The sequence below is a fragment of the Lutra lutra genome, chromosome 14 (assembly GCF_902655055.1).
Source record: "Lutra lutra chromosome 14, mLutLut1.2, whole genome shotgun sequence".
NCBI lineage: Eukaryota > Metazoa > Chordata > Mammalia > Carnivora > Mustelidae > Lutra > Lutra lutra.
In genome coordinates this window covers 46,949,643-47,092,137 of record NC_062291.1, presented here as the reverse complement: position 1 = coordinate 47,092,137, position 142,495 = coordinate 46,949,643, and the positions used below count along the sequence as shown (strand labels likewise).

Genomic DNA, 142,495 nt, shown 5'->3' with positions numbered 1-142,495 from the left:
CTTATTTCTGTAAATAAAGTTTTATCGGCACACAGCCATGCCCATTCATTTATATATTGTCTACGTGACTGCTTTTGTGGGCAGAGTAGATCATAAGCCCCACAAAGCCTAAAATATTTACTATCTGGACGTTTATAGAAAAAAAAAATTGCCTACCCTTTGTTTAGATGGTAGCCAGAATGTTAATAGGGTTACCTTATAAATTGTTCTCATTTTTTTAATAACCAAATAGTAATCATATAACCAGTTAACATGAAAGCTGTTTTCATTTTAGAGCAGAAGAAAGGAAGGAAGAAGGAAGCAGGGGGAGGGTGCTAGCAACATAGAAGTTTGGTGTTTGAGTTTTCCCCAGGGCTGGCTGCACAGCTCACCCTGGACAGTCTGTTTATCCAAGCTGGTCAGTCCCTCTTTCTCAGCAGTGCTAGCTTAACTTAGGATTCTATCGATCTTCAGTAAATCATGGAGGCCTAGCGCCCCTTCTAGAATCAGAGGAAAGTACCAACGTGCTCAGAGCTGAGAAGCTCTGTTCCCTTACTCTTCCTCCTTTCTAGTTTGTATTCAAGGGCTTAGAGGGGAGGCAAGAGGGAACCAGGAGCAAAGAACAGTGAGTGACTGGAGAAGCATCACGCCCAGGCCTCTGAGTCTCCCTCTCTCCTTCCATAGCCCTAGAGCAAACCCATCTTTGCCCCCTGGGCACCTCCATAGGACAGACTCTAGGCAACCACTGTCTCCCCAGGAAGCCCCAGTGTACAGGGAAGGGTCTCACACACAGGAACCCCTCTTTACAGAGCCATCTGGACAAATTCCTATTCATAGAGGGTAGAGAAAGGGCTTTAGAAGCTTGGGAGGCTCTGGGAGGGCATCTGGGGCAACATGGAATGACCCTGAACCTTGAAGGTGGAGAAGACTGCACAGGTAGGTCTGGGATAGGGGGATGTTTTAGGCTAAGGGAAGTCTTGCTTGGGAGAATGAAGGGCATAGGCAAGAGTGAGAAACAAAACCAAGGTGCCAATGGGAGAGGGTGTGGAGGCAAGTCAGGGGGTTTCAGGACTAGCCTGAAAGAGTCTGTTGTGCCAGGGTGAGGGGAACAAGTAATGCTTTATAAATAGGAGAGCGACAGGGTCAACTCTGACATGAGGAGGATTACTGTGTTGTCCAGGAGGAGGGGAATGAAAGGGATAAAGCCATGATGGGGACAAGAAGCAAGAGCTGACAAAGGCCTGGAGAAGAAGATGGCCATGTGCATGGTTGAGCTTGGTGATTAAAGAAGGGAGGACCCAGCAGTGACCCTGAAGCTTCAGGTCTACATACTTGGTACCGCCCATCACAGGAGAAGCAGCAGGTGTGGAAGGGAAAACCTCAGACCCAAGAAAGGGGTCCAATGCCCAGAAGCTGATGGAACATACTGGCCTGTGATCCAGACCTAGGTCTGGGTTGACATGCAAGACTGGGGATGGAAAGAGAAGTAGAGGAATGCCAGAGAAGCATGCACTTGGCATGTAGCAGGAACCAGAGACACTCAGCTCAACAGCCCACAAGGAACTGAGTCCTGCCAAGGGCCTCATAGAGGGAGTTTTGAAGCAGATCTTGCCTTACCTGAACCTCAGGATGACTGGACACAGCCAACAGCCTGACTGCAGCCTTGAGAAAGACCTCTGAACTAAGCCACATTCAGATGACCGACACACAGAAACTCTGAGGTATGTACTCTTTTATGTCACTGTAAGTTTGGGGTTAATTTGTCACACAGCAGTAGATAACTATCCTGTCCTCCCCTCCTATCTTCATCTCTGCCCTCTCCACCTCTGCCTCCCTCAGCTGGCAGAGGTCTCTTCTGGTAGAGACGGGCGTCTCTCTGTTACAGAGAACATGGCAACAACAGCTAGGTCTGGTCTTAATGTCATCCTACCTGAACAACGCGATAAATGGGGCTTATCCCATCAAATCCGTTTGGAAACATGCTATCAACAATGAGTGACCCAGCTTGGGATTCCTCCCTGGGATTCACGGTGCCCTGGACAGGTGTCGGACTGGCTCGTCGCGAACTGGACCCACTGATACAGCCAGAGGGTGGTCTCTCAGACACACAGCCCCACTGAGCCACATGTGGGCTTTGGGGGCAGCCCTCCTCCACAGGAAGCAGGGGGCTCTGTCGACAGGAAAGGGAGAAGCCCTACAGGGACCTCAGTGTACTCGGGGGTGTAGATGTTGGGTTCTCCATTCACGAATGGGAGGCTGGGCAGCTGAGGAGCTGGAGGACCTGCAGAAAGGGTGAGACCTGTTGGGACGAGCAGAGAGGAGGTGCTGGGGTGGGGCTGGTGGGCTTAGGAGCCAGTGGCCTGGGCCTGGTGTGGGGCTCTGAGAAACCCAGGGTGGGGACAGGCAGGGGGCCTGGGGGAGATCCAGTGCTTCTGGCTGAAGGTCAGGTAGATGATGGAAGCTTGGACCATCCCAGAGAGGCCAGGCCATCCTGGGTGCTCAAACTGAAGGTCAAGGATGAAGGTCTAGATGGGACGGTGAGGAAGAGGTTCTCCATCCTCAGAGGGCCCACAAGAGCGGTCGTGGCCACATTCAATTCCCAGCTCAGATCTTAAGTGGGGGGGGGGGGGAGACAGGCCAGGGGGAGAGAGGGGATTGGAATGTCTTTTCCAGAATGAGCCATGGAGTAGGCACACAGGACAGTGTCCAAGGGTGGGGCTGAGAGGGCCCCTTCTGAAATGATGGAGAGCAATGCTCAGGCCTGTTCCTCATAGACACCAAGCAAGCTCAGGGGGCAAGTCACAGGATTCTGCAGATGCTAACCTTCCCCCTCTCGCTTACCCCATTTCCTGTGGTGGGAAAAGCCCACCAGTCCGATGACTGACAGGACGCCGGTGAGCAGAGACCTGCCCAGTTCCTCTGCTCATGCAGCCACTGTTAACCGAGGCTGCCTGCCCTGCTGTCTGCTATGGCTGCATTTACACAAATGCAGTGGCTTAAAGTAACTCACGTATCTGATCGCATGGCCTTAGCAGGGGTCCAGAGTCTGGCATGGCTCCTCTGGGTCCTCCCAGCAGGGTCTCACAGGGGGCCACATAGCTGCTGGCCAGGCTGCAGCCCTTTCTGGAGCTTGAAGTCCTCTTCCCAGCCTCCTCTGGTGGGAGACTGAGCTCCCCGCTCTCTTGCTAGCTGTGAGCACCTCTCTCCTTGAGGCTCCCCTTGGTTCCCTCAAAGCCCTCCTCACAACAGTGCATCTTGCTTCTTCAAGGCCAGCAGAAGGCGCTCTGTGTGTGTGTGTGTGTGTGAAGGGCCCAGGCCTTTGAAATTGAATTTAAAGGGTTTTGTTTTATTTTGTTTTTTTAATTTGAGAGAGAAGGGGAGAGAGCACAGGAGCCATGTGGGGAAGGGGTAGCAGGAGGGGCAGAAGGAGAGGGAAAGAGACAATCTTAAGTGGGCTCCACAATAGGCATGGAGCCCAACTTGGGGCTCCATCTCAAGATCCTGAGATCATGACCTGAGCCAAAATCAAGAGTCAGACACTTAACTAAGCCACCAAGTTCCCCTGGACTCAGGCCTTTTTGAAAAGGGCTTTTGCCTGATTAAGGCAGGCCCACCTGGGATAATCTCCTTCTCAATTATCTCAAAATCAAATGATTTGGTACCTTCGCTACATAGGCAAAATCCCTTTAGCTTTGCCATATAATGAAGGCTAATTATAGGAATTCCATGCATCCTCCAAAGGCCCTACCCCCACTCAAAGAGTGAGATTATAAAGGACACTGCAGGGCTCTAGGACTTTCCAAAGAATGGAGTTGTGGAGCTGGCTCTTATAGGGTCCTTACTCCCCTGATGCAGAGGGGTGGCCCTCCACGCACAAGACGTCACAGAGCAGGTGTTTCCCACATTTCCACCTTCGAGAAACCATCTTTCCTGCTCCCGCCACAACTACCATTTCCTTAATATTTTTTTCTTCAAACCAACTCAACGCCTTTTGACTTAAATTGACTTTAAACAGAACTTTTCTGTCTTGAGGATAAATAGAAAGTGGGCATTCCTTGTTGTGAATAGAGGTAAACCATAAAAATAAATAAAAGATTCCTGGGCTTATGAGTTCCCAGGTATGAAACTGTGGCCTGCTCTTCTCTGTTAAAAAGAGGAATTTGCAAGCATAGCCTGGGTGGCTCAGTGGGTTAAGCCTCTGCCTTTGGCTCAAGTCAGATCTTGGGGTCCTGAGATCGAGCCCTGAATCAGGTTTTCTGATCAGCAGAAAAAGAGAGGAAAAATATTTTTCCTCTGAAGGCTGAAAGGGAATGCGAAGTGAGCCGTTGTTACCGTGGGGACCCACGGTGTCACTGGGCACACCTGAGGATGGCATCTACCATCTGCCTTCTTAGGAACTTGTGTCCATTTGCCTCTTAAGCATAATTCTACCCTATCTGGGAACTGCTCCCAGGATTTCGCTTGGTCTCTTGTCCTGGGAAACCTTAGAAGAGGAAGGTTAGAGGGATAAGGCAGGTTAGCTGGGCTTAAGACCCCTGGTACTCATCATCTTCCTCCCCTAATACACATTCCGGATGATTCTCCACCCCGGCTAGCACCTCTGCTAGACTAGGTCTGGCCTGGTGCGGTGACCCAGATGTTCACCCTTGGAGATCATCATGTCCTTCTCAAGCTGTGGCTCCTGCCTGTGTCTATTTGCCATTGGAATTGGGGAGAGAGTCACAGGAGATACCCCACTGGGTCCCTGGGTGCTGAATGGAGCCTCTCTGCCCCAGTGTGTGACAGCACAGGACCAATTACCTGTGCAGAACGTTGACTCCTGTCCTTCCCCACTGGCCTCTAAACACAGAAGCTGGGAGGGGCTGGGTAGCACCTATTGCTGACTGCGGAAAGGGAATGTTGTTCTGTGGCCTGGAAGAAGAGATCCTCCCATTAGTGCCAGGACATCCAGAGATAAGGGTTCAGGAGCACAGTGTATCCTACTGAGCCAAGGCCAGTGACCATGACCATGCCTTTCCTCTTCTACGCCCTGGATCCTGGACCTATGAATTCCACCAGCTGGAGGCCCAGCATCACATATCGGTCATTGATCTAGGGTATGTATTACACTCTGGAGGATGGCACCCCATCCTCTCTGAGTATCGTCTCAAGATGGTAGCTCAGCTATGCTTGCCAGTGCTCTACTAGGCTGCCAGCAGATGACTTGTGACAGAACCACAGGGCCCATTGGCCCATATCCACTGTTGTGCCTCTTCTGCTACAGAATTAGTCCATCAGTGCAATGCTACATTCCATAGGACCTTGTCTCCATGGACCAAACTCTGTAAGTCTGGAAGAGCTGGCTGAGTCTCTGAAGGCAGGGTGAAAAGAATTCTACCTAATTATCCATCCACCAAATACCTTAAGCTCATCTGGGGAAGGTGCCAGAGTGGAGGACCAGCATCAGTCTCCCTGTTGGTAAGCTGGATGGTGAGAGTGGTGGTTGGTGGCTTAGCTGTGGCCAGTGGGCACTCAAGCTCTCACAGTATGTGTGGCTTCCACTGCTGCTGTCCATGAACCCCATTGCTGGCCCTGGGGTGATGGAGGACAGAGGCTGGTGACATCAATGGACCAAAGTGTTCTATCTCCTTGGCTGTTCCATGCCTCTTCTGCCTCTTCTGCCGTGAGAGTTCTCTGACAGATGCTGACAAACACAGCAAAGGTCTTTTGACTTCCTGCCCCCTCCTGTATGTTATCCGTGTGTCTCTTCCTCAGGCCTCTTTATGCCTGATATTTCAGCCTGTTTTGTTCAGGTCCCCATTGGACCAACCAAGCCACATGTCTACCTACACTCACACTTTAGGTGGTTTTCCTTCTGCACAAGGTGGTGACCAGCTGTGCCCCCTAAAGCCCTGCCCATAAGGAGGACTTCCTCTCATTACTGGCCTTCAGGACCAGCCCCGAGCAAGGCTGTGCCAGTCCATTTTCAGTTGATACCCACATACCAAACCTTACATGGCCAAGGACGATGCCCAGGCATTTTCCTTCTCCATCGGTTGATCACTCCAAATGGTTACAGGTGTGCACTGATGGAGAGAGACAGGTGCAACGGTGGTGGGTGGCACAGAGGTCTGAGCCACTTGCTCACACAGCTTCGTCACACCCTTGGCACTACTCAGTACTTGGGCCCAATCTCAGATGGAAGTGTCCATCTTTGAAGAATTACTCCTGCACCCACTCAAACACATGGCTTGATGGGGGTAAGAGAACATTGCTCAAGATGGACACTTCTAGTTGCATGATCATCAGACGTGGCATGGCTAGGCTTTCTATCTTTACTGGTGCCCAGCCACAAATCAGGAGCTGCTTTTCAATGGCCAGTAATTCTTGGCTGCAGATGGCTGGCACTTGCTCCAAAACCTTGCTTTTATTGGGTTTTGCCCTCAATTCCACACGGTGTTTCCCTCCAGTTCCCTCTAATGCCATAGGCATTAGACAGGTCATATGGTCTAAGCAGTAGGGCTATGGAAACTTTTTCCGCTCTGGGTCCCGCTCAAGGATGGAAGCTTTCTGTGAACCTCTGGGTCAAAGCAGTTGAATTTATAGCCTTCAGAACCCAAAAGTCTAACCAGGAGTTGAACTGCCTTTTCAGAGATAGGCAGTGCAAGGTACAATAATGTTTCGTCTACTTTCATCTACTTTAGAGGGGCTGTCCCAGCATGCTCAAACCACTAGTTACCTATAGTCTCATTAATGTGGTAGACCCCTAAATATTCATGGGGTTTATCTACTACCCTTGGAGCACAGGACTCCAAAGTACTTGCCACTTCTCACTAATTCAATCTGATTAACACTGTGTCATCGATACAAAGGACCAATGGGACACTCATGGAATATCCAGATAATACAGGCCCATTTGATCTATTGTGACAGAGACAGTAGAGTTAACATGGCCCTAGAGAAAGAAATACACACACCAGTAAATGTATACTGGTGCCTTCCTACATAAATACAAACTGAATCTAAGTCCTTCTTGAAAGAGATGGAAAGGAGAAAACTCACCAGATCAAAGGCTGCACACCCTGTCCAAGGCCACATACTAGCTGAGATATGGCTGAGGCACCATTGCTGCAGTTGGAGTATTTAACCCTGAACTTGATTGACTTTGTGGCCATCCACTGTCCATTCTCCAGCGTCTGTCTGGTTTCTGTATGGACCAGTCTGCTGAAGCATCATCCTTGATGTTTTAAGGAGGATACTAAACTTTGGGATACAATACTGATTTTGATTTTTTTAATTTGGCCAGGGCGGGAGTGGGGGAACAATTTCAGAGGCCTCCAGTGGGACTTCCCTACTGGAAGCTTCTGCTTGCCTCCCCACTACCGTGCCATTTGCACTACAGACTAAGAAATCAATGTGGAAGTTCTGGTGGCTACCAAGGATGTTCATTCCAGCTATGCATTTGAGGAGTAGGGGGCTATTATATAAGACTCTGGGCCCAATAAGCTGGGCTGGACCAGGATCCGTTTCCCGCCTAGGCCCCACAAAACTCTACTCTAACAGAGGGCCAATGATGTTTTGGGTACCCAGTATCAATGTCAACTTGGACCCTGTGTCCATCCATCCCTGAAGTGTCTTGATGCTTCCTTCCCCCCACGTACAGTTGTTCCCTGAGTAAATGGCCGCAGGTCCCTTTGGGGAAGGATGAGAAATCATCACCACTCATCCTCGCTATGCTGTTGTAGGCTCCTTCCTCCTGGAGACCCAGTCTTTCTTGTCAAGGTGGCCTAAAAATTGGTCTACATTCAGAAATCAGGCGAGGAAGATTGAATTTATGGGGGTAGCTGCCCTCAGGCTTGTTCCTCCATCCTCAGTTTAGTTTTGATTGTACACATTAATTGAACAAGTAAGCAATACTGCAGTTGGCTGTCCATCTGTCTGTCCCCCAGGGCCTCCGTGTTCTCATAAGCACTTCATAGCTCTGGGTGAGTTAAGCACTCCAACAACATGCCTTCTGTTTTGAAAATTGTGTTCACTTTGATTTGGACAGTTAAGCACTCTGTTATTTGCGGATCCTTTGGTCCAACTTCTGCTAGAGATCGCAGTTCGTTAATAGCATCTCCTGCCCCTAAGCCCTAGTCCACGGAGAATAGCCATCACTGAGCTTTTAAGCTTTGGTGTTCCTCTCACCACTGAATTCCTTGTCACTTCAGGAAATGGAGAGTCCTCTGAGCACTTCTACGGGACACATAGGCTTGAGGTTTTCTGGCCTTATATACTACTCTACTGCGACATGTCGACTTCTCTGAGCCTTTAATCTGTTCCTCCATCATTAACCGTGGCAATTCGTCACTGGTACTTCCCTTAGTGCAAGCCATCGCTTTGCCCAAGCAACCAAGAGCCAACCCAGAAGCATGTTGGCCCCAACTACTGGGGCCCTTGCCATGGTGTAAATCCAGGACATACTTCTACAGTGAGAAACACTCCCCCACCCAGCTCTAAATTCCCCCTTGATCCAGCAGCCCCAGGATCCAGTCCCAATCATGTTCTGCTCACACATGTTGACTCTGTACTAAAACACTCCAATCTATAGTACCTTTCCCTATTGGTGCTCCCAGAACTCTCCTGGCTGAGTTATGTGGTGACATGATCCCAGTATTCATCCGGAAGCCAGGAAGGGAGGTATGGGTAGATTGCAAGGGGGACACATATTATATCTGCATCTTCTCCAAGCAAGGGGAGTATGAGCTACATCTTCAGACCTGGAGCATGCAAGCAGGGGTAGAGTTTTAAGGTTCTTGAGAGCATTAACCAAGATGCCCCCATCCGAAATCTCAGGGTCCCACCCCTTCCCAATTAGTACCTTGACTTTAGCATAACAGACTTGCTGGGGTTGAAAACTCGACTGTCTCTTGAGCTCTGCTACCATCATATTGAAGTCCTGAGCCTGATCCTCAGCCACACCAGCTATAAGGGGTTCTTTATGCGCTGTTGGAAAAGCTCTCAGATTTACATACCTAGGCTTAAATTAATGATTGGTCACCCTCAACCTTTCATGATCTATCTCCCAGGAACCCTTCTCCCTCAGCAAGAACCAACCCTCTCCATTGTCTTTATAATGACCACTTTCCCTGAACCTTTCATATCTGAGCCCCCAAACCCTCAGGTTCACTACTATACACACCAAGGGCTATCTGGACTCTAGCCACACCAGTCAGAGAGAGTCCTCTTTGCCATCATCAGAGTAGATGACCCTGTCCCCAGGTCCCATGTTAGAGCCCACTTCTTCAGACCTCTCCTGGCACCAATGACCATGGGTCAGGTGTCTTGGGAAACAGACTCTGAGATGGAACTGTATATGCAGAAGTTCATGGGAATGTGCTCGTGGAAACCGAGATTCATCACACTGGGAAGGCGAATGTGATATGGCTAGGAGAGGGGTCCTGGCAGAGCCCAGGGCAAATCCTGGAGCCAAGAAGCCTTTAGAGCTGACCTGCTTCAGGGCTAGCAGGTCAGGTCTTCACACCCATCTGTGCCCAGGGGTTGCACTGGGGCTGTCGGGGGTAAGGGGACAGGTTTGGGTGAGACAGTCCCTTGGGAGGTTTTCAGCAGTGGGCCAGCAACAGACCACCACCCTGGCAGCCTGGGGAACGAGCACCCGGGCCGTGGAAGGGGTGTTGGGTGGTTAGCACACCAGGAAAGCACTGGCAGAGAAGGCTAGCAGTTGTATCAAGAGGATGCGTGTCCTTCTGAACCCAGGACATAAGACAACCGGTGGGAAGAGAGACTAGAGAGACATATACCAAAACAGAGGGGGCATGCAGGCCAGACCAGAAGGGCTCAAATGCCAGGATAAGGACATAAGGCTCTGTCCCTCCTGCGAAGGTTCTAAGAAGGATTATTCTGGGGTTGTCAGGAGCACAGCCAGCCTTGAAGGGGGAGCTAACTCCCAAGTGTCTCTTTGGCTGCGTCTCCCGCAGCCTCACTCTGGCCCCCTCACACACCCCACTACCCCCTCCCCCAAATCGGCTGCCTTCAGATTGTCACTCCCCACAGTGCAGCATTCATGCGTCAGTTCTAAATAGTCCCACTGTTCAGCCTTAACGAGAAGTCATACCAATTCCCATGTTTGCTCAGAGAGCACCATATTTCATCGAACCAGAGCCCATGCCGGCTCAGATTACTGACCGAGACAATGTTCTGTAATCCTGCTTTATTCACATGTCACGGCTATTTTAGCAAAACAGAAATGAATGGCCCAAGCCACCCTAGGAAGTAACGGGAGGGTTGGGTTCCCGCCCAGGGGAAGTCATGCTTTCTCCTGCCGCAGTTCTCCGAGGAGCTGACTTTGATTCTCTGAGCTTTTCCCGACTTTAAGAAAGAGAATATGGGCCGAGGAGGAGTCACAAAGTGGGTAGTTATTTCCCTATAAAACCTTAGCTCCACGGATGGATTTTGCCAGAGCAAAATAAAATCTGTCATTGATTATAAAGTCCTTTGTGCTTGTTATTTCACAGATTTATTACACTCGGGCCCGGCGGCCTGGGGAGGCCCTGGGATTCTTGTCTCCAGCGCCCCTGCAAACTCTTCAGCTGCTTTTTCACAGCTCATACCCCAAAAGAGAACAGGGACTCACTCACAACTCTTTTGTCCTGGAGGGCCAAGAGCTTTGGAAGTCTAGATGAAGAGCCATCAGTCATGCCCCCCAACTGCTGGACAGGGACCCACAGATACCACCGGTAGAGGTCTGTGACTTCCTAATCATGGAAACATTCTCCTTCTTTTCCTTTTCTTTTTAGCTCTTGGCACTGTGCACTAAGAAATGCATTTCCTCTGCAGAGCAAGCCTGGGCTGAACCTCTCACCAAATCTCCCAGAGTCTGGGTCCGCTTCAAATAGGCTACAATCTCTTTCGAATGCACAAGAAATACAAAGAGCAATAACAGGATTAATGTTATTTAGTTCTATCTTGTGCTAAACCCTTACTAATGATCCTCAGAATACCTTGCTCCTGTCCCATTTTAGAGCTGGAGAAACTGAGGCCTGGAGAGCTCAAGTAACTTGCTGAGGGCCATACAGCTAGGTGGTGGTGAAAACAGGCACACAGATCTAGTCACGTTGACTCTCTCACTTCCAAGAAAGGGTTGGCATGAGGCCACAGACCCAGGAATACAGCACTGGAGCTGAAACAGAGCTCAGGGCTCAGGCTTCTCACATAAACGGGAACCTCTAGGGTTCCAAAGAAGCAATGGGGCTAGTGGCAGAGCTAGCAAGAGCTGAAAACTGACTCCACCCCGTGTTAACTGGACAATATCAAGAAACAGTTGCTCAGAAACATTTCATGGGGTGTTTATTTGGGGAGAGATTCAGAGGAAAACAAATGAGCTTGCTTCTTAGAACTGTCCCAGGCATGGGGCTTCCTAACCATTGAGTTTCTTCACTTCTTCCTCGGGGTTTTCTGAGTGTAAGGAACCCAGAGAATTTGTCAGACAGATCTGGGAGACTAAGGACCCCCAAGGAACCTCTTATCTCTCCTGGGAGAGCCCTTTCTGTCCCAGCAGGCAAGTCCAAGGCCTCAGTGCTCTTGGTAAGAATAGTGTATGATACTCCCAAGACCCTGATCCTTTTAGGAAGAAGCTGTCAGAAATCACAGCTCTTGGGACTTGAATCCACAGTCCGCCATCTCAACTCTTATTTTGAGCTACAGCCTGAGCTATTAAAAACAAAACATTCTCATTGGCAACTCCACAATTAGCCTCATTTCCACGCTAGAAACCCTGTTCTGCATGAGCTGAATTGCACAGCGATTGTTTCTTGTCTCAGTGATGCTGTTTGCAGGCCGTGCTGAGAGCCAGCGAGGATGTGACCCGGTGGTAATCTGAATTGCTTCACCAAACACATTTTTATCCCATCATCTCGGCTACATGAAAGGGAGCCATAGTGCTCCAGTGTTCAAGACTTTACAGTCCCGCTGTTCAGCAATAAAATGAGGCAAGAAATATTAGCCGTCCCTGGCTGATGCCTTAATTCTTTCCTAACAATTCAGAGTATCTGTACCCTACAGGTTTTAGGGCTGGCTAAAGCCTGACCCTCAGGCTAGCTTGAATGGAGGGGGAATGAGTTAAGGAGAGCAAGAAGGCTTTAATGGACACAGATCCCGAATAGCCCAGCTTGTCCCGGCCTCCTGCAGACTAACCCTCCTTTTCACAGGCCTCGATTGTGTATGGCCCCAGCAGAGACAAAACTACCCATGAGCAGAGGTTACCCCCAGCCGGTATAGGTCAGAGGCATTCTGGGGGAGAACAGGAGAGGAGGGGAGAGGGGAAGTGAGGGGCACACGGAGAAGGAGGGGAGTGGGGGTGGGAATGGGGGAAAGGGAGAACTGAAAGTCGGTGCAGATCATTTGTAAGGACAGATTCATCAGGTCTAAGACTGTGACTCTGATCATCTCACCTCCAGGCAAGCAGTTTTGGAAAGCTGTTTCACAGAACAAACGGGAGCTACATTGACGGGAAGTTGAATGCCATGTGAGATAATTATCAAAATAAATAAAATGCTTCTCTATAGTTTTCCAAAAGCTACAGGCTTGAGGTTCAGAGGCTTTCAATAGGATAGCCTCTAATTGGACACTGCAAGATTTAAAAAGAATTACAAATAGGTTGCATTTCACACACCAACAGAAGCTTTTTCCAGCAATTTTTCAATTATTGCATTGTGAGCCCTCCAAGAAAAGTAACGATTCTGGCTCACAGAGCCCAAAGTTACCAAGTAAAGGGAACAGGGTGTTCACAAGTTTGCAAACAGTCCTTTGAAATGTAGCATAGGCAGTATCCTAGATAGTTCTGAAAGAACATGGGTTTGAAGAGATCCTTCCCTTCCCTCACAAGAATTTGTAAATATTTTGTGTGACCCTTGGACCCCTTTCTCAGTCAGATTAAACCTGTGGACCCCTTTTCAAAAGAACGTTTTTAATATACAATATTACCAAGGAAGCCAATTACATTAAAATATACTTACCCAAATATTATGAAAAATAACTTTGCAACATAGCAATATATCTGCCTTTTTATTAATTCATGGAAGTCACAAACATAGTTAATACCATTGTGGTTGGTTGCTTGCATTTCTAATATTAGGAAATGCTAAGTTTCAGTTACAGGTTATTGAAAATAAAAATGTAAATTTTCCCCATCCAAGTTCACAGGCCCCCTGAAATTCTATCCATGGACAAGAAACCGCAGCACTGAAAACATGATGAAGTTCAGGACCTCCTGCCCCAGGGCTAAGAGGAGGAGATGTGGGGCAGGGATTCACTGTACCCTCACTTTATTGTGAAACCTTGGAAAAGCTACTGCTTTCTCTTCTCCTATCCTGATGCTATGGAAACGTTTTGAAAGGCAATTTGAAAAACCACGTCCTTTTCCAGGACAATCCTGATGACTACATGTCCAAAGATTAATAAAGACCTTTGATGTGCTTCTTCAGCAACTGGAATCATTGTTGCTAAAACCAGAGTCAGTTAATGGACTAATTCCGAATTTTAATGTGGATCTTCTTCCAGTTGCCCTGGGTTGGCTAAATTTTGGGGTTAGGATTTCTCTTTTCAGAGGCTGCCCAGAGAGGGTCCGTGTTCCCCTCACTCATGCATTTTGGATACCCTGCTCAGAGCCAGCGGGGGGCACTCACATCCCCTTTCGGGTCCTCACGGGGGACCTGTCATCTTGCAACCACATAGTCATCACATGCCATTACAGGGGCAACCCGGCAGGCGGGCCCCCCTCCCAAGGCCGCCCCAGCCCCCGCGCAACCCTGCCCAGGCTGCGGCGCCAACACACAGGAGCCGGCCGGGTCCTGGGTCTCTGTCTCTTCGCAGGGGCGCGGGGAGCGCGCTCGCCCACGCCCACGCCCCCCACACTCCTGGGCGCACACTCGGGCGCACACCCCTGCGCGCGCACGCCGCCACACACGGGCGCACGCACACCGCAGCCGGCCCAGGGACTACCTTGTAGGCGGCGGCCCCGCGTGGTCTGGGGCGCACAGCCGGTCCCCCCGAGGGGCGCCGCGGGCCGCCCCGCCCCGCCCCGCCCCTCGAACCCGCCGAGCCCGGCGCGCTGTGGGCTGCAAAGTTTCGCGGCGCTAGTCCGCAGGGGCGTCGCGTCGGCTCGAGCTTGGCTCGGCTCCACCGGGCTCCAGACGGCCGTGACCGCTGGCCCGGGGCTCGCGCGGCTCGGACAGACCTGAGCGCTCGGCTCCCACCCCGCTCCACTCCGCGCCCTGCGCGGATCTCGGCACCCAGCGCCCCTCGCGCCCTCTCGCCACAGGGTCGGTCCGCAGCCTCCCGTGCGCCCGCGCGTTCTCTCCTCCTCCCCGGCTTCGACCCTTCGCCGCCGCCACCCACCATGGCCCGTGGCCCCGCTCAGGCGACCCAACTGCTGCCGCTACTGCCTCTGCTTCTGCTGCTGCTCCGGGACGCGGGAGGAAGCCACCAGGCACCCGCCTGGTCCGCCCCGCCTGCAGCCGCTGATGGCCAGGCTGGAGTCAAGGACCCCTGGCGGTCCCCGGGGGACGCCGCCACCACTCTGGGCCCTGGCGCCCAAGACATGGTCGCTGTCCACATGCTCCGGCTTTATGAGAAATACAGTCGGAGGGGCGCGAAGCCGGGAGGGGGCAACACGGTTCGAAGCTTCCGGTCCCGGCTTGGTAAGTAGAGGGGGTCCCAGACACCCCCTCCTCTCCTTCTCCCCCTTCCTCACTTGTTCATCTTCCCCACCACTACACCCACTTCTCTTCCTTCTTTTCATAGATTCATTCATTCATTCTTCATTCATTCATCATTCACCAAGCACTCTGTGTCAGGCCCTGAGCCTCCAGTGGGGACACCAGAGTGGCAGTGACACAGAGTTCCTGCCCCTAGGGTGCTGCCAAGACTGGGAGGATGTCCCCCTTGCTGGTGTAGAATACCCCATACACAAGGCTTTAAGCACAGTGTGGAAATGGTTCTGGGCTGGGGAAGCTCATAGGGCTCAGTTGTATTGGCACTTGGTGCATGAGAAGGGCGCAGAGTGGGACCAGTCAGGTGGGCATAAGGCAGCTGGCATGAAAGTGCCTGACCTGGGCTCAGGCAGAGAGTGTGCAACTCTAGCTGGGGGCACTTAATAGGTTCTGGGGCTGGGCACACAGAGTGAATGGAGAAGGGCCTTGGGGTCTGGTCTTGGGTACACACATTGAGGCCTGCCAGACACTAACATGAAATGTTCAGACCACGGGGGTTTGAGGAAGGGTCCAGAAGCTTGGGCAGTGGGGGGGTTGCACTCTTCTCCCACCCTTGCTCCACCTGGGCAGATCCTTTCCCCTGTCCTCACACCTTGGATGGAGCTGGACAGAGGTCACTTACAGAGTCCTCCCTGCCCTGCTCCGAGAGCACTTCCAGCCTGCAGCCTCAGTCGTCTGCCAGCCCAGCTGGCCTACGTCTGCGGGCCCTGGGCAAGCAAAGAGGAGGTGCAGCCTGATGGCAAGGGTGGCTGGAAAACCCTGGTTACCATAGAGACCACCCATGGTCACAGAAAGCCATTCCAGAAAGTGCAGGTAGGGGTCCGCAGCAGCCCTTGTGGGGGAAAAGGCCACTCTTCGGGAGAAAAAAAAAACTGTTTGTCTCTAGGGACCGATCCCTCTTGAGGTGGAGAGGAGCAAGCCCAACATTGGGGCCAGACAGTCTGGGATCAGGTCGGCCACCTCTCGACTGCTGGTTGTGGGACTCAAGGTGACACCTGTTGCCTGGGAAGCTTGGCCTTGCGTGACGGTGTGCTGGGGAATGCCTGCCACAGAGAGGCCTGTGCCCCCATCCTCCACTGAGCAGACCACTGGGTACGGTTCCTGGACTCCATCCTCCCTGGTACTTTTTCTTCATCACATGGGGTCCATTTCCAGAGCATCATTATTAAATTAAGCCACTCAAGAATCATCTAGCATGAATATGACCTTGGGCAAATCATTAAACCTCTGTGGACTTTCCTGTACTCATCAACAAAATAGGCAAGTCATGCCAGTGTCTTTCCTGTGGGGTTGCCCAGAGCTTAGCACTGGCCCAATTAGGTGTCCGTGCATGTTGTTCCTATGGAATTACAAAGCATTTGTGTTCATATAGGTGTACACCTGACCCTGCATCCATTACTCAGTCCTCAGAGCATTGTAGTTGAGGAAAGCAAGGTCAGCGAGGTCCGTCCTGCACAGGGGTGAGCATGTGCACTGAGCACATTCACTGCTGCAGCCCCCCGCCTCCCTGCCCCCGCATGGAGGTGCTCGATCTTGTCTTTCTGTTTGCACAGAACAGGGGTAACACAAGTAACACTGACACATAGACGTTAACCCTGAAAAGGACCTGAGGACAGTGCTTTACATCCAACCCTCCCATTTTACAGATTAGAAAACTGAGGCTGGGCTAGGGGGCCATCCACAGCAGCAGGGGCTGGCATCTCCCATGTGCCAAGCCAATGCCATTCCCGCTGCTAGCCTCCTCTCCCCACCTCCATCAGAACTCAGCCCAGGACTTAGGACACAGAGGGTACAGCAGACTATTCTCTGGGAGATCAGGAGTATTGTGGACCAGTCTGCGACTGTCTGACAAATCCAGCATGCTTATCTGGAACCATCTGACAGCCATGGGTACAAGTCCCAGCTCTACCAGCTTTCTCCCTCTGAGTGTGGGTTTCTGTGCACACAGTGCAGAGGGGAAGGGTCAGTAGGATGAGGGGGATTTGTGCCTCACAGCATAGACGCAGGCAGTTTGGTTTCTCACCTCCTCCCTTGATTCACATCATCAAGTGGTTCACACCCCGCCCCCCTCAGAGATGCCTGCTTTGTAAGCCACTCCCCCGGGGGCTGTGAGGAACAGTGAGCCTGGGCAGGGACCCCTCATCTTCTGGATGAGGCACCAATGTCGGGGGGGGGGGGCTTTAGCTCCGGTCCTGGAACATTCCAGCACCATCCTGTGGCATGACAGTGGCCTCTGCAGCCTCGGTGCGGTAGGCCCTGTGGCCCTGGAGGCAATGGAGCCAGTCGCTCACCGGCCACCAGGCAGCATGGCTCAAGTTCAGAGTGCTGGCCGTGAGCTGGGCTGTGAGCTGGACTGCGGAGCTCCAGATGTTGAGTCTCCAGATGTTGAGCTCCAGATGTTGAGTCCAGCAGGAGCTGGACTAGGGCAAGGGGCTAAACTTGGCCATGACTCAGTTGTTCTTTGTGTTTTGTGTTTTTTCACTTCTAAAATGGGGCTAACAATTCTCCTTCCTTATAGGGTTTTTAAAATGAACTGAGGTATGTCAAATGCTTAAGACAGTGCCTTGGGTGTGGGTTCAATATATTTATTAGATGCTATTACTATTACCTTAGCCACCCCTTCCTCCCTCCCTTCCATTGCTCCCTAAAATGTGTCTTGTTCCCTATTAAGCCAGCAGCAGTGGAGAGCGCTTCGGAGCCTGACCCTAAGGCTTAAGGTTAGACCTTCCCCCCTGGTCCTAAACAACTGTGTTTAACGCTAAGCTTTTCCACTGACCTGTGTGAAATTGGGCAATTTACTTAACCTCTCTGAGCTTGATGTCTTCATTTTTAAATGAGAATAATAATACATACCTATCTACCCACAATGCCAAATGTCACATTTGTTCAGTTCCCCAAGTATTTCCTGAGCATCTCATTAGGTGGCAGGTGCTGTGAGCTCAGAGGACACAAAGATGCACAGACCCTTGGCCTTGTCCAGAAAAGTGCATGAGCTGGGGGGAAGTCAGAAGTAAGCGGGAGAGTATCGGCGGCAGAACAGGGGACACAATGCTGTGGGGAGGGGCTGTCAGTCTGCTGGGGAGCCAAGGGAGGACACTGGCCCAGCAGGGGGAGGGCTGGCGGGGAGGGGCCAGCAAAGCCTTTGCAGAGCTTGTAGGGCTCCAGATAGACTCTGAAGGGCAGGTGGTGCTTGGCCGGGTGTAGAAGTGAAGTAGCCTACAGTGTGCTGGGGACCGTGAGGAATTCCGTTTCCGTAAAGAAACAGTCAGAGCAGAGAAGCAGGAGCTGGAGGTGGACCAGCAGGCCCAAACAGGCCATTAAGAGTCTTGATGGGCCTGAGTTTGGCTGCAGCACTGGAACGGTGTACGGTGTGGAAACAGTGGTGGGAGAAGAAGGGCAGGGAAGGAGAAGAGGAAGGGGAGAGAAAGAGGGAAAGAGAGATGCGGGAGGTGGTAAGAGAAGAGTATGAAATCAATTCACACTTACCTGGAAACCATAGAAAATCACTGTAAAGAAAAGAAGTCATTCCTAATCACAAACCCAAATATGACCAGAGTTAATAGTTTAGTGGAATATAAATAATAAAATTATATGTGACATAAATATATTACCATATTCTATACATTACATATTATATATGCATCCTATTTTACCTTAGTAGGATTGTATCTTTAACATGTAGGTAAAACTTGCTATATCCTAATTTACTTTTTTTTTTTTTAAAGATTTTACTTACTTATTTGTCAGAGAGAGAGCAAAACCGCACAAACAAGGGAGAGCAGCAGGCTTCCCGCTGAGCAGGGAACCCGATGCGGACTTGATCCCAGAACGCTGGGATCATGACCTGAGCCCAAGGCTGATGCTTAACCAACTGAGCCACCCAGGCATCCCGCTATGTCCTCATTTAAAGTCACTTCTTTTTTTCCATTACTGGTCATCCTGAACTGTTTTTCATGCCTTTCAGCCATTGTAATTATTCCTATGGAAATGGCTTCCTCCTGTGGTCTTGACTTTTTCTTACTGACAAATAGAGGGTTTTTTGTATAGTAAGGATGCTGACTCTTCATCTATAATAGATGATTTCCTTGTGAAGCATGTGGGTGACATGAGTGGTGACAGGGATCTGGGGTTGCGGTGGCAGTAGTGGTAGGGCCACGGGTGAAGACGGTGGTGGAGGGACGCAGAGTTCAGGATGGTTGTGGAGAAATAGGACGCCAAGCCAGCAGGAGCTGAGATTGGTTAGGTGCAAGAAGGGAGAGCCCATGGGACTCTAGCTCCTGCTGGAGGGGTGGACGGGTGGCAATGCCTCCCACTGGGCATGAGGACAGGGAGCAAGGACGCGGTGCCTTGAGAGCAGTAGCAGCTGGTGACACCACACGGCCAGTATGTTCTGAGCATGTGTTGGGTACCAGGCACCATGGTGTGAGCTCAGCAAAGATGATCTTACAACTTTAGGAAGGGCCTACAAACCCTCTGCCCAGTTTACAGATGTGGAAACTGAGACCCAGAGAAGCTCCATGATTTTCTAAGGCTCTGCAGCTAGTAAGTGATGTAAGCAGGATTTCCTCTGAGGCCTGCCTGAAAATAGACACTTGATACTTTGTCATTCTCTTCCCTTCTGTGCAGCACCCCTGGTGACCCATGGCTCCCTTCTTCCAGCTTACATTAGTGATTGAATCTTTAGCCCCACATTCCCACTCTGGTCACCCTGATGGCTGTTTCCAGGACAGTGGATGAAGGGACAAATCTCCACATGGCTTAGATTCTATTCCAGTAAGACAGAGCAGACGGAGAGTCCTCTTGGCCTGAAGGTTTGCCAGGAGGTTGCCTGGAGCGACCCATGGATTGGAGCCACCTCTTCCCACCTCAGATTCCCTGCTACTCTTAGGAAGAAGACTGCATGCCCACAGAATGGGCCCAGTTAGGATTCTAGGATTTCTAAAAGTCCAAAGAGAGAATAGCTCATCTAAATAAAGTTAGTCCTTTCTTTCTCAGAGAGTTAGAACTCCAAAACATCCACGTAATGACTTGTGTTTGCAAAATGTTTTGTACTTCACAACACCTGGTCTTTGTTACATTCGCTGTTAGGTAGATCACCATTTTGACCTGAGTAAACAGGGGAGTATGGCCCTGGGATCAGACACGCCCTGGCCTGCCCCTTTGCAGCTGGGTGACTTTCAGCAAGTTAGATATCCTTCCTGAAGCTCCATGTTTTTCCAGAGAATGAATGACCCAGCTGCTCTCCTCTTAGTGAAAATGGGGAATCAAGCATGCATACACACTTGGACCTCTATAACTGGTAAACGATATTATTCCCATTTTAAAGACAAGAAAACTGAGGCTTAAGCGGAAGTCACTGGACAAAGATCCTGCTGCCTAATGTCTCCAGTTGATTTTGTATCATTAGCTCCATCTTCCCATAGAATGAGGCTTTCTGGACTTCTTTCAGAACGCATTTGCTGAGCCTGAGGGCAGCAGGCCAGGGATTCCCCTTTGTTAACTGAAGCAGATCTAGCAAAGGCTCCATGCTTCCCCGCCATTCACCACTCACTTGTGGGCCCTACCTCTCACTCACTCAGTCTTGGGGCTAGAATCTGGGGATGCAGCCGCGCACAGAGCTGGCAAAGCTCCACTCCCTTGGAGTTTGTGTTCCATGGGGGAAGAGAAATAACAACAAAGAGATACGTATCAGGATGCTGAGAAGTGACATGAAGACAAATGAAGCAGGGAACAGAGTGATGGGTTTCTCTTTGGGCCACAGGAGCCAAGGGTGCCCTTTAATAGAGATGCCCTTTGAGTGGAGACCTGAAGGCAAGGTAGCGGGCTCAGAGGAGGAGGGGTGGGACAATGGCAGAAGGAACAATCTAGGCAGAGACCCTAGTGGGGTAGCTTTCTGTTGGAGGGACCAGGAGCCAGAGTGACTGAGGCAGAGATGGGGGTGGGGAAGGAGGAAGGCCAGGTCAAGCAGAGCCTAGGCAAGGGGTTCCATTTTGCTTTCGGGGCAATGGAGGACTGTGAGCAAGGCAGTGGCATGTGAGTGAATGCATCCAGCATTCCTGTGGCCTCACTTGGATAGTGCTCTGTAAAGCTGTGACACGACAGCAGAAGGGCATCATCATGATGGCCCATCTGTCTCATCCTTGGGCTGAGCCCCTCTGGTCAACTTTTCCAGGACCCCAGTCTGTGCAACACTGAACCCAAAGTAGGAGTTTCCTAAGTGTTTAGCGAGAAAGGGAGGGAGGCTGAGAGAGAAGGAAGAAAAAGAGAAGGAAAAGGACAGAAGGGAGGGCGGGGGAAGGGAGGACCTTTTCTTGCTGACCATGAGACATGGCACCAGCACACTTCACAGGAAATAGGGACAGCTCTTAGGGGCTTCTCCTTTGAGGCCTGGGCTTATGCAAGCTGGAGACTTCATGTAGGTTCCTCTTCTCTCGTCACAGCCCAGAGACCCCTGCATGGCGGGCATGCAGACACAGAAAGCAGAGCCAGTCTCTGGCCCTTCACATGCTGGGGAATGGACATGACCTGTCTCCTCCTCCTTCCCACAGAGAGGGTCTCCAGGCAGCACCCTGTCCCTCATGAGGGACAAGCTCCCTATGGCAAAAGGTGTTCAAGCCACACAGGAGAAGGACACCTGTCCTGAGTAGGATTGATCAGGCTGGGTGACCTCAAAGGTCCCTCCCCCATCAATCTCAGAGCACACTCTCCATGGTTCTCTGGCTGAAAAGGAGCTGTATCTGCTGCCCCTCCCCCACATCCTGTGCAGGAATAACGCCAGGGAAGGCCAGTCCCCCTTCAGGCACTTCTTGCTCCTCAGGGGCAGGCCTCCCAGCACTGTCCTTGGGCTACACCTGCCTCAGGCCAAAGCTGCTGTTCCTGGTATGGTGGTCACAGTCGACCTTCTTCATAGACCTTCCAGTCCGTTAGCTCATCACTGGGAGGGTGGCTGAGCTGCCTTTCCACTGTGGAGGCCGATCCCTGTTGCCCCAGTCTGCTGTGTCCTTCCTCACCAAAGGCTGGAAGTTCCTAGGCCAGAGATGCTTGCTGCCTGCTGCAATGGGCCAGCTCTTCGGAAAGTGTCCAAAATGTCTGTCCTAGAGCCTCCTAACGCATTTCCTAGCAAGGAATCTGTAGCAGACAATAGACTTCAACTAGATGAAAGACAAAAAACACTTTATCTGCCTTGTTAGCTGGGTTACAACTCAGATAATTTGGATCACTGGAGGGATACCAAGTTGGTGGAGGGAGAGCTTACTTGCTCTGCCAGCCTTGTTCCTTTAGGTGAAAGTGGCAGGGAACCATACTTAGGGGCTCCTCCTTGGTGCCCAGCATACTATCTATGCTATTTACTTAATCCCACAAACAATCATGTGACACAGAGATCCCACTATCCATCTGAGGCAGATGAACTTGGTGTGGTCCTGATGTGGCCTAGAGACCTGGTTCCTAGGGCCCTGTCTAGCTTGGAGGATGAGGGGGTTGCACTCTTGGTGACCTTTCATCCCACCCACACATCAACTGTAGATACATGACCTTGCCTGATGGTTAGAGTCCTCTGGGATGCTGGCTAAAACACAAATCCCTTGGCCCCATTGTCCCAGACCCTCTGAATCAGCATCTCCAGGGGAGAAAGGCAGAGAGCAGAATGTTGGGGAAAGCGCATATCTGGAGCCCGAGACACTGAAGGTTGCAGCGTCTGGAAAGGCCAAATTTAATCGGCCGTCAAAGCCCTGCGCTGCTCCTTATGTGTGGAGTACAGTGAGGGGCTGCCACTCTTGTCCCGTGGGTTTGCTCCGAGGGTCAGGTTAGGCAGGGTCTTTAGAGTGTCATCTGAATCTTGACTAACATTTATCAGGTCCTCCGTGGATATGCTATTTCCTTCCTTCCTCTCTTTCATGGTGCCTCAAGAGTACATGACAGTTGCTAATCGCAATAGAAGGAAACAACCTTAAAAGGAAGATTTTGATTAAAAAAACAAACCCCAAAACAAAAAACAAATCTCAGCTGATTCTGTGGGTGCAGGTGTCCGGAAACCAGGCCCTTTGAGGCTGGTGTCCCTGCACACATACACAGTCCTGTGCTTCGGAGCTCTGTACATGGGGCAGCTTTACCCAGCAGTCTGTGCCCGCGGACAGACACCCGGCAGCAGGAAGTAGAGCAGTGGGGGAGGCAGCTACCCTGGCAGCTCTGGTCTCCCGCCAGCCTGCAGGATCACAGCGAGGCCTGGGAACAACTCCTCCCTCCTACCCGAACCCTCTAGAGGACATGGCCATTCAGAGAACTCATGCAGCTGGGGCTCAGCACAGCTTCCTGGGGCCACAGATGAGGGTGCTGTGCCTCCTGGCCCTGGGGTACACCTGGGAGAACCAGGCTAGAAGGAAAAGGTGCTTGACAGCCCCAGGGATGTCAGACCTGGAGTTTTCTCAAGCTGCAGACTGGATGTTTGAGGAATGCCAGGCCTTCTCATGATACAGGCCTCTCGAAGGCAAAGCTGGTCTTTGTAGACCTTGTCAAGTGGCCTTGTGCAACCTGAAATTGCTCTTCCTTTGTCAAACAAGCTTGACAAGCCCTTGAGCAGACCATGTAGCAGAAGCCCAGACCACTGCGCCCTCAAGTCCAGTTTCCCTCAGAAGGCACTCGGCACATGGGGGAGTCAGGGGTGCTCAGTCTCACTCACCTCGTTTGGAAGAATGACCGCATTTAATATTTGCGAACTAGAGGGCTGGGTACATACGGTGGGTGAGGGGGCGCTCTCACAGGGCTTGCACCTGACTCAGAGCACCCCGAAAACCTGACGCCACCTTCTCTCCTCTCCAGAGGCATCAGTGGCATTTGTGCATTTGTGCGTTGAGGGTGCTGGAGTGCGGGAAGAGGACACACAGAGGTGTCTGAGCACCCCCACCCCCCATCTGCTACCTTTTCCTTTTTTTTTTTTTTTAAAGATTTTATTTATTTATTTGACAGACAGAGATCACAAGTAGGCAGAGAGGCAGGCAGAGAGAGAGAGGAGGAAGCAGGCTCCCTGCTGAGCAGAGAGCCCGATGCGGGGCTCGATCCCAGGACCCTGGGATTATGACCTGAGCTGAAGGCAGAGGCTTTAACCCACTGAGCCACCCAGGTGCCCCCCTTTTCCTTTTTGTAATAGGATAGTAATAAACCACAACCCCTCTGACCTCAATTCCTCATCTGTTCCTTGAGGATCACTAAGGGCGCCCTCCTCAGTTTACTGTGAGGATGACCTGAGATAGGAAGGTCTGGCTGGCCTGGAGGGGCTCCCTAAATGGACACAGTTCCTCCATCCCAGCCCTGGGTGGGAGACCCCGTGAACACCGGGACGGACCTATCTAAGAAGGAACCTAACCTGTTGTGGTCTATCCTGCCCTCACAGAAATGGTCGACCAGAAGGCTGTGTATTTCTTCAACCTGACTTCCTTGCAGGAATCAGAAATGATCCTTTCAGCCACATTCCATTTCTACTCGGAACCTCGGTGGCCCCGGGCACGAGAGGTACCCTGCAAGCAGCGGGCCAAGAATGTGTCATGCCGCCTCCTGCCCCCGGGCCTGCCCGCACGCCAGCACCTGGTCTTCCGCAGTCTCTCTCGGAACACGGCCACACAGGGGCTGCTCCGCGGGGCCATGGCCCTGGCGCCCCCGCCACGGGGCCTGTGGCAGGCCAAGGACATCTCCCCGATCGTCAAGGCAGCCCACCAGGATGGCGAGCTGCTCCTCTCTGCCCAGCTGGATTCTGGGGAGAAGGCCCCAGGGGTGTCCAGGCCAAGCCCCCATGCACCTTACATCCTCATCTACGCTGACGACCTGGCCATCTCAGAGCCCAACAGTGTGGCAGTGACACTGCAGAGATATGACCCCTTCCAGGCTGGAGACCCAGAGCCTGGCACGGCCCCCAACAGCTCAGCAGACCCCCGTGTGCGCCGGGCCACTCAGGCCATTGGGCCCCTCCAGGACAATGAGCTGCCAGGGCTGGATGAGAGGCCGGCGCCCGCCCCCAACGCCCAACACTACCATAGGCACGAACTGTGGCCCGGCCCTTTCAGGGCCCTGAAGCCACGGCCAGGGCGCAAGGACCGAAGGAAGAAGGGCCAGGATGTGTTCATGGCATCCTCACGGGAGCTGGACTTCGACGAGAAGACGATGCAGAAAGCCCGGAGGAAGCAGTGGGCCGAGCCGAGGGTCTGCTCCCGCAGGTATCTGAAGGTGGACTTCGCAGACATCGGGTGGAATGAATGGATCGTCCTGCCCAAATCCTTCGATGCCTACTACTGTGCGGGGGTGTGCGAGTTCCCCATGCCCAAGGTAGGCTGTCTGAGCAACACCGCTGCGTCCAGCCCCTTGCCTGGCTGTGCCTCCCAAGCTCTGCCCCTCCTGGCAAGTCTCGCTGCCTTGTGACCTATTTCCCAGCTGTGAACTGGGCATTAGAAGACCTCCCATCTCTATTCAAGGTGGGAATGGGTAGGCAGAGGTCCTCGGGAGTCAGCCTGTCAGGGGAATACAGCCCACAGATGGATGTAGTTTGGCTGGGCTTTTGAAAGGGCTGACTTACTCAGTTTGAATTTTAAGTCTGAACATGTCTTCTTTCGAAAAGCAGAGAATCCATCCCCACAGTGTGTGTTCCACATAGCAATGGCCTTACAGAGCTTGATTACATGCTGCCCAACCCACACTCCCTACACCGTAGGCAAGACAGGCCTCTGAAGCCCCTTCCTCCGCAAGGCTCTCATTTCTGTTCCTGGCCTGGACCTCAGGGTGTTGGGGTCTGTGACCAGCAGAGTTGGCCTCAGTGGCTTCCTAGGGACTCCTCCCCACCCCCACCCACCCCTGCCTCCCTCAGAGGAATGGAGACCCAGGGGGCAACTAGCTCTGCACTAGCACACGAGTCTGCAGGCAACACAGCACGCGGCTGTTTCATCCACCGTGCTGGCCCTGGGTTGCAGAGTCCTCCCCTTCCCTGCAGGCTGGATTGCGGCTCTGTCCATCCATCTCCCCACAGCCAGAGCTGGGTGGGCTGGCTGCCAGCTGAGGTCGGCCCTCCCCACGGAGTGCACACTTTCCTCCTGCTTAGCTCCTCTGCTGAGTTCCAGGTCATTCTTTCCCCTTCCAGAAAGGAAGTCCGTGCATAAATCCCAATTTGAATGTAAATAAATCAGTCGCTGGGATTTCCAGCCGCAGACGTGGGGCAGCATTAACCTGCTTGGGAATTAAGGGGCTTTTCTTGCATGTGCAAGGGAGAGGAAGGGAGGTGATGGACAGAGAGGCAGGTGTGGGCTGGCAAAACCTAGCACAGGCCTGGGCAGCTGCCGGATGAGCAGTGAGCAGGCTCCAGCTGGCTGACCCGGCACTCACCTTATCAGTCTGGCTGGCTGCCTGCCGCCTTCCCTGACAGCAGCCAGAGCCCACAACTCAGACATCCCTACCTTGCTGTCCTCCCCGCCCCTCCACGCAAGGGGCCTTTCTCATCAACGCGCTACATATAAAACTTCCCTTTGGTCTGCAGTGAGCTGAAACTCCCATGACTTGGTCCTGTTTCTCTTGTTGGAAGTGCTTGAGAACAGCCTTCTCTGTGTTTGTGGCTGGACCCCCGACTCCTCTGGGTGTGCGAGGCTGCCGGGGGAGGGAAAGAAAGCCTGCATGGCACATGCAAGCATGGGTTCCAACTTTCTATGACTTTTGGATGCTTCCTAGCTGAGGGGTCTTGGACAAGCTACTTAGACATTTCTTTTTTTAAAGATTTTATTTATTTGACAGAGATCACAAGTAGGCAAAGAGGCAGGTAGAGAGAGAGAGGAAGGGAAGCAGAGCGCTCCCCGCTGAGCAGAGCGCCGGATGCCAGGCTCGATCCCAGGATCCTGAGATCATGACCTGAGCTGAAGGCAGAGGCTTTAACCCACTGAGCCACCCAGGCGCCCCTTTTACTTAGACATTTTAAACCTCCCCTTATTCACAGGCAAAATTAAGGTAATGCCACCCCATAGAGTGGATACTATGACAAGATGGGGTGGTGAGGTGGGGCAGCCGCTGACACCCCACAGTTAGACCCATCTGGGAAATGTGCACTTCAGCCCCCTTGTGCTGGTGCACACATGCCTGTGGGCCTTCCCCTCCAGGACTAAGAACATGCTCCCACGGGAAGCGTCCAAGGGCTCCTTGGGGATGTGCGATACGCAGGTGCCCCCAAGTGGTCATTCATGTAGGGATGTGACTTCCCTCCGGGAGACCCAAGGGGCAGGAAGGCCTGAGGCTTTGGCACACTTCCCTGGGACTCAGTCTGTGGCTGACTTCAGAGGAAATGTGTGCCCCTGGAATCTTACCTTTTCTTCTAGGTGGACACCTTTTCTGTGGCCTCTATCGGGGATGTGCCGGTGGCAGAGCGGATGGGTGAGGGCTGAGCGCCTAGGTAACTGTGCTCCTTTCCTGCCTGGCAGATTGTCCGCCCGTCCAACCACGCCACCATCCAGAGCATCGTCAGGGCTGTGGGCATCGTCCCGGGCATCCCAGAGCCTTGCTGTGTTCCTGACAAGATGAACTCTCTTGGGGTCCTCTTCCTGGATGAGAACCGGAACATGGTTCTGAAGGTGTACCCCAACATGTCTGTGGAGACCTGTGCCTGTCGGTAAGACCAGCCACTCTGGGGTAGAAGGAAACCGCCCTGCCCCACTTCCAGCAGGGCAGCATCCTCAGGGCCTTCCAGGGTAAGGGCTTCATGAGGGATACAGCTGCATATACGGGGCAGAGCTCTCAGGCACCCTCACCGGGTTCCAGAAAGACCTGTCCCGCAGGGCCCATTCTGGAGTCTCTCATTGCTGATGACTTAGCCCTCTACATGCCAGTCTGAATCCCCTGAAGGGAATTAGCCCTTGCCTGAAGGCTGCTCATGGTTCATCCCCTCTGCTCTGAAGACCCGAAAGTCAAATGTGGCCACCATGTTGGCTTTTGTGACCATCATCTCATAACCAGGGAAGAAGGCTGCAAATGTGAGGACACCTGCTCTCGTCACAAGGAATGAACCTCTGTTCAGACAGTCAGTTGAAAACACTTTGGGCCACATACTGATACTGAGACGCAGCGCCTCAATAATGATATGAACTTTGGAAACTCTACTACAAAAGCTTTCACATATATAGTATGCACGTATAACCCATTGTGGTTTTTTTTCTTAATATATATTTTATTTTAAAATAAAGAGAAGGGAGTGGACACCATTCCCCACAGAGGTAATCAGGCTGGTTAAGTGTACATTGTTTAAATCTGTTTATTGAAATAACACGTGCAGTAATATGTTGGAATACTAAAAAATAACCAAGATTTTTATATTTTTGTAAGTTATACTTTGTATACTGTAGATTGTGTATGTTATGTGTATTATGGAAAGCTAATAAATTGAAGGTACAGTGGTATCTTGAAAAACTGAATGTCACCCATTTCAGAATATGGATAGATCCCCACCTACAAATATGCCATCTTGGTGGCTGCTGGGCCTTGGTTAGGAGCGGAGACCCCCTAGGCCTCTCTACACCTTCTTGTCTCTATCCTAAGCTCTGGAAACCAGCTGCCCCATGCCTTCCAGCATCCTACCCGCCCACTTTGCTGCACAGATGTCATCCTGGACTCATCCAGGCAGGACAGGGCCCCAGGCAAGCACAGTGGCCCCATAGAGTTTCCTTACCTCCTTAGTTTCAGAGGGGACACTGAGCAATGGAAAGATATCTAAGACATTTAAAGGAATATCTGAGGTGTCCTGGGTAGAGAATTCTTACTTGGGGTAGTTCAAGCAAGAGATTCAATCGGAAGCAGTCAGGAGTATCTCCTAAGGTCCAGGGGCTCCTGCTTCCCCATCAGTAGCCCCATCCCAAAACAGCTTCCTATAAATGGTTTTCTTACCCCCGAGCTGACAGCACCCCAAGCAGACATCACCTGCAGTGCCCAAAGCTGACTGACCAGCATTTCTGAAGGAGAATCTGGGTCCGACTTGGGGCCGTTGTATAATAGCCCTTCAGGTGGGACCTGAGACGGTGATGCAGCCCCAAGTGTTACTCGGAGGAATCTGAGAAGCCATGAGCAGTGCCCTGAGGGGACACTTAGGAGCAGAAAGGAATCCCATGGCATCTATCTTAAGTCAGGCTCCTGAGCTGAGCGTGTCTGGGCAAGGGATAGATGAAGAAATGCTCCCAAGAGAAACAGGCAAGGATGGGGGGAAGCTGGTCAGGAGGCCAAGAAACCAAGCATCCCAGATCCTGGCTCTTGTGGGAAGCTCTGGAGCTTAATTATAACTCAGGGTTCGTCCAGCCTTGAAGCAAGGGAGCTGGACATTCAGACCTCTTCTCCAGGCGGCGCACAGTGGGGAGATGGAAGCTTCCAGTTCTCTGACCCTCTTCGTGGTAGCTCTAGAAGCCCATGTGGCCTCTGAAGAAGGCTGTGGTGGCTGCAGCTGAGGGCAGAGCAACAGACCCTGGAAGGAGAGCCCAGAACAGGTAGGTGGGGGAGGAAGGGGTTGCGGGTCCCCCAGCAGAGCCCAGCAGAGTCTGCCTAGGGTCTCCTCCAAAGCATTCCAACTGGTCGTGGGGGGACAGCAGCCCTGGACACGCAGCAACCACCACCCCCCAGCCCCGCAGGCAGAGATCAGGTGGTCCTTAGCACACACGCTGCCTGATTCCTGCAGGGACTGCGCTGGGCCCACAGGACCCGTGCCCTGGGTGCTGGGCTGTCTCAAGCTGATCTGCACACGGAGCATCTGGCTCGCCATATCTAATCCTTTTCGGAACAGAACAGGATATACATTAATAGCAAAATGAGTAAAAATATTGCAACTTAATAAGGCTCCCAAGGCCCTTCTTCTCAATATAGATTCTTGCTTATTCCTTGTGCCCCTCAGTTTTTTCTCATGTACTCCTCCCCTTCTATTTCATGATGGAGTTGGGGTGTGCTGTAAGAGTTCTGTCTTGTGCTTTCTGGCCTTCACAGTTCCTGGGAGATCTGGGTCACTCCAAAGCCCTACAGCTTCTGCGAACCTTCATGTCCAGTTTGCAAGGCTGGGGGGCAGGCTGGGAGGATCACCCTGGGTCCAGCCATGCAGGGGCTCCACGCTTGTGCCAGGATGGATGTTCCCCAGCGGTGATGACTTTGGAGTGTGCTGGAAGGAACTGGTGTCTTCAGTGGCTGCTAACCTTTATAAAGATGACACGGTTCAGATACAGCGTCTTGCAGGTTCACAGCAACTTAACTTCCTAATTGGTGGAACAGAAAAACAGGTCCAGGACAGATAAATAATACGGTCACCAACTACGTCTTAACTAGACCATGGACAATGTCAGCTTTCACACCCAAGGCTGCCTGATTTAAGGCCTCTGTGGCTGGTGCTGCTCCCCAGCTTCCCAGAGAGTGATCCCCACCCCCAAGCTGATTAGGGTTTTCCCAATGGCACTGAGAGACCTTACAGTAAAGCAAGATTTAGAAAGAAATGTTTGTATGAAACAATTTTTTCTCCCTCTTAAAAGCCAAATGTCAGCATCACATTGTCACAAAAGTAAAAGGCTCCAGCACACAACCTAGATGTGCATGGATCCCTGAGGTCACACATCTTCATCGGTGTCAGCTTGGGGGGAGCAGTGTGGTGGCCTGCCACTGAGCCCTGTTCCTGAAGGCTTATATCCTCTGAAAGGGTGGGGCCTCATAGATTAATTCATGTGGCAGGTAGAGACAGTACAACTGAAAGGTAGAAACTTTAAGGCAGCCGGGGTGGTGGGGGGAGACTTTGGAAAACTTCTGATGGAACCTTTTTTCCTAACAAATGGGGAAACTGAGTCCAGGTGCCACCAAGTGTTTAGCCTTGGTTTAGCACCAACAGGTGCCTCTGTATGTCTAAGTCAGTCACTTATAAAATGCCAAATGTTCTGTGGCCTATCGCTAATGCTTCTGTGGCCAGGACATATGCAGGGCCAGGCTGGAAGAGTCTGCAGAAGTCTAGGGTAGGGGTGGGAAGGTCTGAGGAGGGGGATCCCAAAGGAGAAGAATGGAGTTGATTCCACCAGGATGGAAGAGCTGGATTGGCTGGGGCATAGTGCATTGTGCAAAATGCATTTAGGGGCGGGACGGGACTCTGGGGGAAAGACCAGCAGGGCAGGACCAGCTTGCCAGCCCTGTCTCTTCAAGGTTATTTCCTTCTACCAAAAGCTGGAAACATAAAACCCTTCATTTATAAACTGATGCGCCTGAGATTTTTATTCCCTCCTCTTTTCTACTCTCGAAGAGAATGATGCTCGTTCCAGCCTTGCAATATTTTTCTTCCCTCTCCATTCTAATCCCACCCTAAATCCCTCAGTCTGTGCCAGCAGTCCTGTCTGTATGAGTAGGGATGAGCAGAGGAATGCACCTGTTTGTTCAATTATTTAGCTGCTACTGTGTGCCTAATCCCATAGTAGGCAATATTGACATGCTTTATCTCTTGGAAGGCTCTAACCATTTCCTCTTTTATCAAACCCAATGTGTAGATTTGAATGTGCATTAAAATCAGATGGAGGCTTGACTAGGTTGCTGGGCCCTACCTCTAGAGTTGCAGACCCAAGGCAAGATTTTGCATTTCTAACCAGTTTTCAGGTGCTGCTGTTGGAGGTCCAGGAACCACACTTCAAGAACTACTCTTCCAAAAAATGCAATGACGAGCTGAGCACAGTCCTGGGACAGGCTGTTCACATTGGTTGAGTACTTACCATGTGCCAGATGCCAGCAGGGTCTCACAGAGGCTAGGCCCAGAGCTGGGAAGAGGCATAGGCTCTGCTCAACCGGACTCATTCTCTCTCCTCACAGCCTCAGGGTGGGTCCAGTTTTCATTCGCTGGGCAATGTGTGGGTAAATGTAGAGTATGAGAAGCTCACAGAGATAGGTGTCTTCATGGCATACTTCCTGGGACAGAGGGGTTCCTGACCCCTTGGAGGCAGCTGTGTCACAGAAATATAGGCAGATCTTGTCCCACCTCCATAAATGAAGGCTGAAGTCTGTTTGTTAGAGAGATGAACTTCAACGGTCCTTGAAATAAATAGCTGAGTCAGATATGCCTCTCTTATTCATTAAATTGTACTTCTCCCATAGCAATTGCATGTGCTGACTCTATTTCTGTAATTCACAAGTCCTGGGAGGGATGGTACTACACGGGCTTTGGTTAAATACCACCATAGCATAGTAATGCCAAACTGTCTGGGCATCAAGTACAGACAGGGGGACAAGGCTGTGTCAGCACCCACCAGGGCAGAGCCAGCCTGACCTACACAGGGCCAGGAGTACCCAGAAGTGTTCAAGGACATGTGCAGAGACAAGCATGGAGGCCTGCCCAGAGGAGGTGTCCGATCCACCATGAACACAGGGCCCACTCTCTGGCCATGTCAAATTGCCGGAAGGATGTGCCACCTCAATCCAACAGCAGAAAGTGGTCCTAGGGTCTGTCACAGTGGTTGTCAGATGAATCCAGATGTCTGAGTGCTGTCACTCAGAACACAGAGGTTAAGCAGTGAAGGGCAGTCCTGAGCAGGCACTAAAAGGCAGGGGGTACTGGCCCAAGTGGAGGGCAGTGAGGAAGAGTATGAGGCATTCTAAACTGAAAGCACAGCTAAGGCAGGGGCTTTGAGGAAGGGAAGGGCAGAGCTGCTCCACAGGTAACCAAAACAGGGACAGAAAGATCGGACATTGTACAGACAAGAGCTAGAACAAGTACTTGCTGAATGTTTACCGTGTGCCAGGTTCTGTACTCATGGCACTCAGTGTTCCTTAGGAGCACGCAGGCCTCTGTGGATCACTCCAGTCCTCTCCCTGGACACACAACATAGAACCAAACAAGATTCCTGAGCACAGCCCTGGACCAGGTGTGGGTATGGGGCAGCTACCACTGTACCTTCTAGAAAGTTAAGTCCAGACCCTGTGGAGTGGCTTATCAAAACATAGAGAAAATAGGGTCCTGTTAGCTAGCAAGGCAAGTTAACACATTTTTTCATCAAATTACTAAAGACTAGAAAGAGCTACCTCTGAGGGGTGGTAAGACGGGTCCTTAGGCTCTGTTAATGAAAGTGAATAGTAAAAGAACATTTCTGGAAAGCAACTTGCGATGTTTACCAAGAGCTTTGAAGTCGTTTGCGTACACTTTGACTTGGACATCCCTCTTACGATGAACTGTCTCCAGAAAGTAATATAAAATTTAGCCTATAACAATGTGCCTTGCAACATTATCTTTAATAAATACCCCAATTGTCCTACGGCTGGAGAATGTTGGATACATTAGGATAGGTCCACACTGTTGGATATTATTCAGTCACTAAAAGTGAAGTATATGAAAATTTTTCATGGCATGCGAAGATACTGACACCATCTTACCATCTTTTAGTAGTGGCTTCCTCCGGGGACCAGATCTAGATGTCTCTCAGGGATTATCCCAATCTGATTCTCATTCCTCGCTCTCAGCAGCATCACCCCCATCTAAGCCAATCAGCGCATTGCTTTCCCCTTCTTCACTGTGATTGGCTAGGGCACGGACAGATGACCCAAACAGGACCGAGAAGCCACACTGAGACTAACGGGGACTTCCTAGACAAGAGACTTTTGCCCTCACTCTACCCCCACCCCAGGGCGCACTGGATGCAGTGTGGACCTGCTGCAGCCATCTCGCTAAAACAGGGAGGCAGAAGGTGAAGACCACACAGTGGAAGGCCGCTCTGGGCGTGAAGAAAACACCACTACAACTTGGTCTGTACTCTGGACAAGGCTGGGCTACAGCCAAACCTTCCCTGGACTTCACAACTTTCATTAGTTAGCCATAATCCTCTTTGCTTACAACTGTTTGGATTCTGCTTTTCTGCAGTCTACCACAAAAAGAACTCTAATTGATATACTTTTTAAAAATTCTTTTTTTAAATGTGGTAAAATATACATATAAAATTTACCATCGGCAGCTCAGTGGCATTGGGTACACTGACATTGTTCTGTAACCACCACTGCCGTCCCTCTGCAGAATCCTTTCATCCTGCAAACCTAGAACTCTGTTCCCACTCCCCCTCCTAATAGGGTCTCTGAAATCACACCACCTTGAGGAGACTGGGAGTCTGAGCTAGCAGCGCAGGCTCCCTACAAGAACCTAGAGGTTTGTGAGAGAGGGCAGAATGGGATCACAATATGGCCATAGATGGCTTCTTCTCTTGGTCCAGATATCTGCCTTTGAAGAAGGGTAAGCCTGGGAGTGTGCGTAAGACATCAGTTATCTCAGTGCCCAAAGCGGGGACATTATGGAGACCTGGGAAGAAACCTGAACCAGTCAGGGCATCCCAGCACCTGTGCTCAAGCCCCTGTTAGGTATGTGGGACCCATCTCCAGCAGCAAAACTAGGTGTCATTGAAAATGACAGCAGGTGGGACCTGCTAGAACCCCTTTCTCCCTCGTCACTTCTAGCACTATGTTACCATCCCACCTCTACCTCTTTGGACTAAACAAACCTGTAGGGCACTTGGACAGTTTAAGAAATGGATCAGACTTCCTGGTGATACGGATCAAGAGGCCTGATGCCATTAGTTGAAAACAGTAAAGGAAGGACCCATGGACGTAGTGATACCCTGAGCTCACTGGGCAGATAATTCCAGAAGTACACGGCTCTGGGGGCATCACCCACATTACAGGCAGGGCTCCTGAGCAGCCTCCATGGCCAGATGTGGTGACCCCACATGTAAACAGGTCCACAGTCCTTTATTTGAGATCCCAAACCCAAAACTATCAGAAAACCCGAAGTTCCTTTTGACTCCTTTTGTGGCAAAACCTGATCTGAATGGGTATGTGTGTTTTTATTTGTTTCACTGCAGAAACGCTAATGTACTTGATTATAAGGTATTGACCCCACCCCCATTGGGAATATTACAGTTTTTATGCCATACCAAATTTCCAAGATCTGAACATTTCTGAATCTCAAAACACTCCTGGCCCAAAGGGTTGTAAATTGGGGATTGTGGAGCTCATATCCTGGATTTCAAAATATTAACTGTGGGCATCACTGGCGAGTGAGACCGTAGGTTGTTTTTATTTCCTTCTTCACAATGTTTTGCATTTCCCAAATCATCTGCACTATATACTACTGTTACAACCAGAAAATAAGATCTACCATGTTTTTAAGAAAACATCAGGTAGCAGCCCCTTATGCTCCCCTGACCACATTCAGGCCACTCCCATGTGTCCCTTGGCTCTGCCTCTTGAATGTGGCCTGTTTCTGGGCTGCCCCCAGGAACTGGAGCACCATAGGGTATGCCTGCCTGGCTCTCCAGCTCCTCCCAGACCCTCCTTGCTGCACACTTCAGCTCCATTTCCAGGCTCTGCACCCCTTCCTCCTTCCCCTGCCCTAGCGAATTCTTGCACTGAGCTGGCTCAAGGCCCAGCGTGCTTCCTGCCGCCACTCCAAGCAGCACTTCTGAAGCTGCACCCTTTCCCGTCCACCCTCCCTTGACAGTGTTCCCAAAGGATGGGGACAGCAAGTTCTGTCCAGGCCCAGCAAGTCTGAGGCCCTGGTTTCACCCTGCCCCCACTAAGGGTGGAAAGAATAATGCTGGGCACACACTGGGATCCTTGACCTCCGCCAGCTGGCCGGCGTCGCCCCTCCTCCATCTTCCTGAAGCTGCTCAGCTCAGTGCTCCCTCTCCCCAGGAGGTCTGCCAGCACAGAAAGACTTCATGTTCAAATCCCCCTCTGAGTAGATCCCTGAGATGTGCAACTACTCCTATTTTTTTTTTTTTTTTAGCTCAGTCAAACCCACACATAATGGGAATGGACAGTCTACTCATGGGCATAATGGTTTTACCATAACGCAGACCCCAGGACCTCACAGACCCCTACTGGGCTGCAGCTTGTTGGCCTCCTGGGGCCAGCGGGACAGTTCCTGGGCACATGCTGTCCTCAGGGTTTCCCTGTTCCCTTTCCTTCCTTTCCCCAGACTACTTGCTTCTCCTGGCTGACAAGTGTGGCCCAAGCAATCACCCAGCTGACACAAGCAAGGACCGCCCCCAGCCCCAAGCCAAGGACAGAGCTCTTCTGAGGGCTGGGCAGCAAGTCTCAGGATGGGTATGGTGTCCTCTGGAGAGCAGGCTGGGGAGGTGCAGGGAAGTGGCAGCCAGAATGTGCCCACCCGGCTGACCCGAGCTTGCAGACACTGCTGTGAAGTTTTGTATGCGATCATCTTTGATTTCTCACATGTCTTTTCTAAACCCGAGGCTCAGGGAGGTCAAGTGACACTTGCGGGCAGTCAGTAAGGGAGCCAGGATTTGAACCCTCCTCTTGGGGACTCCAAAGCCTCCCTCACCGGGTGCTGCATTCCTCCATGATCCCTAGGTTCAGGACTCCCTCCACAGATGAGAAAGCATGCAGGCTGCTCTCCAACCACACACACAGGCAAAACAGTGTGCTCCCCAGGGAGCAGGCCTCCTGTTCACCAGAGAGACCCTACCCGGCATCGACCCTACCCACCGTTTGCCAAGGTCTTCTGAGAGTTCTGGGTCGGTTCTATATTTGGAGGACTTTCTGGTCCTGTCTGTTTCCTGGATTCTCTGTGGGGCCCAGGAGATGGAGCATGTGTCACCCTGTCTCAAGATTCTTCGGACCAGAGCTGGCAAGGAAATGAGAGAGGATCCTAATTAGGGGGTGATAACCCCACGGAGAAATTCGGGCTCTCTGCAGCAGGCCATGTCCTTCCCACAAGCCCTGCGTGTTTGTCAGATGTTTATAGAGCCTTCATTAACAGAGAGCTCCCTTAGATAAGAGGTGGGAGCACGGCATCGAGGGCCAGATAAGAGCAAGTGGAGGCCACTCTGGGGAACTACGGGTGAGAGCCTGTGAACTGGCCCCGGGGCTCGGTGCTGAGCCCCTGGGCAGGAAAATGCCGGCCCGCTCCTTCCGGGCCTCTCCCTGCGCCCGCTAACACACCCGCAGCAACCGCCCGCAGTCTCCCGTTAAGGGCGACAGCGCGGTCCCAAGATGTGCTGCGGGGCGCTCTGGGTGGCCCTGCCTGTGCTCTCCCTGCTGGCGGGCTGCGCGCCCGGGAAACCCCTGGAGAGCCGGGGAAGGGCGTCAGCCGGGGGAGATGCCCACCGCTTGCTCCCGGGGCCTGGAGGGGAGCGCGAGGGGGGTGCCTTCGACCTAAGGATGTTTCTGGAGAACATGAAGGTGGACTTCCTGCGCAGCCTCAACCTCAGCGGCATCCCTTCCCAGGACAGAACCCGAGCGGAACCACCCCAGTACATGATCGACCTGTACAACAGATACACCACCGACAAGTCCACCACCCCCGCGTCCAACATCGTGCGCAGCTTCAGCGTGGAAGGTAGAGTCGGCTCCGCCGGGGCCCTCCCCCTGGTTGGGGGGCACGCAGGGATCAGGGCTGCACTGCCCGGTCCGGTAGCCACTGGACATAGGAGGCTCTTTAAGTTTTAAATTTAAATGAACTAAAATGAGATAAAATTAATAACTTAGTTCACTGGTTTGGGATCCGTCGCTCCTTAGTCATGTGTGGTTAATGGGTACCTTCTAGGATAAGGCAGAGTATAGCACATTCCCACCCTGACAGCAAGTTCTACTGGACAGCTCTGCTGTAGAAGGTTCTTCTCTGGGCCCAGGGCCAATTTTACACATTCGGTGCCTACGGGAATGCCAGCTCCCTTTCTTCCATCCCTTCCTTTTCTTCTTCCCCTTGCCTGCTTTGAAACAGACAACCTATTTAGCCTTCAACGGATGGGTGTATTTTTTAACTTTGTTTTTTTTTTTTTTAAGATTTTATTTATTTATTTGACAGAGAGAGATCACAAGTAGGCAGAGAAGCAGGCAGAGAGAGAGAGAGGGAAGCAGGCTCCCTGCCGAGCAGTGAGCCTGTTGCAGGACTTGATCTCAAGACCCCGAGATCATGACCTGAGCCGAAGGCAGCCGCTTAACCCACTGAGCCACCCAGGCGCCCCTATTTTTTAACTTTGAAAGAATGTCTGTTTCTCTTCCACCAAAAGGTATCTACAAGTCCAATGAATTTTTTTGAGAGGACAACTTATTTTCTAAATAGAAAATGATTTACCTGATTTGAAAGGGCTGAAAGGTAACAAACCCTTGTTTCACCCTGCCCCCACTAATTCACCCAATGTAAGTGAAATAATTTTGTGAGCATGGAAGCCAAGGCTTGCAGATGCTGGGGGAACTTGCCCAGGTCACGTAGTGGTCCGGCAGCTGGATTCCGACGCAGGCCCCATGTGCCTACAAATCTTGGGCTTTTCCTGCTGCTGCTGTCTCTCTGAATACCCATGCACATGGGGCCTCTCTCCTCCCAGGTTTGACACCTGCAAACCCCTAAAAGGCCTGGCTTGGTGCCACAGCAGGTCACCCAGCCTGCAGAGCACACGCCATGTCTGAAGGATGCTACAACCCACAGATCACTTAGCGGCTGCCAGCATCTCACCATGCCCCTGGGGCATGTCTGTTGCCTGTGCTTTAGGAAAAGGCTTAGTTTCATTGGCTGAACCTAATCACCAAATCCCATAGTCTCAGAGTCCAGCGTTTGGCACCATCTCGATGATCAGCCCCTCCCATGTCCAGCATTTTCCATGTACCCAAAACAAGTTTTCTGACTCAGTCCCAGCTGTGCCTATGGCCAGCTCTCCTGTGAAGGCCAATTACGCTTTCCTCCATGGATGGTCCAAGGGAAGCTCAGGTAGAGAGGCTGTTTGTTTTCTAGATGTGTGATATGGTCCCATAGCGATTTCAAAGCATGGCACAGTAAGAGCACAGTAGGCCATTAATGCCCATACACACCATTCACTATTCACAAATGTTCTGCAGGAGCCAGAATATCGGGCACATCAAGACTGGGTGAGGGGCCATGTGCTTTGAGGGGGACATGCATGTTGGGGAGGAGGGCCTGGGAAGGACACAGAAATATTGACTAAGCATCTGCCAGGGAAAGTGACAGTAAGTTCTGTGTGCCATCTTGTGGAAGCCTCACACCAACCCTGAAAGACCATTAGGATGAGCCCCTTTCTACAGATGAGGAGACTGAGGCACAGAGAGACTCAGGACTTCTCCAAGGTCATAAGCCTAGGAAGGGGTTGAGTCCAGATTAGCAAGGCAGTCTATCAGACACTGCTGGATTTCATAGCACCACACGGACTCCCCTCATGACTTCATATTGGTGACCAAGCCATGGCACAATAAAGATGTCCTGACGACTGTGTGCCAGCCAGGAGAAGTTGGAAACTGAGACAATTGTATAGCTCAAAGCTAAACCTCATTTTTACCTAACATGGCAATGCAACCAAGGCTGATCTGTTTTCTTTCTTTATTCTCGTCAAACGTTTAAAAAATCCACTTTTGCTTTGCTCAGAATAACAATTCTGTTTCTATGCCATTAAGTTGCTGAGATTTTTCACATTGTCTTAATGTTGGAAATTCACCATCCCCTCCCAGGGTATCTGCTTTAACATCGCACACTCGGGATTTGCACTCTGAGGCTGACAATATGCTTTGCTATGTCGTTTATTTGACTTTTTTATTTTTTATGTGAAGAGCTTTACAGGATGTGTGCACTTGGCAGTTAAACAGCCTAAATCCAGTCTCCACATCTGTGAAAGTGGAATATTAATTAGATCCTCCCAGGGCCACTGTGAAGAGTATAGAATGCAAAGTATAGAGCATTATAGAATGCAAAGTGCCCAGTGCAATGCTGGGCAGAGTAGATGCTTACTAAAAAGTTGGATCTGACCACTCCAATGCAGGGCTTCTCTTGTCTCTGTTTTGCTTTGGAGGGTCCCACATGTACCTTTTGAAATTCTCTTCTACATTAAGGGCTTGAGTGAAACCAAATGAAGACTTGACAAGAGTCAGTCAGTGTTATCCTGGATGCCCTCTGACCTAAGTCATGACTCTCAGTTTTGGTGTCATGGAAGATGACCATCCCTGTGTACTTGCCTTTCAGATGCTGTCTCTATCACAGCCACAGAAGACTTCCCCTTCCAGAAGCACATCTTGCTCTTCAATATCTCCATTCCTAGGCATGAGCAGATCACCAGAGCTGAGCTCCGACTCTATGTCTCCTGTCAAAGTCATGCAGACACTTCTCATGAGCTGAGAGGCAACATGGCCATTTATGATGTTCTGGATGGAGCAGATGCTTGGGAAGCTTCTGCAGACACCAAGACATTCCTTGTGTCCCAGGACATTTCGGATGAGGGCTGGGAGACCTTTGAGGTCTCCAGTGCTGTGAAGCGGTGGGTCAGAGCAGACTCCACCAAGAGCAAAAATAAACTGGAAGTGACTGTGGAGAGTCACAGGAAGGGCTGTGACAAGCTGGATATCAGTGTCCCCCCAGGCTCCAAAAACCTGCCCTTCTTCGTTGTCTTCTCCAATGACCGCAGCAATGGGACCAAGGAGACCAGGCTGGAGCTCCGGGAGATGATTGGCCATGAACAGGACAGTATGTTCAAGAAGTTGTCCAAGAATGGTCTGGCAGAGGCAGGTGACCACAGGGATGAGGAGGACGGGGAAGGTCACACGGCCGCAGCGTCCTCTTTAGCCCGACGGAAGAGGAGTGCCGGTGCCAACAACCACTGTCAGAAGACCTCCCTGCGGGTGAACTTCGAGGACATTGGCTGGGACAGCTGGATCATCGCACCCAAGGAGTATGATGCTTACGAATGTAAAGGTGGCTGCTTCTTCCCCCTAGCTGATGACGTCACGCCGACAAAACATGCCATTGTGCAGACCCTGGTGCATCTCAAGTTCCCCATGAAGGTGGGCAAGGCCTGCTGCGTGCCCACCAAACTGAGCCCCATCTCCATCCTCTACAAGGATGACATGGGAGTCCCCACCCTCAAGTACCATTACGAAGGAATGAGCGTAGCAGAGTGTGGGTGCAGGTAGTGCTGGCCTGAGGGGCAGGGGGGAAACAGGGTGGAGGGCTCCTGAGTCCCTCTGGGTATCATGGGGACTAAGTCTGCCTGCATGGTAGCCTGAGGGAGGAAAGGGAGCTGCCATGTCCTGAAGGTAAATGCCGGCCCACACCAAGCATACACCACTGGGTCTAACCGCAGGGGAAGGCAATGGCCAGGGATGAAGGGTGGGGATTGGGGAGAAGAGGAAAGCCTAGAAGGATTGTTGGGGGGCAAGAGGTGACAATGGAAAGAGGACAAGAGAAAAATAATCCGGAGTCAGCAGAAAATAGCACAAATGAGGCAGGGGAGTATAGACAGTTGAGGTACAGAGATTTACGGAGATTAAAGGAGGCGAGAAGGGTAGGGCACATTCCAATAACCCCAGGGGGTGAACGGGACAGGGACAGCATGTGCTCGACACCCATCATTTTATGGATTCCCAGAACCCAGTGAGATGGGTGTTATGAGTCCCAATTTACACATGCAGGAACCAAAATGCAGGCAGTTGAAGTAACACTGGTCAACGCTGTGATTTCAAACCATAGGTCTGCATAGGTCTGTCCACCACTAAAGCCCTGGGGCTTCTCAAATACCCCATCCAAGTTTATCGGGTCACCTTGCAGCGAAAGAATAATTAGATTCTGGGAGGCAGGGAGCGTGGGGCAAGCTGGATTCAGCCCTGGCCAGTACCACCAGTATGACTGGGCTGTTTGGAGCACCCAGGGCCCATTCCAACTGCTCGGTGCCTATGCTGTTTCAATGGCGCAATGATTTTTAAGATGACCCTCAAGCCACTGAGGAACACTCCCCAAACCAACTGCAGGATGGAGAGAATGCGTGCCAGGGCCCTTGGGTTGCAATATGCACTGGGGTTGGAGGGACATGGGCCCTTTCCCACCAGCATCTCACATGCGACCACCAGCTGCCAGTGGCTTCGAACTTTGAGATGGTTTGGAAGGAGCAGGTATGATCTACCCTGAGGGACAGGGCAGCCTCCAGCTCGGGTGGCTGCTGTTAATTTACTCAGCATAACTGGCTCACCAGCATAACACAACTGTGGGCTTCCCTCCCACCAGGACTCTGTGGGAGACCAAACCTGGATTTGAATTTGCTGGAATAAATGTGTCCTTGCTTTGGTATTTGTGATGTCCCTATTTTTATTTCTTGGTGACAGGTACTCAAGTGATGACATCCAGCCTTCCTAGGTGAGGGCTCCTAGCCACTGGGGACCTCAGGTCCTTATTAGCCATGGCCAGCTCTGCCTGCACCTGTGGCTTTCTTGAGCTGTGTGTCCTGGCTTGGGCCCCAGGACTGGACTCAGCACCCAGTGATCCCGAGAAAAGACAGTTTCCGTTTCCTTTGAGTTCCATTCTCTCCTCTGACTCTAGAGGTCACGCATGGAATGGGGTGGAGTGAGGAAGAGTCTGGAAGTGGTGAAAATTCCAGTCCATGGCCTTTCTGGCCACTGGCCAGAGCAAAGCCTGTAAGAGGCCTGAAGAGACCCAGGCCTTTCCCACTGGTTGAAGCTCCCAGTGTATTTTTTTAAAAAAAGTTTGTGTTAAATGTTTACGTGGAACCAATGAAGAGCTTTAACACAATTAATACAAATTAATTAATTTAAATACAATTAATTACTGGAATTGTAGAAAATACTAATTCCTGGTACGACAATGTTGCTGAATCATAAAGACAGACGAAGAATGTCTTTTAGTCCTGGTGGTGTACTTCTGTGCCTGCATCAAAGTTTCACTTTGAAATAAAATCAAATGTCTAAACTGTGGACTTTCCTGAATGTGAGACCTGGGCAGGATGGTCTCTCCATGCTGTCCCCTGCCCACCCCTTCCCATAGGCCCTTCTTTCCCTGGGGGGCAGGGAGAAAGTGTTGCCATAGCAGTGGGCGGACTCATGGGGACAGTGTCTCTGTAGGCTGGGAGAGTGGAAATGTCCATATAAGGGCATGTATGTGGTTCTGTGAGAGAGTAGACATTTGCAAGTGGGCAACAGTTAGCCCCATGTTTTCCCGATCTCCCCCATGCCAGGGGAGGGAGGTCTGGGCCATGAGTCCTCCCCTGCCCAGTGGCCTGCGACCTGCCCCACTCTTCCAGCACCAGCTCCTACTATATCCCTGCTCAACGCCCAGCTCCAGCCACACTCCCTCAGGGCCACACCCTCAGTCTCGGAGGCAACTGCCCTGGCCATCCCACTCCCAGTTGTACAGCCCAAGTCACCGTCTGTGAAGACCCAACTCTAGTGGAACCCCCTCTGGCCCCTCTCCCTATGCCTTGGCTCTGATATTCCTACTCTGAGGAAGCACTACAATGCTTCTGTCTTGTGGCTGTTATGGGCTGGGCATGGGGACCTGCTCACCTCTTGTCCTAAGCTGCCTATGGTACAACGTCTGCTGGGGACAAGGCCTGAGAGCCTCTGGCCTGGGTCACTCTCAGAAGACTGTCATGGGCTGTGACTCAAGGCAGACTGACTTGGACGGATGTGCTGGGAAGAGAACTTCCAAGGAGCGCCCCCAAGAAATGCTTTCTGGCTTCCCTTTCACGGGTTATTCTCACTGGATTCCCCAAAGGGTTTTCACCCCCAGCCAGAGAATGAAATGCAACAGCGCCATCCTCTGGACATTCTGTTACATGGCTATTTAGCCCTCTGCCTAATGTCTGCTTTTACTGCTGCACGCGTAACATTTCCTAAAGTCTGTTCATTTTTGTCATATCGTGGGGGGGGGGTGTGATATTATCACTACCATGAAGAAGCTGAAGCCCAGCAAAGTGACCAGTTGGTAGGGCTGACGGGCTGTCCCCTGTTCTGCCAAGCAGAAAGCCACAGGCAGACACACTGAGTTGAGGGGTAGTGTGGATAGATCATGAGAAGAGCCAGGGATGAGGCCTGGGGGATTCCCTGTGCAGCGGGCCATGCTGGGAACTTGCACTTGGTAGCTCAAACAACAACCACAGAATAAAAGACCTTTTTATTCTGACTTTTGCAAATGAAGCAGAGATGGAGGCTTTTGGAGGCTTCGCACTTTGCTCAGAGCCACAGTCAGGAATTGCTGGAGTCAGGATTTGAACCCTGGTTGTGATGCTAACCCCAAGTTCTCTCTGTTGCACTGGCCTCTCTCCTGATGACCTTCTTCAAGGTAAAGGTCATGGTCTCATGAGCAGGAAGAATCAAAGACAAAGCCTGTGTTCTTTTGGGCAAGTGCTGCCTTCCTGTGGGCTGGGCCCTCCTTGGTCACTGCCTCTCTTGCCTCACTTGTGTAGGCTTCCCTAGTCATCCAGGCATCCATTCGGGGAGAAGGTACAGAAGGACACCCTTTTCCCTTTGATTAACGTTCGGCTGGCATGGTCACGAAGTGACAGAGCAGGCAGCTAGTTAGACCCGAGCTGGAGGCAAGGACAGTGATAGTTTATGCGTTAGATGCCTGCACACAAAACATCCTGACTTTGTGACCTCCAAGACCCCTCAACATCCTGACATTGTGGCTCCCAGGACCCCGGGGCTAACAGACCGAGAGCCACAGGTGCAAAATACGCGCTCTTCTCTTCCATCTCTGCTATAGGGTAACCCCTAGACTCATTATTATGCATTTGCATTGCAGTTTTGCTCTCTCCCACCATGGGGGAAGGCCGCCATGATAGTTTGGGTACAAACTTCGTAGGGTCAAAAACAGCCACTCCCATCCTGTGGGAGAAGTTTCGCAAATGATTAGAAGCAGCTTCTATAAGAGACCACCCTGTCTGTCCATGACGCAAGACCCAGCTCACATAAAAAGGAAGGACCCCTGCAGCCAGGGCAGTCACCACCTCTGGGCCTGCCCACTGTCCCACTTCGAGAGTGTACCGCCCTTAATTAACTCTTTCGTGCATGCTCCTTTCCTTCTGGCTGTCCTTAGTGGAGTGTGGATCCTCACGTAAATCTTTCTTGGCAAATCCAAGAACTGAGACCTCCATTCACACAACACAGACCTTCCTACTGGTAAGAGAAACACTGTGGCTTCTACCTCTTCCAAAATTCTATCAAAATTGGGAGAAAGCAGGAATCCCTGGGTCAATCCTTCCTTGCAGCTTGCTCTTTCCAAGCCCACCTGAATTGGTAGGGCCAATACAGGCAGGTGTGGGAGGTCACATCTCTCTGAACTCAGAAACTCTTCCTCGCCCATGTTCAAAGGCTGTGATTCCATCTAGCTCATCTGACCTGTGCCCTCTGTCCCGGACATCAGTTCCTCCCCACGGTGTAGTGAGGAGTCTGGCGTGAGCCCGCCCCTGTGGGTGCTGCCCTCAGTGGACTCCAGCCTGTAGCTATGATGGCACTGAGCCACAATAGCATAGGCCCCTGCTGGCCTCTTCTCCACAGGGAACCCACACTGTTCACACTCTAGAAGGCACACCAGCGCACAGTGTGTCCTGGGTGGTAGCATGGGGCCTTCTTGGTTTCATGATCTGCTGTCGCCATCTTGAAATCCATAGTCACTTTTGATCAAGGATCTCATATTTTTATTCTGCGTTTGGCCTCACGCATCAGTGTAGCTGGCACAATGCATTGTGCAGTCAGCATCTTGGTTTCCCAAGTCCCAGGGACACCCTGGAGGCTACTGCAGGCCTCAACATCGACGTGATCCCTATGAGCCAAGGAGTCTGAGCTTTGCTGCCGAGAGCTTGCCATGGGGTCTGAGTGAAAGGGCCGGCCTTGCCCCCTTCTCCCACGTGCATGCTGAGGAGGCCCAGAGGCTTCTCCAGCATGTGACCAAAGCCTGTATATCCGTATGGCAGCTCCTGGGGGAGCTGAGGTTGCTGAGAAAGTTTGGAGCATGGGGTGCCTGGGTGGCTCAGTCATTAAGTGTCTGCCTTCGGATCAGGTCATGATTCCAGGGTCCTGGATCGAGCTCCGCATCGGGGTCCCTGCTCGCTGGGAAGCCCGCTTCTCCCTCTCCCAGTACCCCCACTTGTGTTCCCTCTCTCGCTGTGTCTTTCTCTGTAAAATAAATAAATTAAATAAATAAAATCTAAAAAAAAAGAAGAAGAAGAAGAAAGAAAGTTTGGAGTAGCTTGACATGAAGGGGTCTGAATTTTCCCAGACTTGCGTTAACGTGTGGCGACCGGAAACTACACAAGACAGACAGACAGTAGCACCACACACAAGTGGGTTACATTGGATCAGACTAAATAAAACTTCCAGAAATTCTTTCCTTCCCAGATCCCCTTGGGGAACCAGCCTTGCCAGCCTCTACTTGGGGCCTGTCAACCTCGGGCCCAGTTGCAGCCTTGGTCTCCAGAATCTGGGCAGACCACCCTGGTGCCTCCATCGTGCCTCCCCTGGTCCTCCTCTTTCCTGCTTTGCAAACTCTAGACTTTGTACAGCAGCTTCTAGCAACTATGTACCACAGACCCACAGGGGATGTTTATTCCTCTCTGATTTTGACACTGATCCTCACTCTCAGATATGATTTGGATCATGTTCTATGTCTCCTCATATGACTGGTGATGCCCTGACTTCTGCCTGGTCTGTTGGACCCATACCCGCAGTCCATCTCACTCCTTGCCCAGAAAGCACCTCACATCAATGAAATGCAGAAGCCAGGACCAGCCTAGCAAATAGCAGGCACACACATACCCACCTGGGAAGGACTGAGAAGCCTGAGAAGCACTGAAGGGGTCATCTCCAGAAGGAACCCAAGAAATGGCTGTGTTCCTGAGTCCCCAACCTGGGGTCTCTAGGCCTCCTCATGCAGGTCTGTCTGAGCCAACTGCAGTGCCAAAATGGACCCCAAATCACCTAAGTGTTCACTGTCTTCTTCCTTTCCCCACTTTCTTGGGGAGAAAGTGCCCTTGAGGCTGGTTTGGGTTGTTCTGTGCTAATGCATGTAATGGGTAGAGCTTAAAAAAAAATGGAAGAAGCTGGGAAAGCCTGGTTGGTTTCCACTGGAAAAGACACAAAGTTGCACCATGAAGAAAGAATGGACCAGACAGAAGAATGTAGGATCCTAGAAGGCAGGGGTGCAGAGAGGGGGAAAGGGAGCAGGAGTGAGTCTAGCCTCACGCCTAGCACTCTCTGAGATCCGGGTGAAAGGTGGCTGTTACTTTGAATCAGCAGAATTCAGATCAGAACAAGAAAGTTCTGTTAAAGAGCCTCACAATGCTGATACTCTTTGACATAGCATTCCCGGTTCTGAGTTTACACCTTAAAAAATATTAAATATGAGGAAATCTTGATGTTTGTGGAACATTGCTTTTCACAGTGAAAAACAGGAAACTATCTAAAATGAACAATAGGAGAATAATGTAACAAACTGTGGTTAGTTCCCTTTCTCTTTCTTCCTGGACCTGGTTCAGGCAGCATCAGATTTTTCTCCAGAAGTAACTGGAGCAACAACTGAGAACCAGCGGAAGATCTGCCTGTCCGCTGAGCTTGGAAAGAAAGATTTTGCAGACCGTGTAGTCTCAGGTCACTCCTGAGTGCCAGTCTCTGGTTATGCTCCAAATTACTGAGGTTTTTTTTTTTGTTTTTTTTTTTTTTTTTGAAGGATTTTGTTGATTTATTTATTTGAGAGAAGAGAGAGCATGAGCGGGCGAGAGACAGAAGGAGAAGCAGGGTCCCCACCCACCAAGGAGACTGATGTGGGACATGATCCCAAGACCCTGGGACCATGACCCGAGCCAAAGGTAGATGCTTAACCAGTGACTGAGACACCCAGGTGTCCCTCAGGGTTTTGTTTTGTTTTGTTTTTAAAGATTTTATTTATTTATTTGTAAGAGATACAGAGAGCACGAGCAGGGGGAGAGGCAGAGAGAAAGGGACAAGTAGACTCCCCAATGCGGGGCTTGATCCCAGGACCCTGAGATCATGACCTGAGCTGAAGGCAGACACTTAACTAACTGAGGCACCCAGGCGTACCATAGGGTTTGAATTCAAGAAGGGTCAAAGCAGGAGTGGTAGCCGCCTCACCCACACCTGCCCTGTGCCCATGAATGGATACCCTATGCACACATACATACACACCACACATAACATACCACACATGTGTACACCTTATACAGTCATGCACACACACACACACACACACACACACACACACATGCCTTTGACCCAAAGGTCAGCAAAATCTCTAGGACTTCCTGACACATTGGCAACTTGTGAACTATAAGAAATCTCAGAGGAGAGCCCCTCTTCCTGGGCAAACTGAAAAAGTCCAGAGGAGCAGAAAAGAGGCATGAGGACAGGGTAGTGCATCTTCTACTCGGAGCCAAAGTACAATGTCAAAGAGAGAATTAACCACCTGCAAGTTTTTGTGTTTGGCCTCATTTATTATCACAGCAAAACATTTCCATTTGGAAATGATCATGAGATTCCATCCTATACTCATTAGGCTTGCCAGAGTGAAGCCCTGTGACTCAAGAGCACACAGGCCATGGTGGGGGGGAGATGAGCACTGTCACAGGGGTCAGGAGGGATAGCCAGTGGTTTGTCACCTTGGAGGACAGTTCAGCTATATCCTTGAGAGTGGAGAGATCCAGAAATTCCTTTTCTTTATACCCACTCTAGTGACAGCTGTGCATGGGCAAAGAGGCAGGCTCAGAGATAATTGCTGCACACTGTAACCGTAAGTCACTGCAGATGGTCTGGTGCTGGGTGCTGGGTGCTGACCAGACCCCCCTTCAGGACCGTCAGCCAACAAGTCACTTCTTCCCAGGATTTGTTCTTGGCTGCCTACAAGGAATAACTCACCCAGATTATGTTCCCTCCTCAGGGACAACCTTCATCCAATGACTGATTGTGTGGGGTATGAAGGCCTGGCCCCTGGCTTTAATTTGGGACAACACTTATTTTTTTTTTTTTTTTAAGTAGGTTCCACACCCAGCATGGAGCTCGAACTCAATGCCCTGAGATCAAAACCCGAACTTAGATCAAGAGTTGGACCCTCAACCATCTGAGCCACCCAGATATCCCCAATTTGGGGTAACTCTTAAAGGGCCATCCCCACTCCAGAGTCCGTTGAAGTTGGCTGAGGTCCCCATGAGACCTGTATCACATTCAACTTCTCTCTCTGTCCAGTCCAACACTCTCCTCTCCCTGGCAGGCGCGGCTCCTGGAGTGCTGCTACCCGTGTGCCTCCTGCAGCCAGGCCTGGCTCACTCTGTTTCTCCAGGAACCTGACCTGCGAGAGAGGAAATCTCCATCAGTGGGAAATCGTCAGCAAAGGGATGCTGCATGCTTATGGTGACGTGAGGTCAGGCAATTAAAAGGCCAACTAGCTGATGTGCACCAGTATGGCTAGATATCAAACACACCAAGCAAGGGAAAAGAGCAAACTGCAGAACGAGATGTGCAGTGTGATCCTAGTTATGTCAATAAAAACCCACCGAGGGACATGCAGACACACACGGAAGTAGTTTGTGAAAGGATGAGGAGGACATACAGCAAATAGCAGGAAGGTAAGGAATATCAAAAAGACAGCTTGGTTTATCCATAAAGTTTTTTTTTTTTTCTTACTTCTGTGATTAAAAAAAAAAAAGATACAAGAAAAGCAGTGATAAACAGGTGTCAAGAGTGTTGGTTTGGGGTGGTTAGCATTGCCACCCTGTCTGCAGAGCTAGACGGTGAGTATGTGAGCTTGGCCGTCTCAGGACTCTAGTGTCGTGCTCACATTCTGGAAGCCGTGCTGGGCCCCACCTCCCAGAGCCTTCAGGGTCTTCTGTGTCAATGCTGGACTCTCCTTCCTTTGCTGGACAAGGCTCCAGCCAGGCAACAGCTCAGGGGGCTGGCATGTGGATACAGGGGGGTCTGCACAGGAACTCAGGACTGAGCAGGGCAGTGTCCCAGTGCCACTGGGATTAGCTGTCACACACACACACACAACACACAACACACAACACGGCAGGATAACCTTCCACAGAAGATTCCAGGATCCAGAAGAAGAGATATTGGAAAGACATGGCAAGACTCCAACAACATATTTGACCAAGACCTCCTTTCTTGGAAATTGTGAACTAGGATCAGTGAACAGTATTCTACAAGGGAAACAACTGACAGATATGTGCCACACAAATAGTGAGAAATGGCGGAAGCTGAGAATAAACTGAGACAAGTGTTTGTCCCAACATACCAGTTAAATGCCAAACACATGTCCAGCAGCCACAGCCCTGCTGGCCCCAAGGGTGGGGTCCCAGGGCCACCTACCAACCCAGAATCCCAGTGGCAAGGGGCCCATGAGAGTTACTACCCTACACAGTCTGCCCAAGGGCAATCCTGGGGACCTCTTAGGAGGCAGGATGGATTATGCACAGCATGTTGGCTACACTGGGAAAAAATCTGTTGGTCTGAAATTGCAGACACAGGCAGAGGAGCCAGCTCCCAGCCCCCCAGGGGGGGATCCCACGTTAGAAGTTTCTTATCCTGCCAGACCACCCAGGGAATGCACGTCCATAATACTGGTAGTCAGTCTCCATGAAGATCCATCAAGCATTCTTTCTTTGGACTATGGATTTGCTCATCAGATCTGGAAAATCATCCTTAAGCTGCAGGTGATGATGACCAACATTCTTGTTAACTGTGTCACCATTAAGGCGGAGTGTGAGCTGCTTTTAAATTCTTCACTTCCCATGTTCCGCCTCTGACCATTTTTGCCTTTCCCTCTCTCTTTGTTTTAAAATAAGCATCATTTGTTTGGAGAGATTTAAATTAAATGTAAAGAGACAGGGGACTTGGAGGTGGCAAGTGACATCAGCCAGGAGACAGCAGCAGCCAGGGCTGATAGAGGATGGAAGGCAGAGGGGTCCTTTAGAGAAACAGACCAAGGACTTCAGGAAGACACCCTGTCGGGACCCAGAGGACACAGAGCACAAGGGTTGTTGGCATCATTTAATAGGATATCAACCCTGGCTCTGCCCTGGGGTGGGTATGGGCCTCAAACATGGCCACGACCTAGTCCCCAGAACCCATGAGTGTGGCCTTAAATGGCACAAAGAATGGCTATCATCTTAGTGGCAAGAGATGTGAGGAAGGATTTTGAGAGGAGGTCCATTCTCTGGATTATCCAGGTGGGCCCTAGACGCAATCATGTGTATCCTAATGAGATAAGGAAGAGGATTGACAAAAGAGGAGGAGGCCGTGTCACCACAGAGAGAGAGATTGGAATGGTGCAACCACCAGATGCTGGAAAAAGTGAAGGTCACGTTGTCCCCTAGAGGCCCGAGAGGGAATGAGTCCCTCTCAACACCTTTATCTCAGACTTCTGGCCTCCACAACAGAGAGGGAAAACATTTTGTTTGTTTTAAGCCATCCAGCTTGTGGTCATTTGTGACAGGAGCCACAGAAAACCAATATAGTGCGTGGCCCTGTCCTGGTGGCCTTGGGACTGGACTTGTGTGGACCAGCTCTGTGTTTGTTTCTCGGCCATGCAGTCGGCAGAGCTGAGCATGTTCTTAAGCATGGAGCGTAGACTCAAAAGCACAGTTTGATCCTAACTGCACACAAATGTGAACACACAATTGTACACACATATCTGTGTGCAAACACGTGTATTCATGTACACTCACACATGCACAATGCCCAGCAGAGATGGGCAATCCCCACTAGTCAGCATAGCCCATGCTCTGGGTCAAACCCCTGAACTGCTGAGTCCTGGGAAAGAGGACAGCACAGTCCATTATTAAAAGCAGAGGATAGAAGATGATGACGCAAACTCTCAAACTCTCACAGAATCACCGAAGAGAAGAGGCTGTGCTAACCCAAGCACAATTCTTGGAGGCCATGGTAGAGCAGATGGACGAGTGAGCCCCAGCCATTCTGGAAATATGGAGAACATGGGCTGAGAAAGTCTATATCCAACTTCATGTTTGGTGAGACGTAGGGCACTATTGGGGCTAAAAATCCAGGGACAATGGGATGAGGAATATATGCTTTAGAGAAATTCAAGTCATTTGCAGCATGAATTTGTGGCCAATGAAACTATTTTTTCTGAAACCCATTTGCAGAATACTCAAGGGTTCTCTGAGCTTAGACTGTTCTTGGAACAATCAGAACACCTCATGTGAGTGTAAGGACTGAATATCTTTTTGGAGCTAGTTTTCAGTTCAAGTTTTCACCTTGAAGTTTTCACAGCTACTTACTGTGCATTTGGGGAAGAATTCTGACCTCTCCAGGACTCAGTTTCTCCACCTATAAAATGGGAACAATACCACCTGTGATGGTTAATTTTTATGTCAAGAAAGCTTGGTGCCACATTGTTTGGTCAAACACTAGTTTAGATGTTGCTGTGAAGGTATTTGTGAATGTGACTAACATTAACTATCAGTTGATTCAAGGTGAAGCAGATTATCCTCTATAATGTGAATGGGCCTCATCCAATAAGTTGAAGGCCTTAAGAGGAAAGACTGAGGTTTTCTGAGGAAAAATAAATTCTTCCTCAAGACTGAAACACAGAAATCACGCCTGAGTTTCCAGTCTTCTGGGGCTGGCACTATAAATTCCAAACTTGTGATCCCACAAGTTGTATGAGCCAGCCAATTTCCTAAAAATAAATCATTTATTATCTGTCTATCTATCTATCTATACATCTATCTCTGTATCCTGTTCCTTGGGTCTACTACTAAATATCAAATGAGAAAGTGCTGGGACTACTGGATTTTCACAAGCAAAAGAATGAAATTGTACCCCTACCTCACATCATATACAAAGATCAACTCAGAATGGATCAAAGACCTAAACATAGGACCTAAAACTATAAAACTCTTAAAGAAAATATAAAGATGGGGAGCCTGGGTGGCTCAGTGGTTTAAGCCGCTGCCTTCGGCTCGGGTCATGATCCCAGGGTCTTGGGATTGAGCCCCACATGGGGTTCTCTACTCAGCGGGGAGCCTGCTTCCCCCTCTCTCTCTGCCTGCCTCTCTGCCTACTTGTTATCTCTCTCTCTCTCTCTCTGTCAAATTCTTTTGTTTAAAAAAAGGTCTTTAAAAAAAGAAAATATAAAGATAAGTCATCATGACCTTGGGTTTGGCAAAAGAGTCTTAGGTATGACATCAAAAGCAATAGCAACAAAAGAAAAACTAAATAAACTGGTGATCACCAAAATTAAAAAAAAAATTAAGAGATCGTGCATGTGTGGGAGCAGGGAGGCAGGAAGGGGCTGAGGGAGCATCTTAAGCAGGTTCCATGCCTAGTGCAGAGCTTGACATGGGGCCCGATCTCATGATCCTGAAATCATGACCTGAGCTAAAACCAAGAACTGGACACTTAACTGCCACCCAGACACCCCCAAATTTTTTTTAAAGATAGATTTATTTATTTATTTATTTATTTGACAGACAGAAATCACAAGGAGGTAGAGAGGCAGGCAGAGAGAGAGAGAGGAGGAGGCAGGCTCTCCGCTGAGCAGAAAGCCCGAGTGGGGCTCGATCCCAGGACTCTGGGATCATGACCCGAGCCAAAGGCAGAGGCTTTAACCCACTGAGCCACCCAGGCGCACCCCAAATTTTTTTTAATGTGGACTTCAAAGGACACCAGCAAGAAAGTGAGAAGATAACCAATGGAATAGAAGGGGATTTTTGCAGATCTCGTATCTGATAAGGGACTTGTACCAGAATGCTTATAACTTAGTAATAAAGGGGAAAGTGACCTAATTTTAAAATGGGACAAAGAACCTGAATAGACAGTTCACTAGGGAGGATATGCAAATAGCCAATAGGCACATGAAAAAATTGTTGGCATTGCGAGTCAGTAGGGAAATGCAAATCAAAGCTACTTCACACTCTCTAGGATGGCTAATATCAAAAAGCCAGAGGATAATGAGTGTTGACAAGGATGTGGAGGAATCAAACATTCAGACGTGCTGGCAGCAACGCAAAATGGTGCAGCTGCAAGGGGAAAATGGTTTGGCGGTTCCTCAAAAAGTTAAACAGAGGATTACTGCATGACCCAGCAATTCCACTCCAAGACATCCCCATCAGCCCCAACAAATGTGCAAAAGATCTAAACAGATACTTCATCTTGGAATATATACAAATGGCCAATAAATATATTAAAAGATGCTCAACACTATTAGTCATCAAGGAAATGTTAAATCATAATGGGAAGTCACTCCATAGCCATTAAAATAGCTAAAATATACATACCAATTGTTGGCATTGATGTGGAGGAATTGGAAATCTCATACACTGCTTGTATAAACTTAAATTTTGGAAAACCGGTTATTTCTTAAAATGCTAAACATGCATTCCTGCCCTGGTGAAAATAAAACCATATATCCTATACTTAAACACGCACTGAAGCTGCATTTGTAACAGTTACATGTGGAAGCAAGCTGCAGGTCAGTCAGCCCAGGAGTGGATAACAGATGGCAATAGATCCATACTGTGGAATACCACTCAGCAATTAAATAAATAAACTAACGGTGCCCTCAACAACATAGGTGTGTCTCAAACTCATGATGCTGAATGAAGGAAGACAGGAAGGGAAAAAAAAAACAGTACACATATTATAATTCCATTTAAGGTCTGGACAATGAGAACGAATCCACAGTGGTGAGAGAAGGCAGATCAGTGTCTGCTTGGAGATGGAGATGTAAGGGGGGTTGCATAACAATGAGGCATGAGAAAAATTTGAGGATGAGGGCAATATACATGATCTTGAGCTGGGTGATAGTTCCGTAGGAGAATACACATGTCAAAACTCACCGGACTGTACACTTCAAATATGGTCAGTTCCATGGGTGTCAGTCATACATTAATTAAGTTGTTTTAAGAAAAAAAAAAAACAACAGAAAAAATACACATTTACAGATAACTTAAAAGTTACCATCCCAGTGTTCATAGCAGCAATGGTCACAGTTGTCAAACTGTGGAAAGAGCCAAGATGCCCTTCAACAGACAAATGGATAAAGAAGATACGGTTCGTATACACTATGGAGTATGACGCCTCCATCAGAAAGGATGAATACCCAACTTTTGTATCAACATGGACGGGACTGGAAGAGATTATGCTGAGTGAAATAAGTCAAGCAGAGAGAGTCAATTATCATATGGTTTCACTTACTTGTGGAGCATAAGGAATAACACGGAGGACACTGGGAGATGGAGAGGAGATGTGAGTTGGGGGAAATCGGAGTGGGAGACGAACCATGAGAGACTGTGGACTCTGAGAAACAAACTGAGGGTTTTGGAGGGGAGGGGAGTAGGAGTTTGGATGAGCCTGGTGGTGGGTATTGTGGAGGGCACATATTGCATGGAGCACTGGATATGGTGCATAAACAATGAATTCTGGAACACTGAAAAGAAATTTTTAAAAAAGTTACTAAAAATATAATAAAGGAAACAAGTGAACAAATACACATACTCTTCGATTCAGTGAGCCCAGTTTTGGGAATTTACAGAAATAAGAAACACTAGTCTTTAAGAACACATCCTTGAGAACATTTATAATGATACTGTTTATAGAAATAAAAACAGAAACAACTTAAAATCTCTCTCACGAGGAGAACAGATCAGTAAAATGGCTGCAATGCAGTCATTAAAAGGATGAACTTTATGTATATGCTTCAGCAGTGAGGTTGTTTCTGCTGTATGTTTAAGTAAGTAAAACAAAAGGCAAATTACCATGTATACACAGTATGGACTCTATGTGAACACAGATGACACTAAATGGATGGATAGATGGATGGATGGATGGATGGATGGATGGGTGAATGGATGGACATCCTTAGATGAACAGACTGTACATCTCCTATATATGTGCATTCATGTATGAACTCAGAGAAAAGAGAGGACAGCCACACATTAAACATTATTTATGTATGTGTAATACACATTATTATTGGCTATATTGGAATGGCTTTGGAAAAAGATTGTTCACACATTTATGAATTATTTAACTTGTAAAAATGAGTATGTTTTACTCTTATTTTTAAAAAAAGTTTTAAAAAAAAGAAAAAGTGAAAAGAAAAAGGATTAAAATAAAATAAAGACAGGATATAACTTGCTTTGAAATGCATCTAAAAAATATGCTAGTTTGAGGTTTAGAGAGAGAGTCAGAGAGACAGAGGTGAGATAAAGAAAGGGTAATAAAATGTCAATGTTAAAATCTGAGGACATGGATATTTGCTGTACTGCTTGAAAATGTCCATAAAGAACACAGAGAGAAAGACGAACTCTGGGGAGAGAATTTTCTCCCACTGGCCTCTGGCCACACCTGCAGGAGGAGACACCATGTCTCCTTGTAGGCACTAACTCTGCCCCTATGGTGATACGCGACGCACCTCCATTCTGTTGCCCACATCCTCTGCGAGGCTCTGAGCCATCCATCCCCACAAATTGGTGCCCAGCAATGGCTTCAGGCATCCCATCCTATAACTGCATTTTAGAAAGAGTCCAGGAGAAGCACTTTCCCCAAAGAAGGACTTTTTCCTGGTCATCTTTATCCTCTGCCCTTCCGGGTCCCGAGGCTTCGCCTGAGTTCAAGCAAGGACAGAGAAGTGCTCTCGGAGGCCCGGGATGGCACACTCTGACATGTGACTCCCCAAGTAGAGGCAGATCGGAAGGCCCAGTCTTCCCAGTGGGGGCTAAGGAGACCTTATTGTTATAATAAATCAGGCTTACCTCATTGGCTGTGAACAGTGGAGTGATGTGACCATATGTCACTTGGGCATTAAACAAATCCTAATGAGCTAAAAATATGTTTGTTTTAGCTAATTGACCTCTTTGGCCTTCATAAACCACTTGGTAAACATCCCCAGATAATGAGTTCCAGAGAGCAGATTGTGGTTCTTGAGGGCGCTGAGAAAGCCCCCTGTCCCCGGGCACAGCTCCTGCAGCTGCCTGCTGAGGCACACGTGTGTACCCGCTAGCTGCCTGCAGGCCCCAGGAGGATGTGTGGGGCTCATGGGCCAAGTGAGTTGAGGGGAACCCCTCTCCCAGCGCTCTCCCCAGCTATGTGTACTCTGAGCGGTGGCTGTCTGATAGATATGGGAAGTGCCCATCCCCGGGGAGATGCGGAGACAAAGCAGGGGATCTTGACTCTAGGCTCCTTGGCAGGTATTTGGAGATCTGGGGCAAGTCAGCTGCAAGCATGTCACTTCCATGTGACGGAACAGAAGCTGGGAGGGAGGCTTAGAGTCTGGCTGGTCACCTGAGACAGGCTGTGTTCTCTGTGTAGGTGGGGGAATGATCTGGATGCCTGGGAGGCCTGGGACTGCAGAGACCCAAGTTCTGCAGCTGGGTTCTCCCTGCAAACACCGGGCCATGGACGGGAGCCCTCAACCAGCAGGGGCCTTCTTGAGCCAGGAGCATGGAACCTGTTAGGTCACAGAGACCACTTCATCGGACCTGGAATCACTGATCCCGTGGTGTCTGGAAGGCGGACACCCCACCCATACACCACATACACCAGTGAGGTCCAGACATTGTATTCTCACTGTTTGAAAGGGGTTGGGGGACCCACTCCAATTCCCCTGATGCATTAGCAAGACATAGAAATTAACTTCCACCTCTGAAGTGGATGGCAGCCTCAGACTCAGCCTCTGCACTGTCGGAGCCAACTGCAGTCCCCTCCCCAGACTTGGTCTCAATGTCTCCTCAACCCCCACCTAAAATGATGGGCTGCAGGGAGCTACAGAGCTCCATTTCTTCAGCCATGCGGTGGAGATCATTTCCACCACAGAGAAATTATCAGTAAGGGAATGCTCCCTTCTGGCCTGAAACCAAGGGATGCTTTACGCATAGTTTCTTACTTAATTTACATAATAAGTAAGCCACTTCCCTAAGGCCACAGAGTAGAGAGTCACAGAGCCCAGGCTCCAATGAGTCCTACCTAGTTACTGGCACGCTGATCACCTGGTGTGGTGGGGAAATGCTGTTGAGAGCCAGTTAATAGTTCTTATTTTGCTAGGCTCTAGTAAAAAACGGTTACCTTGCGAAGCATAGTGCAGCACCTGATGTGTGGCAGGAACTCAGAGTGAACGGTAGTTACTCAGATTACTATATACAGAGGTGGCACAGCAAGACGAGATCCAGCGCACCTTCTGGGTCAAACCACTTGGGCCCTTGCTCTCTAGTCCCCAGGGCTGATGCGCTGGAATTAGACAGGATTAAAGGCTTACTGGAGCTGGAAGCCGCACCCCAACTCCCGAGTTTAGCCCAGACCTTCTGTCCGCCTGCTGAGAAGGACGAGGGAGGAAGGCAGCCACACAGCAGTGCTGTGGCCTCACGCACAGTCTCGGGGGCTTTTGTGCAGCTCTCCTGCCGGATCCACATGACGAGAGAATGGGCCCTGATCTTGTCCACTCTGCTCTGTGGTCTGGCCGACCCCACGTACTTGTTCCAGCCAAGCCTGGTGCTCGACATGGCCAAGGTCCTCCTGGATAACTACTGCTTCCCGGAGAACCTGATGGGGATGCAGGAAGCCATCGAGCAGGCCATCAAGAGCCGGGAGATCCTTGACATTTCAGACCCGCAGACTCTTGCCCATGTGCTGACCACCGGGGTGCAGAGCTCCTTGAATGACCCTCGCCTGGTCATCTCCTATGAGCCCAGCACCCTCCAGGCTCCCCGGCAAGCTTCAGCCCTCACCAACCTCACCCAAGAGGAACTGCTTGCCCGCTTGAAGAAGGGCATCCACCACGAGGTTCTGGAGGGCAACGTGGGCTACTTGCGTGTGGATGACATCCCAGGCCAGGAGGTGGTGAGCAAGCTGGGGGGCTTCCTGGTGGCCAGCGTCTGGAGGAAGCTCATGGGCACCTCTGCCTTGGTGCTGGACCTCCGACACTGCACTGGGGGCCACATTTCTGGTATCCCCTACTTCATCTCCTACCTGCACCCAGGGAACACAGTCCTGCATGTGGATACCATCTACGACCGCCCCTCCAATACGACCACTGAGATCTGGACCCTGCCCCAGGTCCTGGGAGAAAGGTACAGTGCGGACAAGGATGTGGTGGTCCTCACCAGCGGCCACACGGGGGGTGTGGCTGAGGACATCACTTACATCCTCAAACAGATGCGCAGAGCCATTGTGGTAGGCGAGAGGACTGGAGGGGGTGCCCTGGACCTCCAGAAGATAAGGATAGGCCAGTCCGACTTCTTCCTCACCGTGCCCGTGTCCAGGTCTCTAGGGCCCTTGGGAGGAGGCAGCCAGACCTGGGAGGGCAGCGGGATACTGCCCTGTGTGGGGACACCAGCGGAGCAGGCCCTAGAGAAAGCCCTGGCCATCCTCACTTTGCGCAGGGCCCTGCCTGGAGTGGTGCGGCGCCTGCAGGGGGCGCTCCAGACCTACTACACACTGGTGGACCGCGTGCCCGCCCTGCTGCACCACCTGGCCAATATGGACTTCTCTGCAGTGGTCTCTGAGGAGGACCTGGTCGCGAAGCTCAACGCAGGTCTGCAGACTGCGTCCGAGGACCCCAGGCTCCTGGTGCGGGCCGTCAGTCCCAAGGAAACCTCTTCTGGGCCCGAGGTTGGAGAGGACGACCCTCCGGAGGTGGTCCCCACGGTGCCCGACAATGAGGCTGCCCGGCGAGCCCTAGTGGGCGCTATGTTCCAGGTGTCCGTGCTGCCCGGCAACGTGGGCTACCTCCGCTTTGACAGCTTTGCCAACGCCTCGGTGCTGGAGGCGCTGAACCCCTACATCGTACGTCAGGTGTGGGGGCCCCTGCAGGACACGGAGCACCTCATCATGGACCTGCGCCAGAACCCCGGGGGACCATCCTCGGCTGTGCCCCTGCTGCTCTCTTACTTCCAGGGTCCCGACGCCGGCTCCGTGCGCCTCTTCACTACGTACGACCGTCGCACCAACATCACGCAGGAGCACTTCAGCCGCATGGAGCTGCTAGGCCAGCGCTACCCCATCCAGCGCGGCGTGTACCTGCTCACCAGTCACCGCACAGCCACCGCCGCGGAGGAGTTGGCCTTCCTCATGCAGTCGCTGGGCTGGGCCACGCTGGTGGGTGAGATCACCGCGGGCAGCCTGCTGCACACCCGCACAGTGCCCCTGCTGGAAATGCCCGAGGGGGACCTGGTGCTCACAGTGCCCGTGCTCACCTTCATTGACAACCATGGCGAATGCTGGCTGGGGGGCGGTGTGGTGCCTGATGCCATCGTGCTGGCCGAGGAGGCCCTGGACAGGGCCCAAGAGGTGCTGGAGTTCCACCGCAGCCTGGAGGCCTTGGTGGAGAGCACGGGGCACCTGGTAGAGGCGCACTACGCGCGGCCAGAGGTCGTGGGGCAGACCAGCGCCCTGCTGCGGGCCAAGCTGACCCAGGGGGCCTACCGCACTGCTGTGGACCTGGAGTCGCTGGCCTCCCAGCTCACGGCCGACCTGCAGGAGATGTCTGGGGATCACCGCCTGCTGGTGTTCCACAGTCCCAGTGAGATGGTGGCTGAGGAGGTGCCCCTACCACCCCCCGCTGTCCCCTCCCCAGAGGAGGTATCCTACCTCATCGAAGCCCTGTTTAAGATAGAGGTGCTGCCTGGCCGCCTGGGTTACCTGCGCTTCGACGCCATGGCTGAGCTGGAGACAGTGAAGGCCATCGGGCCACAGCTGGTGCAGTTGGTGTGGCAAAAGCTGGTAGACACGGCAGCACTGGTCGTCGACCTGCGGTACAACCCCGGGAGCTACTCCACCGCGGTGCCGCTGCTCTGCTCTTATTTCTTCGAGGCAGAGCCCCGCCAGCACCTCTACTCTGTCTTTGACAGGGCCACCTCAAGGGTCACGGAGGTGTGGACCCTGCCACAGGTGGCCGGTCAGCGCTACGGCCCCCACAAGGACCTCTACATCCTGATGAGCCACATCAGCGGGTCAGCCGCTGAGGCCTTTGCTCACACCATGCAGGACCTGCAGCGGGCCACGGTCATTGGGGAGCCCACCGCTGGAGGAGCACTCTCCGTGGGCATCTACCAAGTGGGCAGCAGCCCTTTGTATACCTCCATGCCCACGCAGATGGCCCTGAGTGCCAGCACAGGTGAGGCCTGGGACCTGGCTGGGGTGGAGCCAGACATCACTGTGCCCATGAGCGAGGCCCTCTCCACAGCCCGGGACATAGTGGCCCTGCGTGCCAAGGTGCCCACGGTGCTGCAGACCACCGGGAAGCTGGTGGCCGATAACTATGCCTCCCCAGAACTGGGGGCCAAGATGGCTGCCAAGCTGAGCCGTCTGCAGGGCCACTACTCCAGGGTGACCTCAGAAGGGGCCCTGGCTGAGATGCTGGGCGCCGACCTGCAGATGCTGTCTGGAGACCCACACCTGAAGACAGCCCACATCCCCGAGGATGCCAAGGACCGCATTCCCGGGATCGTGCCCGTGCAGGTGAGATACGAGGGGCACTTAGCCTAGGACTCTGTGCATGGTGCAAGACAAAGGCCTCCAGACTTGTTTCTGGGTTTAAGGGCTCACCAGTCACACCTTTTCCTTCCTCTCCTCCTGTCATCCCTTCCCCTTCTCGCATCCATGAGGTCCCTGAGCAGCTCTGTAGAACACTGGTACCCACAGGAGCTCAGTGTGAAAAGCCCTCATAGAGAAGGAGTTTCACCCTTAGCGGGGCAGAAGGCAAGTGTTTGCAGCACTTCTTCTAGTCAGTGGTAAGGTAAAGGTCAGGTCACAAGAAGTCACAACGGTTTCCTCCTCTAGCAACACGGGATTTGTGTTCGTTCTCGCCACCTGCCCGCCTCAAGAGGCTGCAGTTTGTGGGAAGGAGTTGAGGGGGTGGAGAGAGAAGCCGGCCGAAGTCTTGGCCTCACAGTTGTCTCAGAGCTGAAGCATGGAGCTGGGACATGGGCTGGGGCATGGTCAGGGGTGCCAACGCACAGCCCCAAGAACCACAGCCGTGGTGAGGCCCCGACCGTCTTCTCCTCCCCTCCCACCATGCATGTCATTGTGGTTTTCCTACATCTGGAAGGAGCTCGCTCAGTGGGTGTGCACTCTGAACAGAGGGCCAGCTGGATGGGAAATTCGGAGCAAGGCAGGCTATTGTGATCAGTTTATTTGAAGCCAGTAAGGATGTCTGGGGAAACACTGGAAAGTTGTTTCAATCAAGGTTGAGGATTTCCACTGCTGGGTAGTTGAGGGAAAAGTTCTCCAGACCCATGGCCCAGATAAGCCAAGGGTTCCCCAAATGCTCCCGTCAGCTAGGAGCTTCATCAAAAGGCAGCATTTACAACATCTCTCCACCTGGTTTATCATCCATCATTTCACTGCATCGTCTCGAGTAGGCAGGGCAGAATTTGTCTCGGGTACCCTGGAAAGCAGGTCTTGGATGCAGGCAGTTTGTGGGGGAGGCAGTCTCTGAAGCAGGAGGGAGGGAGCAGAGAGAGTGGGAAGGAGGGAAGTGGGCAGGGGGACGGGGGGTGCATTATTGAGGCTGTTGTTTCTGAAGATTCCAGTGGGATCCTAACAAGTGTGGGGAAGGCTTCCCGGGGCTGTCCATCTGCAGATGGGACCTGCAGCTCCTGTCCTTCGTCAACTGAAGGTGCCCCTGCCAACGTGAACTCTCTCAGACTCTGAGGCAGCTTGGAGAAGGTCTTGAAGGAGAGGGTTGGAAGACGTGGAGTATGCCAGAGGCAGGCACCTGTAGCCAAGGCCAGCGGCAGCCAGAGTCAGAAAAAAGCTAAGGGCACCAGAAGTAACTACTGCAGAATCGCCATCCCCGTTTTACAAAAAAGTGAATGGAACCCCAGAGGGGATGCAGAGGAGAGGGGCCAATGGTCGAAGAGCTTGAGACCGAGGGCAGAGGAGGCCTGGGAGGCCAGGAGTCCCAGTTAATAGCAGTGTCCCTGTACACTGCTTGCTCTCATTCCAGCCCACAGAGCCTGTGCCCTTCTAGCAGTCCTGCAGAGAGAAGAGGAGGCACAAGGCAGGTTGGGGGAGCCTTGTATGTGCCAGCACTGTGCTAGGCTCACAGGCCCACCAGATTCCAAATTGAGGACTCACCCCTTTCCAATGTAGCCAGGGTTCATGGTTTAGAGTCACATGTGGATTCAGCTTCTATACCAGCTTCTACACTGGCTTCTACACTGGCTGTGTGACCTTGGGCAAGTTACTTAATCACTCTGTGTTTCAGTTTCCTCATTGAAAGGATGGGGATGCTACAGGGTGCCCTGAGGGTGATGATAAGGGCTCCAGTGTGCTCAGCAGTGGGCCAAACCCCTACTAAAGACTCAGAGGCCCAGTAGCCTAGCTAATGTCTTCCTCCCTTCCCCGGAGAAGGAGAGGAAGTTGAATTCAGAGTCATCAAGGTAGTGTCTTGTGAGGTCTGGGTGGGAGGAGGAGTCAGAGTGGAGACCATGACCACACCTGGGCCTTGCAGCTCTGGACAACATGGCCCCTGGAGTAGGGTTGGCACACAGAGTGTTCTCTGTAAGGAGTCTGCCAGCCACATCCTACCAAACTCGGGTCCACATCCCAGGCCCACCACCCACATAATGTCCTAGATTCTCCACTGGAAAAGGTCCTGACACCTACTGCCTCTTTCAGAAGTGTTAGTCCCCTCCCACCCCTCAGTGTCGTTCATGTATAAAGGAAAACTATGGTGCCCACTTTCCTGAGTTGTAAAATCTGCTCCTTCACTGACACTACCCTACCCTCCCCATCGATCTTTCAGATCCCTTCCCCTGAAGTCTTTGAGGACTTGATCAAGTTCTCCTTTCATACTAATGTGTTTGAGGACAACCTTGGCTACCTGAGGTTTGACATGTTTGGAGACTGTGAGCTGCTCACCCAGGTGTCAGAGCTGCTGGTGGAGCACGTCTGGAAGAAGATTGTGCACACAGACGCTATGATTATTGACATGAGGTCAGTGGTCCAGGAAGGGGGGAGGTGTGGGCAGAGGTCTCTGGCCCTGGGGGTCCTGGCTTCATTGGCTGCAGAGAGCCCCAGCAATGGTGGTCTTTTTAAGCTCCTCAGATGATCCCAATGTTAATTCCAGGCTGAGAGTCACTGGGCTACCCCTTGACTCCCAGGCTTGCCTGGTCATAGGATTCAGTGGAGAGAGAGGGGCAAAGGGAGACATTGAGAACAGATTCCCAGTCCCCAATGCCACCCTACTGAAACCAGAGCACCAGGGTTGAGGGCTCCTCATCTGTGTACTTGAAAGACATCATCCCAGGTGATTCTGATGATCAATCATGTTTGGGACAGCTAGGCCACCACCTGCAGCTGTGCCTCTCATGTCATACAAAATCAGCCTATGACCACTTCCATCATGAGAATTACAAAGCCAGAGTCCCGTATGTCAGTTGGCTAATTGAATTTAAGTAAAATTTTAAAGAAAGAAAGAAAGAAAGAAAGAGAGAGAGAGAGAGAGAGAGAGAGAAAGAAAGAAAGAAAGAAAGAAAACCAGAGTTCCCCTCTTTCTGCCTGCCTCTCTGCCTACTCGTGATTTCTTTCTGTCAAATAAATAAATAAAATCTTAAAAAAGAAAAAAGAAAGAAAGAAAGCCAGAGTCCCAGAGAGAATTTGCAAATTAGCCACTATTGTTGCAAAAAGAATTTTTTGCATCACAAAATGGCTGTTAGAGGGATGCTTTCAGCTATCGACCTCTCTCCTAGAGAGGGTGGAAGAACACAGTCCGGGCCTGCAGGGACCAGGCCCAGGCTTCTATGATTGCCCTGGGCACCCTCTGTGGACACAGGGCGAGGCAGACTGTTCCCCCGCTCTCCCTCCCCACCGAGCCGAAACCCCCACCCCCAGCTGCATGAGGGAAGCTGCCAGAATTGGTGGAGTCATGACCTGCAGCTCAGCCATGGTTCTTGGTCGTCACTAGGGGGTCCGGATCTCAGAGGCTTTTTCTCCCTGGAAGAGGAAACACCTCCCGGGCCCGGGCGTGTGTGTGTGTGTGTGTGTGTGTGTGTGTGTGTGTGTGTGTGTCTATGTCCAGAACTTGTGCTGGAGTGCTCCTGTCGTACTTCTGAAGATTTTATCCTTCACACACATATTGAACGTGCAGATGCTGCTCAGGCTAAATCCCTTTATGATGAACTGTGAGACCACATTTGTAAAAGGAAGTGGCCCAGCCTACAGGTGTGCTTTGCTTAAAGACTCTTCCACCCAGAGGTTGGGGGAGGTTCAGATGCTGAGGTCACGGGCCCTAAACCCTGTCCTAAGCCCCGTCGGGCCATCCTAGACCATCAACCAGAAGAGACTCCTCACATATTACCAGCCCACATTTCTTGTTCACAAATAAGAAGACAGAGGCCCGAGTAGTTCACCCTGTGCATGTCCTAGGATAGGCACAGGCTCTCCCCTCCCCCACCCCATCGCCCCGCCCAATATAGTTCCACAGTTCTGAGCACTCCGCTACACTAAGTGCCCCATGAGGACACAACAACAAAAATGTCCAGTGGGTTTTGTGGAATTATGGAGAATACAGCTGGGGAAGGCTGCATCCTCACAGGCAGCAGGGGTGCAGGAGAGCCATCCAAAATCAGTAAGTGGGGAAAATTTATCAAAAATTTCACAACTGCATGACTTGTCAGAGCCTTTAATATAATTTCTACAGTATATACCACATAATGTATTAATATTTGATCAGAAGGGGTAGTTATGGCATTCAATATTTTCTACACAAATTTGACCACAAAGTCTCCTATTCTCAAGACTTTTATGCTGGGAAATACCAACTAAGGAATTCTGCAGGAGGAAGATGGGGCACTAGGATGGGGCACTGCGGCTGCCTGGTATTAGTGTCCTCCTCAAGGCAAAAATCCCAGGCTCTTCAAAGGGGAACTGAGGACCTCCCTGTGAACTCCTCCCTAGTGGTTCCTCCTTCCCTCCCCCCAGATTCAACATTGGCGGCCCCACTTCCTCCATCTCTGCCCTGTGCTCCTACTTCTTCGATGAAGGCCCTCCAATTCTGTTGGACAAAATCTACAGCCGGCCCAATGACTCTGTCAGTGAGCTCTGGACCCACTCCCGGCTCACAGGTATGTGTAAAAGATTTCCTTTTCCTGTTCTCATTCCAGAAGCTTCTGGAAAATCAGGGAAAGGAAAAATAGCTTGAGTTCAGGGGAAAGTAATAGTAAATGGGAATATAAAGTCCCTGCCCTATGCTGTACACTTTTACAATGATCCTTAATCCCTGCAAAGTGCTACCATTATATTTAATTTCTAGAGGAGAAAAAATGAGTCTTAACTGAGTTGAGTATCTCATCCAACATCACCCAGCTAGTAAGTGAAAGAGCCAGAACTTGAACACTGGTTTGTCTAAAACCAAAATGCCCTCCATTCTCACCACTACAAGCATCAGACTACAAAACAAATCCAAAACTAGAAGGATCCCCCTGCCCATCGCCAAACCCTAGATGGTGTCTAGCGCCCATCCTGCCCGAGCTCCCAGCAGAAGTTCAGAATACTTGCTTGAAGAAAGTTTGTGACTCTGGGCCCAGAGCAGTGGCCAGAGGAGCAAGTGCGGGCCCAGGGCTCTCACGGCTCCATTGTGGATGACAGGCTCACTCTGACTCCCTTGCTCAGCATGACAAACCAAGGAACTTACACTCCCATCCAACAAGGGGCTGGGGGACCAACGGTGGGGGGTGCATATTACCAGAAAATCACCCCACAATTCTCACTGGTACACTTCCTTATCAAATGAGGATTTAAGGGGAGCTGCAAGACATATGTTCAAAAATACTTTAAAATATAAATAAAAATTAGAACCAGGTGAATTGTAAATTCAAATAGACATTCAAAACCAAGAGGTACAAATGACTCCAATCTGCAGATCAGGAGGTCCTAGAATTGTGGAGTCTAACCTGGGACCTGCACACCACACTGAACATTGAAACAGGGCTCATATGAACTGAGATGCGGAAAGTGGAAAGTGCACACCAGATTTGGAAGACTTTTTATGGAAAAATAAGGATGTAAAATATCTCAATAATTTTTGTGGATTACATTTTTGAGTTCTACTGAGTTAAATAAAACATTATTAGGATTCATTTCATCTGTTTCTTTTCACTTGTTTAAAGTGACTCCTAGAAAACTTAGAGTGATATATGAGTCTCACATTTTGGCTCGTGTCACATTTCTATTCAGACATCGCTGTCCTAGAGAGTTGTTGCCCTGAATTTGCACATTTGGCTCTTCCTGGATTCTGGAGTAAAAAGTGAGACTGGTCAGGTTGGGCATTCTCATTATTCATGAAGAGGAAGCACCTCCTTTTCTGGGGCACACATTCTCATCTCCATTTTACAGATGCAGAGCTGGGGCTCAGGAAGGAGTGATTTGCACGTGGACACGAGGCCACAAAACTAAATCCCAGGCCTTCCTCTCTGCTGGTCCAGACAGCATGGAGAAGGCAGGTGCCCCTAGGTGCTGACTGGTACTCGCCATCTTGAAGGACCTTCTATTTTCCAGGTGAACGCTACGGCTCCAAGAAGAACGTGGCCATTCTGACCAGCGCCCTGACGGCCGGCGCGGCGGAGGAATTTACCTACATCATGAAGAGGCTGGGCCGGGCACTCGTCATTGGGGAGGTGACCAGTGGCGGCTGCCAACCACCGCAAACCTACCACGTAGACGACACCCATCTCTACATCACCATCCCCACGGCCCGCTCAGTGGGGGCTGCTGATGGCAGCTCCTGGGAAGGGGTGGGCGTGGTGCCCCATGTGGCTGTTCCTGCTGAGGCAGCCCTCACCAGAGCCAAGGAGATGCTCCAGCACACTCTGCTGAGGGCTAGGCGGAGCCCCGGGGTGGGCGGGACTTCCGGGCCACAGACAAAGGGCTCTCCAGCTCGGGGTCCTGCCTGAGGCCCCGAAGGGCAGCAAAGAGGGCTGCTGAACTCTGGTAGAGTTAGAACTGGAGGCACCCTTGGAGTTCATCCAGTGGTCTCTCCACCACTGCCAACATCTCTGTTTGGGCCTCTAGGGACAGGGACTTCACCCCTCAGAGGCAGCCCCCTCCACAGTAGTTATTTTGGGGAGGTGACGTCCAGGGGCACCCGCACCCCTGCTTCTTAATGGCCGACCCCTGGTCCAGAGCAGCTCCAACCAATAGAGTTACAACGCGAGCCGCAGGTACCAGCACATGTGCCACTCGTCATTTTCTAGTAGTAAAAAGAAACAGGTGATACTTATTTTCATAGTGTAATTTATTTAAGCGACTATATCCACAGTAGTGTCATTTCGGCAGGATAAACATTATCATGAATGAGATGTTTTGCAGGGAGACTTTGAAAGCTGGTATGTAGTCTGCACTCACAGGGTATTCCCTTCCTCACAGACATACACCCAGTACTCGGGGGCTGCCTCCAGCTGGGGGATCCCCTGTGGGACAGCGCAGGCTTGCAGGCCAGGGACCACCCCCCCCCCCCCCCCCACTTCCCCAGCACATTGTCCCCGCTCTGCTCTCCCTGCATCTGTACATTCCCCATGCTCTGGGATTGTTTCTGTCACCATCATGCTTCTCCAGGGCCACGACCGTCCTACTCACCCCTGGCTCCTACTGCCCCCGACTTAGCACAGCACCTGATGCCCAAAAAACACACATGAGTATCTGGCAGCAAGTCTGTTTTCCTCCAGATGGCAGCCCTTAGACACTTGAAGACAGGTCCAGTTTCACTTAGAATCCTCCCAGCCCAATTCTATATGGCAAGTCTCTCATCCGTTCACATGTTCCTCCCTTAGCCTTGTTCTCCAGCTTCTGCCAGGGACCAAAAAGTGAGCTCCAGTGCCATGCATAGTTGCAACTTGAGGGGAGAGTGGCCCTGGGTGGGAGTCTGGGCGCCTGCCCTTCTTGGCCTCGTGCAGCCTATCACTGTGCTGACTCCAGCAACCAAACGCACTCCTAACAGGAAGAGAAGCTGGCAGACCTCAAGACCTCTTCTAAGGCCAAGCAAGCTCCAGAAGGAGATGGGGAGCTTGGGGGTAACCTGGAGGAATAAGGCCCCTGGCTGGCACTGGGATCCAAGCAATCTTACTCTGCTGGGAATCACCAGGGACCCTAAAGTAAGACACTTCTACTACCTGCCCAAAGTCATGGTAGGGATGAAGCTGGAATAGTGGGGACATCCATAGCCCCCAGTTAGTCCTCTCAGAGCCTGGGCTCCAAGATGTCTAATGAGGATAAAGTCCTCGTGTCATCTGGGCTTGCTGTCTGGTGAGTCCAGCCTGGAGCTGCCATGGGTGACGTCCTCCAGGGCACTGAGCTGACTTCACTACACAACCATGAATTCATAGCCTCCTCCCCAGGTCCCAGAGAGCTGTGGAGTTTGAGCACACCCGTGGGTCACCACCAATATCTAGGGACATGGCCACCTGGAAAACCTTGAACCAACCCTGTCTAAATAGGAAAGCTCTGATGGAAGGCACTCCAGTTCCTCTTCCTTCTGCTAAATTCAAATAAGGTTAAGTGCATGACTGAACATTAGCAGGAGCATGGATACGGGGATCTCACCCTTTTCTTCATTAGACCTATTAATATCCGGGCAGATGTGTGACGCCCCTACATGCTTATATTCTAGGGGTTCTCTCTCCTCCCTCCTCCTTCCCACCCCTCCCCACACACGCTATCTGAGGACCACCTAAATCAAACAATGGTTCCTCTAGGTGGTAGAATCAGGGGTAATATTTTAATGTGTATGTCTTTATACTTTTCTTTTTTTCTTAAATCCTTATAATTAAGCATAGATCATAATTTTCAAACGTAGCAGTCATTATTCCAAAAATGAAATAAATAAAACAAATTACATCTTGAGTCACTAACCATGCCTTAGTGATCACTAGTAATTGCTTATTTTTTTCCATGGGTTTTCCTATGACATCATTTGGATTTCCTTGATTTACACAACTGACATTTATGGACAGTTGATTTTGTTTAAGGTGTCAGGCTAGGTGCTGGGGGTCTGCCAATGGCACACATCTCCATGGGTCTTAAATAGGGGAAGGGATGGGGTAGCTCTTAGGGTAGATGACATAAATAGTTCTCTTCCAAGCTTCACAGTGCATGGAAAATCATTTCTTTTAATGGAACACATCACGAATTTGCATGTCATCCTTGCACAGGGGCCATGCTAATCTCTGTATCGTTGTGATTTGTGTGTATGTGCTGTCGAAGCGAGCACTGGACAACCATTATTACCATTTCCGCAGGAGTCAGCTGACACTCAGTTAAGCTCAATAATTCACAGGAGGTCACACGGGTAGCACAATGGACACGTGTCCTCCTTTAGGCCACCCAACATATGCACCCCCTTTGAATGTTCAGAGAATTGCTCCCCATATGAACCTGTGGGAAACAGACTCACTAATAGCAGTGAGGTGTTTGGGAGCCCAGGTTCCCAGGTTCAAGACAGGTTCCGTCTTGAACCTGTCCTGGGGGAAAGGCCAGGCCAGCCACTTCCTAGCTGTGTAACCCTGGCCAACTTGCTTCATTTCTCTGGGCCTCAGTTTTCTCATCTGTACAATGAGAGGCATAATAGCACCTTTGGGGCTATGAAGATGAAATGAACCAATCCAGGGTCCAGCCAATGCCATCTAACACCACTTCCCCACCATTAAGCTGGACACAGCAGAAGTTCACTTTCCCAGCTCCCTGGCCAGCAGGGTATAGGTACAAGGTCTTTCCTGGGCCAGTCAGAGAGGTTCCTATGCAGAATATTCCATCAGTCTAAGCAAGTTGAATGTTTAAGCAAGGGAGAGCTGGGCAGCAGCTGTGGCCAGATGCCCAGTGTGCAGGGCAGCGGAGTTATATCCCCACTCATCAGGAATGAGAGAAACGTTTTCCAGAGGCGGTCCCCTGCCTGACCATGGCTGAGGTCCTGCTGAGTAGTTCATTTTTCCTGCCCATTGTCCTTCCCAAGCCCTCAGCATGGCTCTCCAAAACTGGGTGCAGGCCAGACTCCTCTCAAGACCTCTTTTTCTGCTTCCATCAACCACAGACTTTTTTTTTTTCTTTTTTTTTTTTTCCTTTTTTTTTTTTTTTAACAACGAACTGCTCTGTCTGGTGAAGCTGGGCTAGGGGATAGGTGAGCTTTGAACCCACACCTGTCTGGCTCCAAAAACCCTGCTGTTTCTACCATATCATGAAGAGGCCCTGGGCCTGGTCTGGAAAGAGGGACTAAAGTGGGAGAAGTGGACCAAAAGGGTCCTGTTCAGACCAAAGAGAAAGCGTCAGTGTTCCTGAGCCGGTTTTCTTGCATTGTTACCCGCTTGAAGACAGAAGACTCGAGAAATAGGAAAAGGAAAACAAAATCCCACTAGGCCTCTCTTTCAGTGGGAGAGCCATGTGACCCCCAGCTGCCTAGGAGCCTCTGCTCCAAAAGACTACGGGCCTCTTGAGCTCTTGATGTCCCAGTATGAGCTCATCACCTCTACCTTCTCTCACCTTGCTTGGCTAAGGCCTGCTCCTGTCCCCAAGACCCTGTCTTGTGCACAGCCACACCTCCCTCCTGAGATTAGGGCAGAGATCTGAGAACTAACCCAAACTGCCTGCTCTCAACCCCCACCCCCACTGTGTCCACACAGTCACCAGGATGATGAGTTGTCTGAGTTAATAGCACTCTGCCCTGGGCCCACCTGCCATTCCCTCTCCCTTGTTTTGGGGTCCTGGCTTGGTTCTTAAATCCCCACTGCAGACTTCTACCCCCATTTCTGTGGCTCAGCCTGCAGTCAGGGCTATAGCTCTGACATGAAACCTTCTCAGGTCTCCCCCTGCTTAAGAACTAACCCCCACCAAGGCACCCACCGACCTGCAGTGAGAAGGGCTGGGCCAACCCGTCCTCCCCATTTCCCAAGGTAACCCCAGCCCACAGACAGGCTGGACCTTCACCGTCCGGATCCTTGCTGGAGACTTGTCTGAAGCCTCCAGTCCAGCAGGAGCCAGGGACCACACTGGAGCATCAGAGCGAAGGACCCCAGCCCTTTTTCCATCTTGCCCTCCTTCTTGCTATGTCTCTGCGTCTCCCCACACAGCCCAACACAGCCAATGGCCATGTTTGCATGTCAGTGAGGGCCTTGGTTATCCACACACCTTTATTTATCTTTTTATTGTGTCACGTTCGTCACCATACAGCACATCATTAGTTTTTGATGTAATTAGTGTTCCATGATTCATTGTTTGCATATAACACCTTTAATGCAATGAGAGGACATGGCTCAGAAAAAAACACTTGTGGGCCAAGAAACCTGCCTAGGAGATCCCCACTGGAGGGCGCCCATCTCTTGCCTCCTCAGTCCTATAGGATAAGCCGCCACCTGGCCTGAGGACCTCCTTTGCTGATGAGGACAGCTGGCAGTGAAAATAGCTTGCTAATCCAAGCAGCTTAGAATCGCAAGGGTATCAGAGGCCCCTGGCTTCCTGTCTCCCTCCCCCAGGAAAATACAAGACAGCCAGGGAAGAAAATGTTAAATTTAAGGAACCCCAACCCTCCTCCCAGAATGTACTGCCTCCCAACCTCCATTCAAAATTGGTTTCTGGAAATTCTCTCCTGGGAAGTGGCACAAATCAAAACACTGTGAAGAATAATTTATTTTGAAAAACCAAACATTTTTCTATGGGATTTATCTCTTACAATATGATATTTAGTCCTTTCTCATGACTTCTACTACAAAAAAAAAAAAACAAAAACAAAGCTATGCAATTAACCAAGGTATATAAAACCCTCTCTGAAGATAAGTGGGCTGCTGGGGAGGCACGCTGCCTCCAGGGGGCGCCAGCACCTTTCAAGAAAAGGGAGGATGTCTGGTTCACCTTAGAACAACTAGTGTCAGCGGGAGGTTCTTTTCTTCTGCTCAGAAGAATAGGGCGGTTTGTGTGAGGTTAGCAGGACTGGGCCCAGCACCCAGCCTCTTCCAAGTCTGGATACATAAGTCAGGGGTCTCCAGCTGGCCGTTCCTCTCCCTCCCCATCACCACCACCACAAATGTGCTTCCTTAAGTCCATGTTATTCTGGCCATCAGCTTTCAAAAACCAACTGAATCACTAATTTCACATATAGTACTTATTTCTAGCCTTTCTTGAGGTCTGCATTCATCCTGGCACTGAAGAGCTTTCCTTCACCCAGGACACAGGAATTCTAGGTGTCAGACCCACCCTCCCTCTTCTTCCCTCCCCTTCCCTAAGCCCAGGGGACTTCACTCATGTTCATTAATCTAATTATAGAGTCATTTGAGTAGGATACCCTGTCTTTACAATCTAAGATTCAGGAACTGGCCAGAAGTTGAAATCTAGGATCCCAGCCTTGTTAAGGTTTTACTTCTCCAGATAAAAGCAGGGAGATATAAAGCAGATTTTGGTTACAATTGAGAACTAAAATCGACCTGAATTCAGAATTCCTCATTAGCACATTTTGTGTTGATTCTTAACTGAATGGCTGCTTCTTGGGAGATTAAGATACACATTGCCATTGTCCCAACCACTAGAAGGTATTTTCCCTCACCTCTTTCAAGAAATTAGCCAAGCCTTTCTGTTCATTGACTCTGTGGTTTCTGTGTGACATCACTAATGACAACATGGCCAGAAAAGAGCCAAGACCCAAGATCCTGGAAGAGGGGAGGAGTCTGAACACATTGGAAGACAGGGACAAAGATACCAGTGCCCCATGGGGAGACCATGTGACACTCAGGGAGGCCGCCATCCTAGGTGGGGCACATTGGGGGAACTTTCTGTGAACTTGAAAGACAGGGGAGGAATTTGAAAATGACGAACTGCATATCTTACCAGAACAGGATAGGGATGCAAAGCAGTTTAAATTAGATATAGAGAATTTAAGGAATGTTGTCATTCTTACCCCAGACTTAAAGAAGAAAGTTCTCATCTGCTGATGTGATGTTTTGTGGCAACATCACCAGCCAACTCTTAACTGGTATGGAAGGTGGCAGAGGGAGCTTAAACAAAGTCATGATTCAGAGTGACTACTCTGGAAGGGCAGGAGAGAAGAAGGGATGAGACAGGATTTGACTGCTAAAGGGACTTTGGGCCCAGCCTAGTGGCAAGTAGGAGCTGCCACATTCATAAACTGTAAGTCATCATTTCCACAAGTCATTTTGGAGTTTGTCAATTTCAATGGCTGCAAAGCAACTTGCATGTCCATTACTTTTTATTAAAACAGACTGCATCTTATAAAGTTGGGGGAAAATGTTCCGTTATGTTTCTTTATAACTTATTTGGTTAGCTTTAATATTTTTCAAAATGCCTCCCTTGCTTTAAAATGACGGGGTCACTGTTAGTAGTAATTCTGCGTGTGGCTATAACCAATGTGCTTAGAGGCATGCGGGTCACAGAAGATGCCCAGGCTGACGTTTCAGGGGTACCAGCCTTGACCTCCCCACTGCTTACCCTGCCTCACTTTGCAGGTCTGCTCATCAGTGGACCTCAGTGCTCACTGCTATAAAGTGAGAAGATGCAGGAGAGCTCTAGAGTCCCTTTCCATTCCAAATTTCGATTCTGCTTTAGTGTAGTGCACTTGTGCCTTTCAACGTGATTTCACAGAAATATGGACCAATCCAATAAGCCAGAAGAGGACAGCAGTGCCCATAATCTGACAGTTGTCAAAACATTTATGAGCAGCTGACTCCAGGTTTGTCAAGGGTGAGACTGGAATCAGGCATCTCATTCATTAATCCATTCATTCATTCATTTATTCATTCAACAAATGTCTGTTGAACATCTACTACGTTCCTACATTGTTCTTCCTGCTGCAGATACAAAAGTGAAAAAAGCCAAAAATCCCTCATAGAGCTTATGTTCCAGTAATGGGAGAGACACTGTAAATAAGACAAATTGGTAAACTCATGTAGCATACAAGATAATAGAAAAGTGTTCAAGGAAAGGGTGATAGGAAATGTGGGCGTGTATGCAGGGTGCAAGGTGAAATTTTAGAAGGGGTTAGTATCTGACCTTTAATCCTATTTGTAAACCATCCATGATGCCACGTAACCACATGCTGAGCAGACGCGTGGCAGGCTGGGAAGGATGTGAGCTCAGAACTTGGTGGTCCTGGGACTGTATTCTTGCACCATTTCTCCTGAACCTATGATCTTAGAAGAGACGCTTAACCTCTTGGAGCTTAGTTTCTTCTGCAGTAATATGGGAATTAAAGACCTACCTCCCACGTGTGTCATGCAGATTCAATGATGTATGTCCCTGTATCATGGGGAGCCTCAGGTTCACACTCCAGGGGGCGCCCTTTTCTTACCCACATGGGATGGCAGAGGAAGGAGGCTCCCTGAAGCTTCAGCCCCCTTCTGTGGGGAAAGGAACCATCCTACAGAGCGTTCCTTGTCTCTCTCAGGGAAGGGAGCCTGCAAGAATGGAGGTGCTCCGTTGGTGCCAGCAGGAAGCACCGCTGGCTCCTTCCAGATGTGGAGGCTCCTTCAGGAGGTCCTCTCCTCTCCTCCAGACCACCCTTCCCCCTGCAGCCAGAGGATTCCCCAAAGTGCCTCTCGGAGCCAGCAGTCCTGTGCTCTGGGCCAAACTCCTGTCCTTGGAGGCCTTCCTCCATCTCCATCTCACTCGGTTCTCACACAGACCTTGTAGCATCCTAGAGCATCTGTAGCTATGGTGCCCCCCCCACCCTATCCATCACCCTCCATCTAAACCTCCAGCACCTGCTGAACTTCCACGATCTGCTCTTGCCCCCACTCCTCAGGAGCCTCTGGGAGCCCCGCCCTCCCCTCCCACAAGTCTGGTGTGGGCCTGCTCCCATGTGCCCGGCACCCCACACAGACCTCTGTTTGGCATCTGTCACGCCATACGCTAGGTTGCAGACCCTGAACAAGGACCATGGGCCGAATTCAGGTGTCTCCCCCGGGGACTGGCACCAACCATGACACAGCAGGGGTGCCTGGGGAGATCAATAAATGAGTGAATAAATGGCTGGTTCTGGGTGGAGAATAGAGGGCTGTGTGGGTGGAAGGGGAGGGGAGAGAGAGTCAAGGGGATGGGGGTCGGGTGGGCCAGGTGGGAAGAGCTGCTGCCTGCACCAGGTGGGCACATGGAAAGAAAGAGAAAAGGTCAGGTTTGGGGGCTGTGTGGGTGGATCACTGACCGCTGAGATGCCCCAGCAGCAGTTTCCCAACCACAGCCTGAGCTCTGCACGGGTGGCCCCAGCAGAGGGTTGAAAATTGCAGATCAAATGACCATGTCCTCAAAGCAAAGTGGAAACCAGTCAAAAGAACTCACTGACTCAAAAGAACTCCCAGCTGATGGCCTTACACACAGACTGGCCTGAGTTACATCAGAGTTTAGGACCTGAGGTTTACAAGGACAAAGGCAGATAAACAACAGTTACTGAGAGAAACACAATATGCAGTAGGTTCTGGTAGCCAGAGCTTTCTTAATTCCCACAAGGTTTTAAGCCTAAACTGTTGTACATGATCACTTCCTGAGAGCTAAGGGGTGTGTGGGTCTGAATTCACATATTTAGAATGTGAAGAACCATGGAGCGAGTGTTGGTTGAATTACTGGTCCCAATTCTTCATGCCCCTTCGGTATGATTTCACATCTGCCCCCTCATCATGGCTTCACTGTGGGCAGCACACACATATCACCCATTTACTTTGGGCCTGGCCATTGACTTGCTTTGGCTGAGAGGATATACGTAGAAGTAACCCACGGGATGCCGGGATGGCTCAGACAATGGTCAAACGTCTGACTCTGGGTTTCGGCTCAGGTCTTGATCTCAGGGTCTTGAGATCCAGTCCCATGTCCGCCATGCTGAGCATGGAACCTGTTTAAGATCTTATCTCTCTGCCCCGCCCTCCATACTCTCGAATTCTTTCTCTCTCTCTCAAAAAAAAAAAAAAAAAAAAAAAGGAAAAAAGTGACTCAAGCAGAGACTTGAAGTGTGCTTCTGTATTTGGATTTTCCTTCTTGGGTTCTTGGCATAAACATGAGAGAAGTATTACCTGAGAAGCCCATCAGTACTAGAGTAAAACATATGAACTTAGAGATGATTTGTGACCTGGAGCCAAGCCTAGCCAAGACCAACTCAACCCTGCCAACCCATAGACCCTCAAGTGAGAAATAGTTGTTTGCCAATGAGATTTTGTTATTTAACAACAGCTGACCGATCTGGACAATAATAAATATCATTTACTTAGTGATCACACTGCGCCATGTGTCATGCAAGCTATTTCCACACACCTTCCCACATAACCCTGACAACATCCCTAAGACACAGGTGTTCACCCTCCGCATTTACAGATAAGAATACTGGGGCTTTAACTCGGTTAAAGCAATGTGTCCAAGGTCAGGGCTAATATGTGAAAGCTTTGAATCCAGGTTTGTCTGCCTCCAAAGCCCAAACTTGCCTCCACATGGAACAAACAGAAAGGTGACAGGAACAGGACCTCCATGTTGTGCCTCACAGTCCCGATGCCCCAGGTTTACAAAGCATATCATTTTATTGCATGACTTTATTTCGATCAAAACATATCAGAGCTGAGGATTCTCTTTTTCAAGGACTTCTCTTTTTCAAATGATGACCAAGCTATTTGTCTACAAACTCCAATGCAGATGGTCCTGCTGACAAGTCTGACCAGCCTTTCCAAAGGAAACACCCGTGAGCCATCTCCGGTTCCTTGCCAAAGCTTAGAAGATGCCCCTACAGGTTTGCTCCATGGACACTGGCTAACTGTGAGAAGTCATGTGCCGAGACAGGTGGTGGCGCTCCCGGAAGTATTCATGGCAAATGGGACATGTGAGGGCCTCTTCTCTCAGCTTCTTAGAATGTAGGTCAGGCCTTGCGTGCTCCTTTTTGTGGTGGGACCGCATGTGAAAGACCAGGTCAGAGGTCAGGCGAAAGGACAGGTTGCACTTTGCGCACCAGTTCTGGGTGGACAGGCCCAGGGATGTGAACGTGGGTGGCAGCAGAGCCCAAGAGGCAGAGGAGGAGGACGATGAGGGCATGGGCATCTGGCCCATGGCATGCTTTCGCCACAGTGTGGGGGCACCCACTAAAGCACTACAGACAGGACCATTTTGTGGCAACATTTGCAGGTGCCAGAAATCACCCACCAAAAACTTAGAATTTGAAACTTGACCCCAACAAGGGACATCTACCGTGTTGATGAGTCCCAACAGCTCCCCAAGGACGTCTCCCAGTCCGCCTGCCTGGAATATAGAGGGTGGCCCCGGTCTCCCTGTGGGACACCTGGCTGGTTTGCTGAAGGCACTTCTCTGTTCCCCTCGGGCTCCGCTGGGCCACAGGCTGCCAGCTGGATCCCTGGGGATATCCTGGATCAGCTGCTGGGGACCACACTGGCCTGTGGGATTATCATGCTCCTTCTCCTTGGCCTGCGCACCCACCAGCCTCTTTTTGAGCTGAGGCACCTCCATGAAGGCGCTCTGCCCCTGTTCCCAGCATACCTTCTGCGACGTTGGCCTTCCCAGTCTGAGTCTGCCTGGGGTGGCTGATGGCACCAGCTCAGCACAGGCCTCATGCTGACCCCCACTGCCTGGGGCAGCCTCAGAGTCCAGGTGGTTGGTTTTCTCCAGCAGCACTGGCTTGCAATCCTTGCCCTGGTCGGCTTCACTAAGCCGCCATCTGTTTTCAGCCGAAGAGCTCCACACAGCACCCTTCCCAGCAGCCATGTTCACCAGCAGGGTGTGAGCCGGCTGACGAAGGTGGAGGCCACAACAGCTGTCAGTCTTCAGGGGTGCTGGTGTTCTGGAGGGCTCGGCCCAGGGAGGAGCCCTGAGACTGGAGAGCTCCCCTTGGCTGTGCCAGCCACGCTTGGACCACAGGACTCTGCACAGAGAGGAAGCGACAGCAGTGAGCCATGCGCTCTTCATCTTTGTCGTGTGCACCCAAAGAAGCCTGATTGCTGCTGATGCAGCCGCTCACCCTGACTCAGAGCACTGTGCCACCTGCTTTCACCTCCAGGGCTCCCTCAGGGAGGAAGGACCACACCACGAGCCCTGCCCCCCCAGGGACCGGGCTCAGCACTGCCCCGCACCTGCCAGCATCCAGGCAGCAGCTACTGTGTTCGCACAGAGCACAAGGTGTCAACCACCGGGCAGTTCTGACCCAGCTGACAAATCTAACGTGTTTACACCCTGATTTATGAAAAGCTTTCAATTTTTTAGAGCAGTCTTGCTGCTCAGTATGTCCATTTTCCTTCCACACCATCAGACGTGGCAGGACACTGAGCACCTGGGAATGGAGCTCCTGCAGCACACTTGGCCAGAGGGTAAAGGCTGAACAATAAAATGCCCAGGCATGCCGGTGTGGGTTTGGACCCTGATCCCACTCTTGGGGGACAGCCACCTCTTCTCCACCTGGCCCTGGCCCTGGAGCAAGCGTGGGTCTACCCCGTATCCACTCGCCAGAGTGCCCACACTTGGTTCTCCTCAGACATTAATCCATTTCCTTCTCCTCTGCTCACCTTTCAGCTGTCCTCTTGGGCAAGTCTGCTGGGCCTACTCAGGCAGACCAGCCTCCACTTTGCCCTGGAGGTGTTCAAGGCTTGGAGGAAAGTCATTCATGGCCATGAGGACGAGAGAGGACCATCAGCCCTGCTGGGAGGCTTTCCTCCCTGCCCTTCCCTAATCAACTCCACCAGCCAGTTCTTGAAGCTAGAACACCCATCTTCAAGCATTCCCCCCACTGGTGAGCAACACTGGCTGAACTAGACTCACATGCACACACACACACACACTCAAAGACACATACACTCAGAAAAACAAACACATATATGCACATACATACACTTACCTGTACACACTCAGACATACACATACACTCACACACACACACACATACACTCCTGCTTATATCATCATACACACACACACACACACACACACACACACACACACACTTACACACATTCCCCCCAATCCATCTCTCTTTCTCCCCCCAGATATACCTCGGACAACCCTCCAGATGACAATTTAGAATGACATGATATCTTTCCCAAGCCTGGACAGGCACCCATGCTACTGTCCTCCCATGTCCACCCATGCTACAGTGGGCTGGGCTGCACCCCACACCCCTCTGCATACAGGCCCACTGGGCTGCCTTCTCAGCTTGGGCAACCTCAGCCAACCGCAGCAGCGTAGACCCAATCATCAGAAATGCCCAGAGTGCCCTGAGCCACAGACGTGACAACTCTGCTTTCAGCATTCAGATTCGAAACATGGGATCTTACTGCGGAATGAAATATTTACTGCCAGAGATGCTTCATCACGTAAACATAGCAGTGACTGTTTGTTGAGTATGTAGGTGAACACATGCCAGAGACACCAGAGGCTTCATACGCCTTATTGCATGGCATTTTCACCATAACCACACGAGGGAAGCTGCATGGTTCAACCCAAGTGCATTCATCTCCAACCTGCCAAATGCCACATTGCTGAGTGCAGTGCTGCCTTCCAGCTTCCTGAGACCACTGCGGGTCTGAATTCTGTCAATCACTGTATTAGATATCCATCTAATTTCATGCTCCATCAATTTTATTATTCAAATCTTAATAATAATAATGGGACCAATAGGAGGAGGAGAAAGAAAATAAGATAATATAAAATAATAATAATAATGACAATATTGAGGAGCAGAAGAAGAAGAAAAGGAGGAGACAAGGGTACTGAACTGGCTGGGGACCTTTGGCATGACCAAGCTCCCTGAGGGTCACCTCTCTCTCATGCATCAGCTTTGCTGGGCTAAGGTTACTCAGCTAAGTACAAACCACGTCCTACAACACTGGCTGAGGCTCCATCTAACCAGTCCACTCTGTGACATTGCCAGATAGAAGCTTCTCAAAGAGGAAAATGATGTGTGTCTGACGTGGCCTGTCCCCAGTGAGCCTGTGCCAGCTCCTGATGCTCATCTCTTCCTGTCAAATGGCTCACAGGCCCTTGCCCAGGGTCAATATCGGACCCTGGGTCTCATCCAGCTCCAGGATTCATGCACCTCTCCTGTGATCCACCTCCCAGATGACCTGTACAGAGGCATGATGTCATCTCTGGGGTCACATCATGCCCTGACTGTGAGTTCTGGGTCAGAAGACCACATGCACAGTGGCTCGTGCTGCCTTGCTGCTTCTTCCTTCTTCCTATGTGGACCTTCCAATGCCCTTTGCAACTGGAGGATGGTTCTCTGCCAGATGTTCAAGTGAATCTATGCAGCCCTTGTTCTCCCTGCTCCCATGCAATAGTAAGGGAACCTTTGCTGTCCCTCCACTCTCCTCAATAGCCTCAGTTCATTCTGTGCTCTCACCCCCTGACACGATCTGCTCGTCCTCATCAGTCTGTTTTGTGTATCTTGAGAAGGGTTCTCTTGTCTTCCTTGGATTTTTTTCAGTCTGAGCTTAGCAAGAAACCCCCTGAGCCACACCGACATCGTTCAGTACCCCACCATGGTCTTCCTATTGAAAGGACCTCATTTTGATCCCAGACTCTCCAACATTTCTGAGCCCTTAGATCATGGGTTTATAAGTGATCTTCTTTGAAACCTTCTGAATCTGAGCTCCCCAAGTTGACATGGTGTCTGACTATATCCATCCTTCCCTACCATAGAGGATACTTCTCTCTCTCTCAGGCTTCAACCTTCCTGGGCCACCAGTGAGGATTCCACTGATGAACACAAGAAGGGCTACATTCTTGGGAGATGAAGCTTCACCCACTTCACAGTGTTACAAGCACATGTGTCCTTGTTTATTACCCATTTCCAGGGCACCGAGTGCAGACTCTGATCATTCTTTCACCTGGTCACATTCCATTCATGCTATGCCGAGGCCATCCCATGATCATCAAGCCACATATCACACAGATGATAAGTGCATGGGCTCTCACGTCAGATGCTGCGACCAAACTCAACTCTGCTCTTACCAACCCGGTGACCACAGGCAAGGTGTTGATCCTCTCTTTGCCTATCTTCTCAACTAAAAAAGGCACTTTTTAAGAAAGGATCACCTTGGGGCCTACTTCATCAGGTGGTTGATAAATATTAGATCGATTAAGGTATTGGAAGTGCTAAAGAGCCTGGTTCAATAAATGTTAGGTAGCATTAATTTATTCATTATTATCACACTAGTGCAAAGGGTAAGAGTCAAATTCCTGGCTGCCTTTCCTCTCCTCATGTGCTCCCAGGAGCCAGTGCACAGTAGTGACCAGTGCACAGTGAACCAGTGCACAATGAGTGACCAAATGGCCTGCCTGTTTTCCTCCTTCCCCCTTCTTTCATGTAAGAAAGAACTTTTAGTAAACAACTGGATGACCTCCTTTTCCTGAGGTATCTGGAGGTACTCTCCAACTTCGGTCAGCTGACTGTCTTCAAGCCTTTCCAAGCTGCATCTCACTTAAAAACTGGATCTTATTCAGTGATACCATTTACACCACCAACTACGTCTTCCTCTGCCTGCCTTCCTCTTTAGCTAAAACAAACAAGAGCAGATAATATCTCCTGTGCTCTAATCCTTTGGTTTCCCTAGACCTTGGAGATGCTTCTCAGACCATTCTGGAAGGTGCCAGAGAATAATTATCTATCCACCTCTTCTACATATGGATTGTGACGTCCTGGGTTTTCCTGAACGGGAAATACACATGCATACTCCTAGCTCTGGAACCCTGAGAAAATTAAAAACTGGGGAGCTATCCAGGCTTTCCTGGAGGCTGGCTGACGATGCCACAGAGCTGGGAGAGAAGAGATCTTTCCAGCCAATCCCTACAGGCTCTACGACCAGCTCTGCCTATACCCCTTCAGCAACAATGCCTGCTGTGTTCCAGCAAAACCAAATGCAGAATTCCCAGAATGTAGCCAGTCACTAGGCCCATAATATGTTCAACTGGAGTCCTAACACAGCTTGGCCATGTAGACCAATGCCAATGACAACCTTTTGTTGTCATAGACTTTGGGGAAAGTCTATGGCTTGTATATCAAACTGTTCATCCAGACTTTACCTGATGCCAATAATAGCATCATCATCTACTAGAAAGGAGAGATACAGCCTACCAAAAGAAGGAAATGAAATTCAAAAGCATTGCAGCTCAACACAAAACCTTGGGAAAAAAATCTTTTTATTGTAATTATCTCCTTTAAAAAAAATGAATGTTTAAAACAAGTAAATAAAACTTTATTTTTTTATTATGTTATGTTAGTCATCATACAGTATTACCTATTTTAAAGAAAAGTTGTCACTTCCTGGGTTTCTGAAAAATAAATCTGCTAAGCAAAGCAGACATGATGGTTTTAAATCATTTGCAAAAGCATCCCTTCCATCCCACCTCTCCAGAGTTCTGATACATTGGAAGTCCACAGTACAATGACTTAAAAGTCAATTTGACTCTTCAGCGCAGAAAACAACCCCCTGAATCAAAGTTCCATGCATATACTTAAGAATTTGTCCAATGTTCTTTGATTTAAAATGAAAAAATTCTTTCAATAAATACACTGCAATCCTCTTCCATCATGCTTCATTTTTGTTTGTGTGATTTATGTAAGGTCACATTTCCTTTCCCATAACAACTGAAAAGTCAAAGAAACTGAAATATCATTAAAATCATAATAAACCAAAAGGTAAAATTATTTTTAAAAAACCTGTGTTAGGTGGTAATTAATAGCTTTAAAAACAAACAAGTATATATATATATAGTGCATGTGTGTGTTTGAACATACAGCTATATGTTGTAAAAATAACATAAAACAATGAAATCACATCTCTCCGACAAAATCACATTTTTAACAAGAAGAAAAACATTGCTTTAATATAAAATACCTCTACTTTATTCTCCCCAAATGAATCAGGTTTGTTTTTCTAGATTTCTTCACTTAGTATGTGTCTAAGACAATCTTTGATATTAAGATGAGGATATTTTCAACTGTGGTCCTACCTAATGTACACAAAAACATTAATCTTAAATGCCACAATAATTGCTATAAAATGCCTGTCTGATTCACCATATTTATGGAACTTAAATTCTGCATATCAGCAGCACTGACAATTATCTATTTTAGAAACATACAGTTAATTTCATATCTTAACTCTCGATGGTTTCACATGAAAAGTCCTGTCATCTCTATTGTCTTCCCACAAGTAAGCTCTGAATTCCACCCATTCCCTCCCTATCAACCTGGCCATACACAATTTCCAAGGAAGGATGGTGTGGGCCCCAATGTCCCCTCAATGTTTCTGCATGATTTAGCTTCCTGGTATGCTGTCTGTGCCTATTACTACAGGCAAATGTCAAGAAAACAATTCATTCAATGCCTTGTCTCTAAAACCAACTATTTTCTTCCAGCTCACCCTAAACCTCAGATATTTATAACTAGATCATTTATGTATTTTTCCCAAAACAGGCACTGAATGCCCAAATCTTTGGATAGAGTCTGTTGGAGAAAGGATCTGGAACAGAGGCACCATTATTACTCTAGTGCCCAGCGCAAGCTCCAACTGAGTATAACAGAGCAACCCAGGATGAGAGGATGGGTGGATGGATAAATGGATGAATGTAAAGAACTGCAGCCTCAAAAGTCATCCTAGGAGAAAAAAAAAAAAATCAAAAGGCAAAATTCCTGGGGCGGTGGGGGGGGGGTGGCGAAGGGAAAGACCAAGAGAGAGAAAGAAAAAGAGAAGGGGTAGGACAGGGAAAGTAGGTAATGAAGAAGAGAAAGACAAGAAAAAGTGAGATAGACGACGGAGAAAAACAGGAAGAGACAAGGAGACAAAAGACAGAGGCAGAAGGCAGGGAGTGGGGGGCACGGGGAGAAAAAAGGGGGGGCGCGGTGAAGGGCGCTGGCGCCGAGGGGAAGAAAGAATCGGGCAGTCGAGGGCAGAACTGCTCACTATGCGCTGGGGAAAGGGCAGCAGAAGTGGGATGAAACGCACCCCCCACGTCCACTCGCCGCGGGTCCCGGGGGCAGGACGGCGCGTCTCACCTCGGCTCTTCCGCGGCGCTGGGCGCTGGGCGATGGAGAGGCGCTGGCAGCCGCGACCGCTTCCAGGTCGTACCGCACCACACGCGAGTGGGAACCTGGCGCGCGAACCCCAGGGGCCGGCCGGACCCCGCCCTCCCAGACTGCTCCCGCCTCCGGGGCGGGGCCTCGGGCAGCCCACCCCCACGGCCCCTTCCGGGAGGGGCCTGCGAGTCGACCGAACCCACTCAGAGGGGAGCAGCGTGCAGGACTCCTGCGCTCCGCACGGCAAACCTCGATCCGCCTCCAGGGATCTCGGCGTCCGCCCACGCCTCTCAGCAGCGGGGCTGAGGGGGAGCGTCCCTATGCGGGCCACCCCACTGAGTGCCTTGGGAGGTGGCGCCTAGGCCACGGCGGAGCCGCCCCTGCCGCTGCTCACCCGCCCTAGACGCCGCGACTTCTCCGTGGGGCCCGGGATCCCAGGCTGCGGCCCGGGTGTTAGTGCGGGCTCCCCCCGCCCCCACTCCCGGCGTCCGGGCAATTCTTCCTCCTGCCCGCAGAGCCGCGGAGGCCACTGCATCTCTGCATCGCCGCGAGAATCTCCCAAACTTCGGTGGAACTGTCCCTCTGCTTCGGGGACTCCTCAGCGGGGAGATGGCAGCACTGGGCCAGACCACGGTGAGTTCTGCGACCACACAGAAAGCAAAGGTGTCGGGGAACTTAAGTACCCACGGAGGTGGGACGGACCGTTGGGCGGCGGAAGGGAACGGCTTCTGAGGGGGGACATCATGACAGGACTCGAATGAGCTCGTAGTGACAGGTGAGAAGAGATGGGAGAAGTGTGTCAGGTCACCAGAATAGTTGCAATGGCAGCTAGACGTAAGGGTCCCATTGTTGGAGCGCAGAGGGAGTGCAGAGCAGATTAGACTGAGGAAAGGAGATCCTTGACGGACTGGAAGAGAAAACAGCCCTGAGTCCCTGCTCCTTCCTTCCTTCAGTCACTCAGTCAGTGTTCTGGATGCCCGTGGAGGGCAGGGGATGCAGGGACAGAAGGGGACAGGTTCAGTGCTTTTCCCCAGGTTTTGAAGCATCTATTACACGAATAAGATTGTCAAAAAAGAAAAAAATGTTTTACGGTAAATCTGGGGGGGAAGGGAAGCTGAATCAGAACATACATTAGAAGATCCACAAAGCAAAATTTTCTTTTGGTGAATCTGGAAATGAGACATCAAATCCCTAATGTGAGTATTTATATAGCTTTAGTGAAAGAGAAACTTAGAGGAAAATTTGTGGCCAAAGATGGTTATGTTATGGGGAAAAAATGGTGAAAAATAAATGAGTTGATAATTAACCTAATAGTATTTGAAAAAGAATACTAAAATGAAACCCAAAGAAAATGAAAGGGAGAATATTTTAGAGAAAAAATAAACTTGAAAACAAAGCCAAAAGTTACTTGAAAAGATTATCACTATAGATAATATTCTAATGAAATTGATTGTAAAATAAGACAGTGCTTCTCAATGATGATGATGATGATGATTATAATCTCCCCAAGGAGCTTTTTAAATTTTTTTTCCTTATAGACCCCCATGAAATCTTAGTACCAAGAATTTACTGTATATTTCTTTATGTACTGTGCTTTGTAATTAAAAACCATAAGAAATATTTTCACCCTCTTGGGGAAATATGCTCCTTGTTGTGAATGCATAGGCTAAGGAAAGATACGAGTAATATTAGCAATTAAAAAGATATACTACAGATAGAGCTGAAATAGAAAACTCAAACATATTCTGAACAACTTTATGCCAATATATGGAAACAAATGTCCAAATTCCTAGAAAAAAAAAAAAGGTACCTAAATGACTGATAAAAGAAATACAAGCACAAAATAAGCCAGTGTGTTCGTCTGCTCAGACTGCCATAACAAAGTACCACAAAAAAAGTTCCTCCTCTTATGAAACCAGACCTATAGGATGAGAGCCAATTTCTAATGACCTCCTTTAACCTGAATCACCTCTTCATAGTATAGAGTATACTATGTGACTGTAATGTGACATTATATATTAGATATATAATTAAATATTAGTCACATTAAATATTAGAGCTTCATAATATGAATTGAGGTTGGGGAACACAAATCAAGAATATATGATATATATAATATATAATAATATATAATGTCCAGGAAACATTAAATAAATGATACCAGTAGTTTAAAAAATTCTCACAAAGAAAGCACCAGACACAGATGATATTATACCAAATATACATGGAGCAGATTGTTAGGATCACATTGAAAGTATTTCCAAGATCTTGAAAAGAAAAGTAAAAACACACTAAGCACATTTTCTGAGGCTATTATTACCTAACAAACGAGTTAGGACAGCACAAAAATGGGAAATTACAGATCAGCCTCTCTCATGTACATAGATTAAAAAAAATTCTAAACTATATTAAACTCAATCTAGCAGTATTTACAGAAATCATGGCCAACTTGGGTTTATTTGTAAAATATTAAAATTGGTTTTATACACATTAATGTAGTTAATCATATTAATAAATTACTGGAAAAATTAAATTCATCACAAACGGTCAGAAAAAGAACTTAGATAACTCATTAATGATTTGTAGCAGACTAAGAAGAGTAGTGAAACTGCCTAATTTGTTAGAAAATGTCCACCAAAAGAAGTATTCTTTCTAAAATCAAGAATGCCTCTATCACATCTTTCAGTCAACATGTCATTGGAGAACTAGTCAGCACCATGTTTTTTGTTTTTTATAGAAACCCAAATGGCTCTACAGATATATTTTAGAATACAAGAGTTTAGCAAGTTAGATGAATAATCAATAAATTAATAAATGTGTCCACAACACCAATTAACAGTTTAAAAACTATTTTTTAAAATGCCATTTATAATAGCAGCTATATGTATATGTATGTAAATATATGTGTATATATGTATGCATGCACATAAGCAGACATATATTGGTATATATACAGTATAGAAAAGGCATGTGGCGAAATAGTTTAAGATCTTCATAGGGAAGTTTATATGAAAGCATTAAAAAAGACCAAACAAACAGAGCTATTGCCATGTTCACCAATAAGTGAGGCTAGATGACAATTTTAAATTCTTTCAAAGGTATCTATATATTTAATGTTATTGTAATCAAATATTAAGAGGGTTTGGGGGAGTGGAGTACTGATGATCTGATTCTAAGATTTACATGAAAGAACAAGTGGCTATAAGAAAATAAGGTAGATGATTTATATTGCCCCTGCTAGGACTTGCTGTAGACCTCTGTATGCTAGATTAGTAACCGATGCCCTGTGTGTATCATATTTGGCCAGGCTGTCTTCTGATAACAACCCCCCAATCTGATCATCTTAAAGTCACAAATATTTTCTACCCGTATTTCTCACTCTCCCACATATACACAACCACCTCAGATTCCCAGGAGGGCGCTGCCATTGGAATTGCTGTTGGGTCCACCTGAATCATATCTAGATTCTTAAAGTGTCTGTCCAGAAGTGGCACATGTACTTCTGTTAACATTTCACTGGTGGAATCAAGTCCAAGTCTGTCCTGAATGTGGTAGGGAAGCACAGTCCTTCTCTATGAGAGGAAGGGACAGCAAGGAAAAATAATACAAACATCCACACTATAATAATTGAGATAGTGTGGTATTCACACTATCAGTATAAACCAGTAGATGGATGCACAGAATGGATAAGAGAGCACAGATCCACATCCATACCTGCATGGGACTTGCAACACATCAGAGGTGACAAGCAAATCATTCAGAAGAAAATAGAACAGTCAACAAATCGCAAAGGATGGTATTGAGACATACATATGAGAAAACATGAAGTTAGATCCCTGGCACAAATCACACTTAACTAATTAATTACTGTTGGATTAAAAACTTCAGTGTGAAGTAAAATCTTTAAAACTTTTAAGATAAAGTGTGCCTCACTTTAACAGAAAAAAAAATCACAGGGGCGCCTGGGTGGCTCAGTGGGTTAAGCCGCTGCCTTCGGCTCAGGTCATGATCTCAGGGTCCTGGGATCGAGTCCCACATCGGGCTCTCTGCTCAGCAAGAAGCCTGCTTCCCTCTCTCTCTCTCTCTGCCTGCCTCTCCGTCTACTTGTGATTTCTCTCTGTCAAATAAATAAATAAAATCTTTAAAAAAAAATCACTTAATTACAATACAAAATCCTGAAAATCTTAAAAGTGAAAAATAAGCTACAGGCCAAAAGAAAATACCTGCAACAACTGATAAAGGATTTGTATCCAAAATGTATAAGGAATCAGTATAAAAAGTATGAATACCTGAATCAGAGAAGGTACAGTAAGAACAAGCATTTCATAAACAAAGAAAAATGAATGACCCAAAATCTCTTGAGCAGAAAAACAGTTCCATCAGGAATTATGGAAATGCAAATTAAGACCACAGTGAGATGTCTAATCAATAGATAAGCATGAAAAATTGTGACAATACCAAGTGCCATGAAGGATGTGAAACAAAGCTACTACGCTAATGACAGATGCATACCAATCTTATCAATTCCAGAATACCATTTAAGATATCACCAAAGGCAAGGGAAGCAAGGGAAAAATGAACTATTGGGACTTCATCAAGATCAAAAGCTTTTGCACAGCAAAGGAAACAGTCAACAAAACCAAAAGACAAATGCAGAGTGGGAGAAGATATCCGCAAAAGATGTATCAGATAAAGGGCTAGTATCCAAAATCTGTAAAGAACTTATCAAACTTAACACCCAAAGAACAAATACTCCAATCAAGAAATGAGCAGAGGGGGCGCCTGGGTGGCTCAGTGGGTTAAGCCTCTGCCTTCAGCTCAGGTCCTGATCCCAGGGTCCTGGGATCGAGCCCCGCATCGGGCTCTCTGCTCAGCAGGGAGCCTGATTCCTCCTTCTCTCTCTGCCTGCCTCTCTGCCTACTTGTGATCTCTGTCTGTCAAATAAATAAATAAATAATCTTAAAAAAAAAAAAAGAAATGAGCAGAGGACATGAACAGACATTTCTGCAAAGAAGACATCCAGATGGCCAACAGACACATCAAAAAATGCTCAACATCACTCGTCATCAGGGAAATACAAGTCAAAACCACAATGAGATTCCACCTCACACCAGTCAGAATGGCTAAAATTAACAAGTCAGGAAAGGAGAGATGTTGGAGAGGATGTAGAGAAAGGGGAACCCTCCTACACTGTTGGTGGGAATTGAAGCTGGTGCAGCCACTCTGGAAAACAGCATGGAGTTTCCTCAAAAAGTTGAAAATAGAGCTACCCTATGACCCAGCAATTGCACTACTGGATATTTACCCTAAAGATACAAACATAGTGATCTGAGGGAGCACGTACACCCGAATGTTTATAGAAGCAATGTCCAAAATAGCCAAAGTATGGAAAGAACCTAGATGTCCGTTAACAGATGAATGGATAAAGAAGATGTGGTGTATATATATACAATGGAATACTATGCAGCCATCAAAAGAAGTGAAATCTTGCCATTTACAACAGTGTGGATGGAATTTGAGAGTATTATGCTGAGTGAAATAAGTCAATCAGAGAAAGACAATTATATGATCTCCGTGATATGAGGAATGCGAGAGGCAGAGTGGGGGGTTTGGAGGGTAGAGAAGGGAAAAATAAAACAAGATGGGATCAGGTGGGAGACAAACCATAAGAGACTCTTTATCTCACAAAACAAACTGAGGGTTGCTGGGGGGTGGGGTATGGTGAGGGTGGTGGGGTTATGGACATTGGGGAGGATATGTGATATGGTGAGTGCTGTGAGGTGTGTAAGCCTGATGATTCAGACCTGTAACCCCTGGGGCAAATAATACATATGTTAATAAAAATAATTAATAAAAAAAGATGTTCCATGGTTTTAAATACCACTCCAAAAAAGAAAACAAAACTGCCTTTTTATCACTTGTAATTTGTATATAATAAACATTGGAAGATCTATTTTTTTTTAAAGATTTTATTTATTTGTCAGAGAGAGAGGAGAGCAAGCGAGCACAGGCAGACAGAATGGCAGGCAGAGGCAGAGGGAGAAGCAGGCTCCCCGCCAAGCAAGGAGCCCGATGTGGGACTCGATCCCAGGACGCTGGGATCATGACCTAAGCCGAAGGCAGCTGCTTAACCAACTGAGCCACCCAGGTGTCCCTGGAAGATCTATTTTAAACTTAGAAGGATATTTAGTATATATCACTCTTGTTTTGTGTGTACAAAAAATGAAGAAAATAAAATCAGTTAATGAATTTCTAAATGCTTTTTACGTTGCATACTGACTTTTTGCAATCACTTTTGACTCAGAGTTGTCCATGCCTGTGTTTTTTCCATGAAGCACAGGCAAGCCATCCCCTCTCAGCCTTCTCTGCATTTCTGATCCACAGAACCTGTGCACATAGGAAATGATTCTCTTGTATGTCACTACATTGGGGTGGTTTGTTACACAGCAGTACCTAACAGGAGTGTCCCTCATTTACAAAGGACTTTGGAATGCTTGCACAAACCTTCTTGACCTTCTAGATCCTTCCATGTCCATGGGTGTTCACACCAATGACTATTACTGTACTCTAGTCTCCTGGTTCCTGGACCTTCTCACCCACAGGGATGTCCTCATCTAAACCACCTCAGCTGCCTGCTTTGAGTTATAAAAAGGCAGGGTCTTGAGGATTTGAATGGCCATCTGGAGGGTTTGGGATAAGGGACAAATGGCAGCCTCATCTTATCCCCCATTCAAAGATCCCATGACTCCCACCTGGGGTTGTCAACAGGCAGGACACTGAGCAGAGCCGCAGGTCACAAAGTCACCATGCCAACCCTCCTGTCCATCATAAGGGACATCACAGGGAATTCTGCCTCTGTGGGGCAGGGGAAGGGCCACTAAGGCAGTGGGGCCATCTTCCCAGAGCCAGCCATTGGCCTCGTCTGCCCAAAGGGCAGGTACCAGGTGGAGGCTCTCAGAGCATCTTAGGGAAAGGGCTAGAGGGGACAAGGCCTCAGGGCACAGGTGTTGCGGGGAGACAGTGGATGAGGCAGAGGCCTGTGGTGGTTGGGCATGGCCAGCACTAATCCCACTCCTGCTCCAGGAGAGAGTGGGGCCTCAGGGATAGCTAAGAAAATAGGGAGCAGCAGCATCTGCGTCCCAGGCCCTGCACTTTCCCTGTTCCTGCTCCTGCTGCTGCCACCTCCATTGCTGAGCACAGGGAGCTTCCTGCACCACCTCCCAGGCTGGAGAAACTCCCACCAGGGCACCAGGTACTACAGGAGCAAGACAGAGAAGGTGAAAACCTGCGAGGGTGCCTTTGATCTCTACTTTATCCTGGACACGTAAGCAGCCCTCCCACCCTGACCTGGGGTACCCCCAGGGCACTTCTGACCCCATGGTCACTGCTGGCATGAAGGGGTTCAAGGAGACCCCAGCCTCTGGGAAAGGGGAGGTGGTAAAATTCTTGACAGACCCAACATAAAACCCTCTTTGAGCGCCTTATTCCTGAGATAGAAGGAAAGCCCCAAGAATCTGTTCCCTGAGACTCTTCCTTTTAGAAAGGAAAAAAGGCCACCATAGAGTTTCTGGGTGGCTCTCAGTCCCTCCATCAGCATGGCCTAGTTCTGTAATGTGAATGCCCTTAAGCAGTCGGAGGGGCAGGTGATTGCTAGAAGCTCCTCCTCAGCACTTGTTAGAAGCTATCTATAGGTCTAGGTTTTTGTCTGTTCTGTTTTTTACCCAAATGAGTTCTGTTTTTATAGGACCACAGAGATTGACATGTTGCTTCCATTGGGCATTCTCATAGTATCACTGATTGGGAAGTTCTTTTCTTTCATGCTGCTAAGTGTTTTGCTTCTTTCTTTGACAACTTGGAGACCACTTTTCTGAAAGTGTGCACTTTCAGAATAGTTTGATCTGACCAGGTTTTGTCCTAGGAAGCTGTGCTATGCATTAGACACTTTGTGGCCCTTAAGAAGGAAAGAAGGTGGATCTTCATGCTTGAAAAGATTGCAAACATTACCTTGGTTCCATTTTCAACTTCTCTAGTAGGTTGAGAATGAACTTTACTAAATCCACAGTAACAGTAACATGACTGTCAATAAAGTGTTAAAGCACTTTTTTGATTTCCAGAGCCCATTTTACTGCACTTTTGTCATTCTCAAAGCCATCCTGGGGGAAAAAAAGCGTCCTGGGATGTAGAGTAGGGAAAGCATTTGCATTTTTGATCTCCTAGAAAGGTGGGAGGCATCTAGAGGTTTCATGAAGTAGCTTCCTGCATGCCCTGATTGCATCATCTTAGGCTGTACTGCCTCTGATTCCTTCTATTCTCCATGGAGGCTACTGACTGGGGAGATGTATGCCCGGTCCACCAGCATTTAAGGAAAGCCAACAGAGCTGGAAGCTACCATGCCCACTGAATAAGTCCCTTCACACTGTCCCATGGAGGGACTTCTGAGTTGTCCTGAGCAGATTGTGCCTCACTGGTACCTGGCATAGCCCAGAGGGATGGTGGTTTCTCACTTGGGCATTGGGGTTGGGGCATGGATGGGAATTGTGAGGAAATGAAGTTTCCCTTTCTGTCAGTTTTTGCAGAGAATGGCATTGAGACCAAAGGGCACCCTCTGGTGCCATCCTGTTACAGTGCCCCAGTCCATACCTCTCTTTCTGCTATTATGCCCAATATAGGCACAGTCCAACCCTGCAATGGATATGAAGGGCTCTTGGCACAGGTAGAATATAAAACAATATTAATTGAGCACATGCCAGGCAATGTGTTGACCACTTTAAGCCTCATCCTGCTTGGAGGAGCAAGATCTATTTTTCTATTTGGGGTAATGCAACAGATTCTGGAGAGTCAAGTGATTTTCTCAATGTCATTTAAGCTAGTTTGCTGCACAACATTAAACAATAGGGGTTGGTCTCTTCTCTCTCCCAAAGAAGGTGTGAGGTGGGGGAATGAGAAAGCATTCTAAAGAGGTGGTCAGGAAAGGCAGGGCTGATAGGACTATGAGGAGGTTTGGGGTGGGGACCATGTTTTTGAGCAGAGGAGGTATGTGATTGGAACCTGTTCTAAAAGGATCATAGTTCGTGGACACAAAGAGAGCAGTGAGGAGCCAGTGCAGAGGTCCACAGATGACCTGATAATGGTATATACCAATAAGGTAGGGGTGGTAATGATAAGTGGCCAGATTCTACATTTAATTTGAAACTAGAGGTCATAGGAATCTAGACAGATTGGATGGGGGAGACAAAGTATGGCCCTAGACTGGGGGTAAGAGTAAGGTAGGAAAACAGCTTCATCACTGAATCTTCCTCACAACTATAGATAAATGTTATTATCCCTATTTTATTGATGAGGGAGGGAGGCTTCTCAGGGCAGGGAATTAGGCCCTTAGGTTTGGCATTGCCTGATTCAAATCCCTCAGAAAGACATGGAACCAGAATTGACACTCTGAAATGTCTGATTCCAAACCCCATTTCAAAGACTTCAAGGCTGGGTAAATTTCTGAGAATACCTGTGCTCATCTTAAATATAAAAGGAATCTGAGAAGAGTAAATGAAACAAGATGGGATTGGGAGGGAGACAAACCATAAGTGACTCTTAATCTCACAAAACAAACTGAGGGTTGATGGGGAGAGGGTTTTGGGAGAGGGGGGTGGGGTTATGGATATTGAGGAGGGTATGTGCTATGGTGAGTGCTGTGAAGTGTGTAAACCTGGCGATTCGCAGACCTGTACCCCTGGGGATAAAATATATGTTTATAAAGCTGTAAAAAAAAAAAAGAAAAAAGAAAGGATGAATACCCAAGTTTTGTAGCAACATGGACGGGACTGGAAGAGATTATGCTGAGTGAAATAAGTCAAGCAGAGAGAGTCAATTATCATATGGTTTCACTTATTTGTGGAGCATAACAAATAGCATGGAGGACAAGGGGAGATGGAGAGGAGAAGGGAGTTGAGGGAAATTGGAAGGGGAGGTGAACCATGAGAGACTATGGACTCTGAAAAACGATCTGAGAATTTTGAAGGGGTAGGGGGTGGGAGGTTGGGGGCACCAGGTGGTGGGTATTGTAGAGGGCACGGATTGCATGGAGCACTGGGTGTGGTGCAAAAATAATGAATACTGTTATGCTGAAAAAATAAAAAAACTAAAAATGAAAAAAAAAATTCAGTGGAAAAAATAATAATTAAAAAAAAAAAAAGAAAAAGAAAAAGTCAACATCCCCAAACCCAAAATTCGAATACTTCAGGAAACAGTAAGTAAATGAAAAAAAAATATATCAACAGGCATTATTATAAGCAAACAAACAGGAGCCACCAAAGCTAGCTCATTTAACTGATAATATATTTACCAAGTTTTTTTTTTTTAATTCTAGTTAACATACAGTTATATTAGTTTCTGGAGTAGAATTTAATGATTCATGACTTACGCAGAACACCCAGTACTCATTTTATTTACCAAGTTTTTCATTATTTTTCATGTAATTTTATTTTTTTATATAAAGGCTATTAATTAAATTAAAAAAAAAAGGAATCTGTCACCTGTAGGAAGGTCTTGAAGGTTTGCTTCCAGTTTATTCATTGGATTCCTTATTCATTTGGTCATTCATTAGACTGAATAGGGTGAAAATGAGTGACTGTTCCAGTGTGCCTGCCTTATTGGTATGTGAAAGCCAGGGAGCTCCAGGCAGAGAGAGTGGCCTTTGCAAAGACCTGAGCATTGAGGCTCTCAGGGGATCCCAGAGGATCCAAGTGTAAGGAGAAAGAGGGGGAAGGAAGAAGACAGGCTGATAGGGGTGGGAGTGGTACTTAACCTTAAGGTGAAGGAGGAGGTGTGTACTTCACCTTAAGTTCAGACCTGTAGGAGTTGTATACTTCACCTTAAGGGTAACTGGGAGTCCATAGATGGAGGGCTCTTATCAGATGAGAGATGGATCAGATCTATGTTTTTGTTAGAGCCATTTGGCTTCCTTGGGGAGCATGGGTAAGAAAGAGTGAAGGATGGAAGCAACAGCTGTAGTGAAAAGGGGAAGGTCTTGGGAGTTCCCAGGAGGCCTGAAAGGCTAGGGAAAAACGGATAAGATCGCAGGGCAGATGTGTCCCATGAAAGGAGAATGGATGGACTGACCCCCAAGGCAGCTCCTGCCTGTGTGGTATGGATGTGGAAAGAGAAGCTGATATAGAGGGGAGAAGCAGAGTTTCAAGATCCATTCATTCTAAGGACATTGGAATTCTAGACATTGTCACTGTGGGTGCATTGGGGATGGGAGAGGAGCTCACAGCCACCTTCCCTGGTGTTAAAAGGTAAACTGAGGCACTTTATCATTTTTAAGGATTTGAGTGTGCATAGATTTGAATCAGGAAGCTCAAAAGCCCAGTTGTTAGGGACACTCCACTGATAGGAGTTTTGTATAGAGAAGATGTGGAAGAAAATCAAAGAAATTATTCGAATAATTATAGTTTAAGCAGTTGCCTTATTTGGGAAAGCCAATTTCGCTACTTGTGTTTGGTGTGCATATGTATGCTTTCAAGGCATTAGAGCCACCTCAGTACAATGGCTCTTTGTGTTAACACTTTAATAATTCCCCCCTTTTGGTCATCCTCTCATACAGGAGAGACTGATCAACAATTCAGTATGATGAGCACTGGGTGTTATATTCAACTAATGAATCATTGAACATTATGTCAAAGACAAACGATGAGCTTACCTCGGCTAATTGAATTTAAATTTAAAAAATTGATATTAGTGCCACTCTTAGTTACCATTAGGGTTAAATTGTTCTTGTCTTGTCATGAAGCTTGAGGTAATGATGTCAGATACATTGGAAGAATTGTTTTTGCTATTTATCTGTTCATCGTTTTTGTTTCTCCCAAGTGCACTGAGACAATCTGATGTACTGATGATGGTTGCAGACATATATTAAAGACCCTTGAAAGAATATAGCACACCAGGGAGACTACCACGCTGACTATCAGGAGGACACTAGTAAGAAACTGAAGAATGTTCCTTAGCCAGTGCATACATGAACAAAACCAGTTGGTATCAAATAAATCAAAGAATATACCAGAAGAGACATCCACCTGTTTAGTTAAGTGGCTTGTTTATTAATTTCTCATATTTTAATGTGTATAATATTAGTGTTGAAATAATTACAGCAGGAAGTAATTGCTATGTCAGAGACTCCTCATTGTTACCCTGAGTCTTGTATCTAAAACAACCTTAACAGCTTGAAATAATCCTTAAAACAGGCACACTTTGAAATTTCCTCAAGAATTTTCAGTCTAGAAGTTGAGTTGGTAGTTTGTTTCCTACCATTGAACCCATCCCTTAGTCTTGAGAATAGGTCAGTTCAGTTAAACAGTGATGTCTCATTTCAGGAGATGGTATTGTAGGTGCACTTCCAAAGTTTGACTTATACCATGTCAGCAATCAGGTATTTAATTCGAGGCATTTCAGTGAAAACAGTCAATGATTGAAGCAGACTCTGCATAAGGTTCTGAATTCAGAGAGCAGCCAGATGAGAAGACTTCTAGACATTGGGCTCCTAGATGTTGGTTCAAAGCATCTTCTGTAAATGATTGTCTCTGGTGATGTTACTGGGTCCTCAAGTAAATGTTCTGAATGGCCCACACAGCAAGAGACACAAAAATTGTCTGTGCATGAGTCATTGTGTTGATTTCTATGAAGTTTCATATCAAGTTACCCAGCTCAGTTTGCAGGGCTTTGGGAAAAGGGCAGTTTTTGTTCTTGGTAATTCCTAATATAAAGGTGGAAGAAAATTGAAACCATTAGTTTGGAGAGTTGGAGACAGATATTGGAGAAAAACAATAATTTAGAATCCATTTCATTTTACAAGTAGATAACAACATTCAAAGTTTAGACCTGTTCAAAGTCAGTGAACAGGTCTAAAATCTGATACCCATCAGGGTGTGTTATAGTTTCTACTGAAAATACTTTTTATCTCTACAATTACTCCAATTTCTACCAGAAACTATCATAGTAAGACTAATCTGTTTGCAAAACATGTCTAATCCTATTAAACTGGGCATGGTTATTTTCGTAAGTAGGGCAAGAATAGTGATTTAGCATATAATCTCAAATACAATATTCCAGTTAAAGCTTTGGTGATAGCGAAGGGGATTTATTGTCTTTATAAAGTCCATGTTGTTTTCTTAAACCTTGTCATAACTTAGATTACATTTTTAAAAGCTTTTTTAGGCTAAGAAACCAGACTAAGCAGTTGCCCAATTTTGTCCTGTAACAAGAACAAATTTTCATTGAACTGATGCAAATACCTATATTGTCATGTAAAATAAGATTACTCAAGAATTTCTGGATAATAGAGGGGTCAGATAGAAAAAGACAACTACAGTTGACCTTTGAACAACAGGGGTTTGAATTGTATAGGTCCATTTATACATAGATTTTTTTAAATATAAATACTGGACATCAGTAGAAAGAGACATTACATTTCTCCTCATCTGCATCCAAAGTTAGCAAAGCTGGATCCTTAAATGATGCCCATTCCTTCCTCCCTCCCTCCCCTCCCTTTCTTCCTTGTTTTTGGTTTTGGTTTTTTTTTTTTTTTTTTTTTTTTTTTTAGTTTAAATTCAGTTAGCCAACAGATAGCACATCATTAGTTTTTGACATAGTGTTCTATGATTCATTAGTTACATATAACACCCAGTGCTCATCACATCACATGCCCTCCTTTAGGAGCTCACAGAGTTCTAGTGGTGCAATCAGTTAGCGGGCAGTACTTATACCACTCCTTGCTCTCTACCCAGGAATATGGGAACCCTTCTTCCTTTTTTTTTTTTTTTTTAATTTATTTGACAGAGAAAGAAGTCACAAGTAGGCAGAGCAGTAGGTGGAGAGAGAGAGGGAAAAGCAGGCTCCCTGCTGAGCAGAGAGCCCGATGCGGGGCTCGATCCCAGGACCCTGAGATCATGACCTGAGCCAAAGGCAGAGGCTTAACCCACTGAGCCACCCAGGTGCCCCGGGAACCTTTCTTCCAAGCAAAGTCTGGGGGAAGACAGAGCACTTTTAATCATCTCTCTAGGTCACTTGCTCCACCTGACCCCTCTTATGTGGTTGTAATGCAGTTCCTACTTGCAGGAAATTATGACAAGCCTTAAGCCTCCAGTTCCCTGGTGGTATTAGTTACCCAGCCCAGAGAATTTTCAGCACCGTGAACAGCACCCTCTTGCTAGCTACTGCCTGCTATCCTGCACCTGGTGTTCTGTTAGACCCCCATCCCAGTGGTCCTTATTCTGTAGTCCTTCGCCGACTCTGGCCAGTGACTGGACCCACCACTTTGGCAAGAATGCCTCCACAGAACTGGTTTCTTTATGCCTCTCAGTTAGGGACCTCCATGATCTAAGCTTCACGTAAGAGGGCCAGGAACAGATCAGAACCCTGCTGCTTGCTGTTCCAGCCTTCCCTACATCTTTCCTCCACCTTCCCTTCACTTCTAGTCATTTGGCAACTTCTACCTTACTTTTAAATCACAGTGTGATTTAAAATACAGTTGAATTTTGAGGGGAGGTAAATTTATATGTGAATTTTCAACTCCGCAGGGGGTTGGCACTCCTAACACCCATGTTGTACAAAGGCCAACAGTATTCCATTTTTGTTGTAAAAAGTTTGCTTTAGCAAATTGCTATGTTATAGATAGGTTAAAAGAGAAGAGAAATGGTGCTTCTTAACTCTGGAAAACAAAATGTAGACAAAAGAGCAATTTTTCAAAGTCTTACAAAATTATAATCATCCTTATCAGTTCTTTCAGTCCTGTGTACTTAATTATTGTTAATAGTTTTATGAATCTATCATTCTCTCCATTAGAGTTAAAAAATTCTTGTAGTATAACCAGCTGAAGGTATGTTCTTAAAGTTATCAAAAACCTGTATTCGTGGGCGTCTGGGTGGCTCAGTGGGTTAAGCCTCTGCCTTCAGCTCGGGTCATGATCCCAGGGTCCTGGGATTGAGCCCTGCATCGGGCTCTCTGCTCAGCAGGGAGCCTGCTTCCCCCTCTGTCTCTGCCTGCTTCTCTGCCTACTTGTGATCTCTGTCTGTCAAATAAATAAATAAAATCTTTAAAAAAAACCTCTATATTTGTCAGCCCCTTTCATGAATCTCTTTGAAGAGGAAGCACTTTTGCAAAAGCATTAGAGTAAAACAGTAACTGTAAATGTCAAAAGACTTAAAAGTAGCCAATTGGAAAGATTTCATGAGAGTCTGTTACAATGAAATTGACAAGAAAATTTTATTTTTTCTGACAGACATTTTAAGATAATAATTAGAATTATGACTGATAACATTATACCAACACATATCAGATTTCTAGAAATTTCATACAATTTCTGGAACACATATCAGTAACATATATCCATACTAATATAACCTAAAGAAGGTTTAGCATCACTTATTATTTGATAATGCTTCCCATGTAATTTGACATGTTAAATTAACCTAATTAGTCTAACATGTATCTTTTATAAAGAGAGGGGAAAAAAATCTTTTGAGATGTTCCAGGGACCTTCTTATATATATCAAAGTTAATTCAAGATGAAAAGGACTTCATTTAGAATTTCTATGGGAAGTTTATAAAAAATATCAAAAGGTGATCTGGGTTAGCTATTCAACAGAAGTGACAAAGATTTCTAAGGCAAACTAAAAAAGTTACATAGTTGTTAAAAAAAAAAGTTTAGCTCTTTTAATATAGAAGGCTCAGTACCCCAAGTAATCAAAGACCTGATAATGATAACATGAAGCACAAGAAATTATTCTGGTAAAATGAAATATATTTGCTGTCAAAATAGATTACAGGGTAAATAACAACCTTTCTTAATCTCTTATTAAGAGCACACCAATAGTTTAAGAAAACTTTCTGTTCAACAAAAGAAAGAGAATTACATTTTAATTTTGCATAGGTATACCATTGACATTAAAGCTTATTTTTAAAACCCAACAATAAATTCATCATTTTTCATCAGTTTTACTAGATAAGATTTTCTCTTGCTTTCTGCTTTCTACTTCCATTTGGTTTTTATCTTATATTCCTCTTTTTTTTCCATTCTAAAATAACCATCCTCTTTAGAACAAATTTACTTTCTTTTCCCTTAACAAAAGTTCATTTTCATATCTCATATCTTTTCTTAACAAAAATACTTTCTGTTCTCCAGTAGAGAGTCATTTGTCTTATGATTTGTAGTAGTTTTAATTGCACATATTGATTAAAATTATTAGCCCTTGGAAACTTTATTTACTAGTGAAAACTGAAAGGTGAGCTATTATGTACTCTTCTCCCAGCATTCTGAAGATTGGCAAATTTATGAATACATTTCATAATTTCTGGAAGTATATTCTTCCTCACTGTAAACTTTTCAGTGTTGCATACAACATGTTTATTAAACCCAAATAGCTTTAGTTCCTCTGTAATAAAATCCCAATGTAGATAAACTTATGTTGAGTAATTAATATTTCCATGTTTTATCTTACTTGGAAATTGACATAGTCATTACTGAAGGAAAGAGGAAGGGCCTCCTTGTGGGTTTCTTGAATTCATATGACATAGGAAAGACATGAATTGTCATAGATCTAGAAAAAGAGTCCAGACTAGGCATCCAACTCTTTCACCCTTTGTCATCAGCAGGATCTTGACCAAGACACTTAGTGAACCTCACATTTGTGAATCATAAATTTGAATTAGTACAGAACTATAGAGTATGTATGTTGGACTGCAAAGATCTTTGAGCCCTGGGCTGGTAGAGCACATTTAAGAACTTCTCATCTAGACAGAAGGGGATATCATAAGGCTCCACCCCCATTCAGCATCTTCACTATCCAGGAACTAAGGTGGGAACTGATGAGTAAGAAATGGAAAATAGGGAGAGGAAGGATCTGTGGCTTTCCTTGCTGGTCAGCACATGATGGCAACAGAACATCAGTGTCCCAGGTCTGTTCCTATCTCTCCTCTTGCAGTGGTGTTGGAATAGGCCTTTCATGTCCAGAGTGGCTCAGCTTTGAAGGATGGAGGAAAATAAAATTGTCTGAGTAGCACATCCTTCCTGGCCTGAGGTGTAGTCCCCTATTGTGAATGTCTCTTCTTGCTCTGTGAGTGCTGGAAACCATGAAGGTGTGAGTAGAATTTGTGTGTTGTCATGAGGGATGGTTGGCAGGTCAGACTTAGGCTTACAAATGGATCCCCAATCTAAGGAGGTATGTAAGGGTAGCCTGATACCCAAGAATCCAGAATCCAACAGAGGATTACAGGACTGGCTTGGGCCACCTTCTGAGGCTGGATCTGTTGGTTCAAAAAGGTATATAATAGAATGCGGTGCCAAAAGCCCTGCCTTGCACCCCACTATAAAACTTTAAAGAGTAGATGAGGAGCATACAGCTGTTAATAGCTATTCCAAAGGAAAATGGGGAACCAAGAGAGCTAACATGTCAGAATCAGAATGTGTTTTCCAGCAAATGCATCCTCCTTCATTTCTTGTCCACCTACTATAACCACCTACCATAACCAAACCAACCATCCTGGTTTGCCACCCAAAGTCCTTCCTCCCTGGAACTCACTTGGTCCCAAGCATGTGCGTCTGGTTATTCAACCTTCCCACCATTCACACTGATGAAAATCACCACCAGGGTGACCTAAAGAGGTCACCAAGGGTGCGTGGCAGACTTCAGTTATGTGGGATAAGGAGGAGCTTGCTAAAGGAGCTATGGGAGGTATTGGGCAGAATCTTCCCACCCAATGTATATGCCTCTTCTGTCTGACTCAAGTCTTTGTTTTCAGGTCAGAGAGCGTGAACAACAATTGGAAGGACATTTACACATTTGTGGATAATGTGGTGAAGAAGTTTCCAAAGTAAGGCTCTCCATGCTGCAGGGTATTTTCCTCTGCCAGGAAGATACACAGCTGCTTAGATTCAGTGGACATGGGAGTCCCTCAGGCCAAAAGCACAGTGCTCACAGTGGTGTTCTGAAATAGGAAAGAGGGAAAGTCAAATTGTCCATTGCTTCTCAGCAGATTTTGCTGGCTCTTGCCTGAGAGGTGAAATTAAAGGGGACATAGTCTGCTTCTGAGAACCTTACCAGCTTGGAAAGGAAGTTAAAGCACACTGACCAGTAGCTCAGTAACTAAACACCTGGTTAAATGATACCAATGGCCAAGAGAAAGGGACAAAAGTCTTACATGGCAATATAAAGGTAAAAGCAAGAATTCCTTGAGGAAAAAGTCAAGGATAATTACCTAGGAGATGTGGAAATTTGAACTAGACCTTGAAGAATGGGGAAAGCCAAAGTAACAGGAACCATTAAGAAGATGTCTTGTGGAGGAAATGGTCTGTTTGGTGGTAGGATAGGTTTAGTCAGGAGAAGGCTTGAAGATGAGGCTGGACCAGTCAACTTGGAGCCAAGAATATAGGGGCTCTTAATGCCAGGCCACAGGGCTTGAATTTCCTGCTGAAAATTCCTACTTCCTATAGAAAGTACAGGATTCTTGAGTAGGGGTCTCACATGATCAAGGATGTGCTTCATGAAAAGAAGTCAGTTACTAAGTGGATAAAATTAGTTGGAACAAGAGCCAAGAGCAAATAAAGAGCTCAGCTAGGGACCTATTGTAACAATTTAGCTCAATGATACTGAGGGTCTACAGAGCAGAAGACAGTAGCCAGAGGATGGGAAGGAAGGGATGTATATAAATGGCTTCCAAGAAAGAATAATTTCTTTGGCAAGAGAAGGAGATGAAGAAGGAGTTAGGAGGGAAGGGAATGAAGGTCCAAAGAATGTTACAGTAGAAGAGAGGACAGGGGCGAGCCCTGCATGCAGGAATGTGAAGGTGTTTATCTCCTTGTGATATGTTGTGCATGTGCCTCTTTGTGTGTGTGTATATGTGCATGTGCATGTGGAATGCATTCTTTAAGAATGTATGAAGGGAGCAGGATGCCATCTTGGCATTCTATTCTGAGGAGGTGACACATCTTACCAGCCTCAAAGTTTTTCACTACATTTGTGGGAACTTCCAGTGTTTGGGAAATGGACCTGAAATCAGAAGAGTTATAGTGGGAACTGTAGAAACTGACATAGACTGCCTCTCACTGGCTGCAGTGAAACTTTTTTTTTGGGGGGGGGTGTGTTTTGGAGGTTTTTTTTTAGCTTTATTGGCATCATTTTGAGCCTGTGTTGATGGCTTCTCACAAGCACATGCTTCCTCCCTAGCTTGAAAATGCAGATGTCCTTCATTACCTACTCCACACAGGGCCACACTCTTATGGAGCTCACCTCAGACAGGTAAGCACTGATTGGATCCCCCATAGCAGACATGAAGAGCCAAGTCTTAGGGACTGCCAGGAAGCTGAAGTATTCCCTGAAGCCACATTGGAAAGGCCAATGGAGTGCAGGCTGTGCTGGCTTGAGGTCCACTCATTGTGCACCCTGACTCCCAGATCTGGCTCCGTAGCCTTCTCTGAGCCCTGGCTTCCCTGACATTGGCAGATGATATTTTGCTAGACCATCTCCACCACTCTAAGCCCTGACCTAGAGCTGTCCTGAATGCTTCCCTCCATGCTATTTGATTTTTGAAGAATGCACTATATGTGAGGACTCCTAGGATTGTATGGAGCAGATGTGCAGGTCCTTTATGAACAGTGACCTGTGTTGTGTATCACTCTCTGCCCTGGTCCAGTGTGGGAGGAGGGGTGGATGGGAAACAGATCAGACACAGGAAGGAGGGGATGGGCAGCATCGAAGTACTGATGTTTTCAGTGGAGGGGTTTTGCTCCCTTGGTTGCTCTGAGACAAGAGAGCACATGAGTAGGGTTCTGAGCACAAGGCTGGGATAGGGCACTTGAGAAAGGCATTATGTGCCACATCCTAGGTGGACCATGGTGGGCCCAGCAGTTTACCCAGAAGTCTGAAAGTGGAAAATTATGGCAGTTAAGATTCTCATGAACACAAATGGCTGAAACGCAATTTAGAGAGGGGGGATACATAAAAGAGGTTGAGCACCCTTAGGACTGGATGGACCCAGGATTTGGAACATAGAGCCACCATTCAATACCATGGAGACAAACCAAGAGCAGCAGAGTACTGATGTCAGTGCATGGAAACAGCACTCTGATGTCTGACTCCAGGAGAAGCAGGGAGTGGACTGGCTGCTCCAAGCATTAGTGGAGGCATGGGCTTGTGCATATGTGTGGTTATATGTGCATATATGTGTTAGAACAGATAGACCTAAGTGCATATGAGGTGGAAGAAAGCAAGTCCATCAGGGGTGATGCTGGCAGGTGGCAGAGAGATGCAAGACTGCTGGGCAGGGGGCTCTGGTGGAAGAGCCGTCCTTTGGGGAGGGGAAGACTTCTTCTGCCTTCTCCAAGGTGAGTGTCTTGGGGCCCAGATGTGAGAAGCTGTGTGGGGGCTTAGGGAAGACCTCCTGGTCCTCTCTGGACAGAGAACATAGTGACATCTTCCCCAAATGAAGGTACAGGAGTAGCAGTGTGCCCAGGGCAGTGGAAATGATGAGTAATTATGTTTTGGCAAGGGAGTAATATTTTAAGAGGAGTCTGTCTGAGGGTGATAAGAGCCTGTATTCTTTCCAAGTTCAGAGCTAGGAGTAGGGCTGGAGAGGCAGCACTTCCTTGGGGACATTGGGGCAAGCAAGTGTATGCCTGGCCAGGGGGCTCCTAGGCCAGAGATTAAGAAGGGATAAGAGTTACCCCATATTTGAGGGTTCAGTCAAAAAAACCAAAAATTTTCCAAAATGTGGCAAGAAGAAGGAGAATGATTCTGCTGGGCTGGCTAGTGCCTGGTGTGGCTCCACTGGCCACAGGTCCCAGGCCTCACCTCCTGGACTGGGTGAGCTGGGCAGGGCTGGACCTGGGGCTTTTAAGTCTCCCCCACAGCAACATCTGCACTTCCCACAGTGAGAAGCCTTCTCAGGGTCCATACTCTCCTAGACTGACTGTGCCAGCCCAGATTGTCACATGGGATTGGCCTGAACCTAAACACCCAGCCCCTCCTGTGTCCCCATCCCACCTATGAGATCTGCCTTCACAGCAGTTGTCTGGCCACAGACCCATGGCTGCCAGGGGATCACTCCTCAGGGCCACTTCCCCAGGCTTTGGCCTTTTTCTTCAGGAGCACATGAGCTCAGGAGCCCCAGTGTACTCACAAAGCAGCTTGCTACTTCCTTTAGCACCATCCAGAAGGGAAAGAAGCTTGGGGGTACTGGGTCAACCCCAGGGGTCTGTGGCAGGGGAGGATGGGACAGGGCAGGAGCATCAATCAGCAGGATAACTTTTCCAAACTCAGCCTTAAATGTTGGGAGGATAGTGTGCCTTCCTGAGGGACCTGGTGACTTCTAGCATCCCTGCCCATCACATCGTGAGTGGGATTCACAGTGACACCTCCATGGGTGTGCCCCACATTCGCCGTGGATGGTCAAGGCAAGGCCTTGGGGGTCCCCCAGGTCTGTGTGCCTGAAACTGTGACGAGTGCAGAGAAAGCCAGGCCATACCCATGGGACTAGCAAAGCAGCATCTCCCACCCTATGCTCACCCAATGGGAGACAGCAGAGGCCTGAGCATGGCCTGTCGATATCAAGGACAGGGGGCTGAAGGTCATGACCAGGCTACTTGACTTGTGTCCTGTCCCAGCCAGACATGTACACACGGCACAGTGGCTCCAGAACGGCTTGGGGCTGCCTTTAATATCAAGACCAAATTACACTTCAACCACTTTTCTGATTTTTTTTTTTTTTTTTTTAGAAATGAAATAAGTGATGGTCTCACTAAACTCCAGAATATAGTGCCTACCGGAGCCACAAATATGCAGGAAGGATTTAAAAAGGTACCGAATCTAGAGCTCTGAGGACCTCTGCTTTATGGAGTTCTTAGAGTATTCCTGGGTCCTCCCACTGCCCTCCCCCAATATTCTTTCATTTCCTTGCAGGCAAATGAGCAGATTGAACAAGAAAATGCTAAAGGTAAGTTTCCTGATGACTTCACTATGGGCAGGTGTAGGGGCAGAGCAGGCCTGGGCCTCAGGGAGGTCTGGTGCAGACCCTGGTCAGCCCCTTACTATCACTGACTCTTGGAGCAAGGTGCTGTCCTCTCTGGACCATGGCTCCCTCCTCTGTGCATTGAAAATAAAAAACATCCCTAGTGATGTGTCTCAGAGTAACATGGGGCCATATGTGTACCTTCTAAGTTCTTGGTAACTGAGAGGTGCTTGAACTACACTTGGGATGCCTGAACAAGAAAATGGAAAAGCCAGGGGACGTAGAGCAGACAAGATTCCATTTCCCGAAAAAAGTGATGGATTCCCCCCTTGCTGCCCACACTTTGTCTCCATTACATTTCTGGTCCTGGCTCTTTTCCCTTCCTTTCCTTCCCTTTGGCTGATATCATCCTGTGACTGTGTTTCCAACACTGGAAAAGGCTGTGCTCTGCCCAGACCATCTTCATCTAACATCCTGGCTGAGGCTAAGGCTCCTTTTCCTTCCAGATCTGGCCTTCTAGTCCTCCAGATGCTCGTGATGGCAGGTGCTGAGGTCTGGGCACTTATCCCTTGGAGAAGGAGGTATGGGGAGCAGTGTTGTGGCTCCAGCAGCCTGCAAAGAGAGTCATTTTCTGTGCCCCTACCAATGGGGTCACTCCCTATTTCCCCTGCAGGCAACAGTGCTACAAGTCTGATTATTGCTCTGAACACAGGACCACTGACACAAAAGGCATTTGAGGAGACTAAGTCTGAAGTGAGTCCAACCAATTGTTACCAGCATTTTGTTCCACATATTTGGTACTTTGTACTCAAAAGTTCTTTCTCTTAGGCTGAGAAGGCTCGAGATATGGGTGCCAAAGTTTATTGCGTGGGTGTAAAAGACTATAGGAAAGACCAGGTAATTCAGAACAGGTAACCAGGTGCCCCTCCGTGAATCTAGATGGGGAAAGCATTCACAGGCAGCTTTCCTAGGAATGTTCCTCTAACCCACCTGTAGTGTCTGGATAGCAGAAAGCCACTCCAGAAATGAATGACAAGTGTGTAAAACCTGCCACCAGAGGCGCAGGTGGAAGGGCTTTCCCTTCCCTAAGTGTGGGCTGCTGACCGATGCCAAGGCCTGGCCCTTGGAATCCAACATGGCATGAGGGAAGAGACCCTCTCCTAGGATGGGGACGTATATATCCTCAACTCCTGGCCATGGGCTCAAGTCACTTCTTCTCTCTTGTAGCTGAATGACATTGTAGAAAGAAGGGATCAAATATATGGTGTAGACAATGGATTCAAGTCCCTGAAAGACATTATTGACTTGGTGAGTGTGGGCTAAATGTGAGAAAAGGAATGAGGTGGCTTCTTACCTTGTCCCCTCCATTCACTATCCCTGACCTGCCACCCCTCTTTCTATTCTAGCTGGTGGTAAATTCCTGTCATGAAGTCATGGCTGGGGAGAGTTACTTTGTCTGTGTAGGAGGTAAGAGCTGTAGTCAACTGTTCTAGACAGAATGTGCTGTATGCGTGTGTGTGTGTGTGATATGAGGTGTGTGAACATTTGGTATGTGGGTAGTGTATGGGTGTCTCAAGAGTGTTGTATGTGCATGTAACACAGTTGTACAGAAACATTTTGGGCATATGAGCGTGCATGGAGCATAGTAGTACAGCTATGTTTCACTGGAGTGTGCATGTCAAGCATGGGTTGTGGTGTGGTGATATCCTTAATGACTGTTTCCCCATTACTATGGAGGTATAATTGACACACACCTGTGTATAAGTTTAAGGTATTCCATGTAAAGACTTGACATGCATATATCGTGAAATGATTACCACAATAAGAACAGTGTCATTACTTTTTAAATCTCACAGTCAAAAGTTTATACATAACAAGAAAAAAGATATTTAAAAACCTTCAACAGAGCACTGCAAAATGAAATCTGAGAATATATAAAAAGCACAGCACATCAAGAATAATTAGGGACAACTCCTACAACACAAGTCCGATTCAGCATTTAAAATATCAGTGTAACTTACCACATCAGCAACGTGCAGAAGAGAAACATTATCTCAATGGATGACTAAAGAATTGGACACAGTTCAATGGCCAGCGTCATACTGGGAACGTAGCCAGACAGAAGGCATCCATACAGATACAGCTAACATCTCATCCAGTGGTTATGGGGAACTCCTCTCCCTCACATCTGGAACTTCACAAGGGTGCCCTCTCCCCATCCAGGGGTCCCTGTGTCAGTCTGGTGAGAACTCCTATGCAGTGACTACTGGGACAGAAGCCCCCTCTCCGTAATGGGCTCTGTGTGTGCCCACTGGGGATCAGTACAGCGGAAGTGGATGGATAAGCACATTTCTTCCACTGCTAACAGCACTGAGCTGGATCCAGCCAGATGCAGACCCAGAGGCTGGCTCTGGCCTCTGCACTCCTAACTGTAGGGGCATAGTGCCACAGACCACGGGGTCAGACAGACCTGTGTTCACATCTGGCTGTGCTGCCCATGAACGTGCCACCCGGAACAAACCACTGAACATCTGTGAGCTCCCCTCTTGTCTCCAAGAAGTAGCAATAACAACACCCATGAGCAGACGTGAGACAGAAGGCCAGGGGATTTTATGAGGACTGGCACAGGAAGTAGAAGTAGAAGTTGGTCAGCCTTAAGCAGGAGTAGTGGTACTAATATTCCCATCATCATGGTGCCCCTGGCCGCAGTGCTGAGGCCATGTGTGGAGGGTGTGGGGAAATCATCCCGGATGAAAGCACCTCCAGCCAAATAAGCTGTGAGCCGCAGCTCTCTGATTCGTCCTGTCTTCTGCACCAACCTGCAGCGCGAGGGGGGGAGGTGGGGAAGAGACCCCACACAAGGAGGCTCTTCTGGTTTAAAGCACTGAGCCGTGTAGCTGACCTGACAGCTTCGTTTCTCTGATTATGTCCCCTGGACACGCACAGGCCATGGCGTCGCAGCAGCCTGTCAAACTGCAGGTGCAAATGGCAGTCATCGCCCCTCCCCCATGGTGGCCAGGCCAGGGTGACAGGTGCCTGCCACACACCCACTGACAGCTTAACTCAGCATTCCCTGTTCTGACCTTTTCAATTGTTGCCCTCTTGAGGAAGCTGCCACAATGTGACAGTCACTGGGAGGCCAAGCTCAAGGCAGGATCCTGGACCCCAAATGAAATCAAAGGAGGCATTTCATCAGGCTGTCATTCGAAATAAATCAGTGGGTCAGGGAGCCTTGGGAAGCAGACAGGGGATGAGCATGAGAGACAGGACCTTTTCAGTCTCTTGGGGTGTTCTCCAGGGTGAGGCAGAGGCCTCTGCTAGCCTTCCTGCCTCTATGCCTGGGCTCTAGCCCATCCTTGGCTCAGTGTCCTCAAGCCCTGTGTGGGTGTTTGGTGTTAGTGTGACTTGTGTGAGTGTCTGGTCTTTGCAAGGTGCATAAATCCCATGGCCAGAGCACCTAGAAAAGCTGGCAGGGGTGAGCACAGACTCCTCGTTTCTCCACCGTGGTGGCTCAGGCTGGCATCTCCTACACAGGGCCCAAGGGCACTTAGCAGGCCCCTTCCCAAACCCCAGCCTGGCCTGAGAGTGTGAGGTCCCTAGCCCCCATCAAAGCCAGGCAGGTCTTCCCTCAGCTCTAAGGCTGGGGCGAGGGGTGACACTGGGCTTCCTGCAAGCCCCTCCGTCCACTTTCCAGGGTTCAGTCCACCCCTCCTTTGAGGCCTCACTCCCAGGAGTCTACCCCTTGCCCCTTCCCTGATTCATTGGCCCCTCTGGATTCCCACAGCCCTTGCTCTGTCCCTCTCATTAGTCACTTGTCACGTTGTACCTGCCGTGACTTTGCCTTGGCTGTGTCACCGTTTATTTTTACCATTCAGTACTTTGATATTTTCTCGGACTTTGTGAAGGAAATTTCCAAACCTACAGCAAAGTGGAAACACCAGTACAAGAAACAGCCCCATCTCCACTACCTGGGTTTTACAGTTCATATTTAATATCTGACCATATTTCATTATAGTTTTGTCTATCTAGTGCTCTCTCTCTGTCTTGCAAACACACCCATCTATGCCCACACACAAAAACAGACACAGTGCGTCTTATTTTTTTCTGCGTTTCAAACCAGCTATAGGCATCAGGCTACCTCATCCCCAAAACCCATCATTCTGTATGTATTTCACTATTTACACCGATATTTGTAAAGAGTTCTCTTTTAAATTGCAGCAAACTTTAGTGTATCATTTGATGACTTCTGGTAAATGCACACCCCCAGGAAGACCCAGAGTTTACCATTGACCCCAGAAAACCCCTCAGATCACTTGCCAGGCGATCCTTGCCCCCCTCCCCCCATCCTGAAGGCAACTGCTCTTCTCAGTTTTTCTCCCATAGGCTAGTTTGCTCCTTTACAACATCCTCTCGGTGGACTCATGTGGTACGAACACTGTGTTTGAACATCATGCTTGCTCTGGTACTCTTGGCACGGTGGTTTGGAGATTCATCCTTCCTGTGTGTGTGCTGGCTGGACTTGGAGTTTTGTGTCAAGGAGGAAGGCTGGAGGGGGCACCTTGTCATTCTTTCTTCTGTCTGTGACTGGCCCAGAGCGAGTCCGTGGTGGCACGTAGTAGGACCCAGGGCAGAGGAGGGCTCTCCTCAGAGATCCAGTGAGCAGAGCCTGCACTGTGTGCAGAGGGCAGGGTGGGCTGTGTGGGGCAGGAGCCCCCAGAGGGGGAAGGCAAGACCCACGGTGCTGGGCAGAGACACATTTGCCACCAGTGTGGGTAGCTGCTATCCATCTACCATGATCAAGCTCCCCTTTCATCCCATCCTCTGTCTGCCAGAGGTAACTACCACAGATAATTCATCGTATGTCTATACAGAGCTATCTAAATATGCTTTCCAAGGATGTTTTTACATGAATGGGGTCGTGCAGTATGTAACATTCCCCAACCATCAGTACATATTCCATTCTACAGATGGAGGAAATTTCTTTCACTAGTCTCCCTGGTCAATATTCTGGTCGTTCCTAACATGTGGCTACAGCAGGCTGTGAACACCATGAGGCTCACTCTCTGTGGGCATGGGTCAGGATTGCCTGGGTCAATCCCACAGGTAGGATTGCAGCATGAAGAGGACACTCAGGATAAACATTGGTCAGTAGAGTCAGATTTCTCCCAAAGAGCCTGTGCCGAGCAGCAGGGGGGTGTTCCCAGAGCCCGACCCTCTCCAGGGCAGTCACGTCCACTCATGTGACCTTGTCAGTCTCATGGTCAGTGGGTTGCCCTTCCTCACTGCTGGTTTCCTCCTGGCCTTCTTGGGGAGCTCCTCTCTCTGGAGCCCTGGGAGGCCCGCCGTACAACTTCTTCTCCAGAAAGAAAATTCTCCATCCAGAAGGACCAGTCTCCCTTCCAGGGGATCCGGGTCCTTGTGCCACCCAACCGCTGAGATGCAGTGGCCCCTTGTGTAGGAAATGCAGCTCCCACAAGCCGATGTGCTTCATTTTCTTCCAGTGGTGGTTACTGTTGGAGGAATTGGGTGGGGGGTCTTGGAGCAGAAGGAGCAGTTACTGGACAGAGCAAAATCCTTTAACTCCACATCTCTTCTGCTCAGAAATCTGAGCCCATCACCCTGCTTTCCACTTACTGAGTCTTGCCAAAGTGACAGGACCCTCTGAGAGATGCAGTGCCTGGGGACACATATGGCACTGCTACTGAGGAGGGCCCCGAGGGCTACAGTGCACACCTCATGGGAAGGGGGCATGTGGGCAGAAGGACAGTGTGCAAGATTCCTGAGGAGTGCAGGCTCTGTGAGGTCCCAGGCTGTCAGGCAGCCCTGCCCTCAGCGGCCGCCCTATATCCTGGGCAAACTGGTGATAGCTGCTCAGAACTAAGAGAAGAGCAGAGGGGGCAGAAGGGGGACTTTCCTTGGGCACATGAGGTCAGATCCTAGCCCTGTACCTGCCAGGGCTCCAGGGAAAGCCACCTGCCCTCTCTTAGCCTCAGCTTCCTTCTGTGTAACTTAGGGCATAATGCCTAGTGCGGGCATGTTGGGAGGTGAGGGAAAGTATAGATCAGCCCATAGTATATGCTGTTCGTGAGGAGTGTTATTTTGGATGAACTCCGGTGTTACACACCTTGGCCTGGCACAGATTTGTGCACTTCTGGTTCCTTCTGCCTGTTTGCTAGTGGCAGGAAGAGTCTTCTTGCTGTTTTGGCCTCCTCTGGAGCCTGATCTCACCTGCAGCCACACACAGCCCGCTGAATTTTCCCTTCTCTGCCTGTATCTAATAACAATGTGGGTTATGCGTTTACAGTTCTGTCTTGCAAGGAAATACTTCTTTGCAATAAAAAATCCTGGGATAACATGTAAATACTACTTCTGTGAGACTGAGGGGCAGCAGCTCTGTTCAGGGTGGCCTTAGCTGGGCTGGCAAATGGTTTTACGGGAGATAACCCCCAACTGCTTGTTCCAGGCCAATTACGGAGCCCTGTGTCATGGCAGGCAGTGAGCAGTGAGTAGGCAGCCTAGCGCAATCGAAGTCAAAGCAGCATTGTGGTATTGGCTACTGTATGTGGGAAAGAATGTGTTCCTTAGGAATATCAAGCCTACCCGGAGTAGACTACATGCAGATTTCTTGGCATAGGCCATCAGCTGGACTTTCCTGTCCTCTATCAACTCCTCAGTACTCTCATCTTGCTTCCATGTGGTTCATGTTCCTTTAAGACAGAGACGCTGCTATCAGGAGCCTTCAGAGGCCAAGCAGGTACCATGAGCTGGAACAGTGAGTCAGGGCAAGCCAAGAATGATGTGCTGGGGTGTGATGGAGAAAAGGCAGCCACTGGCCCCAGGGAGATGCTCCCTTGTGAGCAGGACAGTGGCCCCTAGCTAAGCCAATTGTTGCCATGCACAATTTAAACTCACTGATGCCACGTGTTCCCATTTTCCAAAAATCCAGTAATCTGGATTTTTAGGGAAACTATGTAGACTTTGAATGCTGACTTCCATTTTTAGAAAATACTTGAAAGACAAACATACCATGTCAGCAGGTCTGCAAAATCTACAGAGTAAGAATCTGTTTTCTTTAAAGCAGAAAATTTTCAAACTTTCCCTCAATCAGTGGGAGTTGCAGTAAGAACTGAAGTAGGAGAAATCAGGACAGCCATATCTAAGGTTGCACTGGAATTCTGAGAAATTGTTCCATTAATTCATTGACCTAAGGCAAATCAAGCTTTAGGAACTGGAATGACCTATGCTGGGAAAGGTACAGAGGAGGATGCTAATGACCTTGCGCTTGAGGCTGAAGACCTGCCTGTTATCCTGGCTAAATCCTTACTAGGATTTATCTCTTCTGGCTAGAGCCTATCTGCTAACTATCCTCTCTGTCCCCTGCTGTTTACCTCCAGCACCAGGAAGCACCAGGGGCATACAGCAGCCTGGTGAAGGTCTAGGGCATAGACCTGCACCTGAGCATCTCAGTGTCTCCACACTGAGAGAGGAAGTGTTTGCTGAACCCCAAGTGGGTTAGTTATGTCCATGAAGCTTCAGGAGGAGGCAGAGGAAATGTAATCATCTATAGACTTCCAGAACCACAGTTAAGACAGGATTTCTCTTTCCCTGGCAAATTCTTCTGCACAGGGTCCTGGGCTCCTTGCTTGCCACGCCTTAGTCCAGGCCCTACTCCTGGGATCTCCAGCCTGCACAGAGGAGGAGAGGCAGGAGGAGAAAACCCTAAGCATCAGAAAGTCACACAGGCACCAGGCCTGGGTAACCAGTTCAGCCATGGGACAGGGTTGTCTCCAGGCTTGTGATCCTGGCTCTTCTCTCATTCATGTGGGAGACCCCATGGAGAGCATTGCCTGTACCCCTCAGGGAGTACTTGGGCATTTCAGGGTCTGAAAACCAGGACTAGCATTGACCCCATGGAGGAGATGAGGCTGGATGCCTTCATGGGCTCCATGGGTCAGGGATGGATGTGAGGGGACCCTGAGTGCTCAAGTCCCCTCAGCACTCAGAGAGGACTCTCAGTGACACTGGGTGAGAATCTGGCCCTGGAATGTCACACATGGTTTGAACATAGTTACTTCCTCAGGAGGAGTCCCTGGGAATAGGATTCTGGGGTGACCTGCTATAACTAGCAGACAAGAGGGAAGGCAGCCCTCAGTTCTGCCTCACACAGACCTTCAAATGTTGCCTTTGCAGAAGAATATGCTGTGACATTTTATGATACTTCCTTAGATCTATACACAAAGGATGAAATTGTTTGTAGATACAAGTTGGAAGACAACAGTTTCTATGGTAAGTAGCCCCAATATTGCCTCCAAGTGACAAATTCCCCACCTCAGGCTGCCTTCCCCTCAGCCAGCCAGGCCTTCAGAGCCCTAGCTGACCATGCACTGTGAACATTGTGAGGATAGACCCATGTGGACAAGGGGAAGGAGGGATCTGACCGAGAAGTTGGGAAGTCATCAAACCCAAAACACAAGAGCCTCTTGGAGCAGGGCTTTCCCTCTACTGAGAATGGCTCTGGGTGCGGGGTGTGCCCCAGAGCTGCTCCTCCCTCCCTTGGCTCAGCACTGACTTGCCTTGAGTGACAAGGACCCAAATCCATGGAGATTGCTGGTAGAAACAGAGGCAGCCCTGGGGCTCTGAGCGTGGGCCAGGTGCACTGGTAGTTTCCCCAGAGGGTACATCACCTGGGATGGAGAGAGGCTGCCAGCTGCCAGGCCTGGACCCTGAAATCCTGGCACAGGCATATGTCACATGTGTGACCTTCGCCAAATGAGGAATCTATTCTCAGCCTCTCTTTTCTCTACCGTAAAATGAGGCCAGTATGGTAGCTGAGCTAACTAAGCCATATTGCCTGTGTAAACCAACGTTTGGGAAACACTCAGGCTCAGGTGTACCTCCATATGGCCGAGTGGTCTGAGGAAGTACACGGGTGGGCAGGGAGATGTGCCGTCAGTGCTGAAGTGGGTGTGATTCTCCCCAGAGATCTGGAGGGCAAGAGGACTTTCTGTGTCCTCCTCGGCTCTCTGAGTTAGCCCCTGATGCCCTCATTTGACCTGATTATAATATGTTCAATGACATCCTCCTCCATCTGGTCAATCCTTAGCAAATGCTCTCCCCCCGGGTATCTTTAGTTTCTCTTCTTCTTTCCTGTGGGCACACAGAACAAGATAGGGACCTGCTGTGGCCACATTCCCACAGCTGCAGTGTGTAGATGGCCTCAGGGGATTAGATTTTCCTCACTCAGTACTTTCTCAGGAGTGGCTTAAGGACTGAGGAAGCCTTTATTCGGAGAACAATGTTCATGGAGCCCATACTGTATCAGGTAATGTGCTAAGGGCCTTGCATATACCATGTCCCTAAATTCTCAAAACAGACCTATTGGTATTTCTTAGTATAGCTCTGGGATGAGGCAGAGGGGTAATAATGAGTTTGCCCAAGGTCTGGAGCCACTGTAGAAAGAGCTGGAAAGCAGACGGAGGTGATCTTATTGCCTAGTCTGGGCCTTGCCTTGCTCAGGTGACATTTTTAAGGAGTGGTGGACACAACCTATCTCCTAGAAAATGTGCTCAGATACTTCCTCTGTGGCCTATGACTGTACTGGTTCACACCCTGGAGATCACCAGTGTTTCTCTCCAGTGTGGGCTGGTGCCAGGGCCTCACATGGGAGAATCCAACACATACTCTTCTGCATTTCAGCTGTTGGCCACTCTGCATGCATTCAATGACTCGTAGCAAGTGGCCTAGGAGGTTTTTTGTTTGTTTGTTTGTTTGTTTGTTTTTTTATTGCCAAGACCTCTGATGCACTGATGGGGAGTGAATCAATTTTTTCTAATTATATTTTTCTTAGGTTTGTATATCTGGGAAAACATTTTAGAAAATACAGAGAAGCATATAGAAAATTTTTAAATCAGTATTGCTATGTGCCTTATGCTTTCTGTCTTTAGTGTGTAATGTTTTTACGTTTTGAGAAATTTTATACTAGTTTAAATAAAAGTATTCAGCTTAATCAGTTAATAGTGGTCTGAAAACTCCTTTCCACTTCAGCAAGCTTCTGGGCCCTCAATGTGCCAGCTACCTGCCATCAGTTCCTCTCTGCTCTGTGGACTGTGAACACCCTACTGAAAAGTAAATTGCATTTCTTAGGGGTTTTTTAACCCCCACTAACCCCAATTACCTCTCAGCCACAACTTCCTTTCTTGAAATCTTACATGGTGGTTAGCTTTCATCATCAGCCCAGTGGAGGGGTCAGACAGTTCAGGAGCTCATAGCTAACATGACCATTGAGTTAAGCCAGGGCTGGTCCATATGGAAATGAATAGTTCTGTAGGGAATAGTCCTGGCTTGTGACCAAAGTTAGAGGTATGAAAAGAGTTTGGTCTCAGGAGAGAGAGGGTGCCAGAGCTGCAAGAAACAACTGTTCTGAGCCTCTTGAGTGCCAACTCCCAGGATCCCATTTAAAACACACACACACACACACACACACAGAGAGAGAGAGAGAGAGAGAGAAAGAGAGAGAGAACAAAGACAATGAGAGGGACTCTTCCTTTCTCAGGCTTTGCTACCTCACTAAATGGCACCACCATCCACCCAGGCATTGTGGCCAAACCCTGCCAATCAACTCTACTTCCTCTTTGCTTTCACTCCAACAGCCTCAGTGTCCAACACATACCCGGATCTGGCCAGCCCCTGGTCAGATTCATCATCTTAGAATGAAAACCAAACCCCTTCCCAGGGCTCACAATGCCCTGCCCGCCTCCTCACTCACTTCTCTCCACAATAAGCTCAGCTAGTTATGCCCCAGGCCCTTGGCACATGCTGCTCACAGGAGCCAGACACTCTTTCCTTGGATCTTTCCCTGGCTTTCCCCTCACCTGGTTTCAGCTCTAGGATCCTCTCCTCAGACTTTATTTGGGATGGAAATTTTCAACAGTAAAGAAAAGTAACAAAAATTGTAGAATGAACTTGACACAGCTTCACCTACTTTCAATAATTATCAATGCTGGACAATCTGGTTTTATTGATGCCTTCACCATGGACTATTTGAAGCAAATCCCAGCCATCACATCAGTGAAGTCACTGAAGAATACAGATTTTTACTTCTGTAAAAGGAAGTGGTATCTCTTAAGGACAGGACAGGTCCCCCCATTCCTAAGCTGTGTCTTTTCCTTTCCACTCTCTGTCCTCCCCTTGCTGCTTGTCTCAGCACTTTTCACTGTCTGCATTTATTTTGTTCCTTGTTATTTCAATGTCTGTCTCCCTCCAGTCCCTCAAATGTAAAGCCCTTGGGAACTGGGACTCAGCCAGCCTTTTCCATCCAACCAGAGCATTCTAGAGAACCTGGTGCACAGTAGGGGCTCAGAGGAAGACAGAGAAGAGAAGCTGGTGTCTTTCAAAGTGTTAACTCTGCTTGCCAGGGGCTGGTAGAAAGGAAGAGATGGATGAAAGGACATGCCATTGACATTATTCTATTGTGATTTTTCTCTTAGATAAAAAAGCCATATTTAAGGATGATGAATCTTTAGTTTGTCCAGGACATACCTTTGAGAAGCCTGGAAAGTAAGTATCTCAGGTCAGCGGCCATGTGGGCAGTTTTTGTCACCACGAGGTGTATAGAATGTGGGATTGTACTTTTCCTGGTGCACCACGTCTTTCAGAATGCTCAGGGCATTCTTCATGACTCTTCTTACTGGTGGTTCTCTGAGATACTCGGGGATCTGCTGTGGCCCAGTCTGTGCTGAAGATAGAAGAATATAAGACCTGTCATCCCCAAGGATGGTCCTTTTGCTCCAGGCAACCTTTCCAAGCTAAGCCAATGTACTCTGTAAATAGAGGAGTCAGTCACCAAGCCACCCTCCCTGAAACTTAGCCCACGGCCACGAGGGAGTCTGTCCCCAGGGAAGACAGTTCATGCCTGGTCAGCCTTTACTGTAGAGGTTGACCTCAAGTGCTTAGGGTGAGCCTCCTTACCTATGCTGTATGCTCAGGTGTGGCCCCAAGGTGTAGTGAGCAAACCATTGCAATGCGAAAATCTTCAGGCTGTGGTGTGAACAGAGTGCAAGAACTATGCCTACCCAGGTGGTTGTTACCACATGACCTTTCTGTGCTTCAGGGTGGTCATTATCGAATACAGCCTGAACAATGGGGTCACCTTCATTGAGGAGAACATAAAAGCCACAAGCCTGAACTGTGTGAGTACCATGGTGGGACTGCAGCCTTCCTCATGGGCAGTCCAGAGTGCCTGTACTGGAGGCAAAAGAGGGGGACATGGTAGCAAGGGCCTGAGCAAGTAGCTCCTGCAGACAGGCAGCTGGGGTAGCTTCTCACAGCCAGCTTGGGGCCCTCAGCCTGTCATCGGCAAGCTGTCCCCATACTCAGACTTCTCAGGTGCCCTGAGAGGAGGTCCATAGCAGTCCCTGCAATGCAGCCACCTGTCCAGGCTTTGCAGAAACTCATGTCACTGGAGGCACGTGAAAGAGGACAGCCAGAGCCCTCAGCAGACCCTAGAAATGGTGCTGAGCCTCTGACACCTGCCTCCCCCTTGCCACCTCCCCTGGCCCAGCTGTTTTGGGGGGGAGCTCAGGGCTCCATCCTGCATTCCAGCCAGGCAGCTGAGAGAGGCTGGGGGGCTGTGGGCTAGGAACCAGAGTCCAGGACCTCTGGGACACTGGGACACTCCAAATCCAGGTCCCGGACACAGGGCATCTGGAGGGTGGGGCCGGGTGTGTTTCCACCATATGGATGCAGCTGCTGGTACAGCTGAGCCCACATACGCCCATCACTGGCCTGAGCCCCAGGCCACTTGGGAACCCCCCTCCCCGGTCATTTGGCAGAGACCATCAGCCTCCCCTCTACGTCCACTGCTTTCTCGTGATCCTCAGCTGTCCCTCTCTACTAGCGCTCTCTAACCCCTCTCTCCTGCAATGGGAGGGGAAGCCACCAGGGCTGTGGGAAGGGCCTGGGGCTTAGCTCAAGGACAGGCACATAAGCAAAGAAGGTTCTGCTCCCAGGTTCCTCCTCCTCAGAGCTCCATGTCTTCTGGATACCTGGCATAGGGCACCATGACATGGGCGACAGAGAGCGTTAGGATGGAGAAGACAGCTGCCTGGGAGGAGGGATAATGGTGCCTAATTGCCACCACTGTAGTGTCTAGTCCCAGCCTGGGAGAGTTCCAGCAGTGCTGACAGTCCTCCGACTGGGTCTTCGCTTATGCCCGGACATACGTTCCTGAATCAGCAGACTGACTCACCTATGTGCCCATCAGGAGTCCCACCAACTGACAGTCCACCCCCTGCAGACACATGTCAGAAAGACCTCAGGAGGAGCCACACCACCCTGGGCTCCGACCCTGCCTTTCCCTTCAGCCACTTTTTCTCCTAGACACAGAACCTCAGTCTTCTCCCTCCCCTGCCTCTGGGAAAGGAGACCAGTTAGCTTAGGGCAGGGCTGTGCAGCATGTCCGCCGAGGGGTGTAGTGAGGACTGGCTTTGTCCCACCATGGGGATTCTGCTCCCTGGTCGGGGCTCTGGGACAGAGCCTCTGAGCAGGGCCGGTGGTGCACTCTGTGACCCAGAGCTCTTCAGTGGCTCTCTGGGTGCTCTCTGTCCTCCAGCCTTCAGTGTTCCCTGGGGTGGGGAAATCTGAGGCCCATGGGAACAGGTGGATGGGGAGGTCTGGTGTGGGTACTAGGGTATACTCCCAGTAAGAGGTCACTCATGCCCACCCCTGTCGCTAACATGTCTGGATTTTGCAGGAGGACCCATTAAAGTCCATAGAACGAACAGAGATAACCACCATACCCACGACGACCACAACGCCTACGACGACCACAACGCCTACGACAACCACAACAACCACAATGACCACAACGACCACGACGACAACGACAACCACAACGACCACGCGGACAACCACAACAACCACAACGACCACGTGGACAACCACGACGCTCACTACAACCACACCTACGACTACGACAACCACACCTACAACTACAACGACCACACGGGCAACCACAACACCCACAACGACCAAGCGGAAACCTACAACACCCATGACAACCATGCAGACGATCACAGTGTCCACCACTATCACATGGGAGATGACTGAGAAAGCAATAGTCACACCAGAGTCAGCAGGGCCCATGGTGGTCACAGAAAAGCCAATCCTTTACAGATCTCTCCTCTACCCAGTGCTCGTCCCCACCCTGCTCATCATCCCTGTGGTTATCTGCTGCATCTGCTGCTGCAAGAACGTGAGTGAGCTCTGGCTGCACAGCCTGGGACATGGCCTGCCCAAATCACAAGGGACCCAAGCCCATTCCACCCTTAGATTCTGCCTGTGGCAGCTGCCCATCAGCAACCAGGTCCTCACAGGAACAACCAGAGGCACCGCCTGTCTTCTACTCCTAGGCAGAGACAGACTGTGTCTGAGGGACCACTGGCCTCATGCATGTCTTTGGAGGTAGCCTGTGAGCTGTCCTGGCCACTGGGGAGAAGCCACTCCAGGACCCAGATGCCAGGGAGGCCTCACAGCAGCCAGGCTTCTGGAGACTCAGACTGAGCACCAGACAAGGCCTCTGGTGCTGAGGGAAGAGCGTGGCCCCTACAGGAGGCACTGAGAGCCCCAAGGGAGAATTCTCCTGGCTAGGAGGGTTCCTGACTTCTAGGACACCTGAGTCTTGGACACCAACAAGGCTTTCTGCCCTCGTACCTTCCTTTCTCCTTGCTGGCCAGGGCATGCTGGGCCCCTTGCTGGTCACAGAAGGACAGGAATGGACCTGCCACCAGCCTTGCCCTCAGGAACTCACAGTCTGGTGTCTGGTCAGGATAGGTATCTGGGGGTGGAGGGTAAATTGTCACCTTCATGGGTGTGGCAAGCAGAGTCTTAGCAAAGGACAGACACTGGCCCTGGGAGAGGCAGGAGAGCAGACACACTGGCTGCTGGGTTTGCAAGGGCCCCGGCCAGAGCTGGTGAAGGAGGAGGGGACAGTAGACGTGGGAAAGGACAGAACAAACCTGCAGGACATAAGCAGGTCCCATTGTGCTGGAGGGGGAGCTGTGAAGATGGGCACTGCCATCCCATAGTGGGGATCAGAGAGGGCTGCTAGGAATTGATAGGTAAGGGAAGGGGAGGAAGGGAAGTGGGGGAAGTTCTCCCATCTTCATGTGATGGAAGGGCTGCTGACAAAAACTACCAGCTGGGGTGCTTCTGCCAAGGTCTGGAAAGCATGCTCCTATTGTCTCCCCTTGTGCCCTCCAGGGAGCTCCGATACCCCTTGAATAACCCAGGAGCCTGAGGCTCAGGGTGGTGCAGCTGGTTAGCCAGAGATCATGGGCAGTGGGCTCATAGATCGTCACCCTAAAGTCCATGTTCCATTTTCCGGCTGCTGAATAAGGTCCCCTCCTGTCTGCATGGTGGACCCAGCTCCCTCCATGCCACTCCAGCCTCTGTCCATATCTCTTTAACATTCTAGACTGACAAGGAGCCACCACCAATGGAGATAATAGAAAGGGTAAGTCATGATTTTTGGTCCTGATGCGGTCTGCATCCTCGATGCCCACACTGAACTTCACACACAAGGGCTCCTGCTGCCTGTGGGATATTTGCACCCCCTGCCACAGCACCTCCCAGCTCCCTGGGCAAAGAAAGTTGGCAGAAAGAAGAGAGTAACTGAGGGACAGGGGAGGGCCTCAGAAGGGCTTGGGACTCATAACACCCTTCCCATGTATGCAGCTCTGCTCCTCCAGGGCCTTTGCCCTCAAATTAGCAACTTGAGGTAGCCCGTTTCAGCAAGCACCAGGATCCCTATTAAAATAGAGGGACTTTGGGTCAATTTCCAAAGGACTGTTTGAGAGAGTTGGGTGAACTTTGAGAGTAGGAACCTTAGATTTCAAACATCGGTCCTCTGCCCAAACTCTGATGTATGTTGTGCTGCATATCGTTGATCTCCATCCCTGTCCCCTGACAGGGCCAGGAGCTTGGCTAGGGTGGGACTCTAGGGACATGAAGGGTTATGGAGGTTGGAAGGTGTCTTACCTGGCATCGAGCTGGGAGGCAGACCCAGTCCAGGTGAGCACAGAGAGCCAGGGTCAGGGGAGCAGGCTGGGATATCCCAGGGTGGGGGCCCAAACCATGTCCCAGAAGAAGGAGTTTTATGGGGACACAGTGTCCTGAAGAAGAGGGTACCAGAGCCTGACGGCTGGTAGGAAGCAGGCCACACTGCCTGTGTCTGTACTGGGACTGGGTGCAGTGCCACGTGCTGAGAAAGGATCTGCCAGGGTCGGGTGAGTGCGGCCCTGTCCCCTGCCAATGCTCCCACCTGGACAGCCCTCCAGTACACTGCACAACCCCAAGACTGGGTTTCTCCCCCAAGGGTAGCCCCAGGAGACCTGGGGTAGAGTTTGGTGGTCTCCTGGGAAAGTGCCATATTTGCAAGTGCATTGAGTTTGCTTGTTTTTCCCCTGGAGAGACTGTCACAGAGCACGGTGCTCCTTAAGCTCCTCTAAACCTCCTAGCAGTGCCCTTTTCCTGAGTGGGCCACTGAGGGGCCACATGTCATGTGCCTCTGTCCAGGAGCTGCCGACAAAGAAGCAAGCTGTGCTTTCTCTTCGTAGGAGTCAGACACGTGTATGCAGAGATGCACTCCAGTGATCATCCCTTGTTGTCCCTACCAGGAAGACATGAGTCGCATAGAGGTAAGAAGCGCATTAGGGAGGGTGCTGTGACTGCCAGGTAGGCTGAGGAAGAAAAGGGAGCAGTCCGTTCATGGCCCACGGGAACCGTGGCTTCGGGGAGATGAAGTTTATGGAAATGGACACTGACCCCTTGGCACTAGAGAAAAAGCAGACTGCATCCTGATCCCCAGGCCCAGGAGAGAACAGAAGGGATGGACCCTGCTTCCACTACCTTGAGGGGCCCAGCACTAGCGTCTCCCCCTTGGCATGGGCCCAGGTTTGCAGAAGCTGGTAGCTGGCTATAGCCTGCCAGTCCCCGGCTCGCTCAGAGCTGCTCAGCATCTCCAGCAATGGCTTGGGGTTCACCAGCCAGCAGGGGGATGACGAAACACAAGCGCACGCATAAGCAGGCTCCCATGGGTCAGAAACAAAATTTTTTACAGGAGAATTCTGAGCAAGGTTTGTTCACTATTAAAAGTATCCAGAAATACCAGTGGCTCCTGTGAGCCTTGCATGCGTCTGCTCAGTAGGGTGAGGGACTGAGCTAACTCCATTGTCCTGGGGACCTAGTGACATGGAGGGACCAGGGCCTCGTGAAGGAGAAGGAACATCTCCTACAGGAAATGTTCTCACCCCAGGACGTGCTAGGCCCCCACCCAGTAGGGAGCCCCCAACTCTGCAGGGGGGTGTGAAAACCAGGATGGGGAGGCCCCAGGCAGCCCAGCATGAGAAAGACATGTTTCAGATTCCAGAGACCCCAAACACAAAAGGCTACCAGGTCCCTGCCCCAGGTAGACGCTTCAGGGCTCCCTCAGTGTGTTCCTGGGGATAGAGCCCTCTGGGACCATCTCAAGCCAGAGTGGACTGTACCCTCTGGAGGTGACCGCCATGCCTACAGCTTCCTCATGGCCACATCTGCTTCTTAGGACAAACTGGATACCCTGTGTGACTTTATTCAAAGCTGCAACCAGCTGCCATTGATGTGGTGTCGGTGTCAGCCTGGTGACCAGGTAAGCAGGGGCACAGGAATGCTCCCCATGGGCCAGCAGGCCTTTGCTGTTTGCCCTTGACCCTTGCACTACGGGACTGTGGGTCAGAGATTGTGTCTAGGCACCTGCCAGGAGGATGTCAAGACGTGGAGAGGCGTTCATGAGGCTCACAGGCCAATATGGGTCTGGCACCTGCATTTTCATGCACATCCTCTCCAGAATAACAGGAAAGTTCTTATGACCCAGCGCCTCCGAACCTAAGTCAAAGAAGCTGTAAAGGGAGGCCAGCCACAGAGTTCTCCTGGCCCGACCATCATCCCTCCCCACTGAGCTCCCCGCTGGAGGTCTGCTGGCTGCCCCCATCCACTGAGACTCTCCTGCATGGCTTAGTCTTATGCCAGGACTGGTGGAGGATGTGGTGACACCTCCATATTTTGGCCAACACTGACTACTTTTACCAGGTAGTAGAGTCCCTCCTTCTGTCATTGCCTTTGGCAGTAGGGTGAAGCCAGCTTGTTAAAGGTGTCCTCCATGGAACTGAATAGTAGTGATGTCTCATTGTTATAGAGTTCTTCCTTTGGGCCTGCTGCCAGTCTAAGAAGTTTCCATATTTTCAGTATTTAATCCTGCCAGTATCTTTCCATGCAGTTACAAGTAATATGCCCATATTACCAAGGAGGGAAATAAGGCACAGAGATGTCTAGTGACCTGCCCCAGATCACAAACCCTGGGCATGGCAGAGTTGGTCTTGAACCTCAGGGCCTGGTCAACACTTGAACCCCTTGTCATGTCAGCACTGAGGTCAGTGATCTCATGATAGCTACCCCACAATATTCTCAGGGCTCAGACCTAGACCCCATGGAGAGAACATTCCTGGTTCATCTGGGAGCCACATGCTTAGGTTTTCCCATGTTCAGATCCTTTGCTCAGACTGGGCCAGAAGTCTGGAGAACATTTTGATCACCCGTTTCTGTAGCTAGGGTTGCTTTGGTCACATTCAGACACTCACTGTCTGTGACTGGGCTTGTAGTCATTCAGAATCTTTGAGCCAGTATCATTTTCTTCTCATACCAAGAGACCCATGGGTTCTGCTACCTCCTTAGTCTTTAACCCATGGGAGCATGCCCCTACTTTCCCTGGCTTTAGGGGCCTGCATCCTGGGCTGAGGGCTGAATTGAAGGCTCATCCCTTCATCGCACACTCCCTGAGGAAGCCTGGGAAACACTGGAGCTTCTAGGCTTCCTCCTTGCTTCAAGGCACCCAGTCCAGCAAGGAGCATCAAGTCCAATGCAAAGCAAAGGGTGTTCAGATTCCAAAAACCTGGGGTGTCTGGGGGAGGCAGGGCTGACTTCCATCACCTGAACATAGTCTTGAAATAGCAGCGTGTCCTCGAAGCCAGCACCCAGGGAGAAGAAGGATATCAACAAAGGCCTACCATGCATGTCCTTAAAGTTCTTGAGTTCAAACTCCCTTAGGCCAAGGACACTACAACCTTCTGGCTCTCATTCCAATGGCTCCTCAGTGACCTTCTCTCTCTTCTCTTCCCTGTAGGAGAGGTATATCGGCTACACCCTAGTGAAGCCACTCTGCAGGCAATTGCAGTGCAACCCAAAGATCAGCCTTCTACCCAGCTAGGAGTGCTTTCCCCTCAATAGCTGGTGCTCACGGTGCCAACACCCCCTACCCATTTGCTCCCAGCCACCCACCAAGATGCTGCCACTGGTCTCTCCCTCTGCCCAGGCTCTCTGAAGAACTATTTGTCACTCCCACCCCCACAGTCCAGCCTCTAAAACCCCCAAAACCCAAGACTATTAAGAGCCTTTTGTGTACTCAATTGGACATATATATTGAGGCTTGGTTTATGGTCAAAAGGAGTTGAAATTATTGCTGATCAACAAGAATTTGTTACCTGGTGAACATTGTTTCACTGCATGAGACATACAGTCTGTACTGATCTTGTCTGGAAAAAGCACTCTGGTGTCCTGTGGATGTGGACATAGATGAGTCTCACTCCCCACAGCCTGCTCTTCATCTTTCACATGTGGTTTTAGCCAAATTCTGTTCTTTGAAGGAAGTCTATAATGTCCTTGAAGTACACCCTGTGTCTACCAGTCATTGGCTCTTATTTAATATTTTTGGCAAGTCACTTAATCTCCCTGTGCTTCAATTAACTCTTTGAAAAGATGGGGATAATTGTATCTCCTCTACACAATCGCCTTGAGGGTAGTGATATGGGCTGCCATGAGCCCAGTACAGGGCCAGGTGCCTGGTAAATACTCAGGTATCCAGTAACTAACGTCTTCCTTTTGTGCTCCAGGAGTGGACAGGAAGATGAACCAAGAGATATCAAGACGTATCTGGTGAGGTCAGGGCAGTCAGAATGGAGGCCATGTCTGAGCCTTTCTGCTCAGAAAGTCCTCCATGGAACTGAATAGTAGTGATGTCTCATTTGGACATGAGGGCATGGGGATAGTACACCCTCAGATCCACCCCCCTACATGACTGCCATGACACCATTGGGAAAGGCCTTGGCATCTACTGCCTTCTCCAGAAATGTTAGTTCCCTTTCCATACCCTTAGTATTTCTCATGATACAAAGGAAAATTATGGTACCCACTTTCCTGAGCTTTAAAATCTGCTTCCCTCCTGACAGGCAGACCTCCCAATTTTTCAAATCCTTTCTCATTAAGCCTTTGTTGACCTGATCAACGTTTTTCTTCCACACTCACATGTTTGAAGACTATCTATAGAAAAGACTCCATTTTGAAAATCCCAGAACATGGGAGTGAGGTTAAAATATCTCCCTGGACCCCATTGTCTGAGAAAGGTAGGAGAAATGACTAAACTCTGACTTCATCACCCCTCTCCCAGGCTGTCATTGCACTGCAGGAGAACCCCCAAACCCCCACCAAGCCTGTGGTTTCTTCAGCGGGAAAAAGAGAGCCTAAGGTGGACATCTAGCTTTTCCCAGCTTTAAGGGACATTCCCAAGAGGCCCATTCTAGTCTCTCCTTACCAGAATCAAAGGTGAAAGCTGCAGGGATTGAGCGTGATATTGGACTGGGATGGAAAAGATAGGCAGATCTTATAGCAACCAGTGTTCAGATATTGGCAGACTGTTCCTCTTCTCAGTGGTCCCTGAAAAGAGACCTCAGCCAATGGTTCTGCCCACCACAGACTCAAGCCAATGGTTCCATCTAGCCAAGGAACTTTGGGGCAGTTCCTCCTGATTCAGGTCTCCAGCCAACAAGACATGCAGGCCTTGGAGCCTGTTGTAGTCCCTCACCCAGTCAGGGAAGCAAATTTCTGTCCCCATCCACTGAAGAGTATAGCCCCCAGTTCTAGCTCAGGAAGCCTAACTAGAACACCTGAAAGCTGCATAGCCCAACCTGTTGCACTGGTGACCATGGCATCCAAGCAAAGAACGCATCCACCAACTCTTCCCAACTGCAGAACCAATGTGGTGGCTCTATATGGGCAGGGAACTTTGTGGACAGCTCTGCCTGATGTTTGCCCCTAACCAGTGAACCATGTTGGCCTTGGAATCTGTTCTGCGATCCTGTATAGTTGAGGAAAATGGTTCATGGCTCTACATACTACTGAGTAGAGCACGAGGAAGCCTGACCAGAGAACTGGGGCAACTACAGAGCCCATTCTACAAGCGTACTCAGGCTGGAATCAAGAAAGCAGTGCTATCCAGCTGTTACCAGCCCATGTCACCCCACTGACCTCCGAGCTTGGATAGTGGTCTCCCCCAAATAGAAACCCCAATAGCAGGCCCCACTTATTCAAGTGCACTGTCTACTGACCCTTCCAGAACCCCAAGCTGAACTGACTAGTGAAGAACTGTCTTGGCCAAAGCAAACTTGTAAAGTCAGAACAAGGAGACTGCTCAGTCAAATGTACACATACCAACATAAAACACCGGGAATCACAATTAGATACAAATGACACAATGAAAAGAAGGTAATCAAGTTCCAATAACTGAACCTGAAGAAATGGAGATATATGAACTTTCTGACAGAGAAGTCAGAATAATCTTCTTAAAGAATTTTAGTGAACTGCATGAGCACACAGACACAAAACTAAACAAAATTAGTAAAACAATGCCAGAACCAAAGGAGGTCAACAAGGAAATAGAGGCCTAACTGAAGTGGAGTCAGGAGGCCAGCAGGGGGAGCTCTCAGACCCCTCTCTGGGGGCATTGGTTGCAGACTCCACAGGAAGAGACGCATCTTGCAAGGTCACAGTACTTTAGCTTATACACCACAGGAGGAAGAAAGGTTTCCTCCTGCTCCAGCAACAGCCCTGCCAATGAGAAAGTGTCTCAACTCAGCCAATGCAGATTCACTATACTTCAGACTCTCAGTTTTCTCTAGTGACTTTTTCATAATAGCCTTCCCAACTTCCCTACTCCTCTGTAAAAGAACACTCCTCTCCTTTGTTCTCAGGACTTGTGTATGGTTTTGCAGTAGCTTGCCTGTTCCAAATTGCAATTCTCTGCTATTCCTGAATAAACCTATCTTTGCTGGTAAAATAACTGACAGTTTTATTTCTAAAGTTAACAGTATTTGGCAGTCAGAAGTGAGATCCAGAGAAGATCCCTAACAATTCCAAGGCTGGTGAGTAAAAAGATGCCAGTACCCCCAGAGCTAATTGGACTCACTACTTTCTTGCCAACCCTGGAGTTTGAGGGTAAGTTTTCTCCTGGATTTGAGCTCTACTCTCTGTGTTTGAGTTCTCCTGGCTTTATTCAGAATCTGTTTTAAGGCCTTGTCCTTTCTAGGAATCCTGTTTAGCCTTTGGCCTGACTATTTTTTGGAACTGGACTGTTCCAATTGAACTGTGCTGGCCTTTGGTCTGATTCTTTCTTGAACCAGGGTATTCCTATTGAAACTGTGCCACTTCGAAATTTTTCTTTATGCTCCAGGAAAAAAAACCTCCAAGAAATGGGATCCCAGTCATCAAAATGCTTTGAGGCTCCCCCCCACCACCACTGGGACGCTAGCTGATTTTTTATTTAAAAACCATGGTCCCTCCTCATGCACACTTATAACTAAATGGGCTAACCTAACCTAAAGTAATTTAGAACTTCAATCGCTATTATGGGGAACTTTCAATCTCCCCATATTTAGTTTTCTCTAAATTAACTTAGAAAGCCATGGCTCCAGAAAACAAAAACAAATAAACAAACAACCAAATGGGATGCCTATTTTAACTGGTATCTTGAAACTTCCAAACATTTTCAGGATTCTAAGGTTGCTCTTTGCAAAAGACTATTTCTTAAATTAACTGAGGCAAACAATCTAAATAAGTCAAAATGGCTTCTGAGAACTTTTTTTCCCTCTCCTGTCTTCTTTGTCGGCAGACACTTGGCAACCACTTTGTGCTCAGGCCCTAACCCTAGGCTCTCTGTCAAACTTACTTTTCCTCCAAACCTGTCCTTACTCTCTCCTCTCCTGAATCTGTTAAAACCTGCTTCTTTAAAGTTATGTGTTCTGAGAATCTAAATAAACCCCAGATATTTTATGTTCCTTGGACTAAGGCTGAATTGCAAGACATAGTTAAAGAGTTTCCCTAAAGCAACTGAGGGCCCCCATAGGTTTGCTGAAGTACTTCAAACTTACCAACAGGTTTCTCAGGTTTATATCAATTACTCCACATGCTTGTTGGTAAGTGCAAGGTTAAACACTGGATGAAACTAGCCCAGTGGGAACATCCTGAAAAAGATTTAGAGAACCCTTTTTGTCAAGATGCTAGAACACTTGCTAGAAATCTCCACTGAGCAATTGTAGTAGCTTTCCTAAGCCTGTTGATTGAAACAAAATTCAGTCTTACTCTCAAAAGACTAGTAAACCTGTCCATGACTGTTACAGTTGACTCCAAATTGCTTTTTAAAGAAAATTCTGGTTTTCCTTTAGATACAGAAGCCCTCGAAATAGCATTTAACTCTGTGTTTGTTAATGGACTGAGGTAGAATCTTTCTTCTTTAGATAAAAGGACCAAGAAGGAATGGGAAACTATGTTCACTCCAGATTTACTTAATTTGGCAAACCGATTCACTTGCATACTAGATTACTCACCTAAAAGAAAAACCAGTACAATTCTAAATTGTTAGCTCCAGCAGATGAAGACTCCTCTACAGAACTTACAATCTCCTAGTCTCTGCTATTATTGAAAAGCACCAGGACATTAAAAGTATAGATTGCTCTAGGCAGTATAGACATTTTAACAATGTTTATTCTTCTGATCCAAGAGCATGGAATGGTCGTCCATCTTTTTGTGTCTTCTTCAATTTCTTTCATGAGTGTTCTATAGTTCCTCAAGTACAGAACCTTTACCTCTTTGGTTAGGTTATTCCCAGGTATCGTATGGCTCTTAGTGCTATAGTAAATGGAATCAATTCTCTAATTTCCCTTTCTGTGTTTTCATTGTTAGTGTATAAGAAAGCAACTGATTTCTATACATTGACTTTGTATCCTGCCACATTACTGAATTGCTGTATGAGTTCTAGTAGTTTGGGGATGGAGTCTTTTAGGTTTTCCATATAAAGTATCATGTCATCTGTGAAGAGAGAGTTTGACTTCTTCATTGCCAATTTGGATACCTTTTATTTGTCTTTGTTGTCTGATTGTTGTTGCTGAGACTTCTAATACTATGTTGAACAAGAGTGGTGAGAGTGGGCATCCTTGCTGTGTTCCTGATCTCAACGGGAAGGCTGTGAGCTATGGAGGGCACGTATTGCATGGAGCACTGGGTGAGGTGCATAAACAATGAATTCTGTTACATTGAAAAGAAATTTTAAAAAAAATAACATGAAAGAAAGAAAAAGAAAGAAAGAAAGCAAGAAAGCAAGCAAGCAAGCAAGCAAAAGAAAGAAAGGCGCCAGGACATTGTAGGGATGGGAAAGGCAATTACAAACTTAAACACTCCAGGCAGCTTCAGACCTCTGGTCGTTATTTCCAGTCTCTTCTTATTTCCTAATGATGGGGCTCCAAGGAGCTACAGGGATCCTTCACAATCCTCCCTTTTAATCAGTTCAAAGAAAACCACCCTCCAGGTAGTTTCTTTCTTCTTTAGAACTTCAATCGCTATTGACAGAGAATTTGTCTCTGTCCTTACTGACACTGAAGCTACACTCTCAGAACTCAACCCCACTCCTATAAAGCAGCCCCAGTCTCAGAGTACTAAAACAGTTCAAATAGTAGGGGTTTATATATAGCATCAATATTAAGTAGTCAGCTTAAAATAGGATTTTATAAATAAATCAAAGAAAGATAAATACCACATGACTTCACTTATATGTGGAATCAATGAAACAAAACAAAGAAAGAGACAAAAAAGCAACCAAAAACTCAGGCTCTTAAATACAAAGAACAGATTGGTGGTCACCAGAGGGGAGATGGCTGGGGGGTATGGGTGAAATAGGTAAAGGAGATTAAGAGGTACAACCTTCCAGTTATAAAATAAATAAGTCATGGAAATAAAAAGTACAGCATAAGAAATATAGTGAATAATATTGTACTAACATTGTTTAGTGACAGACGGTGACTACACTTACCATGGTAAGCACTGAGTAATGTGCAGAATTGTTGAATCATGTTGTACACCTGAAACTAATAGAAAACTATATACTATATGTTAATTATATTTTAAAAAAAAGATATTTTATGGAAGCCTCATGATAAGCACAAAGGAAAAACTTATAGTAGATACACAAAGATTGTGAAAAAGGAACCACAGCACAGCCATGCAAAAGTCACCAAATAACAAAAGAACAACAAGATAAGAAGCAAGGAACAATGGATCTACAAAATAGTCAAAAAACAACTTTAAAAATTACAATAGTAAGTCCTTACCTGTCCATAATTACTTTATTTTTTATTATGTTATGTTAGTCACCATACAGTACAACATGAGTTTTTGATGTAGTGTTCCCTGACTCATTGTTTGTGCATAATACCCAGTGCTCCATCCAATACGTGCCCTCCTTAATACCCATCACGAGTCTCACCCATTCCCCTATCCCCCTCCTCTCAAAAACCCTCAGCTTGTTTCCCAGATTCCATAATCTCCCATGGTTCATCTCCCATTCCAATTTTCCCCTTCCTTCTTTCTTCCTTCCTTCTCCTACTATCCTCCATGCTATTATTTATGCTACACAAATAAGTGAAACCATATGATAATTGACTTTCTCTGCTTGACTTATTTCACTTAACATAATCTCTTCCAGTTCCATCCATGTTGATGCAAAAATTGGGTGTTCATCCTTTCTGATAGCTGAGTAATTTTCCATTGTGTATATGGACCACATCTTCTTTATCCATTCATCTGTTGAAGGGTATTTCTCCTCTTTCTATAGTTTGGCTCTTGTGGACATTGCTGCTATGAGCATTGGGGTGCATATGGCCCTTCTTTTTACTACATCTGTATCTTTGGGGTAAATATCCAATAGTGCAATTGCAGGGTGATAGGGAAGCTCTATTTTTAATTTCTTAAGGAATCTCCACACTGTTTTCCAAAGTGGCTGCACCAACTTGTGTCCCCACCAACAGTGTAAGGGGGTTCCTCTTTCTCCACAACTTCTCCAACATTTGTTGTTTCTTGCCTTGTCCATTTTTGCCATTCTAACTGGTGTAAGGTGGCATCTCAATTGTGGTTTTGATTTTTATTTCCCTGATGGCTAATGATGATGAACATTTTTCATGTGTCTGTTAGCCATCTGTATGTTTTCCTTGGAGAAGTCTATGCTCATGTCTTCTGCCCATTTTTGACTAGATTATTTGGTTTTTGGGGTGTTGAGTTTGAGAAGTTCTTTATGATCTTGGATATCAGCCCTTTGTCTGTGGTGTCATTAGCAAATACCTTTTCCCATTCCATGGCTTGCCTCTTTGTTTTGTTGCTCTTTTCTTTGCAGTGCAGAAGTTTTTGTCTTGGTGAAGTCCCAAAAGTTCATTTTCTCTTTTGTTTCCCTTGCCTTTGGAGATGTGTACTGAAAGAAGTTCCTGTGGCCAATGTCAAAGACTTTACTGCCTATGTTCTCCTCTAGGATTCTGATGGATTCCTGTCTCACACTGAGATCTTTCATCCATTTTGAGTTTATCTTTGTGTGTGGTGCAAGAAAACGGTCAAGTTTCATTCTTCTGTATATAGGTGTCCAATTTTCCCAGCACCATTTATTGAAGAAAATATCTTTTTTTCCATTGGATATTTGTTCCTGATTTGTCAAAGATTATTTGACCATAGAATTGAGGGTCCATATCTGGGGGCTCTATTCTGTTCCATTGGTCTATGTGTCTGTTTCTGAGCCAGTACCATGCTCTCTTGGTGATCACAGCTTTGTAATATAGCTTGAAATCAGGCAACATGATGCTCTCAGCTTTGTTTTCTTTTTTTAACATTTCCTTGGCAATTCAGGGTTTTTTATGGTTCTATACAAATTTTAGGTTTGTTTGTTCCAGCTCTTTGAAAAATGCTGTTGGTATTTTGATCGCGTAGGCATTGAAAGTATAGATTGCTCTGGACAGCATAGATATTTTAACAATATTTATTCTTCCAATCCATGAACTTGGAATGTTTTTCCATCTTTTTGTGTCTTCTTCAACTTCTTTCATGAGTGTTTTGTAATTCCTAGAATATCGATCCTTTACCTCTTTGGTTAGGTTTATTCCAAGGTATCTTGTGGGTTTTGGTGCTATTGTAAATGGAATCAATTCTCTAATTTCTCTTTCTACAGTTATATTGCTAGTGTATTAGAAGGAAACTGATTTCTGTGCATTGATTTTGTATCCTGCCACATTACTGAATTGCTGTTTGAGTTATAGTAATCTAGGGATGGAGTCTTTTGGGTTTTCCACATAGAGTATCATGTCACCTGTGAAGAGAGAGAGTTTGATTTCTTCTTTGCCAATTTAAATTCATTTTATTTCTCTTTGTTGTCTGATTGCTGTTGCTAGGACTTCTAGTAGTAAGTTGAACAATAGTGGTGAGAGTGGGCATCCTTGTTGTGTTCCTGATCTCAATGGAAAGGCTCTCAGCTTTTCCCCACTGAGAATGATATTCACTGTGGGTTTTTCATAGATGGATTTTATGAAGTTGAGGAATGTTCCCTATACCTCTATACTCTGAAGAGTTTTAATCAGGAAAGGATGCTGTATTTTGTTAAATTCTTTTTTACATCAATTGAGAGAACCATGTGGTTCTTGTCTCTTCTCTTATTTATGTGTTCTATATCACATTGATTGATTTGTGAATGTTGAACCACCCTTGCATTCCCAGGGATAAATCCCACCTGGTCATGATGGATAATCCTTTTAATGTACTCTTGGATCCTGTTACCCAGGATCTTGTTGAGAATCTTGGCATCAGTATTCATCAGAGATACTGGTCTGAAATTCTTCTTTTTGATGGGGTCTTTGGATGTTTGGGGGAATCAAGGTAATGCTGGTCTCATAGAAGGAGTCTGGAAGTTTTCCTTCTTTCTATTTTTTGAAACAGCTTCAGGAGAATAGGTATTATGTCTCCTTAAGGTATTATAGGTAAATAAATAAATAAATAAATAAATAAATAAATAAATAAATAGCTATTATTTCTTCTTTGAATGAAAAGGGAATCCGTCAGGCCCTGAACTCTTGTTTCTTGGGATGTTTTTGATCACTGCTTCAATCTCATTACTGGTCATGGGTCTATTCAGGTTGTCAATTTCTTCCTGACTTGGTAGTTTATAGGTTTCCAGGAATGCATCCATTTCTTCCAGGTTGCTTAATTTATCATCTTTCAGCTGTTGATAATAATTTCTAATAATTATATTTATTTCCTTGGTGTTAGTCGTGATCTCTCCCCTTTCATTCATAATTAATTTGGGTTCTTTCTCTCTTCTTTTGCATAAGTCTGGCCAGTGGTTTATCAATCTTATTAATTCTTTCAAAGAGCCAGCTTCTAATTTCATTATTGTGTTCTACTATATTTCTGGTTTCTAATTCATTGATCTCTGCTCTAATCCTAATTATTTCCCTTCTTGTGCATGGGTTAGGTTTAATTTGTTGTTGATTCTCCAGATCTTTAAGGTGTAAAGATAGTTTGTGTATTCAGGATTTTTCTATTTTTTTGAGTGAGGCTTGGATGGCTATGTATTTCCCCCCTTAGGACTGCCTTTGACATATCCATAGGTTTTGCATCAATGTATCTTCATTCTCATTGGCTTACATGAATTGATTAAGTTCTTCTTTGATTTCCTGATTGACCCAAACATTCTTGAGCAGAATGGTCTTTAGCTTCCAAGTGTTTAAATTTCTTCCAAACTTTTTCTTGTGATTGAGTTCTAGTTTCAAAGCATTGTGGTCTGAGAATATGCAGGGAATAATCTCATCCTCTTGGTATCAGTTGGTATCAGTTGAGACCTGATTTGTGAACCCAGTATGTGATCTATTCTGGAGAAAGTTCTATGCACTCTCAAGAAAAAATGAGTATTCTGTTGTTTTAGGGTGGAATGTTCTACATATATCTATGATATATGTTATTCCAAGCTCTTGTTTCTTTGCTGATTTTCTGAATTACTTTAATCATAAAAAATAAATTCCTTGATCAAAAGATGTACAATGCCTGAATGGATAAAAACCAGAAAAGATCCAATGATATGCTACCTACAAGAGATTCACTTTGGCTTAAGGAAACACAGTTTGACAATTAAGGGAAGGAAAATTTTATTTATTTATTTATTTATTTATAAGATTTGTTTATTTTGGAGAGAGAGTATGTGCATGCATGCGCATGAGTTGGGGATGGAGCAAAGGGAGGGAAACTTCAAGTAGACTCCCTGCTGAATGCAGAGCCTGTTTATCCCACAACCCTGAGATCACAATCTGAGACAAAACCAAGAGTCAGACACTTAACTGACTAAGACATCCAGACACCCCATGGAAAAAGATATTTAAAGCAATGGTACCAGAAGATAACAATGATAGCTATATTTAAATCAAACAAAAAGAGACTTTATTCGAGAATGGTCAAAAGAAAAAGAAGGTCCTTATTACAAAGAGGTCAAACCATCAGGAAGATATTACAATTGCAAACATTTATGCACCCAACATCAGAGCACCTAAATATATAAAGCAATTATTAACAGAACAAAAGAAGAAATATATAGCAATACAATAACAGTTGGGAACTTTAATACCTATTCTATACTCTAATAGTAGAAAGACCATCCAAACAGAACTGATAAGAAAACAGTAGATTTGAACAACACTACAGACCTAACAAGACCTAACAGACATATGCATTACATTCCATCCAACAACAGCTGAATACACAATTTTTTAAAGAATCAATGAAACATTTTCTAAAGTAGATCATGTGTAAGGCCATAAAACAAGCCCTAGCCAATTTGAGAAAATTGAAATACAAGTATCTTTTCCAACTACAAAGGTATGGAACTAGAAATTAATAACATGAGGAAACCTAGAAAATATTAAATAGATACAAATTAAAGAACACATTCTAGAACAATCAGTGGAACTTGAGGAAATAAAAGGAAAATAAAAAGTACATATCTTTCAAAATGAAAATGGAATCCCAGCATACCAAACATATAGGATGCAGAATAAACAGTTTAAGAGGAAAGTTTATACAATAAACACATAAGGCAAGGGAAAAAAAGATCTTGAATAGGTAACCTTACTTTACACCTTGACAAACTAGAAGAAATAATCTAAGCACAAAATTAGCAGAAGAGCAGAAATAATAAAAATTGGAGCACAAATAAATGAAATCAAGAATAAAAGAATACAAAGATTAACAAAAGTTAATAGTTGGTTCCTCAAAAAGATAAACAAAAATGACAAACATTTACTGAGACTTAGCAAGAAAAAGAGAAAAAGGACTCATACCGATAAAATTATAAATGAAAGAGAAGACATTATGACTGATACCACAAAAATACAAAGATTCATAAAAATTTACCATGAACAATTATACACCAACAAACTAGATCATTTGGAAAGAAATGGAAAATTCCTAGCAAATACAGCCTACCTTCATATCATGAAGAAACAGAAAATCAGAGAAGACTGATAATGAGTAAGGACATTTAATCAGTAATCAAAATCCTCCCAAAAAAAGGAAGTCCAGAACCAGAAAGTTTTACTGGCAAATTCTACCAATCATTTAAAGAATTTACAACTGTCCTCAAACTCTTCCAAAACATTGAAGAGAACTCCCAAACTCATTTTCACAAGACTAGTATTACCCAGATGCCAAAGCTAGATAAGGACTCCTTAAGAAAGGACACTACCAGCCAATATCACTGATGATTATAATGCAAAAATTGCCCCATATCATGATCAATTGGGATTTATGCCTGGAATGCAAGCATGATTCAACATATACAAATGAATAAATGTGATACATCCCATTAATAGGATGAAAGAAGAAAACCTTATGATCATATTAATCAGTGCAGAAAAACCATTTGACAAAACCAACATCTATTCAGGATAAAAACCCTCAGCAAATTGAATATGGAAGGACTGTACCTTAACATAATAAAGGCCATATAGGACAGTCTCCCAAACAACATCATAATCTATCATCAAAAATTGAAAGCTTTTAAGATCAGGAACAAGACGAAGTGACCCAACATCATTACTTCTATTCACCTTAGTACTGGAAGTCCTAGCCACAGCAATAATGTGGGAGGAAAAGTCATCTGGATCAGAAAAGAAAAAGTAAAATAATCTGTTCACAGATGACATGATTTTATATATAGGAAATCCAAAGAACTCAAACATTACTAAAATTGATTAACAAATTCAGTAAAGTTGCAGAATACAAAATCGACATATAAAAATTACTAGAATTTCTATACACTAACAATAAATTTTCTGGAAAAGAAGAAAAGAAAACAATCCCATTCACAATAGCAGGACAACAAATAAAATATTTAGGAATAAATCTAACCAAGGAGTAAAAGATCAGCACATGGAAACTGTGAGTCATTAGTGAAGGAATATATAAATGGAAAGATATACTGTATTCATGGATTAGAAGAATATTGTTAAAATGTCCATGCTCTTAAGGCCATCTATAGGTTCAATGCAATGTCAGTCAAGATCCCAGTGGAGTTTTTTTTTTTATAGAAATAGGAAGAAAAACTCTATAATTCATGTGGAACTACAGCTGATTCTAAATAACCAAAATACCTGAGAAGAACTAACCTGGAGGCATCACACTTTCTAATTTCAAAGTATGTAACAATGATATAGTAATCTATACAGTAGATACTAGCTTAAAAATAGACACATAGAACAAAGGAGCAGAACTGACACCCAGGAATAAATCTTTATATATAGCATTAACTAATATTTGACAAGGGAGCCAAGAGCACTCAATGAAGAAAAGACATTCTCTTCAATAAATGGTTCTGGGAAAATTGGATATTTACATACAAAAGCTAAAACTACACCCCTAACTTACACCATGCACAGTATTAACTGTAACTGGATTGAAGACTTAAATGTTAGACCTGAAAACATTAACTCCTAGAAGAAAATGTAAAGAAAAAGCTCCTTCATATTGGTCTTCACAAAGGATTTTTGGGCATGGCTCCAAAAGCACAAGTAACAAAAGCAAAAATAAATAAATAAGAGAGACTACATTAAAATTAAAAGCTTTTGTGCAGCTAAAAAAAAAAAATGTTAAACAAAATAAAAAGGGAAACCTACAGAATGAGAAAACATATGTGCGAACCACATGTCTAAAAAGGGTTTGATATACAAGATAGATAAGGAAACCCTTACAACTCAAACACAGTTGGAGGGGAAGGGTGTGGGGGCTTGAGTGAGCCTGGTGGTGGATATTAAAGAGGGCATGTATTACATGGAACACTGGGTGTGGTTCATGGACAATGAATCTTGGAATACTGAAAACAAACCACAAATAATCCAATTTAAAGTGGTCAAAGGACCTGTACAGACATTTTTCCAGTAAAGACATTCAAATGACAGTAGTACATGAAAAGGTGCTCAGCATCACTAATCACAAGGAAATGGAAATCAAAACCACAATGAGATGTCACTTTAGACCTAGTAGGATGGATATCATAAAAAACACAAGAGATACCAAATGCTGATGAAGATTTGAAGAAAAAGCAGTCCTGGTGCACTGTTGATAGAAATGTAAACTGTGGACACTAAGAAGTTTCCTCAAAAAATTATAGAGGGGAGGAGGAGTCAAGATGGCGGAGAAGTAGCAGGCTGAGACTACTTCGGGTAGCGGGAGATCAGCTAAATAGCTTATCTAAAGATTGCAAACACCCACAAATCCAACGGGAGATTGAAGAGAAGAAGAACAGCAATTCCAGAAACAGAAAATCAACCACTTTCTGCAAGGTAGGACTGGCGGAGAAGTGAATCCAAAGCGACGGGAAGATAGACTGCGGGGGGAGGGGCCGGCTCCCGGCGAGCGGCGGAGCAACGGAGCAAAATCAGGACTTTTAAAAGTCTGTTCCGCTGAGGGACATCGCTCCAGAGGCTTAACTGGAAGCCCAGGCGGGGTCAGCGCGGCCTCAGGTCCCGCAGGGTCGCAGAAGGATCGGGGGTGTCTGAGTGTCGCAGAGCTTACCGGTATTAGAACGGGGAAGCCGGCTGCAGAGACAGAGCCGAGGAGTGACTCTCAGCTCGGGGTTGCCTTGAACCGGTCGCAGGCTCAGTCAGCTCGGAGCGTGGCCGGAGGCCAGGGTGGCGGGAGACATTGGGCGCTGTTCTCTGAGGGCGCACTGAGGAGTGGGGCCCCGGGCTCTCGGCTCCTCCGGGCCGGAGACCGGGAGGCCCCCATCTTCATTCCCGTCCTCCGGACTCTACGGAAAGCGCTCAGGGAACAAAAGCTCCCAAAAGCGAACCCGAGCGGATTACTCAGCGTGGCCCCGGGTAAGGGCGGTGCAACTCCGCCTGGGGCAAAGACGCTTGAGAATCACTACAACAGGCCCCTCCCCCAGAAGATCAACGGGAAACCCAGCCAGGAACAAGTTCAAAAACCAAGGAGAGCGGCGGAATTCCAGAGGAGAAGAAAGCAAAGCACGGAACTCATGGCTTTCTCCCCATGATTTTTTAGCCTTGCAGTTAATTTAATTTTTTTTTCTTTTTCAATTTTTTTTTCTTTTTCTCTTCTTCTGCTGAATTTTTTTTAACTCTTAGCGTTTTCTTTTTTTAACGTTTTTTAAATAGTTTATCTAATATATATATTTTTTTCCTCTTTTTATATTTTTTCTTTATCGGCTTTCTTTTAATAGTTTCTTTTTTTTTTTTTCTTTCTTTCTGAACTCCTTTTTATCCCCTTTCTCCCCCCTCACAATTCAGGATCTCTTCTGATTTGGCTAAAGCATATTTTCCTGGGGTTGTTGCCACCCTTTTAGTATTTTACTTGCTCCTTCATAAACTCTTATCTGGACAAAATGACAAGGCGGAAAAATTCACAACAAAAAAAAGAACAAGAGGCAGTACCAAAGGCTAGGGACCTAATCAATACAGACATTGGTAATATGTCAGATATAGAGTTCAGAATGATGATTCTCAAGGTTCTAGCCGGGCTTGAAAAAGGCATGGAAGATATTAAAGCAACCCTCTCGGGAGATATAAAAGCCCTTTCTGGAGAAATAAAAGAACTAAAATCTAACCAAGTTGAAATCAAAAAAGCTATTAATGAGGTGCAATCAAAAATGGAGGCTCTCACTGCTAGGATAAATGAGGCTGAAGAAAGAATTAGCGATATAGAAGACCAAATGACAGAGAATAAAGAAGCTGAGCAAAAGAGGGACAAACAGCTACTGGACCACGAGGGGAGAATTCGAGAGATAAGTGACACCATAAGACGAAACAACATTAGAATAATTGGGATTCCAGAAGAAGAGGAAACAGAGAGGGGAGCAGAAGGTATATTGGAGAGAATTATTGGAGAGAATTTCCCCAATATGGCAAAGGGAACAAGCATCAAAATCCAGGAGGTTCAGAGAACCCCCCTCAAAATCAATAAGAATAGGTCCACACCCCGTCACCTAATAGTAAAATTGACAAGTCTTAGTGACAAAGAAAAGATTCTGAAAGCAGCCCGGGAAAAGAAGTCTGTAACGTACAATGGTAAAAATATTAGATTGGCAGCAGACTTATCTACAGAGACCTGGCAGGCCAGAAAGAGCTGGCATGATATATTCAGAGTACTAAATGAGAAAAACATGCAGCCAAGAATACTATATCCAGCTAGGCTATCATTGAAAATAGAAGGACAGATTAAAAGCTTCCAGGACAAACAAAAACTGAAAGAATTTGCAAATACCAAACCAGCTCTACAGGAAATATTGAAAGGGGTCCTCTAAGCAAAGAGAGACCCTAAAAGTAGTAGATCAGAAAGAAACAGAGACAATATACAATAACAGTCACCTTACAGGCAATACAATGGCACTAAATTCATATCTCTCAATACTTACCCTGAATGTTAATGGGCTAAATGCCCCAATCAAAAGACACAGGGTATCGGAATGGATAAAAAAACAAAAACCATCTATATGTTGCCTACAAGAAACTCATCTTAAACCCGAAGACACCTCCAGGTTTAAAGTGAGGGGGTGGAAAAGAATTTACCATGCTAATGGGCATCAGAAGAAAGCAGGAGTGGCAATCCTTATATCAGATCAATTAGATTTTAAGCCAAAGACTATAATAAGAGATGAGGAAGGACACTATATCATACTCAAAGGAACTGTCCAACAAGAAGATCTAACAATTTTAAATATCTATGCCCCTAACGTGGGAGCAGCCAACTATATAAACCAATTAATAACAAAATCAAAGAAACACATCGACAAGAATACAATAATAGTAGGGGATTTTAACACTCCCCTCACTGAAATGGACAGATCATCCAAGCAAAAGATCAACAAGGAAATCAAGGCCTTAAATGACACACTGGACCAGATGGACATCACAGATATATTCAGAACATTTCATCCCAAAGCAACAGAATACACATTCTTCTCTAGTGCACATGGAACATTCTCCAGAATAGATCACATTCTTGGTCCTAAATCAAGTCTCAACCGGTATCAAAAGATTGGGATCATTCCCTGCATATTTTCAGACCACAATGCTCTAAAGCTAGAACTCAATAACAAGAGGAAATTGGGAAAGAACCCAAATACATGGAGACTAAACAGCATCCTTCTCAAGAATGAATGGGTCAACCAGGAAATCAAAGAAGAATTGAAAAAATTTATGGAAACAAATGATAATGAAAACACAACAGTTCAGAATCTGTAGGACACAACAAAGGCAGTCCTGAGAGGAAAATATATAGCGGTACAAGCCTTTCTCAAGAAACAAGAAAG

At 48.0% G+C, this 142,495-nt stretch overlaps 5 protein-coding genes, 2 long non-coding RNA genes and 1 other non-coding gene across 8 annotated transcripts; 6 read left to right on the top strand and 2 right to left on the bottom strand.

Moving 5' to 3' along the window:
- Window positions 1–13,963: 13,963 nt before the first annotated feature.
- On the top strand, window positions 13,964–28,663 carry GDF10 (growth differentiation factor 10). The gene is made up of 3 exons (XM_047703565.1): window positions 13,964–14,657; window positions 24,118–25,043; window positions 27,170–28,663. Exons 1-3 carry the CDS (start codon window positions 14,357–14,359, stop codon window positions 27,359–27,361), a joined length of 1,419 nt encoding a protein of 472 aa, XP_047559521.1. The 5' UTR covers window positions 13,964–14,356; the 3' UTR covers window positions 27,362–28,663.
- A 7,866-nt stretch (window positions 28,664–36,529) lies between these two features.
- On the top strand, window positions 36,530–42,418 carry GDF2 (growth differentiation factor 2). The gene is made up of 2 exons (XM_047702708.1): window positions 36,530–37,074; window positions 39,703–42,418. Exons 1-2 carry the CDS (start codon window positions 36,729–36,731, stop codon window positions 40,644–40,646), a joined length of 1,290 nt encoding a protein of 429 aa, XP_047558664.1. The 5' UTR covers window positions 36,530–36,728; the 3' UTR covers window positions 40,647–42,418.
- Window positions 42,419–57,902: 15,484 nt separating this feature from the next.
- Window positions 57,903–68,520, top strand: RBP3 (retinol binding protein 3). The gene is made up of 5 exons (XM_047701618.1): window positions 57,903–60,950; window positions 63,241–63,431; window positions 65,418–65,560; window positions 66,993–67,330; window positions 68,431–68,520. The coding sequence occupies exons 1-5, from the start codon at window positions 57,903–57,905 to the stop codon at window positions 68,518–68,520; spliced, it is 3,810 nt and encodes a 1,269-aa protein (XP_047557574.1).
- A 1,075-nt stretch (window positions 68,521–69,595) lies between these two features.
- Window positions 69,596–69,699, bottom strand: LOC125085349 (U6 spliceosomal RNA). Its single transcript, XR_007122880.1, has one exon. It is a non-coding gene; the product is annotated as a U6 spliceosomal RNA (small nuclear RNA).
- Window positions 69,700–77,035: 7,336 nt separating this feature from the next.
- ZNF488 (zinc finger protein 488) lies at window positions 77,036–84,572 on the bottom strand (the record flags this gene model as incomplete). The annotated part of the gene is made up of 2 exons (XM_047701617.1): window positions 77,036–78,327; window positions 84,454–84,572. Coding segments are annotated over 2 exons (1,239 nt in total), but the record flags the coding sequence as incomplete, so codon positions are not given.
- A 234-nt stretch (window positions 84,573–84,806) lies between these two features.
- Window positions 84,807–107,202, top strand: LOC125084253 (uncharacterized). Its single transcript, XR_007122565.1, has 6 exons — window positions 84,807–85,107; window positions 103,683–103,754; window positions 106,229–106,310; window positions 106,413–106,446; window positions 106,968–107,042; window positions 107,135–107,202. It is a non-coding gene; the product is annotated as an uncharacterized LOC125084253 (long non-coding RNA).
- LOC125084767 (uncharacterized) lies at window positions 91,332–102,286 on the top strand. The gene is made up of 3 exons (XR_007122695.1): window positions 91,332–91,418; window positions 91,558–91,798; window positions 102,259–102,286. It is a non-coding gene; the product is annotated as an uncharacterized LOC125084767 (long non-coding RNA).
- Window positions 107,203–107,307: 105 nt separating the features above from the next.
- Window positions 107,308–126,518, top strand: LOC125084383 (anthrax toxin receptor-like). The gene is made up of 12 exons (XM_047701616.1): window positions 107,308–107,358; window positions 107,689–107,769; window positions 107,868–107,928; window positions 114,652–114,747; window positions 117,948–118,017; window positions 118,571–118,649; window positions 120,212–120,466; window positions 120,527–120,712; window positions 121,934–121,972; window positions 123,075–123,155; window positions 124,061–124,144; window positions 126,441–126,518. The coding sequence occupies exons 1-12, from the start codon at window positions 107,308–107,310 to the stop codon at window positions 126,456–126,458; spliced, it is 1,101 nt and encodes a 366-aa protein (XP_047557572.1). The 3' UTR covers window positions 126,459–126,518.
- Window positions 126,519–142,495: the final 15,977 nt, after the last annotated feature.

Coding starts and splice junctions, on each gene's coding strand:
- GDF10 (XM_047703565.1), top strand. CDS start 14,357: ATGGCCCGTGGCCCCGCTCAGGCGACCCAACTGCTGCCGCTACTGCCT. Junction 14,658..24,117: donor AAGCTTCCGGTCCCGGCTTG/GTAAGTAGAGGG, acceptor CTGCCCTCACAG/AAATGGTCGACCAGAAGGCT. Junction 25,044..27,169: donor GCGAGTTCCCCATGCCCAAG/GTAGGCTGTCTG, acceptor CCTGCCTGGCAG/ATTGTCCGCCCGTCCAACCA.
- GDF2 (XM_047702708.1), top strand. CDS start 36,729: ATGTGCTGCGGGGCGCTCTGGGTGGCCCTGCCTGTGCTCTCCCTGCTG. Junction 37,075..39,702: donor GCGCAGCTTCAGCGTGGAAG/GTAGAGTCGGCT, acceptor CTTGCCTTTCAG/ATGCTGTCTCTATCACAGCC.
- RBP3 (XM_047701618.1), top strand. CDS start 57,903: ATGACGAGAGAATGGGCCCTGATCTTGTCCACTCTGCTCTGTGGTCTG. Junction 63,432..65,417: donor GCTATGATTATTGACATGAG/GTCAGTGGTCCA, acceptor CCCTCCCCCCAG/ATTCAACATTGGCGGCCCCA. Junction 67,331..68,430: donor GGGCTAGGCGGAGCCCCGGG/GTGGGCGGGACT, acceptor CACTCCTAACAG/GAAGAGAAGCTGGCAGACCT.
- LOC125084383 (XM_047701616.1), top strand. CDS start 107,308: ATGGGTGCCAAAGTTTATTGCGTGGGTGTAAAAGACTATAGGAAAGAC. Junction 118,650..120,211: donor AAGCCACAAGCCTGAACTGT/GTGAGTACCATG, acceptor TGGATTTTGCAG/GAGGACCCATTAAAGTCCAT. Junction 123,156..124,060: donor AAGACATGAGTCGCATAGAG/GTAAGAAGCGCA, acceptor TCTGCTTCTTAG/GACAAACTGGATACCCTGTG.